The 114428-nt window shown below is 34.2% G+C and overlaps 12 protein-coding genes across 29 annotated transcripts; 6 read left to right on the top strand and 6 right to left on the bottom strand.

Moving 5' to 3' along the window:
• Positions 1-1219: 1219 nt before the first annotated feature.
• LOC7459533 (phenylacetaldehyde synthase) lies at positions 1220-8985 on the bottom strand. 2 transcript variants are annotated; one of them, XM_024594176.2, is made up of 13 exons: positions 8793-8985; positions 8568-8691; positions 8356-8428; positions 8027-8257; positions 7511-7677; positions 6348-6488; positions 5234-5293; positions 4510-4674; positions 3402-3458; positions 2863-2927; positions 2567-2690; positions 1678-1815; positions 1220-1530 (listed from the first exon to the last, which is right to left on the bottom strand). In XM_024594176.2, coding segments are annotated over exons 1-13 (1470 nt in total). In that variant the 5' UTR covers positions 8795-8985; the 3' UTR covers positions 1220-1407. The 2 variants fall into 2 exon arrangements, with proteins under 2 accessions (XP_024449944.2, XP_002301839.4); XM_002301803.4 differs by having other exon boundaries at positions 7511-7674; positions 8793-8984.
• Positions 8986-10099: 1114 nt separating this feature from the next.
• LOC18096564 (uncharacterized) lies at positions 10100-20816 on the bottom strand. 2 transcript variants are annotated; one of them, XM_024594522.2, is made up of 19 exons: positions 20648-20816; positions 19895-20424; positions 19588-19788; positions 19157-19240; positions 18209-18268; positions 17186-17230; positions 16413-16612; positions 15797-16300; positions 15572-15668; positions 15281-15460; positions 15094-15183; positions 14607-14669; positions 14344-14418; positions 13779-13829; positions 12144-12221; positions 11905-12039; positions 11245-11352; positions 11093-11158; positions 10100-10590 (listed from the first exon to the last, which is right to left on the bottom strand). In XM_024594522.2, exons 2-19 carry the CDS (start codon positions 20240-20242, stop codon positions 10516-10518), a joined length of 2460 nt encoding a protein of 819 aa, XP_024450290.1. In that variant the 5' UTR covers positions 20243-20424; positions 20648-20816; the 3' UTR covers positions 10100-10515. The 2 variants fall into 2 exon arrangements, 1 of the variants encoding a protein (XP_024450290.1); XR_002980102.2 differs by lacking the exons at positions 10100-10590; positions 11093-11158; positions 11245-11352 and adding an exon at positions 12610-13645 and having other exon boundaries at positions 11971-12039.
• A 15426-nt stretch (positions 20817-36242) lies between these two features.
• On the top strand, positions 36243-40209 carry LOC7461482 (RPM1 interacting protein 13). Of its 4 annotated transcripts, none has more exons than XM_024595385.2 (5): positions 36243-36820; positions 38180-38266; positions 38367-39156; positions 39265-39456; positions 39930-40209. In XM_024595385.2, exons 1-5 carry the CDS (start codon positions 36455-36457, stop codon positions 40076-40078), a joined length of 1584 nt encoding a protein of 527 aa, XP_024451153.2. In that variant the 5' UTR covers positions 36243-36454; the 3' UTR covers positions 40079-40209. The 4 variants fall into 4 exon arrangements, with proteins under 4 accessions (XP_024451153.2, XP_024451154.2, XP_024451151.2 ...); XM_024595386.2 differs by having other exon boundaries at positions 36244-36820; positions 38367-38814; positions 38932-39456; XM_024595383.2 differs by having other exon boundaries at positions 36244-36820; positions 38367-39456.
• A 2156-nt stretch (positions 40210-42365) lies between these two features.
• LOC7461481 (uncharacterized) lies at positions 42366-46061 on the top strand. Of its 6 annotated transcripts, XR_008058443.1 has the most exons (10): positions 42366-42719; positions 42824-43036; positions 43178-43369; positions 43449-43651; positions 43767-43845; positions 44258-44470; positions 44550-44630; positions 45146-45280; positions 45384-45476; positions 45575-45627. XR_008058443.1 is itself a non-coding variant. In XM_052450273.1 (8 exons), the coding sequence occupies exons 1-8, from the start codon at positions 42615-42617 to the stop codon at positions 45646-45648; spliced, it is 1080 nt and encodes a 359-aa protein (XP_052306233.1). In that variant the 5' UTR covers positions 42372-42614; the 3' UTR covers positions 45649-46061. The 6 variants fall into 6 exon arrangements, 1 of the variants encoding a protein (XP_052306233.1); XR_008058444.1 differs by lacking the exon at positions 45146-45280 and having other exon boundaries at positions 42367-42719; positions 45575-45724; XR_008058445.1 differs by lacking the exons at positions 44550-44630; positions 45575-45627 and having other exon boundaries at positions 42369-42719; positions 44258-44378.
• Positions 46062-46179: 118 nt separating this feature from the next.
• On the top strand, positions 46180-48152 carry LOC7459532 (ammonium transporter 1 member 2-like). The gene has a single exon (XM_052450272.1). The coding sequence runs from the start codon at positions 46474-46476 to the stop codon at positions 47959-47961; it is 1488 nt and encodes a 495-aa protein (XP_052306232.1). The 5' UTR covers positions 46180-46473; the 3' UTR covers positions 47962-48152.
• Positions 48153-48462: 310 nt separating this feature from the next.
• On the bottom strand, positions 48463-50485 carry LOC7459531 (ammonium transporter 1 member 4). Its single transcript, XM_002301801.3, has one exon. It carries the CDS (start codon positions 50187-50189, stop codon positions 48720-48722), a length of 1470 nt encoding a protein of 489 aa, XP_002301837.1. The 5' UTR covers positions 50190-50485; the 3' UTR covers positions 48463-48719.
• A 3109-nt stretch (positions 50486-53594) lies between these two features.
• Positions 53595-57968, bottom strand: LOC7461480 (alcohol dehydrogenase class-3). Its single transcript, XM_002301800.4, has 9 exons — positions 57801-57968; positions 57540-57676; positions 56383-56429; positions 55967-56292; positions 55402-55484; positions 55224-55299; positions 54247-54404; positions 54009-54170; positions 53595-53916 (listed from the first exon to the last, which is right to left on the bottom strand). Exons 1-9 carry the CDS (start codon positions 57832-57834, stop codon positions 53800-53802), a joined length of 1140 nt encoding a protein of 379 aa, XP_002301836.4. The 5' UTR covers positions 57835-57968; the 3' UTR covers positions 53595-53799.
• Positions 57969-65179: 7211 nt separating this feature from the next.
• LOC7459530 (uncharacterized) lies at positions 65180-66141 on the top strand. Its single transcript, XM_002303067.4, has 2 exons — positions 65180-65687; positions 65828-66141. The coding sequence occupies exons 1-2, from the start codon at positions 65605-65607 to the stop codon at positions 66072-66074; spliced, it is 330 nt and encodes a 109-aa protein (XP_002303103.1). The 5' UTR covers positions 65180-65604; the 3' UTR covers positions 66075-66141.
• A 7153-nt stretch (positions 66142-73294) lies between these two features.
• LOC7461479 (uncharacterized) lies at positions 73295-80388 on the bottom strand. Of its 7 annotated transcripts, none has more exons than XR_002980386.2 (15): positions 80048-80388; positions 79724-79885; positions 79531-79647; positions 79362-79446; positions 78708-78816; positions 78544-78611; positions 78296-78421; positions 77137-78218; positions 76607-76807; positions 76450-76510; positions 75498-75611; positions 74686-74799; positions 74501-74607; positions 73620-73693; positions 73295-73501 (listed from the first exon to the last, which is right to left on the bottom strand). XR_002980386.2 is itself a non-coding variant. In XM_024595268.2 (15 exons), exons 1-14 carry the CDS (start codon positions 80143-80145, stop codon positions 73667-73669), a joined length of 2454 nt encoding a protein of 817 aa, XP_024451036.2. In that variant the 5' UTR covers positions 80146-80387; the 3' UTR covers positions 73295-73501; positions 73620-73666. The 7 variants fall into 7 exon arrangements, 5 of the variants coding, with proteins under 5 accessions (XP_024451036.2, XP_052306444.1, XP_024451039.2 ...); XR_008058526.1 differs by having other exon boundaries at positions 73295-73508; positions 73621-73693; XM_024595268.2 differs by having other exon boundaries at positions 74518-74607; positions 80048-80387.
• Positions 80389-93308: 12920 nt separating this feature from the next.
• On the top strand, positions 93309-100051 carry LOC7461478 (receptor-like serine/threonine-protein kinase ALE2). Of its 2 annotated transcripts, none has more exons than XM_024595926.2 (9): positions 93309-93768; positions 96309-96392; positions 96566-96679; positions 96762-96869; positions 96947-97315; positions 97402-97662; positions 97996-98385; positions 98592-98832; positions 99081-100051. In XM_024595926.2, the coding sequence occupies exons 1-9, from the start codon at positions 93705-93707 to the stop codon at positions 99790-99792; spliced, it is 2343 nt and encodes a 780-aa protein (XP_024451694.1). In that variant the 5' UTR covers positions 93309-93704; the 3' UTR covers positions 99793-100051. The 2 variants fall into 2 exon arrangements, with proteins under 2 accessions (XP_024451694.1, XP_002303102.3); XM_002303066.4 differs by lacking the exon at positions 93309-93768 and adding an exon at positions 94358-95047.
• Positions 100052-100742: 691 nt separating this feature from the next.
• Positions 100743-107636, top strand: LOC7459529 (uncharacterized). Its single transcript, XM_002303065.4, has 13 exons — positions 100743-101032; positions 101138-101189; positions 101274-101363; positions 101456-101533; positions 102250-102324; positions 102506-102558; positions 103228-103378; positions 104913-105023; positions 105404-105530; positions 105647-105744; positions 106576-106714; positions 107232-107284; positions 107389-107636. Exons 1-13 carry the CDS (start codon positions 100908-100910, stop codon positions 107470-107472), a joined length of 1236 nt encoding a protein of 411 aa, XP_002303101.3. The 5' UTR covers positions 100743-100907; the 3' UTR covers positions 107473-107636.
• A 109-nt stretch (positions 107637-107745) lies between these two features.
• On the bottom strand, positions 107746-111391 carry LOC7461477 (FT-interacting protein 4). Its single transcript, XM_002301798.4, has one exon. It carries the CDS (start codon positions 110985-110987, stop codon positions 107910-107912), a length of 3078 nt encoding a protein of 1025 aa, XP_002301834.4. The 5' UTR covers positions 110988-111391; the 3' UTR covers positions 107746-107909.
• Between the last annotated feature and the right edge of the window lie 3037 nt (positions 111392-114428).

Genomic DNA, 114428 nt, shown 5'->3' with positions numbered 1-114428 from the left:
GCCTTTTTTCTTCTATGCAAAAGCTAGTCTAAAATCTATATATTACATATTGCTAGGATGCCAATGATTATCCACGTGTTGAACTTTTTTTTATATTTATTATTTTTTTATTATTTTTTGAGTAAGAAATTTATATATTCATAAATTATTTATTGGGTTTTGAGTATCCATATGGATATGCATTATTTATTATTCAATAAAAAATAAAATAGTTAATATATATTTGAAGTATATATATGTATATTAAATGATAAAATAATAAATATTATAAACATATTTTTATGTTAATATTAAGATACATATATCATAATGTATTAAAAAAATCTAAATGTTCTATAAATATATCTATATAATATAAATATATATTTCGGGTTAGATTCGAGTTTTATAATATCCATACTCTACTCATTATTTATTGGATAAAATAATTATTAAAAAAATACTTATTTATTCAGGCCGGGTGAATTTTCATCGAGTTCAAATTAAATTGTAACCTCTATGTTTTGCAAATAATTAGGTCGTCAATATCTGCATTTGGGTTATCCTACAGAGAGTATAATCTCTCAACGATCAAATTACAATTACAAAACATGCTATACCTGTAAGAAATCATGCATGGCCAGGATAGGTCTATTAATTGATTTCTCATTGTTCCAAAATCCAACCTCACTACTAGGATCATTTCTCAGGTGGGAAATAATATGCCTAAAGCAACATTTTTAATGCTCGAAGGATCATTTCTCAGGTTCAGCATTCTGAGAAAGGATAAGAGAACCTGACAGGTCCTACCTGATGGTGGTGAGAATTGAAACTTCATCTGAACGCAACCAAGCTGATTAGGAACATTTTTCAAGAATTTTAGATTGGATATTACCAACAAGTTATAGCAGAATCAGCATTGGTACGTGCTTTTTCATGCTGATTATGGTATCCATCCTTTCTCCTTTAATGACAATTCGATAGAACTTGGTAGAAATATAAACAAACAGGATGTTGATTCTACATTGAGGCAAAATATCATGCTGGCTTCTCAGCAACCTAGCTTGGTCACACCAAAATGTTGAAAAAAATTAGTTTTTCTCGATCTTTTTCAGCTTTTGTTGCCAGCCAAAAAATGTCTGTTCCTCCCTTTTGTGTTTGTCAATTTTGGGAATCATACAGCATCAGATTCCTGATGGGTTATGCATGTTAAATGAGACGCAGTTTCATTTTGTTGAAATATTGAAAATACTAAAGTTTCTTTTAATAAATTTCATTTGCGGGGCATGAATGTATGTATGGCATGAGGGCCTCTTGTGTTCATGCCAATAACAAAATCAAATACATCAAAAGGAAAGGGGGAAAATGAAGTGTGGTGAGTCAATTTCATCAACCACGGGTAGATTGCACTAAAAGGATTAACTAACCCTATAGACTTCCTAATAAAGCAGAGGCCTCATCTTGCAAAACCTTCCATGCTGCAGTAACATGCCTCTCTTCAGTCAATGGTGCTCCCACAGCAAAACGTAATATGTACTTGCCTGATAGAACCTGCAAAGATTGGCTATGATCAGACTAGTAAACTACAATTCTCCTTTCCCTTAAGTAGATGATAAATTCAAAAAGAAGAAGAAGAAACCACTGCATGAGCATTTTAGTTACTGCAGAAAAGATATATAAAAGTAACATCGATCTTACTGTATGTGATATGAAAATTTTCCCTGTTGAGTTTACAGCATCTAATAGGTCATGGTTCAGATTGTTTCCGTGATCTTCATTGTTGTTAGGAGGTAGAAGGCGAAAACAAACCAATGAAAATATCCGAGGGGTGACAACCTGCAACATGAATTATGGTATAGAGAAATGATAGATTATTGATTTGCATAAAAAACCATAGCTGTGGGGAAGTTTCATAAACACGTAGACATAGAAATGATTAAAAAATGCAATGAAATGATAGTGGTTGCTTATGGCACCTCTCTTTCACACCAGTTTTCAATCTTTCAGCCTAGTTTAATGCATCTAGCTTATTACATTACAATAGCAACACCAAAAGGAAAATTCCTGTTTCAAGGCAAGCAGTGGTTGTGTGCCAAGGTGAGTAGCTAACATAACTGATTTCTTATTCTGGCAATTGAAGGAAGGTTACCCACTTATTTCCTATCTTTTCCAAAGGGTTCAATAGGCATCTCATGCTTAATACCACTAAGCCCAGCAATGGCTTATCCCATGTCATGTGCGCTAGCTGACATGAGAGGCAGTACTTACACCCCTTCAACAAATACGGGAACAGCCATTTCAGCATCAGCTCATCCACCCTTACAATATAAACTCTTCTCTACCAAACTAACAAGACTCAGGACCAGGTTTAAGTAAAAAACAGTCACCATATCAACAAAAATCTGCCAATTTGGTGAAACTAAAGGTGTTACAGATAAAAAGAATAGAGTAACTAGAACTGGTTAAAGACGTTTTATCCCTGTGAATAGGTATGTATTAGAAAGATCCGTGGATATTCAAGAAACGAGGTCCAATCAGGTGTGTAAAATAGAAACACATATAGACACACATAAAGAGGTCTATCTACCTCAAATCTTGAATCTGCAGCAACAAGCCCTTCAAAATATTTAGCCAAGTTGATATGATTTCTGATGTAGCACTGTAGATTTTCCAAACCATATAACCGCAGTACCATCCACAGTTTCAGTGATCTGCGAGGTAGCATTTTCAGTATGATTAAATTGCACTTCTGGTATATGGTGCATGGCTGTGCAGTAGAGAAACTTGTGAGAGGATGCATTCTCAAAAGTTTTCCAAATCTTTTTGATTTGGCTGAAAAGCCTATGAAGGAAGAGGCATTGAGGCAAAAGTTTGATGGCACACCTAAACCGACGTCCAAGAGGAATTTGCCAATCTTTGTAGTCCACAACCATGTTTGCTTGAGAGGCCTGACATGTCAATATGTTAGGAATTACCATGACTGAAATGTGCGTCATAATCCATAAATTATGATTGGTTAAGATTTTAATTTGTTTGATATTAAAAATCCAATCATCTACAGCTAGCAACTTGTTCTAATGTTACATAACCCTGTAACCTTTTAAGGCAAATAAACATGTTAAGAAAACAAGTTCAGAGATTAACATGTATAACAAAATTTAAATCATGAAAGCTGTAACCCCCAAGCTGGGAGATTAACATGAATATCTTCTAAGAAAATTAAATGGGCTATTTTGGAGCTTTTGAATTGCACATCGATGAAACACATCCAATGGCAGTCAAATCAAATTCATTGTAGCACACTTTGGGACGACATGAAAATTCCCACCCTTCAAGTCCTCACAACATATTCCTTTACTTAGTGAACTTCCGGTGCAAAAATTGTATGGAAATAAGATCAAGAAGATGTTAAGGATTCTTACTTTGTTCTTCAGGAACTCGGGATTCGTAGAGAGGGACTGGATTAAAGCATTTCTATCCTGTTGTCCAGCATAAAAATAAAACTCATTTAATGTATTTGCATATTCAAACAACTAACTAACCAAAGGAACAACAATCAGCAGCCCAAACAATTTAGGAATTACAGCAATCATAGTCCTTGTGTTTTAATCATAGCAACTAGTTTTTCATTTCTTCTTGGACAATTAGAAACCAGATATTCTAGATTTACCAAGAATCCTTGTTTATCTGGAACTACATGGACTACTTGACATTTCAAAAAAAATTCAAGAGCTGAAACCACATTTCTGATGCAGCATTTTAATGATTCCTTTAGTGACAATAGTGCAACACTTCAAGTGATTTCATCATGCATCATTTCTAGATTGCACAAAACAGAACTTGAGTATCTGAGCAACCTCCCACAATTATTTTTGAGAATCCCTTCTGTATAAACTGGTTGAATCAAAGAAGTTTGATATATTCTTATACTGAAGAGGATGGTAGTAAAGATATTAAGATATCTGACTGAAAAGTGCAGAGCTCCAAAATATTGACTTTTCAACCAGACAGAAATATGCATATGCACAGAGCAATAGATATAAAAAATCTCGACCATGCATGCATATGCAGTGCAATAGATGTTTCACTGCAAGTAGTACAGAAAAAGGAAATGGCAATCGTGTATATTCCATGAAATTTTATTTTAAAGATATTGGATATGATGATTTTTATGTTACTGACTTACTAAATGGAACCTTAACCTCAAACTCCAAAAGAATCCCACCCCAATTCTCGTTTTCCACAGGAGGGAACTGCCACTGCCAATAAGGGGTTCAATTACGTATGAACTGCAACTTAAGTGTACACAAAGAGTGTGCATGCTAGCAGGCACGTGTTTGTGTGTGTGAGTGAGGGAGAGGGGGGGGGGGGGGGGGGGGAGTGTTCAGATTTTAGCACCACTGAGAGTGAGTGAGCTGTAAGTGCTTGTGGACAAAACAATGATTGGTGCAGATAGCATGAAAAAAATGTAAAAATTATTAAACATGGGCCAACATATGATAAATATGAGCAGACAAGAAAACAGCATACCTTTACCCAAAGAGCCGAACAATCAAAGTTTGTCAGAAACCATTTATGAGCATTCATGTTGAAAGAGTCAGCTTCTTCAACACCATCAATGTAACAACGATATTCTGGACAAATACAAGCACTTCCAGCATATGCAGCATCCACATGAAACCATATTCCATTATTCTGTCAAGAGGCCATGTATACAACCTTTGTTATCACGAACAAAAACTTTCATGGTAGTGTCATCAAGGTCATCATATAGGATCTCACACATGTCTAGATAAAAAAAATCCTCAAAGGGTTTGAGAACTGGAGTGTACTGAAGGAGGTTTTTAGGATACAGAAACGCCGGAATTTGTTATCATAAACAATTTTTCATTACAGGCCCTCTAATAGACAGGTTAATTTTGATGTCAATGTTTCTGAGTTTTCTAACATGTTTCTTTCGGAATTCTACTGGGAAGTGTGTGTGTGTGTGTGTGGAGAGAGAGAGAGGGTTACTTGGTGAATTCATTTTAACCTGCAGCCAGGGTAGCCTGCTTGTTTGGCTTAGCTTGTGCTAGTTACCAACCCATCCCTTCCTTAAGCTCTCTAAACAAAATTCTACCTATTAAACTTTAATTGTGGGTGCAAGACTGCACTTGCCATTGCTGCTAGATCTTGATAACAATAGAGTATGGAGTTTTGTACAGGCTTAAAGCAGATTTCTTGCTTATTTCACTAAACACAGGCTACCTGTTACCTTAGCAATCTTTCCTAGAGAAAGCAAAGGGTCAACAGCTGTTGATGATGTGGTGCCTACCTGCAAGAACATGAAAGACTTTCAGTACCATTAAAATACCAAAAAAGAAAAAAAAAAGGGGAAGGAAGGAAGGAGTAAAATCTACTTACAATCACATTACATGACCATGTATAAGGATTCACATACATAATCACCGATTAAAATGGAACCTGAACTTTATATCTGGATTATTGCTAGTCCAACCGAATTGTCTTGTACAAAAAAATTTACAACTTCAACACCCATAAGAAACCAAAAACATTTCTTATCTATATATTCTGTGATCCCATTAAGGAGCCACAGCCTACTGCAACAGTAGAAGTTCTAGCTTGCAAACACAAACTGTAAGGTTCTAGTCTTGAGAGAAACCATTACATGCAAGAATTGTAAGTGGCAGTTCTATTTCTAGAGTTTTATCACAGGGAAAAAATAACTAATGTCCTTTTGAATATCTATCCTAATAATCAACCCCTAAGTGCCACTGCACAATTTGGTGATGCCCAAATAACCCCAAGTCAAAAACCATAAGGATCCACAGATCTATATCCAGCTCCTGAATTCAGTAAGCTTTATATGTGCTGCAGATGACAAAAATCTTACGATTTATTAATTCTCAAGCATATGAGTGGCGGATTTATTTGCAGCTAGTGTGATCAAACTAATCTTTTGAGAACCTATTGAACAAAAACATGTTTGCAACATGTTTGCAACCAATTCAAAATTCAGTTACTAAATGTCTTAACAGTTGACTAAATCAAGGATTTAGTGAGCTTTTTCTAGTTTATTCCAATAGAGTAACCAGATGATAAGTATAGGTTTCAAAGAAGATTTTCATATTCCCAAGTCATCATCAGCATTCTACCTAAAAATAAAACAGTGCTTGCCCAAGTACAGAGCCAATAGACCTTTTAGGATGCACCAACTTGTTCCATTGACGTGTTTAGAAGACAAAAAAAGAGAGTACACGTCTTAATTCTACCATATGTTATACTGAAAGAATCACCAAAAGAAAACACATGGTCAAGGTCAAAGAGCATCAAAATAAAACAACCAAGGAAAGTATTTTCAGTCTTACTGTAGCACATAAGAAGAAAGGGACCAATCCAGTGGAAATGTCATCTGAAATTGCTTTACCAAGTAAATCTGGAGAAAGGGCATAATTTGTTGGAGAGCCTGTTTTTAGCAGCTTGCAATTTTCTGGATGGATCCCTCCTATCTGTCATTAATTAGAAAAAAAAAATATCATAAGAATATAAAAGACATTACAAATAGAAAGAATAACTTCACCATGGTAAAAATATATCCATAATACACACATCTCTATATAAGTGTAAAAATAAAATAAAATGAAGAACATGTGACTGCTGAATGGAGACCTTGAAAAACTCCATGGTAATGGAATGTTATGGGAGTTTTTATTCCTAAAGCAGCTGGAACAATCGGTTTTAGTACCACACCAACTTGGTTTCCAGCATGTACTTGACCCAAATTTAAAGAAACACAAGTGACTGGCTTTAGAAAAAATAATTGTATGTGTTTGTATGATTGCATCAGTCGTTCTTTAAATAATAACATGTAATTTTATCTGATTTAAGAATATGAAAATTTGATACACAATGCAATGTAGAAAATGAGAAATTGAAAACTCCCCCCTGCCCTCGGGCCTGAAACCCCTACTCAGAAAATGAATGCTTACAGTTCAGCACGAAGCATCATGTTCAGAATACCTTTTCTGTTGGTCTTCTTGAGAACATGTGAACAATGGAAAGTTCATGGTATGAAAATACTCTGTAAGTTATCAAGCAGCTGGAAAGGTAGCTTTTAGTGCTGCACCAACATAGTTGCCAGCTTGAGCTTAATTTAATATGAAGTGACATCCATTGACCAAAGTTAGAGAAATTATCGTGTAGAGAAAAAGTAGCTTGACCAAAGGCTACAGGTAAGAGTAAGACTATGGAATAAGAAGTTGAAATGCTGTGTTGGGTCATATATGAAGTGCATTTACTATCACTCACCTCAAATAGTACCACTTGAATATTTATACTTGATTTATGAAAAGTGGGCACATAACACAGTCATTACAAACAAAATTTTGGACTCCACCCCCCCTCCTCCAAAAATAATCGTGACTCAGAAAACGGAAGTCAATAGTTCAGTATAAAGCATCATCTTCGGAATTTTTTGTGTTATTAATGGGTGCAATTTTATGGATGCTTGTGCGTAGTTTTACAAAGATACCTGGCAGGCTTTTTGCAAAGCAGAGTGTGTTTGATCGGATGCATAAACAACAAGCTTTTCAAGGGCATTTTTTCCAAGCTTCCTCAAGACCCTATCACGAGCAGCCAGAAGCACAACTAGAACAGCTTCACTTGCAGTGCCCTGTATCACTCCACCACCTTGTCCTGCTTTGCAAAATTGCACCAACCACAAACATCAATAATTTAAATTCTTTTGACCATAACTCTGGCATCAAAACTGCTTATGCAAGTGTCCTATGAGTGAATCATTGTGCAATGCCATCTTCAGACAGTTGTTGAAAACATTGCAAGAAACATTTCAGTATATCAACTGAAAAGACTGAACACGGCTGGTTTCTGCTATACTATTGACAAATTACTGAGCATTTTGTGGCATCCACGTGAGCACATAGACCAAGTTTGTGCGGATATCTTGTTAAAATTGTATGACAAAAAGTCTGTGCCGCTTTTCCTTACGAACTTTAACATTCATTCATTCATTCATCAGAACCCTTACCAGTAGAGAGAAAGTCTTCAGGTAGCTTGAGCAATTTACCAAGCCAATCTAGAACAATCATTTCAAGCTCAGTTGCAGCAGGAGATGTTATCCAGCTAAAACCCACCATATTAATACCAGCACTAAGCATTTCTCCCAAAAATCCAGCAACACTACTGTTAGAAGGATAATAAGCAAAATAACTCGGGCTTTGCCAATGGGTCACCCCCGGTAAAATCTTTGCTTGAACATCTGCATTCACATCGAGAAACTAATCAATGGCAAGAAAAAAACAACCAAAAAAAGTTCATTTTTTCCCTCTCTTTGTTTGTAAAATAAAGCAAATTCACCATCAAGAACATTTTGCAACGTTTCAGGTTGATTTGGAGCAGAATCTGGCAGAAGTTCGCGTAGATATCCAGGCTGCACACACAGGAAAAACCCATTTGCCACCAAATTCACACACACTTATACACATCAAAAAGAGAGACCATAAGGAAATCAAAAGGGAAAGAAAACCAGATAAATTTAATGAATATTAAAGCTAAGGAAGGTTAAAAACCTCAACTTGGCTGAGAACAGGGAAATTCTCAATGGATTTGTAATAATCAGCAATAAAGTCGACCATTTTATGTGCATTCTCTCTCAGTTGCTCTGAATCCATTGGTTGCAACCCCTTACTCTCCCTAAAAAGCACATTAACATCAAGATTAATCCATCATGAACATGCGCAAACACAGTATAAAATCAAAACATACACTACTACTGTAAAACTTCCAAGACTTACATGTTTAGTGAAATGTGTATTGCCAGAGCTTGAGCTTGAGGAGTTAAGACTTGAGACTATATTCTTTAAAGAGAGAAACAAATGCACTAATACTCTGGTGGGTTTTAACGGAGAAAGCTATGTTTTTTAACACAGTCGTTTGGACGGATGGATAGGTAGGCAAGGGAAGGGAAAGGAAAGGAAGATGAAGGGAGCTTCGATGGTCTATTTCTTCATGCGTAAATTCTGAGTCAGTCCCTTTAGTTTTACAAAATAAATCAAATAGTCCCTCTATATTTGTTAATTTTATGGAATTCGTAAAACTTTACCTATAATTTTAGGACGGCTTGATTTTTTCAATCTTAGCTAAAAAAGAGATTCTAATAAGCCAAGAGATCTAAACGATATTACTGATATCATGATTTTAAAAAGGTTTGATTTTTTAAAACATTATAACAAGGTTGATTTATTTACAAGTGGTTTGAGATTTTCAAAATAATTAAAATATTTTTTATTTAAAAATATATCAAAATAATTTTTTTATTTTTTAAAATTTATTTTTAATATCAGTATATCAAAATCATTTAAAATCATAAAAATAATTAATTTAAAATAAAAATACTTTTTGAAAACAAAAACCACAACCTATGTATGAAATTATGCAATTCAAAAATTTGAATCATATTTTAGTAATTAGGGTATTAATCTGACTTATTTTGATGGTATTTTTTGTTTCTTTTCTCATTAATCTTTCCATATTATTATTTTCTATTTTCTATTTTTTAAAAAAATAAATTATAAAATAACATAGAATTGATGAAAAAGATTAAACTATAAAAAGGATTGATATATATATAAAATTTTTAAACCATGAAAACTAATTAATTAGTTTTAAAAATTACAAGGACTAAGGTATAATTAACTCATTTTACAAATCAGTCCTCAAGGTGCAGATTTACATTTTAAAAAACTTTTTTCTTGCTTTTTTTTACATTTTAAATTTAAAAACATTGTTCTGAAACATCATCATTTTCTTGAAAAGAAAAAAAAAATCAATCCACCAATCCACCAAAAATACTAAACACAAACTAGAGTTATTAAATTTAACTCAGTATAAGATTAGAATTTCGAATAAAAAAAAGTTAATATTAAAATAGATTATACTTGAGTTTTCATCTGGATAAAATTAAATCAAATCAATTATTTCCTTTTTTTTTTAATCCAAATTAATCTATACCTGGAATTGACCCAAGAAGTCTATCCAGGTTTTACAACTACACAATTCTTGTGCTTCAAAAAAAAACACAAAAAACTCAACTAAATGGAAGTGCCATAAAAAAGTGTTTTATTGCCCTGTTGACATTTACAAGAAGGTGGTCTGATGGGTGATGAAGGGAGATGGGGTTCCAAAAAGCCCTAGATCATACTCCCCATGTAAGAAAGACAAAGACTGTGATCATATTGCCTGTGTCCTCAACTGATACAACAAACATATCATTGATGCGAGGCATGTGAGGAAATGTTGCTATATCTCTATCTACATTACAAAATTCAGTTCTTTTTCGCAACTTTCAGCTGCATATATCAATTCACAGTTGATGGCTCCGAAAGCTGTTGCGTTTGACATAATTTTTTGCTGAGTCAATAACAATGGCAACAGAGGCCATCATCCTGCATTACTTAGATTATTCTCATTAGTCATTACCACCTTGAAAAATTGTTCCAGTGCTTGCAAATTGTTAAGTTAGAAGCTCCCGTGCTCGAAGCTCGACAAACGAGAGTCTGACAGAACGGCAAATAGTTGTGTGTCTACAAAATGCTGCAGAACACAAAATTCAATACGCGAAAGCAATTGAAAGTCTTGTGATCAACCAATTCAAAAATAAAGATTGCATATATTAAGCTCAGTTTGAGAATCTAGAAGCATGTATCCAAATATAAAATTGCAAATGTAGTTAAAGATTCATAATCGTTTGTTAACGCAGCCAACCATACAGTGGCCGCGTTAACATTAACAAAGACAAAGTATGTGTTTGTTATTACGGTAGCTTTTATGATTGTAGTTTGAAAAAATAAATTTAAAAAAAATTATAAATTGTAACTTTTTTCTTATTCAGGATTTCAAGAGAGTTTTCAATAGAATACATGCAAAACTATGGTGTGTTGATTAACTAAACACTTCAAAAACTATAATTGGAGAAAATCTCAGTTTCATTCATACCTCACTGCACTATCAAACAGGCAGCAGCATTATTGGGAAAAAAAGTTGAGAAGAAGTGTGAAAAATGAACGGCGAAGGACTAAAAGAAAATGAAAGTTACCTTAATAAAGGATCGGTCCCTACTATTAAAGGAGTCAATGAAGCTATCTTTGAGAAGTAAAGAAACCTGAAAAGGATCAATTCCAGATAAGTATATACTTGGAATTGAAGGTACTTAATTTTTTTTGTAATGATGACCTCAGGTGTTCTTACCCTGTCATTGTTTGATTGCACGCTCGTTATTGTATAAGATCTCAAATCTGAACAAAGAGACTCCAAGTAGCGTCTCATGACAGTCAAAAATCGTGTTGCAGCTTCAGCCTGGAATTATCAAATATAATCAGCTACCATATAAGAGTGCAGGATGAGAAGAAATCTAACAGTAAAGATTCGATGAAGATGGGAAGAAATCTAACAGAATAATGATGGTGGTGGTGAGTTTAACAATGACAGTAGTGATGATCATTATGTCGAAAATGACAGCAGTAATGGTTAAGATGGTAGTCTTTTCTCGAGAACAAAAATAGTAATGGAAGACTATTCCATAAAAATCATGCATGGAGGTTTATTTCGGATTATCGACATAATTAGCATTAAGATCATGCATGGAGGTTTATTTCGGATTATCGACATAATTAGCATTAAGAAGGCTGCAAACAATGAAGAGATTTTCCCTGTAAAGATGTGCAAAAGCAGTATACACTGGCCCCGCATCGTTCTTGCAATAATTTTAATCAAAATACGACCGGATAAACTTTGCTTAAAGAAGCCACCATGCCTGTCAATGCTTTTGTGAAGCTTAAGTTTCCAAGAATAAGACAGATAGGCATGCAAGAAGAGAGGTTTTGCATTGAGTCCAGCTACAAGTAATACCTGCACTTCATTGCACCTATACACAGGATGCCTTTTAGCAACCGAGCTTTCTAATGATAGTCTGTCGTGCAATGGCCGAAGTTCAGAAACAAGCTCTTTATACCGTGGAAGTGTTGGCAAGTGACACATTTTCACCTTCAGTGGAGAGGAAACAGTAAGAACACTTGAGGAGTGTCATGTTTAATGAAGTTCAGGCTCTAGTATATAAAAGAAGGGAACGATCAAAAAAGCTTCCCAACCTGGTTTTTGAGCACATTAACATGAACAAGGTTAGAGGTTTTTATCTTCAAGTCAGCAGGTCTGTGCTGTATACCAACCTGTAAGAGAAAAGGGCTATATTAAAACATTTGACAGGAATTTCTTAGTGTTCTGGATAATTTAGCTCAATGTCTTGACCAGCATAAATTTCTTGGATCATACTTCATGTAACAAACCTCCAATATCCAATTTTATTTGACGGCAAAAAGTTACATAAAGCATGTTTCCAAGTGTTTGAAATAAAAAGTTCAATGTCAGAGAAATTGGAAACTTCTCACTGAAGACAATGATTGTAGACTTTACACTAGAACTTATATGATATATTTTTCAAAACTATTTCAAATGTTGATCAGAAAAACAAGACCAAAACATACTGGAGAGCTCATAAACTCTCATAACAACAGATAAGATAACGATGATCGGAGCAGGATTGTTGAGAACATGCACCTTTGCCCATGTCCTACTAAGCTGATCCCTCAAAAAAATCTGGGGCAAAAAACCCACCTCCCAGTGCTTAATCTATATATACCGTTCTGGTCTTTTTTTTCAAGGACATCTGCCTTGTTGGGTGATACATTCTCCTGTTTAAGCATCGACCTCTACCGGAAAAAATGAATCACGGTCTTACTCACTTTGCAATGAGCTTTTCTCAATCTTGAGTGGAAGATTTTGAACTTGATTGAAAGGTTCAGTAAGGCTCATAAAAAAAGTTTCCAACACCTTGACAATTTACGCCCGAAGAGATGAGCAAAAATGTTAAACTCAACCAAACCTTCATGGCAAGACATATTTATGCCTGAAGAAATGAAATAATATGTTAATCTTGCGTTTCAGCCTCATGATATATCAACCCTTATTCCAGGCCAGCTTGTCCATGCTAAATCATCATTTCAACTTTCCAGCATGCATCAACTCCGAAACCTTGTAATTTTCCCTGTAGTTAGTGGAGAAGAGATTTGGGGGGGGGGAGGGGGGGGTCTTCTAGCCATCCTAAGTACTGACATAAACCAGTCCAACCTCATCACACCCAGTTACATGCAGGTCAGATCAGCAGTTCCAAAAAGAGAAGTTGCTGTAAGGTCTTTCACAACACCTGATCAGTCCTGGATTGTTTTCAGACTTCTTCCTTCGATTGAACCCCTTATTCAGTGCTCCAAGTAAACTAGGGCATGAAACAACCCAGTTAATGACCAAGAAGTGACATTTTGCCAGACTGACAAGTAATTGATTCCCAGTAATTCAAAGTTTGCGAGCTCTTCGGCTACAAACTGACAAAGGATTTTTCTGGAGATGGAAGGAAACTCCCTTCAGAAGCATCCAAAACTGGCAACAGCCCAACACGTGGCCAACAATAGAACTTCCAGCCACCATTTGATGCCAGACTCAACGTTAAAATCTCAATTCTCTTCTATCATCTCCAATCCTTTAAAATGTTGCTTGCCCATTTGACTTGTGATCACAGAAAGGACAAGATGATGACATCCTAGTTCCCGGAGATAAATAAAATAATAGAGCACAGTACAAATTAAAAGGAAGAAACACAAAAGGCACAGACCAATACAATTGCATGGTAACTGTCTTAGCAAAAAGAGAAAAGGTTAATATCTGAAACTCACTATAAAGGGAACAGGAGCATCAAGAAAATCAAGCATCTGCCGTGGCAAGATCTGCGAAAGATCAACATAAATTTTAGCCAAAAAAAGTCATGCCAGATCCATAAGCATCTAATAGAAGCAGAAGTGAAGAATATTAAAATTCCATTTCTACTAAATCAAAACCTAAAAAAGCAAAGAAAGAAAGAAATTCCAGCATCCATTTTGACCAAAACCAAGAAGCTACTGCATCTCAACACAACTTCACATATCCTGAACAGACCACCACCAATTATCTGATGTAGTATTCCAACTCCTGTTAAGCTTAACGTGTATTCAGAGAGTAATATTTCAATCTTTTCTGCCTTTTTAACATTTCCTTTTGGCTTGCATATCAGGATTTTTAACAAGGATTAGTTATTCATTGTTCTTTTATTATGTCTCATTCATTTACATGAACTTTCAATGACACTTTGAGGAGAAATAATCGAGGATGTGTGACAGTAACATCATTATTTTAGCTAAATCCATGATGTTCTCCTTTGGCTCAAAACAGATACTACAGGGGTATAAAAATTATGAAACTTACTGGAAGCAATAAACTCTGCCATTGAAATGGACGAATCATGGGGACAAGGGATAAAACGACTGCAGATAAAACACCCTGCAACAAATGGAACTCGAGTCAGGACAGATAACCAATTCAAAACAGCTACTTTGCATAAGAAATTGTCCAGAGCTGCAAATAAATATACATGCGCGCATACTCTATAAATGTGTACAAGCGTGTTCATGAACAAATAATTCATCTGTGGGTTGACAAAATTATCTCCAATAACAACATTAACTCACCAGGTTTGGGCACACTACCACCACTTGTTTTTCCAGTAATACGCCTGCAACCAGTGCCAGAACCTGGAAGAAGAAGCATATATCAGACTTCCAACCACCAATCTGAAAATGCAACATGGAAGAAATGGAAATAGGATTGCCTGAACAAATGGAATAAGATTTCAACTACAATGGAGGGTTAAGCTTGAAATTGTTTCCTAACTACCTGCATAGTTTCTCAAGATTCCTTTTCATAAAAACAGAAATTTTTGAAAGAAACTTAATGGTTATAATTGCTGATAAACAGTCCTAGCCTGAATCTACAAGACCAAGACTCCACCTCCGTATTACACAGCAACCCTTTTCGACAATTATGCAGCGTCAAAGGAATTGATTAGAAATACGAGTGCTTGCTTAAGGATGTTACAAGTGGTGAAGCAGACAGTTGGAAAAAGATTGAACGCTGCTGAATTCAAGACAATATAACTTCATATGATAGGGACTTTACATTTTCCAGTGACAGAACCCGACATACAGTTGCAGTTGTCCATATTGACAGCGCAAGAGCTTCCTCAGCAGCAGCTAACTTCGCATTGACCTTTTTTACAAAATACCAAGATTAGAATATCAAGAAAGCATTTTTAATTATTTATCAAGGAACATAGTCTAATGTCAATCAAAACACTAAGAAATACCTCGGCTGCTTTGAATGAAGCTAGATAACTATTGCAAAATCCAAGGTCAGAGGTTGGAGGCCGCTTATACTCGATAGCTTGTAAATGATCAAGAGGCTGAAAAACTATCCCGTTTCCTCGTTGGGGAAGAGGCATTGCATGATAACCACAAATTATCTGTAGCAAATCATTTTTGTTTTCCTACCCAAGATCCAAGAGGTAGCGTTCAGGGAAAAAAAAAAGATGGAATGGAACTCGGTATGTCACATGGGTGAACAAATGAATAAACAACAGGAACAATCATAAACTAACCTTAGCCCATTCCAATATCAAGTCATCACCAAAATCTTTTTCATGATCTGGGAAAAGTTCGTCATCATCATCATCTGATACCATGCTTCTAACTGAACTGTCAAAGACAAAAATATATCACTATTGTACCGAAATAACAAGTGCCTTGGAGTTGCATGGCTTAATGGAGTTGAGACACATCAAGAACTCAACACACAGTTAACAAGTGACAAATGTAACTACTACCTAAATAAGGTATCAAAACTTCCAAGACGATCTAATCTGCGGCTCCTAGAGCAGGAAAACATCCCAAGTACTGGAGAAACATGACCATTTTCATCACCTCCATAAATTCTTTCTAAAGCATCACAATGGTTTTCCGGAGACAGGGAAGCATAATCATCAAAATATTGCAAATACTTCCTGCCATCCTTATCTACTTCCCTTGCTTGGCTGGAATCTGAAGCCTCGCTAGCAGCAACACTGTCAGGAGATTGAGGTTCCCAAATCTTTGGTGATAAGGTTGGAATCACATCATCAGATATAATTCCAGCAGCAGCAGCAGTAAGGGCTACTGCACTGTCAACAGGTATTGCAGAAGCCATCCAATCAGCATCGTACTCTCTATCAAGACAGTCAACATTTTCATTCATTTGCCCATGCTGTTTAGATACTGAAGGCATGCAAGCAGTGAGTGACATTTCACTAACAAACTGAGTTATCCGATTCAAACGCTCCTGTGCAATGATACTGCATCCATGTAAGTAAATGTAGTGAATTGCACTGAAGTAACTGAACCAATGTGGAAAACGTCTCCCTAGAAGTCAGTAACGACTAATTAATTGATGAAATTAATATTAACCTGTTCAACATCTCATAATGTAATTCAAAGAAAGGAACCCTCGTGAGCACACAGTAGCAGCGAGGTGCAGAAACCAAAAAACGGCAGCATCGACCAGTTGATTGAGAAAGGGGTGACTGGCTGCCTAAGATACCAGGTGGCCTTTGAACGATTTCTGTAACATGCAAGCAAACCCCGTAAAGTGTATCATTGTCTGCCACCTGATCACGAGAACAGAAGGCAATTTTAAAAATCCAACCACTCTTTGTATTCAAAGAACCCCATGAAAAACAACCAGACAAATTCATAAGACAAATCAATGTCCAGCCACCAGCATTAGCAGTGAATCTTTTTGCTTGATTTCCAAACGTTTAAATCAAGATCACACGAAATACATCAAGATAACCAACTCATTTATATCCCAGAAGGTTTTCCCAATTTGGTCCTTTTTTCCCTCCAAAATGTGTTCTTCCCATCTTACCTACTTCAATTTTCTTAATTCTATTTTTTCAAAAAAGAACAAAAAATGAAGAAGAGATGAGAATGATTCCAACAAGCTGGGAGGTCAAGGGATTATTTAAGAATTTGCAAGAGGGGCTAATTATTTGTTTCTTGAAAACACAACTACTAAATTTGATTTTCGTATTGATAGTTCAGTAGCTTGGGAGAAGGAGAATTCACAACTTAAAACCTCCATTGAGGCCAAGAGAGCATGCCAACTTAGGCTTTGCAATGGCCATAAAAGGTATGTGTGATATGTAAACAAGATGAAGAACAAAAAAGGAAAAGCTTACCTTAAGAGAAAATATGAATGAGAAATCGTCTCTGCCCAAATGCTCCTGCAACAAAATGAAAAGGAACGTTGCGTTTTGACTGTAAGGTTAGAGAAGTTTGAGAGAAAAATGCTTAACTAATATTAGATTTCGGGGATAGCATATAGCATTAGCATTAACTAGCAAAAACTCTATATGGAGATGACTTGCCACGGCCTTTTTTCTAAAAAAAACCCAGCTTCATTCAGCTTGAACATGGACAGTATCTGTCAAAAGATGTCTCGACTAAACTAGGGAGGGAGCTGAAGAAGAGAGCAACTTCTAAAGCAATGTCAATGAAGACACTTTTCTAAGTAATGAGAAATTCATACCAAAGGGTGTTGAAAGCACATGAGATATCTTAAATATTCTAGACTCCTGTGTTCATTCCTATTGTGCTGCGTCTTCACAATTGTGTATGGGCATATATTTCAATGCATAAAAAGAAGTGTGGGTGAAGGAAATCGTAATAGAAATATAATCGAGAGAACAAACTGATAACAAATCACTGCTGCTGCTTATCTTGGTAGCTTCAACCTTGCAAGTGTGCATGATTGAAGAGTGGATTCTCTAGCAAAGGAGGGAACTATATATGAGTCAATTCCATACCTAGTGGAATTGTCAAGTCAGTTTCCAGTGACTGGGAAGAATTGCACCTATGTAAAAGGTTCAATAATCATGATCTTGGTTAAAGACCATGTAGCAAACATAGAGGTGCTAGCCAGTGAATAAGTACAGTAAATAAACAAGAAGTAAAACATTGCTTTTGATGTCAAAATTAACATGGATTCAGTAATTAACTTCCAGGCCCTAGATTGTGCTATCTAGGAATCGTAGCCTCCGCTAAATTACTCTTATCCAGACATTGTTTTTAATAGGATAGTGCAGCTCTGCAATCACAAAAGCTATGAGGATTTCTTGAAGCAAAGAGAACAATGCGGACAGGATGCAGTAAGTAAGCTTGAAAACAGTAAGACATGCGAGGTGAGAGATGGTCTAGCATACCTGTCCATAAACAAGTTCGTTTAGTTCACTCAATGATGGAGTCCTCTCCAACAACCGCGTCTGCACCATGAAAATCCAACAGAAATGAGGAAGTAGATTAAAAAGGAGAAGATGACCAAAAAATCTGTATATTGGGACCGCGTAGTACAGTTACATTAGAGAGAAAATATATGGATTTATAAGACTAGAAAGTGCTTCTCAACCTCAAGACTGTGATGGGAACATTTGATATGTACTAGACCTTCAGCCCCCGCACAATGAAGATCAATTAAAATTTTGAAAATAAAAACCGAGATCCTTGAATTACAGGTGACACAGCGACAGCGACACAGTGATTAAGGGGAGAGGAGGCAACTTCAATGCCCAAGAAGTAACGAAGGGGGCCTAAATCTTTCATAAAGACGGTGTTTGTCTTCCATTATACATAAGAAAATTAAGCTGTGGAAGTTAGCTCCTTTCCTCTCTACACTTTAGCTACTTTAAGAGACTCTGTCAGTAAAGATAAATAGACACTTTCCAAAACCATGTTCTTGAGTGTCTTGGAGCTCTAAGGTCATGGTTTTCTAGAGGTTGCAAACACCCATTTGGAATTAGAAACTCATTTTTAGCTCCAAACCTTTCGTTTTCCAACTCTACTACAATCCAAACACGTACTCTTATATAGTGGAAGATCTGATATTCTATATGCAAAGGACACGTGATCAACGATAGTTGAACTTGGCTGGCTGCATTTTTGTTTATTGTTGGAATGCAACACCATGGCATCATACAACAATGATCGATTTACAAAAGAGTGAGAAAGCAAATGTTTTAATGTCATATGAGTGAGGAATACATTGCATGTAGTCTGTACAGTAACTTAAAATTAGCATGAACTGAAGAGCCATGTAGATTAAAAATCACAGAGACTAAATCTTAATTTATAGATGATCCATGTGAACATCAAACCTTGACACCTCCAGGAAAACAGAAGGCAGCTAAATCCTTTGAGCGCATAGCTAATCTCTTCCCAGGAGGATATTTAAATAGTATCTGGAGCAAAAAGAAAGTAGTTAAAACATGAAAATGAGCTAAATACTTTCGGCAGTAGAACAAAAAGCAAATCCCCTCTATCACAAGGACTAGGAAGCACAATGATAATAGCTAAAACATTTTCGCAAAAAGGAGCTAAATGCTTTCGGCAGTAGAACAAAAAGCAAATCCCCTCTATCACAAGGACTAGGAAGCACAATGATAATAGCTAAATCATTTTCTCAAAAAGAAGCTGCAGCGGAGCAATTCCACAAACTTAAGCAGAAGTGCCAACTACTATCTGGGTTCAATCAAGTATGAAACTGTAGCCAATGCCAAACCATATTCAAATTACTGATGTGGCTAACCTGAGGTTCCAAAGTTGGAAATGAAGGTGCCCGTCGCTGCATCGAGTTGAAATCCAACAAGCCAGACTTCTCCATATCCGACTCCCACTTCTTCTCTCTTGCAAATGCATCCTCCACTTTCTCAAGATTGGCATCCGGGTGAAGCCCCGCAACAATGAAGTGTTCAAACAGTGATGTGGGCTCCTTATATTTTGAATGATTCTACAACATAATTACGCACACATAATTCACTAAGTATAACAAAAAGAAAAAAGTGCAAATCTCAACATAAACACAACAGATATCGGATGATTGTTTAGTTTAGTACCAGAGATTTAGAATTAAACTGATACCACTGGCGTTTCTGGTTTGCCAAGACCTCAGGATTAAAACTCGGCAAGTAACCTCGTTCCCTCGAATCACCACCCCCGCGCCAAGCATTTTGCATCCGAGTTTTCAATTTACGAAAGCTACTGCTACGTAAACTCCCCGCCCCATTTGTGAAAATTTCACTCTGGCTACGCTGCATTGACTTAAAACCAGGATCAGTTCCTGGGTAGACGCTATGCAGTGCCTCACCAGCCACCCTAAATGCCTCCTCTGATAAATGCTGCAACACCGAATAAGGCGAATGCGGACGTTCTTCTTGTGATTCACCATCTCCTTTTGTGCCCATTTTCTATCTTTTAACAACCAAGTATGTCACTTATCTTGTCATTAACCTCTCTAGATCACACTTGTCCACCATCATCAACATCCTAGTACCCCAAGCCAGACGTCAAGAAACAAGCCATTTGAATCTTCCTTCCTTGAACGTTGAGATTTATGACATACGCAGCAGAGCAGGATCAAGCAAACCTGTAAAGTTGAATCGAAAAGAACAGAAATAAATCAAGAATTTATTAACTCAACGTTTGTGTACATGTTATTGAGAAAATTCGAGAAAATTAAAGAAAAAAATGTGTAACGGATGATGGGAAGATTTTGAATTCAAGGGAAAGAAGTTAAATGCAGAATTTATGAATTAGTGATGGTTACAAATTTTGGTAAAGATGGGTCATAACAGGCTTAATTGGCTTACCTTTGTGTTATGGTTATGGAGGTGGAGAGAGAGGGAGAGGGAGTTTTTTGGTTAGCAGAGGGAGGGAGGGAGAGAGGTTTGCTAAAAATGGAAGGGAGAGCTGCAGGAATAGAGAAAGGGAAGTTAGACACAAAGCGAAGGAAGGAGGTGGAGTGGTAATGCTTTTTTCAAAAAAAAAATCATGAGAGGGAGAGAATACAACTTGAGTGGATGTTGATAATTTTCATTTATTGCAAAAACTACCCTCTTGCTTCAAGTATTCTATTTAGTACCCATTTTACAATGTGGTGCGTTGCAATGCATACTTAGAGAGTGTTTATAAATATTAAATATGATAATGGTTGGTTTTTAAAGTATTTTTTACTTGAAAATATATTAAGATGTTATTTTTTTATTTTTTAAAAATTATTATTTTATATCAATATATCAAATAATCTAAAAATAAAAAATTCAAATTTTGCTCGACCCTTATTTAAAACAGCATTACGAAATGGCAAATGGGGGTTTCGTCAACAATAACATTAAGACTCTATTTGGGGCTGTGTTTGAAGAAGTTTCAAAAAACATTTGTTTAAAATTATTTTTATATTTTTTTATTGTTTTTTATGTCAAAAATAGTTTTTTAAATATATGTATATATATATAGATATAGATATATTATTTTAGTGCATTTCCAATAAAAAAACATTTTTACAATTAACCATTACTGTACTTTTAAAAATCCTTTAAAAATAATATTTTTTTATTGTGATAAATGGCAATGTAAAATGGTGTGGTGTGTTTGGGAGTGTGGTTGTGATTGTTTTTTTAAAGTGTTTTTCACTCGGAAAAACATATAAAAAATATTTTTTTTATTTTTGATATCAGCACATCAAAATAATTGAAAAACACTAAAAAATATTAATTCAACATAAAAATACAAGAAATTTTAATTTTTTAAAAAAATATTTTTGAAACATAAAAATAAACAGATATTAGTCACTCGACACGAGACTTCGAAAACTTTTAGAAATTTGACCGGAGGTTAAAAAAATTATTTTTTCGGTGTATGATTAAGGAATGGCTTGAAAGGAAGGGGTGTGATTGATGAATGGAAATCAAATTCAGGGCTTTTCCATAATTACTAATAAATGTGATTCCAAAATTAAGACAAACGTATTTCAAATAACTTCCAATAACGAGAAAGTGCATTTGACTTTGGACCATTAGCGTGTCGCGTCGCGTGCATGAGACACGACTTTTCCACCTCATCAACCGTTGACTACATGCGGGCTCTCGGCTATGAACTTTACTTACTGTGTTCTACAGATGTAGCTTCTCCTTAGATCTAAGCCGTTGGATTGAGACTTTTGGGTCCCGCATATAATTATCGAATTGACCCATTTCACTTTCTGCTTTGGGGCGTTTATTGCACGCTCAGGCTAGAAATCTATAAAACATTAATTCCAAGCAAAAAGGACTCTTATTTTTGTTGTTCGAACTAATTAGTTAGGAGTCATCTCAAGTGATACTTTATAAATATGATGAACATCCAATATATATCCGAATAGATGAAAAGGGACTTTCAGTGAACATATTTTTTATTGAATAAAAATGTATTTAATATTACGATGCATAATATTTTTTATAAGTATTTTTTTATTTAAAAATATATTAAAATAATATATTTTTTATTTTTAACATCAATATATCAAAACCATTAATAAAACACACTTTTAAACCGAGTCTAAAAACAAAAGTTAATAAACTTCTAGAAACTTGTTAAATTCACTTACATAACATTGTTTTAATTTTACAAATTAAACTACACATATTAAATAAAAAAATAGTTAAGATACAATATTTATCACTATCTGCGTAGTATGAATTAACATCTCAATAATCTTTTTATAAAAAAATCATTGACAAGCTCCATACAACCATGATTTTACTCTTCAGCAAGAATATAAATACATGTGAGCTCTTTAGTGTAAATATAGTTATATAATATTCTTATGTAAAACAATACTCATTCTGATTTTTAATGTCTTTTTGCGTTTTAAAAATATTTTTAAAATAATTTGAATTTTATTTATTTTTTTCTTTATTTTAAATTAATATTTTTTGATGTTTTTAGATCATTTTGATGTGCTGATATCAAAAATAATTTTTAAAAAATAAAAAAAAATATTTTAATATATTTCTGAGTAAAAAACATTTTGAAAGCAACCACAAACATACTCTCATTGTATTATTCATCTAATAGTTTCTTCTTTATCCCATATATTTTAAACTATCCAAGTATTGAAAGTCTTCCTTGTAGTAGAGCATTTGCTTCTGTTTACAGGTGACATATAAATTTTTTCATCTCTCATGATTCATACACACGGTAATAAAATCAACTTAATTTTGTTACTTCACTTAACCTTGATTATTAACTAAGGCATTGTTTGGCATTGCATTTGTAACTGCGTTTCATTAAATTTTGAAATTTTTTTTTTTGCTAAAATTGAGTGTGGTTTGTACTTTTTGGATCGTTTTGATGTGCTGATGTCAAAAATAATTTTTAAAAAATGAAAAAATATCATTGGCATGTATTTCGGCACGAAAAGCTATTTGAAAAGCACCCGCAACCACACTGTCAAACACGCTCTAAGAGTTGTATGAATTTTTTAATAAAAAAAATTAAGATAAATCATAAATCTTCCCTACCCCCAATCATATGTGAATAGAGATGAAATAATTTATTTACATAAATATCTATTCTTTCATATGAAAGAAGAAACAATTCACTCTTTTAGAGGGTATTGAAAATGTGATAACAATTATTTTTTAAAATAATTTTTTTTAGAAACATATCAAAATAATATTTTTATTTTATTTTTAAAAAATTATTTTTAATATCAATACATCAAAAAAATCTAAATATATATATATAAAATAAATTTAATTTTTTAAAAAATACAATTTCAAACATGCTATCAAACAAGAGATTAATCCTCTAAGACAAAAGTTAGCGTGCAAGCAACGCGCATTATAGCTATGGACAACGTCATGAAACCAAGGCATTAATAGCGGGAAAACCGTCCGAGTTTGCACATGCATGCTGCCGTCCTTCTTTCTCGAGTACTGGGATTTATTAAATTTTTGAATATTTTAATGTTTTTTGAAAGTAACTTTGTGAGAAAGATTCTCTCTTTGCTGAAAGCTAAGCAGATTGTATAACTTAATTAATTAATTAATATGCTCTATCGATATTGGATTATTAATTTATTATTATTATTTCTCTCTAAAGAAACGTTTTGCAAGTAATGTTTCGTTTCTATTCCCAAAAAAAATAATTTAATAGCATAACATATTTATTTTATATCTCATGTTTTAAAAATATAAAAAATTATTTTTAAATTATTCTAATAATATATTTATTTATATATCTATATCTCGTCTTTTCAATTAAACATGTTTTTATTTATAATTTTTTTTTTTTGAATAACAACTAAACGCTAACCTAGATTATCATGCAGGAATATAAGGTATGAGATATGAAGCTCGAAGAGAAAGTTGGAAGAGAACTTTTAGCCCTGAATATTTTCTTAGTTATTGCTGTACTGTAATTTTTTTTATAGAAAAAAGTATTTTTAAACCAATTTATATAATAATTGAAATTAAATATTCTTGAATGATTTTAAAGAGATATCATTATATCATAGGATACCTTCTAAAGAATTTAATATTTTTTCTTGATATCTTCATTAATTAACAAGCTTGGATTTTTATCTTAATTTTTTTTTGAATTGTGGTAGAGATTTCTTTTTAAATTAATTTTTATTTAAAAATATATCAAAATAATATTTTTAAAATTAATGTATAGAAAAAAAAACATAATATAAAAGAGAAAGCTAATTTTTTTAAAAACAAAATTAAAAACACCGTTGACATGCACCAGGGAAGACTCGGGGTTGCCGGAGGGAAAAGTAGGGAAGGGGTTTGTTGAGGATGGCATAGCCAATTATCAGTGCAGATGATGTCTCTGTAGATGAGTGCCATTAGAGGGTAGGTGATGCTTGGTGGGCAGCAGCTCGGTAGGTAACTCATTGTCACCAGCATCGAGTTCTAATTAAACCCAACGAAAACTGCATGCTCTCGAATTTACTTTTATTTTTTTGTCCTTTACAATTGCACCATTTGGAAAAATAAAATAAGCTTGCAAAGCATTTAATGCCATTGGTCTCTCTTCTGCTTTTTCTTTCTGTTTTTTTCTTTCTGTTTTTTTATGGTCGATGGAGCACCTACGGTGGTGGGTGGTGGTGGTGGTGACGCCACCAACCAAAAGGCCAAGAGATGCATTTAATCCCGACCTCCGTCCCTTAAAGCCCATACAGACAATGCAAGGTCGTCTTGTTCAAACGCAGTAGCCCATAAAATACGATACCCGAGGGAAGAACATAAATTAATTAAAGAGAGTTTAATGCATAGTCGTAAAACCCATATCAGTTTTGTCAGATTGAAAGTTGACTTATAATTTGAACCAATGTTTGAAAAAAAAAATGATTAGTTTATTTAAAAAATTAAATTTATAATTATTAAAGTCATTCCTTTTTTAAAGTGTTTTTCACTTAAAATATATTAAAATAATATTTTTTTATTTTTTAAAAATTATTTTTGAAATCAACGCATTAAAATGATCTAAAAACACCAAAAAATATTAATTTGAAGTAAATAAAAAATTAAAAAAAAAATTCAATTTTTTTAAAAATGCATTTGAAACACAAAAACAAATAAGATCTTAGTTATAATTTTCAAACATGATGGATTAAGTTATAATCAAGTTCAAATCCATGCCTAAATATTTATTTATTACCCGAAAGATTTCCAACACTATTTTTTTTTAATGGATCTGTTATGCTTATACTTACATGAAGAACAAGAGTCCCAAATCCTAAGATTTGAATGGAGCTCTAAAGCAAGGCAATGTTTAATATTTTATTACATCGTGATTTTTAAAAATATTTTTATTTTAAAAATTATTAAAAAAAATCATCTGAACTCAATAGTTTAAACTGTTAGATGAGATCTTAAAATATAATTTATATTATTCTTTAACACACCTTCTCAAGTGAAAACCCTTTAGACTTGAAACTTGCACATGTTTATATTACCTTGTGCTTGATTTTTATCAAATAAATGGGGTAGTGAGATTCGAATTCGTGACCACTTGGTTATCAAGACTCTGATACCATGTTAAAGAATCATCTCAACTCAATAGCTTAAACTGTTAGATGAGATCCCAAGATATGATTTATATTATTTTCTAATAAAAATAATATTAAAATTATATTAAAAAAATTCCAATCAAGTCAATAACTTGATTGTCAAGAAAATATCATGAGCCATACCATTTCTAGTTCAAAAATAAACGTAGACTTTGAAAAAATAAAAAAAGACTTTGATTTTTTCCCCTAGTTTAATCACTTTGACTTTGTTTTTATAACATACATTGAATTGAATTTTTTGTAAAGTTTAGCAATACCTTTCTAAAATTTTGATTTCTTAAAGGAAAACCAAAGAGGTATAGGAAAATTGCAAGATGTTTTAATGAGACAACAATTATTAATAATTATTATAGGGCTTAGTTATAATTTTCAAACATTATGGATGATTAAGTTTTCAAATCAATGACCAAATATTAATTTATTACCTGAAAGATTTCCAATACTCTATTTTTAAAAAAATCCGTCATGCTTATGGTGAGCAAAAAAACTCAAAAATTGATTAAATTGAGAAAAACAGAAAAAAATAACCGAAAAAACTGAAACCGTGAAAAAAATCAATTAAACCGATTAAAATTTTAAAAAAACCGACCGGTTCAGTTTTATAAGTCTGAAACCAAAAAAACCGAACCGAATCGAAACTGGTCGGTTTGAACCGATTTCGATTTTTTTTTGTAAAAACCAAATCAAACCGAAAAATAAAAGTCCCAAATCCTAAGATTTGAATGGAGACCTAAAGCAAGGCAATGTGAAAGGTTTAAGTCCGTTTATGAAGGTGGATGGTCCTGTAGCTATGCTGTATAGATTGTTTTTTAAAAATATTTTATTAAAAATAAAAATCTGTTTATAAACTTGAATTACACTATAGCTACAATCGTGTTTCAAATAGAGTGTTACATGCTCTTTAAAAATATTTTTATTTTAAAAATATATTAAAATAATTTTTTAAATTTATTTTTAACTTTATAATGAAATAATGGAGTTTTACATTTCATGGACCCCATTCTCCTTGCCATTTTAGTATGTGCTCTACATGACTTGGAGATTGATGTAAATAATAAACAAGACATGGTCCATCCGTGTCAATTATTTTAGTTAAATCAATGTTGTTTTACTTTAAAAAAAACAATATTGAAATTAACCTAACCGGGTTTAGAACGAGTCAATTAACTTACTAAAACTTCGGGCTGATCAACTAGATTTTACCTAGTTAATATTCTTTAAATTTCAACTTAAACCTGTCTCGAAAAAGGATTTGGGCCATAAGTTTTCGAGTCAATTTGCACAATGCGTAGCTGTGTTGACTATTACTGGCAGTTGCACTCGGAACAAGCACGATGCTTTTCAGTTGAACTAAAATCGAAACAAAAAATCTCCTTAAATTGTTCAAACATGCGTAGCTGTGTTGACTATTACTGGCAGTTGCACTCGGAACAAGCACGATGCTTTTCAGTTGAACTAAAAATCGAAACAAAAAATCTCCTTAAATTGTTCAAACATGCGTAGCTGTGTTGCATTGTCTGATATATATGGCTCCTGTCTTCTGCCCACCACCATCAATCCTTCATGATTACTACATCGTACCTTGATAAATATTCGTGGGCCACTGGGGATTTTTCCTCTTAATGACTATCAACTAGAAAACAATCAAAGCTTGTGGCCATGAGGAAAGCAAAGTGCATATGTTCTGTAGCAGTCGGCTCATGTCGGTGTTAGCTGGTGTTTAAGAATGTAATAATAATTATTTTTAAAATATGTTTTATTTAAAAATATATTAAAATAATTTTTATTATTATTGTTTTTTAAAATTTATTTTTGACATCGTTACATTAAATTGATCTAAAAATATCAAAAAATATTAATTTAAAATAAAAAATTTACTTTTTTTCAAAAATACTTTTTAAACACAAAAATAAATAATTTAGAAAGAATTGCTATGAATTTTATGGCAGAGAAATCTGATGCCATTATTCTCTATCTCCATATCCCCCAACCCATTCTTTTTTTATTATTATTAACGTGGGTGTCCGGGTCAGCTTGCGCGCACCTCAACTAACCTCACGGACCCTAAAATTGACGATTATATAAGCCTCCAGTGACCATGAGGTTTGTGAAACTCGAACTAATAATCTTTAGAAAACAAATCTGAAATCTGACTAATTAAACTACATTTCTCGGATCCACCAACCCACCTTTTGTTACTGCGTGCGAGGGTAACCCCAACAGGCAAGATTTCGCGCGTCTTTTCAACTATATCTGCGATAATCCACTCACGAATCCTGCAGTCAATTTCTAGGGAAGAAGATGACACCAGCATGACAGTGTTTAGAAAAGAAAAATGAAACTTAGAAAGAATGGACAGTTTTGATGTTTACAGTAACAGTTTGTTACTGTTGAGAATTGCCAGAAATCTTGATCTGAACAGTAGAAGTTTTTACTGTTTTATTAGCTGAGGAATTGAAGAATATGATTGCACTTTATGTTGCAATCTTTACAGATATTTATACTGAAAAACAAAACAGAAATGCTACAATAAAGCATAAAAAACCTGCTACAATCTGTTAACATACTAACAGATCACCTAATTCCTAGAGACTAGGACGCAGTTAATTATTTGCATGAAAACAGGAAATACAGAGCATAAATAAATCTTTGACTACTTCTTCTTTGACTGGTTCTTTGCCAGCTCATGAAGCAATCTTCCAACACTCCTCCTTACTTTAGGAGCTGTAAACTCCAATCTTTTGTCTTAAAAATTCAAACCTGTTTACTGGAAGTGGTTTAGTAAACAAATCCGCTAATTGTTCTTCAGACTTGCAATATATCAACCTGACATCACCATTTTTCTGCACCTCACGTAAAAAATAAAGCTTGATGTTAAAGTGTTTTGTTTTCCCATGAAACACAGGATTATGTGAGATTGCTATAGCTGCTTGATTGTCAACTGAAATTTCAGTTGCTTCCTCTCCTTCCATATGTAAATCACGTAGCAATTTCTGAAGCCAAAGAGCTTGGTTTACAGCTGCTGTAGCAGCAATGAATTCTGCCTCTGCTGTAGATTGAGCCACCGTGTCTTGCTTCTTGGATGACCATGAAAATATAGCTGACCCTAGGTTGAAACAAAAACCAGAGGTGCTCTTCATGTCATCAATGGATCCTCCCCAATCACTGTCAGAAAATCCATGTAGTTTTAATTCCTGACACTTCTGAAATTTGACTCCATAGCTGCAGGTCCCTTTGATGTACCTTAGGATTCTTTTGGCAGCTCTCATGTGAATTTCACTCGGACAATGCATAAACCGAGATAGTAAACTTGTTGCATGAAGTATATCGGGTCTAGTTGCTGTTAAATACAGCAAACACCCAATCAAGCTTCTGAATTTCTCTTCATCCACCTTGGCAGTGCCATCTTCTTTGCTGAATTTGTCCTTTTGGTTCATTGGGGTAGTTGTTGGCTTGCAACTTTCCATATGGAATTTCTTCAAAATTTCCATTGAATACTTCTTTTGACAAATGAAGATTTCATCCTTGCCCTGTAAGATTTCCATTCCCAGGAAGAAGCTCATTAGACCGAGATCAGTCATCTCAAAAACTTCCATCATATTCAGCTTGAAATGTTCAACCTGCTCTGTGTTGCTCCATGTCACCGAGAGATCATCAACATAGAGTGAAATTATAATCACATCATTGTTGATGCTCTTCACATAAAGAGTTGCTTCAGACAAGCTCTTTTGAAAGCCAGCACCTGTCAAATAATCATCAATCCGACCATACCATGCCCTAGGTGCTTGCTTTAATCTATAGAGAGCTTTTTTCAGTAAATACACTTTGTCTTCCTTCCCTTGAATTTCAAAACCAGCAAGCTGCTCAACGTAAATTTCTTCTTGCAATATGCCATTGAGGAAGGCAGATTTGACATCTAACTGGAACACTTTCCAGTTCTTTTGAGCAGCAACAACAAGTAAAAGTCTAATGGTGTCCATTCTCGCTACAGGTGCAAAAGTATATGAATAATCAACACCATAGATTTGTGCATACCCCTTGACCACCAGCCTAGCTTTATGCTTGTTGATGGTGCTGTCAGCATTCAGTTTAGTCCTTAATATCCACTTCACGCCAATGATGTTTTTTCCAGGTGGTCTGTCAACAAGTTCCCATGTGCAATTCTTCTCAATCATTGATATCTTCTCCTGCATTGCTTTCTGCCATTCTGGACTTTGTTTAGCTTCTTCATAGCCTTCTGGTTCACAGAGGGCTACATTGCTCCTTTGATAGACATCCTCAAGTGACCGAGTGCCTCTTGTTGGTGGATCATTAAATGTTTCATCTAGCAATGGATCTGCAGGCTGTTGGTTTCTTTGTGAGTGTCCCCAGTCCCATTGCTCTTCTTCATGAGGCTGATTATTCATTTGTGATTGTCCCCAGTCCCACTGATCTTCTTCTTGAAAGTGGACATCCCTGGTAACAACCATTTTTTGTGTTTGAGGATGGTAAACCTTGTAAGCTTTAGATGCACCACTATAGCCAACAAAGATTCCTGGTGCAGCCTTCTTGTCCAGCTTGTCCCTTTTGATCTGTGGAATATGAACAAAACACAGGCTGCCAAAGACTTTAAGAAATCTTAATGAAGGTTTGTAATTATACCAAGCTTCAAAAGGTGTCTTCTCGTCAAGCAATTTTGTGGGCAGTCTGTTCTGAAGAAAAACTGCAGTGCTGGCTGCTTCTGCCCAAAAATCCTTTGGTAAGTTCTTGTCATGTAACATGCATCTCACCATCTCCATGATGTATCGATTCCTTCTTTCACCAACACCGTTCTGCTCTGGTGTGTAAGGCGCAGTGAGTTGATGATCGATGCCAACTTCCTCACAATAGAGATTGAACTCTGATGAGGTATACTCCTTGCCATTATCAGACCTAATGACCTGAATTCTGTAATTGCTTATGTTTTCCACATTCTTCTTGAATTTGAAAAAAATCCCAGCAACTTCTGATTTGTATTTCATGAAGAAAATCCAGCACATCCTAGAAAAGTCATCAATAAAAAGAATATAGTATCGACTACCTTTGATTGAAGGTGTGCTGAGTGGACCATCAACATCAGTGTGAATCAATTGGAGTTTCTGTGTAGATCTCCAAGTTGATTTCTGGAATGGCTTCCTGCTTTGTTTACCAAATTGACATGCACTGCAATTTGATGGAAAGTCAGTGAATTGAGGCACTCCTCTTACAGAGTCATGTTTCTTCATGCTTATCATCCTCTATTGATGGCAGTGGCCAAGTCTTTTATGCCACACTTCCATATCAGTCAGCTTTGTTTGAAAAGCTGAATACTCCTCCTCAAATGGTAGGAATGAAAAACTCTTTCCTTTCATCTTAGCTTGCAAAATTAATTGTCCAGCAGCATCAAAGACATAGCAAAAATAATTTTCGAAGACAACCTTCATCCTTTTCTCAATCAATTGCCCCACACTTAATAGATTTTGATCTATTTCAGGTACATATAAAACTTCAGAAATGGTTTTTGTACCTGACTTTGTGGTGATGGCAATTGTCCCCTTTCCTTTTACAGCTATGCAAGCACCGTTCCCAATTCTGACCTTTGCAACTTCAGTAGATTGCAAGGTTCGAAAGAGGCTTCTGTCAGGGGTCATGTGATTCGTACACCCACTGTCTATCAGCCAGTGATCTGAGGTGGTTTGGACTGAAAAACATGAAGCTACGAACATTTGATCTTCATCATCTTGATTGGCCACTTGTGCATCAACATCTTGTTTCTGAATTGTTGTCCTACAGATGATTGCCTCATGTCCCATTTGATTACATTTGCTGCATTTTGCATCAGGCCTTTTCCAGCACTTGAAAGGTGCATGTCCCGTCTTGTTGCAGTGTTGACAGGGTGGAAAATTTCTTTTGAGAAATTTTCCTTTGTTCTGGAATTTACGAGCACTAGTGTTACTACTGCTTGAAACCTGATTTTTCCTGAAATGACTCTTAGAATCATGATACTTTGCTTGTAATGCTCCTTCTGTAACATGATCCAGCCTCATCAGTCTCCTTTGTTCTTGAGCCTGCAAAGCATTTATCAATTCTGCCAAATTGATCTTGGACAGATCCTTGGTGTTCTCCAAGGTAGTTATAGATGCCTCATATCTTTCAGGCACCGTAACAAGGATTTTCTCCACAATTCTGCAATCAGTAAAGTCTGTGCCCAGCAATCTCACCTTGTTGACAATTCCAAGCAATTTTTCTGAGTACTCTTTGATGGTCTCAGACTCCTTCATCCTCTGCAGCTCAAACTCTATTATGAGGTTGAGGCTTTGCATTCCACGTATCCTTTCATCTCCTGCATACTCCTCCTTCAGATAATCCCATACATCTTTGGCAGATTTTAGGGACATGATCCTTGTGAAAACTGTTGTTGAGACAGCAGCAAGTAGACATGCCTTTGCTTTGGATTTTTTGGTTTTTCTCTCCTTGTGACTCTTGATCTGAGTCATGGTAGGATTAGTTGGCAGTGGTGGAATTTCATAATACTCTTCGACAGCCTCCCAAATATCAAGTGCTTCTAAGTAGGTTTCCATCCTTACTGCCCAAAGTTGATAATTTTCTCCATTGGAGATTGGAGAAGAAATGTGAGAAAAACTTGCTTCATTATCCATCACAGGTCCTTTAAGAAATCAGCTCTGATACCAATTGACAGTGTTTAGAAAAGAAAAATGAAACTTAGAAAGAATGGACAGTTTTGATGTTTACAGTAACAGTTTGTTACTGTTGAGAATTGCCAGAAATCTTGATCTGAACAGTAGAAGTTTTTACTGTTTTATTAGCTGAGAATTGAAGAATATGATTGCACTTTATGTTGCAATCTTTACAGATATTTATACTGAAAAACAAAACAGAAATGCTACAATAAAGCATAAAAAACCTGCTACAATCTGTTAACATACTAACAGATCACCTAATTCCTAGAGACTAGGACGCAGTTAATTATTTGCATGAAAACAGGAAATACAGAGCATAAATATATCTTTGACTACTTCTTCTTTGACTGGTTCTTTGCCAGCTCATGAAGCAATCTTCCAACACAGCATTAAGATGGCAACGTAGGACTCGAAATCATCGAGCATGAACTCTTTTCTAGGTATTTCCACCGGCACATAAATGATTTCTTGGTTCTTGGAGCTTGAACGCAAGCGAGATTGAATGGCAAAACCCAACTTGTCTTTTCGATCGATCCATTTCTTGACGCGTTAGCGACACGAGGATTTCTGGGATTTTATCACTCAGAGCCATGTTTAATTAGATATCGTGATTATTTTGGAGGAGAATTGAGGAGGGGGAGACTTGGTTTATATAGTGTTGTTTAGGGAACTATGTCTTTTGATCCGATCCTTATAGGATTCGGTTTACAGCATATCCTGAAATCCTGAGGAAATACTAGTTTTCAGCGTATCCTGGAAGGTTTTTGTTCCTGTTTATCAAGTAATAGAAAACGAGTTCCGGATTTATGAAAGAAAATTCAGCTCTTTAAAGCCCTGTTTATTTTTGCGTTTCAAAAATATTTTTTAAAAAAATTAAATTTAAATTTTTATTTTATTTTTTTTCTTTACTTTAAATTAATATTTTTGTAGTTTTCAGATCATTTTGATGCGCCGATATCAAAAATAATTTTTTAAAAATAAAAATATATATTATTTTAATACATTTCTAAATGAAATAAATGAAAAGCACTTTGAAAAGCAACTGCAACCACACTCCCAAACAGACTTTTTTTTAAGAGTTTTTTTTGTTAAAAAAAAGCTTTAAAAAAATTTTGCTTTTTTTTTTTTGCTTTAAATTAATTTTTTTTAATGGTTTTGGATCGTTTTGATGTGTTGATGTCAAAAATAATTTTTTTTAAAAAATAAAAAAATATTATTATTATGTATTTCTAAGCAAAAACATTGTAAAAAACAACCACTATCACGATTTCAACTACTAAGTGAACATAGTTGCAAGGCCCAACCTTGAAAAGGGCTAAATTATTGAGTTAGTGGGTCAAGTTGATCATTTGGCTAATATTTTTTACTAAAACAAAGTAGTTTTATTTGAAGAAAAAAATGTTGTTTGCCGGTTAGGTTCAAATCAAGTTTAACCAAGTCAATTAAGTCATTAAAAATCTAACTGGGTCAACCAAGTTTTACTAAATTAATATCTTACTAAAATCTACACGAATCAGGTTTTAAATCTTTAATTTTCCATGTCAATCTATAAAATCAAATGAAGTTTAATAAATATATTTTTAAGATAATGTGGATGGATACACAACCCGGCAAAATACAAGGAAGGTCCATATTTTTCTTAGGATATATTTTAATCAAATCCTTATGGGGAAAGGGTGAACATAACTTATACCTTGTGTGTAAATCAATCTTTTTCTTGGTTATTTTTGTCGGAATTATGTGAAGAGGTTAGGGTATGCCTAGTAGATAATGTATCTTTCCTCCACATTAAGAAAAATATGTTGTCGAAATTAGCACTACCCGTCAATTCTTGATCAAATTCTTGATCAAATTCCTTTTCAATGTAATTGCTTGAGTGACGATGCATTCGCGACAATCCTATCGTGATAATTATTGTTTTTTAAAATATATTTTATTTGTAAATATATTAAAATAATATATATTTTTATTTTTAATATCAAAATCTCAAAATAATAAAAATATATCAAAAAAATAATTTAAAACAAAACACCTTAAATTTTTTAAAAAACACAGTCACACCGCAATATCACATGAGACAATAGTAGCATGCATCATTTCAAATCATGATTGGGACAAAAAAACCCATAAAAAACAACGCTTTTCTTTCCAACTATAATTTCAACGACATCATTACCATGTAAATAAATAATTAGTCATTAATTGCTTTGATGCTGATGTCGTGATGCTGATGTCGTTGACCATTAATTATATGTTTGGTATTATGATGTAAATTATTTTTTATTTAAAAATATATTAAAATAATTTTTATTAGATTTATATTTATATTTTTGACTTAGCACATCAAAATTTTTTAAAAATACTAAAAACAAACATTAATTTGAAATTTTTTTAAGCCAAACACGCTCCAACATAATTTCAAATGAAAAAAAAAAAGTGACTAAGTTTCTTGTGTCCTGCCTTTATAGATGTGTGTGTTTGTTGATAAAAGGAGGAGGAGGAAATAATCAAACCCATCAGACTAATATCGATCACAAGATAGATCCTGTGATGGTGAATGAACGTACGAGGCCCAAGCCCAAGTATGAATGGAAGGCATTGAACCACCACGGCCCATTACTAATGCATGAAAGAAAAAAGATTTAGAAACAAAATCACAATTGTAAAATTAAAGAAAGGATAAATATATTAATAATAATAATAATCAATAGCAAGGATCCCATGATGATTCAAGTAAAAATTAATTTAAACTCATATAATAAAATTATCATAATAATATTCGTATGAAGTCATATTCATAAACAAATCGGTCTAAAAATAACTTGAATTTTTTATAGTTTAAAGTGATAAAAAACAAACAAAAAATAAAGAATAACGTTAAAGGAATTTTTTTAAAAAACTTTGAAAATATTTTAAAATCTCATAAATTATCTAAATTTAAGTTGTTCAGTATCAGAAGATGTTTCTTTATTTTCTTGAAACATAGAATACATAGACAATAAAAATAAAAAATTACATATTTTTCTTATACTTAATGTTTCGTAAATTGAAAGTACAAAAATTTATTTATTTTATATTTATATTTATATTATTTTATTTAACTTTAACTAAATGATATTTTATCATTATATTTATAATGCACGCAACAAAAAAAATATTCCCATCAAGTCAATAACTTTATTGTCAAGAAAATATCATGAGCCGTACCATTTCTAGCTCAAAAATAAACGTGGACTTTGAAAATATAAAAAAGACTTTGATTTTTTTTTCCCTAGTTTAATCACTTGACCATTCTCTGTTTGTTTTAAGAGAAAAATTAAAATCAAAACCCAACCAAGAAACAGTAACAGTGGACAGGACAAAAGTTCTCGCCGTTCCAAACAGCACCAGAAGTTCAACCTAAGTACCTAACTAACCACTTGCCAGGAAAGAGTCTCGTGACGCACCAAGACCGGATAAATTACAACGTAATCCTTATAGTATAGAAAAATAATCAAAGAATCCTTATAGTTGTAGAAAACATGTATGTAGTCCCTATATTTTAAATTCACTTATATTATGGCTCTTTTGTCAATTTAGTTTTTTTTTAGGGGATATGAGTGGTATTGTGGATATTGTTTAGGGGTGCGAGTGGAGTCTTATGTACACCTTTCTCCCTTTCTTTCCAGCCCTGTTCCAACCCCTCTCCCTTCCCTCACTCACTCTCTGCCCCAAAAATAATAAAAATAAAAATCAGACTCTCACTCTCTATTTTCTAATCCCTCTACACTTGAATTGGGGATTTCTAGATTTTGATCAGCACATGGTAAACGTCAAGTCGTTTACACAAAAAACCCTCAATTTTGCTCTAATTTACAATGGATTCAAATTCTGTTGTGTTCGACATCAGCTCAGACGAAGAGCCGGCGATTGAAGAGCCCAAGGAGTTCGACGACGATTGTAACTGGTTGACGGAGTTGTTACGGACCGTTGACCAGGAGAAGGATGATTCTGATGAGGTTGTGATTGTCGGGGAGTATAATCCGCCGAAACCTAAGTCTAAGTCAAAGTCGTCGAATCAGGTGGCGGATATTAAGTTTGTTCTCGATGATGACGATGATGATTGCGTTGTGTTGGGCGGTGATCCTGATAAGCCGGTTTCTGCTGTTGATGATGTCTGCCGGAACGAGACCGATAGTTCTGACGACGGTGATGATGTTCTTGTTGTTGCTGAAAAAGGCCAGGTAATTCCTTCTTTTTTTTAAAAAAAAAAAAGTTAATGTGTGTAAATAAGATGGAATTTTTATGTTAGGGTTCTTGTGTGTTTGAGAGAAATATAATTATGTGGTTTTGTTGGCGACGAATGGTGTAATTATTGTGTAGGAAATTGTTGTTGATTTTGTGTTGCAGTAATGTGAAGGTGGAGGATGAGAAATTGAGACGAGTAAGGGGATATGAAAGTGCAACCCCGCTGGCGATTTTACTATCAATTTGTTGTTTTTGAATGATGGTTTGTGCTGTATTCATGAAATGTTGGGATGATTATTGTTCTGTTGGAAGTGAAGGATTAGGGCTGGATTCTTTCAAGGAAGGTGAAAGAAGGAAATTAAAATACATGAGCTATGGCGAAAGCCTCTCGAGCCTGTCATGAAGGGAGCTTCTAAACTGATTATTTGGGACTGCCTCACTGTTACTTAATGTGATAAGGGGTTTAATTGAGAAAATTACATTTCTTAATGGTTGAGCATTTGGTTTTGGTTTTGAGATTATTCATGGAATCTTGGTTAATTTTGTTCATGATATTCACTTCTGTGTCGCATGCAATGCAAGTTGTGTGAATCATTTAGGGACTTGGTTGGAAGTTACTTCTGGCCACTATATGTTCGGGTTCGTTCCCTGAATTTGTGTTCATTTTTAACATGTGAGAGGTTTGTTAACAGATTTGTAAACTACCCTTGGTGGGTGTCTTTTTATTCTGTTTCTTGCTCATGTATTACTAGGCCTGACTTGTTCCTGGAGTTGTAATTTGATGTAAGACAGTCCATTTAACAAGAGGAATTATTCTTCAAGTGAGCTGCTTTGTGAATAGTATTTATTAGTAGCATCTGAAAAAGTAATTGAAATTTCTTAGGCTGCTCAATTGTGTTTAAATGCTCAGAAAAATAAGAGCTTTTGGGCTATCAGATTGCCTATGACTATATATTAAAACTCTTAGAATGTAGATAACCTCAAGCTAGGACTCAATTGTGGAAATCCAACTCAACATTAAGCCTGGAAATTACCAAAATCAAGACTTGTGAATGAAGAGAACAGAAATCAATGAAATCAATTTCTTCCTAGCCTAATTAAATGTGAAAATATGGTGTAAATCTGCCGATATGGACTTTGAAAACTCTTTAGCAGGCCCTCATCTGCTTAAGAGAAGAACTCGAAATGTTGTGCATAATCCATGGATTTTTACTATTCGCTTTTAAACCGTCAAAATTTGTCTGCTTGCAGTCTGATAATCTCTTTATTTTGGTAGCCCTAAATCCCATTTTTTCCCCTGTTTGGGCATGAAGCTGTTGGTACTATTTCTCTGATGCTTACCTTCCTTTTTGCAGGTTGCATGTCGAGACTACCCTCATCCAAGACATCTTTGTGTTGAATTTCCTTTTGGTTCTACTCCACATGAAAGACATTGTCACCTGGCAAGTTTGCTCTAAACTCTTCTGTAAAAGCCAAACATCAACTCTTTATAGTCAATACTTACATTCTGTTATTCTGATTTCTGTGTTTCATGACATGCAGTGCCACTGTTACGTTTGTGACTCACTTGCACCATGTGTGCACTGGGGTACAGGTGTCTCTACTATTGACCATTGTCATGCCACTGATAAGCAGGAGACGTGGAAAAATCAGCGTAAAATTTATAGAACAGGGAAAGATGCTCCAGTTCCAGTTTCAAAACTTCCTGACGTTACTGTTCCAATGGCCTTGCCCCTACTTAACCATGTAGGATCTCTAGATATTGTACCGCATAATCAGTTATTGACACACAATCCTATGCTGCAGAATCAGGTTTCCAGGATACATAAGATCCGTTCTTGCTCCTCCTCCACCATGGGCATCAGATACCGTAGAAGTCGTCAACCAGGATGTGTTCTAGGCAGAAATAGACTCCTATCTCGCTCAGTTTCACAACAAGGACTTGGTGTGCGTATTGATGTTCAACGGGATAGACATCCTAATGCCTTAGGTCAGCGATTTGTCTCTTCTAGTACAATGTATAAAGGGCCAGGACTTGTTGCGCATGCTTTGGGTACAAACCATCCCACACATGTACCATTGAACATGAATTATGCTCCTGCTTCAGGATATGCAAGGAATGTTCCTCCTCTGGCTACATCAAAGGAAAATCCCTCTAGTTTGCATTATGTTTTACCCAATGCAAATTTTGAATCACATACATACCAGAGCTCCCCCCAGCCCAACATGGGCAGTGTCATTGTAAATACCGTGCCTTCGAGATCTGAAGTAGGCAGTCAACCTACCCTGCAGTCAAACGATGGCCAAAGTCTTTATCAGCTTGGGAATCAAGGTGAAAATGATGCAGATTCGTTTTTTTCTGATTTTGACTTTTGTCAAGTTAACAACTCAAGTCAAAGTGATCAGGGAGCTTCTATTGAAAATATTATTCATGGCACAGTGTCCAACAATGAGCCATCAACTGTTAAGCTGTTAAATTCTCAGTTTGCTGAAATTGAAAGTGCTCAATTCCACTACAAGGATCATGAGCTTGTTGATAGCATTTTTTTAAACCAAGCTGTTCCAGTGGTTTCAGATGGTTTTGTGCCTCATGATCTGAATGGCTTTTCTCCTGAACGTGCTATTGACCAAGGTATGCCTTATTTTGATGAAAATTTTTGGAGTGATCCGACACATGTTTAGTCATGGCCACTGCTTGTCTTAAGAAAATAAGCATGGATGATTGTTGCCGCTAATGTTTCACAAAATAAACATAATAGCTGTTATTTTTAAGCTGATTGTGTAAAATCCTTCTTGACAAAAATTGTACAAAGTTCATGCAACCATTGATGCCTTTTTGAGGCTGGCTGTTATGTGTTCTTGTATTTATGAATCCAAATGTTAGATGAACAACTCTGCAAATTTTCTCTCACTCTTTTCCCCTGGAACCTCTATGTTGGCCTCCATCATTTCCATCTATCCATTTTCTGCAATTCACGCAAGTCCAAGAGCTGGTCGTCTATCTTTCTTCAGTAGGTTATTTGCAGAACGCTAGAAGTATTGATGTTGCAATGTGATGAATGGTTATCAATCCTCGGCTGCTGGTAACCATTGATCCGTATACAGGTGCTGTTAAGAAAGGTCCGATATGCGCAGGGCTGGGTCATGTGATGGTGTATGGCCACAGCTGGGTCAAGTATCAGTCTGTTGAGAGCCAGAAATGGTCTTTTATTTCCATAGTCTGCTGTTGGTCACCAATGGTCGTCACGAGATGATTGTCATGTGTGAGAAGCCATAGACTCCGCTGACAGTGATAATCCCCTGTAGCATATTTTATTTTACTGGAAAAGAACGTAGCCTTATTAGTTATGAAGAAGCACTATGTTCTATGGTTGGTTCCATTTTATCGGCCTGAGAATTTTCACCAGCATTTCCTAAAACATTATGATCGTCTTGCCTGAAACCATGGATGGACTTGAACGAGGTCCTGACTGTTTTTCTGGATATGATGATGGAACTCACTATTTTTTATCTTTTAATATTGGGTTGAATGAGGATTGAGTATTATAATTTGTTTTTTTTAAGATTATCATGGTTTCACGATTAAGGTCAAGGATTTAACAAGTTAATTCAGGTTGGTTTAGTTCAATCCAATATGTTTTCATTTCAAATATTTTTAAAAGAAATGTCTTGAAATGTTTTTAGTTAAATAATATTTTTAATAATTATTCGAGTTGTTTTTAGATATATTAAGTTAAAAGAAATTCTACTAGAAAACATATTATTAACACCTAAATATTTTTTTTTACTTTCATATTTGACCTGCAGTTTTAGTGTTAAACTAGATGTCATGCTTGCGCGTTGCCGCGGGCTTGTGGCATGCTTGTGTGTTGTCGTGAACTTATAAAAAAAAAAATATGGAGAAAGACTGTTGTAATCTCCAATGTTTTCAAGAAAAAACTATAAAAATAATTTTAGGCAAAAAACATAAAAAAAAAAAGGAAAAAAAACTATGTAGGGAAACACTGTAACAATCTATAGTGTTTTGTGAGGAAATATACAGTTGTAATTCTCAACCAGCTTAATAGTAAAAAAAATAAAATTGACAGATAATTTTGAAAAAATTCATAACAAAAAAAAATATGTGGGGAATGATCCACGGTGGTTTAAAGAAAAAAAAGTACAAAACTAAATTCTCAACTAGCTTAATTAAAAAAATAGAAAAATCATATAAAAAAACAAAAATCATAAAAAAGAAAAAAAAAGGAAAAAAGACCCATGTAGAGAAACACTATAGCAATCCACGATGTTTTGTGAAGAAAACTACACTTGTAATTCTCAACCAACTCAATATTAAAAAAATAAAATCGACAAAGATAATTTTGGAGAAAATCATAAAAAAAGCATAAAACCCATGTGGAGAAACACTGTAGCAATCCAAAATGTTTAAAGAAAAAAAACTATAAAACTAAATTCTTAACCATCTCAATATTAAAAAAATAAATTCAAAAAAGATAATTTTAGAAAAAAAAACATGTGGAAAAACACTGTAGCAAAACAATGTGTGGAGAAACACTCTAGCAATTGACAATGTTTTAAAGAAAAAAACTATAAAGCTAAATTCTCAACCAGTTTAATAGTAAAAAAATAAAATCATCAAAGATATTTTTGAAAAAAAACATTAAAAAAAAAGATAATTTTAAAAAAAAAAATGAAAAAACAAAAAAAATAATTGAAAAAGCATGTGGGGAATGGAAAAAATAAATAAAAAAAAACATGGGGGGAAAGCTAAAATACTTTCCCCCACACGTTTTGGAATATTATTAATAATAATCTAGTATTTACTAAATGTGCAAAATCTAATTTTGACAAAAAAAAAAAAAAAAACTGAAACAAAAATCTGTGTCCCATAAGATGCCATGGTTTAAATGATGAAAAGAAAGGATTTTTTTCTTCCATAATTGGGTCAAATTTAATTTATTTTCTATAAATTAATTATTTAAACAAGCTATATTTATAATTTTCATATAAAAAAAATTAACAATTCATTGCAGTAAAATCTTAAAACCATAGGTGCTAAAATCTATACTTAGATTTCTTTCAAACCAACCATCTACTAAAATTTAAGTGATTTATCTGCAATCTATTAACTCAATTATAAAAATTAATATATATATATAAAATATTTTTAAAAATTAATCCAAATTAATTTGTTGATCCTGGACTTTAATCACGTTTGATTCCATACCAAGTCAGATAATTACGCTAAAAAAACGAGGTACTGTTACTCTACGATAGACATTTGATTAGAGATATTTTGACTCGAGCGAGTCCATTGCGGATTAAAAAAACGTAATTATTGCAATTGAATAATACTAAATATTAAGAAATATAATAATAATAAACTTTAATAATACACATATAACATGAATTAGTAAAATCTAGAAATAGATTCCGAATTAAGATCATGTGGATTTTGAAGTTTTTTATTATCTTTTTATTTTTTTGTATTTTTACTATATACTTCTTATTTATTTATATTCAATAATAAATAAAATTATTGTAAGAGGTACCTCTTAGGTCTCAGCTTCCGAAGCTTCATGAAAATCTCCGAACTGGCTGCGTGCGTGTGTTGTAGTATAAAGAAGAGAAGTCCAAGACACTAGAATCCCTCTGTAAACCACGAGACAAAAACACAAACACCTTTCGTGTTTCAAGAAACGCCGACGGCAGCTGCCTCTTCTACTCATCAGTAGTCTGTGTCTCTGCGTGTCTTTCCTTCTCTGTGTGTCGTAAACAGCAATTAGGGAAATGGCGCTATGGATGGAAGCAGGGTCAGAACCCAAAACGGAGAGCGAGATTGCTGACCTCCAAGCCATCTCCGCTCTTAAACACTCTACTGCACTTGAACTTAAGGTAATTATTTATTAATTTATCTCTTCTTCATCTTTTTCAAGAATTACTGCTATTATTTTTATTTCCGTTCAGATTCTTGAATGCCCATGATTTTTTTTTTGAAGGAGAAAGGTAATGAATATGTGAAGATGGGTAAGAAGCATTACTCTGATGCTATCGAATGCTACACGAGGGCGATAAACCAGGACGCTCTTAGTGATTCTGACAACTCAATCGTTTATTCCAATAGAGCCCATGTGAATCTACTTCTCGGAAATTACCGGCGAGCTCTTACAGATGCTCAGGAGGCTATTAAGCTTTGCCCCACCAACGTTAAGGTAGTTTTATATTTGTTGTTGTTATTATTATTATTTTTTATTTTTTATTTTTTTATCTCAAGTCCTTCCTTAGCTTGCTTTATTTTCTGGAAATTGCTTTGATGTTCTGGTCTGCTGTGAATCATCTGGTTTAATTACTAGGCAATGTATCGAGCTGCCAAGGCCTCTCTGTCATTGAGTTTGTTGGTGGAGGCAAAATCTTTTAGTGAAAATGGACTCGAGCAAGACCCAGATAACGAAGAACTGAAAAAGCTTGCCAAGCAGATAAATTTAGTGAAGGTGGAACATGATAAACGTGAGGCTGAAGTTTCAAAGGCTGTGTCAGAGGCTAAGGTTCCATTTTTGAACTTTTAGAATGAATGATGAGCTGTAAAGTATAGGTAACAATCTTTTCTCTACTTCAAATGTTCAGGACCTACTTTCTGCCATTGAAGATAGAGGGTTGAAGGTGGGGAAGGCAATGTTTGGAGAACTTGTTGGATTGAGGAAACCAGTACTTGATAAAAATAAAATTCTTCATTGGCCGGTTCTTCTTCTGTATGCAGAGGTTATGTCCAGTGACTTCATTGAAGACTTCTGTGAAACAGACATGTTTTTGGCCCATCTTGACATGATATCCATTTTTTTAGCATTCTTTGTTTTTATTAACATATGTCCTATTAATTTGCATTTAATGTTCCCTGCCCTTATATATATACTGCATTATATGATATCCTTAGCTTTCAAACATGTTCTCAGAAAGTTGTCCACCATTGCCATGGGATACAGAAAACAATTATACCCGTGAAGCTGTTGAATTATACTATGAGGTAAGCTCTTTCTAGTCATAGCAATGCTCACAAATCATCTCATTTGTTATTCGACATTGCAGTGTTCTATCAAAGATTTAATCATGACCCTCTTGCTATTGTGCTGTATGCAGAATAATCTTATGTATTAGGGCTGCTAATATTGTGTTTGTTTTGTGTGCGTATTTGGAGATAAGGCTGCTTATATCTTTAAACTGCTAATTATTTTCAAACGTGATATACCCCTTAGGCGTTTTGAGTGCTACTTAGTCATTATTTTGAAGTAATGTCCAGATCATAATGATTTAGAGAAGATTATCTGTCCGAAAGTTCATATACATCAGACTGACAATATTATATAGCAGTGGGTTGCATATGTAGCTTTGGTGATGACTCTTTACTTCATTTCTAATTACTGCTCTTCATTCATCAGGCTGGTTCTGGAGTTCCTTTATCCAAGAAAAAAATTCTTCATTATCTACTAGATGGGACCTCGGGTGCCAATGTGGAGAGTGTTGATGAAGAGAAGGACGCCATTGAAAGTCATGGTTCAGGTATCATAAAATTTTCTAATATTCCCTTACGAAGACTGTTCTTTTCAAGCAAGTTTCATCACTTGATTTTGGTTCCACTTTCCAAGGAGAAGGTGATTGCAGCCACTCTATACCTGCTGTATTTTGTTGTTTGCTGTTGCTTCTTACTTATCAGTTCCATGTATGCTGTAGACTGATTCTGGTATGCCAAAACTAAGGTCTTCAGTTGGGGGTTGGGATCAACTGACTTGTACCAACAGCAATCATTTAGCGGTTTGTTCCTTCTGTCCTTGATAGATAGGAGGGCCTCTGTTAAGCATGTGGATTGTGTTCTTTAGTTTCCAACATTCTTGGTTATGATTCCCTAATAATCATATTCACTGAACCAAATCAAATGGAATGAAGTGTCACCCTGTCATCAATGTTAGCCAAATAAGAATAGTTTCCTTTAAAATCATGCTAGCCAACTGCATTATGTTGACTCTTTGTTACAGAATTTGTCAGAAACCATTTTATTTTAAGAATTAAGGAATAGTATCTTTAGAAACATGCTAGTCAAGTGGATTATGTTGACCACAGATTTTGTCATAACCGTTTTATTGGAGGAATTAAAGAATGATGCCTTGAAATGTTGAATACTGTGATACTAGATAAGTTATTAGGCGCACCTGCTTCACCAAGGGCTTCATTCTCTAATTTCAAGTTTCCTCAGCTTATTTTGTTAAGACTGATGATATAGGTTGATGTGTTATTATTTAATCGATTTGGTCCACATTCACAATTGTTAGGTAGCCAAAACTAAGGAGGTTGAAATCAAAGAACCTCTGCTATATAATCAAAGAACATGTGCTATATACTTGCCAGAGGAAGTACTAACTGTCAAGGAGTGAAAACTACAAGGAACTAGCTAACTACTGGTGTTGGTACAAGTCATGTTTCTTTCGACCATTTATTTCGCATCAACATGGATTGTTTTATGTATTACCCAGGTGAATGTATCTAAACTTCTTCTGTTAAACTTTCCAGGAAAGGGCTCTTCAAAATGGGTAAAAGTAAATGAAAAGAGAATGCTTTGTGATGTTTTGAAAGAACCTGACTTCATAATCTCTGGGATCCCAGGTCTGCGTATAGGTTCTTGACAATTTTTGTGTGCATAAGTGCAGCCATTTCATTTCCATTTCGTTTTATTTCTCTCCATTCAATTGTGGTATGTGCAGTTTTTTATGTCGTTTCAAAACGCTCGAGCTTCTATAAAGAGTTCAAAGCTGGCAAGTGGTCTCTTCCACCATGAGCAAGTTATGTCTGGACGGTGACTAGTGACACTGGTTTTCAAAGGTTGTTGACATCCACTAATGAGTCAAAGCAAACTACCTCGATGGCACCTAGTACCAGCCACAATTTCATTGTTCAGGATTATAGATGCAAACCAACCATAAAGTATCACTACGGTCAGCAGCCCCAACACCGTGTCTGGAAAAACAAGGGTGTCATGTATCAACTGTTCAGGCTATCATGCTGCTTAAATTTTCTCATATCAAGAACCATTGAAATTGAGTACTTATTGCTTATTTTATATGGATAGCCAGAGCTGAAAGCGCTTGAAAGATATGTAATGAGGCTCCTTTAGCCCAACTTTTGCTAGTCCACTGTTGTTACACCATTTGCAATTGTTATGTATCAATATATTGACCCAAATCTTCTTTTTTTCTTCTCCCTTAAATGCAACTCCAACCAATTAAGTTCCTTGGGAAAAAATGGAAAATCTTGCCCTTTTTTTTATGGCATTCTGTACCCTTCCAAATTCTTCTGACCTTTTCTTAAAAAAGAATCTAGTGGTGGCAAATCAGGCATTATCTTTGATACTTGATTTTCATAATGACATACGCCAAGATCCTCCCTTAGTCCAAGGAGGAATAAAGGGAAATCGGTTACAAAGTCTGAGTCTACGAGTATTTGTGTCAAAATGATATTCTATTCAACCCTGGGATCTCCTTGGAATCTCCTTCAACCCAGGAATCTCTCTTTCTTTCCTTTATAAACAAACCCAACATCTTCCATTCAACAAGCACGCACACAGCCATTTTTCTTTCCTTTTTTTTTATTATTTCTATTTACAATGGCAGCTCTAACTTGCTCTGCCTCTGACCTCCAGTCCTTACTAGGTGGTGCTGCCAATGCCACGGCAGCTGCTGAGTACATTTGTACTCGCTTTGTTGCGGTTTCAGACCATTTTGTTGACACAGCCTATGCTGTTGACAACACTTACCTTCTTTTCTCTGCCTACCTTGTCTTTGCCATGCAACTTGGCTTTGCCATGTTGTGTGCTGGGTCTGTACGTGCCAAAAATACCATGAACATTATGCTAACCAATGTTCTTGATGCTGCCACTGGTGGCCTTTTCTATTACCTTTTTGGTTTTGCCTTTGCCTTTGGGAGCCCTTCCAATGGATTCATTGGCAAGCAGTTCTTTGGCCTTGAAAGTTTTCCATCACCTTCTTTCGACTATGGCTACTTTCTTTATCAGTGGGCTTTTGCCATTGCAGCTGCTGGGATCACTAGTGGATCCATTGCTGAAAGAACACAGTTTGTTTCATATTTGATATACTCCTCATTCTTGACTGGTTTGGTTTATCCTATTGTCTCTCATTGGTTCTGGTCAGCTGATGGTTGGGCTAGTGCTGGTAGAACTGATGGTAATCTTTTATTTGGATCTGGGGTCATTGATTTTGCTGGTTCTGGTGTTGTACATATGGTTGGAGGGATTGCTGGACTCTGGGGTGCTCTCATTGAAGGCCCCCGAATGGGAAGATTCGACCATGAAGGCAAGTCGATGGCTCTCCGTGGACATAGTGGTACATTGGTTGTTTTAGGCACATTCCTATTGTGGTTCGGGTGGTATGGTTTCAATCCAGGTTCATTTCTCAACATCCTAAGAACTTATGGAGATGTTGGTTCTTATTATGGCCAATGGAGTGCTATTGGTAGAACAGCCGTGACAACAACACTTGCAGGGAGCTCTGCTGCACTAACCACTCTCTTTGGTAAACGCATGCTTGCTGGAAACTGGAATGTGACTGATGTCTGCAATGGTTTGCTAGGTGGTTTTGCAGCAATCACCTCTGGATGCGCGGTTGTAGATCCATGGGCAGCGATCATTTGCGGATTTGTTGCAGCTTGGGTCCTAATTGGCTGCAACAAACTGGCAGATAAATTCCATTATGATGATCCTTTGGAGGCAGCACAACTTCATGGAGGGTGTGGTGCATGGGGTATTATCTTCACTGCATTGTTTGCAAAGGAAACATATGTCAACGAGATTTATAGTGGGAAACCAGGGAGGCCATATGGACTGCTTATGGGAGGTGGTGGAAGGCTCTTGGCAGCACACATGGTCCAGATTTTGGTGATCACAGGATGGGTGAGTGTGACAATGGGGACATTGTTCTGGATACTGCACAAATTCAAGCTTCTGAGGATCTCAGCGGACGAGGAGATGGCAGGAATGGATTTGACAAGCCATGGTGGATTGGCATATGCATATTATGATGAGCATGATGATGCAATGCAGAAGAAATCATTTATGATGACAAAGGCGGATCCCTAGGTTGTTTGATTTAGTTTCAGGAACTGCATTTGATCTTTAATCTTCTTAATCTGTTTGTCTTTTTCGTTGTCTTAGCCTGCACAGTCTAGACTAGGAACCAATGAATTAACTCAAGGAATTTGATTGGATGATGAATTCCTTCGAGAAATCAGTATTGGAATCTTAAAAATCTGAATTTCATTGTTTAATTATTTCTTTCTAAGATGGATTATGCTTTAAATTATGAAAGTTCTTCCCCTATAATGACACCATCAAGTGTCTTTCCTCGATCAGCAAAAGGCATCAACAAGTTGGCAGTCGCATGTAGGTGGGGCTTTCTCTTGACACTTCAAATTTATATAAAGGATCTCATGATGATTACATCAAGATTTGGGCAATTTCTTCAAAATTGCTGCTGCTTGCGATTTTTGGAAAAGATTCCCCACAACAAGAACTATAAAATAGCAACCTCCTGAAGAAGGCAAGGCAAGGCATGGCGGCACCTGCTAATTGCAACAACTGTTTAAACCATTCAAGCACCAACATAAGCATTCTATTTACTGAGATAATAACCAAACACAGATGAAAAGGGACATCTCAAATCCTCCTATTTTATGCGAAATCTATATTAATTGTATAAAGCAATTGGAATGCTAGTGTTGTTTGCTTTCCAAGTTCTAAATCCACCCACGCATCCTTGCCCTGAAATCAACTCCACCGAAACAATGTGCAATCATGTCCAAAGACTATCCATTTCCCACTGCTAATCTCCATCTTTCTCAGACAACACCTAGCTGCTTTTTTACTTCGTCTTCGTGATCAGTATACACATAAGCAAGCCCACCATGGCTTGTCAAGTCCATTCCTGCCATCTCTTCTTCTGCTGAGATCCTCAAAAGCTTCAACTTATGCAGAATAAAAAACACTGTCCCCATAGTGACACTCACCCAAGCCACAATCACCAAAATCTGTACTATATGTGCAGCTAAGAGCCTTGCGCCACCTCCCATGAACAGCCCATATGGCCTCCCTGGTTGACCTGGATAAACCTCATTAACATAGGCCTCCTTTGCAAACAATGCAGTAAATATAATCCCCCAAGAACCACACCCTCCATGAAGTTGTGTTGCCTCCAAGGGATCATCATAATGGAACTTCTCAGCCAACATGTTGCACCCAATAAGAACCCAAGCAGAGACAAAACCACAAAGAACTGCAGCCCATGGATCGACAACGGAGCACCCACCAGTTATGGCAGCAAACCCACCAAGCAAGCCATTGCAAACATCAGTAACATTCCAGTGACCAGCTAACAACCTCTTGCCAAATAGAGTGGTCAATGCAGCTGTGCAGCCTGCTAGAGTTGTGGTCGCTGCAGTTCTACCAATAGCACTCCATTGTCCATAATAAGAACCACTTTCATAACTTTTCGAGATGTTGATAAACGAACCAGGATTGAATCCATACCAACCAAACCACAACAAGAAAGTACCTAAAACAACCAATGTGCCACTGTGTCCACGGAGAGTAACAGCACGACCAGCATGATCAAACCGGCCGATACGGGGACCTTCAATGAGGGCACCCCACAAACCAGCAACAGCACCAACCAAATGGACCACACCAGAACCAGCAAAATCAATAACACCAGAACCAAACAGGAGATTTTCTGCTCTTGCAGGGCTAGCCCAGCCATCCGCGGACCAGAACCAATGTGAGACAATAGGATAAACCAAACCAGTCAAGAAAGAAGAATATACCAAATAAGCAACAAACTGAGTTCTTTCTGCTATAGAACCACTTGTGATTCCTGCTACTGCTATAGCAAAAGCCCACTGATACAGGAAATAACCATAATCAAACGATGGCGATGGGAACTTGCTCAAGCCAAAGAAGTGTTGGCCAATGAATCCATTTGATGGTGAGCCAAAAGCAAGAGCAAAACCAAAAGTATAGTAAAACAGACCACCGGCTGCAGCGTCAAGAACATTCGTCAGCATGATGTTCATCGTGTTCTTTTCTCGGACAGAACCAGCACAGAGCATGGCAAAGCCAAGCTGCATTGCAAAAACCAAGTACGCAGAAAAAAGAAGGTATGTGCTATCCACTGCGTATCCTGTATCAACGAATTTGTTTGAGATAGCCTCAAAACGGCCACAAAAGAACTCAGCAGCAGCCGTGGCATTGGCACCATCGCCCAGAAGGGGGTAGAGGTCAGAAGCTGAGCATGATAGAGGCGATGATGCCATTGAAAGGTGATGTAAGTTCTCTTAGTGCTTCTGCCAAAAGGTATGATGATGATGGTGGGGTTGGTGACTAAATATAAGAAGGAAGGGAAGGACTATGGAGAGAATCTGATGGTGGGGACTTGCTGTTTATGGTATCCGTATACTCATGGCAAACTATGGGTGGCTATTTGTTGGCCGTTGACTGTATATTCTCTTTGGCTAAATAAAGCCTGAGGTCTATTTCTGGCTCGTAGAAACGATAGAAATTAGCTGTATCCTCTGCTAATTCCCAATATTAATGCTCAACAACAAGAACATATACTAATAAAAATTATAAATATATAAGTGAACTTTAAATTAGCGGAATAGAAGATACGAAGATACAGAGGGAGAATACAAAAGAAGAACTTGATTTCATATGTTTCTTTCACTAAATATATTTATATTTATATTTTTTGTATCTTTTTTTTTTATTATTATTATGAAATACTAACTGGTTAATTTTTTTTAATGTTATGATTTAATGGCTGGTGTGTATTTTTGTATTTTTTTTCTTATCATATTCTTTTATACTTATACTTAGTGCTGGTTTACATCTCTTGCTATGTTGCGGGTTGAATTAAAAAATATTTAAATATAAAAAAAAATATTCAAGTTAAAAAGAACTATAAGATACTATCATTAAATCTAATTTAGCTAATCAAACTTTAAAACTTTCAACTTGAGTCCTTGTCAAGTCTATGTTTTCTATTAAATCATGCAAGAGTTGTTTTAATGTAATCTGGTCAACTTAGCAGGTTAAAAGACAAATAAAAATCAAAGGAAAAAAAAACATGTGTTTAAAGGCAATGTGGACAACCGTTAAAAGGGATTTGACTTTTTTTAAAAAAAAAATTGAACCTGATATTTTTTTTTTCTTAAAACTAAAAGTAAGACGATAATGTATTAGATCGATTTCAATCAATCCAAGTTAACTCATCAAATTCAAGTTAACTCATCAAATCTGTGACATGAGTTGTGGATTTAAATAAGTTCAATAACATTTTTTTATTTTAATTATATGATAAAAAAATAAAAATCAATTCAAAACCAACCCAATATTAAAGAATGAAATTGAAAAAATAAATAAATAAAACTCATCAAAAACCTAATGTTGAAGTTTTTTTTTTTTAAAAAAAAAAAAAGAGGTCAAGTCAGGTGCACGAGCCTTAGTTAGGCAACCTAGATAACTCGTAAAAGGCGGTTTGACTTTTCAAAAAAAAATTAAAGTTGACATCTTTTTTAAAAAAATAGATGGTGACGTTGATTATGGATTCTAATGGATTTAATAATATTTTTTTTATTTTAATTATATAATAAAAAATAAAGACCGGTTCAAAATCAACATAATATTAAAGTACAAAAATAAATCAAAAACCCAATATTAAAAGTGTCAGAGCCTTAAAAAAACACAAACATGTAGGCTTAGGTCAAGCCCGCACTACTGGGCTATATTTATTTTTTCTTTTTAGAAGAGGTGGATGACAAAAACACCTAATAGACATCATAAGAGTTTTTTTAAATCATTTAATAACCTCAAAATACCAAAAAAAACCAAAATCAACTTAACCTAAAAAATTAAAACAAAACACAATTTTTTTTTCAGACATGTTTATAGGAAAAACTCACTATCATTGAACTCCTCATCATCGAATGGAACTTGTTGACAATAAACTTGACAATTTTTACTGTTGGTATCGCAATAACGAATTATCTTCTCACTATTCATTATTTCCTGACAACATTATCTCTCCTCTCTTTAACCTAAAAAAAAATAAATAAATAAATTTTTAAATTAAAATAAATTTATCATGAATTTAGAGTGAATGATATATTTTTTTCTGTTTTAATTTGGGTTTAACTTCATATAATTAGACCCTAAAATAATGCAATTGAAAGGGAAAAAAAACACTAAGAATGTTTAGTGTTCATATGAGCAGTGGTTAATTTTTAAATTTGAGGTGAGCTATGTATTTTTTTAGTGTTTTAATTTGGAGTTTAATTTCAAATAATTATACCATAAAATAATAAAAAATTTAAAAATGAAAATAAAAAATTAGTTGAAGGTCCACCTTCATATAAACAATAAAAAAATCTTGGAGAATTAATAGAATCTTGAGAGAATTTTATTTCAAAATCATAATAATCTAACGATTTATGCGTATTCTTGAATTTTGTTTATTATTATTATATGTTTACCATTAATTATTTAGTATGTGTTGAATTATTATTTTGTTTATGAAATCAAGGAAATGCATAATTATTATACCATAATTATATTATTTTAAAAATCGAGAAATTGAATCGTTGCACCATTTTCGATTTCTCATCTGGCTTTCTATAATTGCAGGATTCACTTGTTGGGGGGAACGACCATTGATTTCACAAATATATCTTGGAAAAAGGAACCCTAATTTATTTTGAAGGGGCAAGAATCTGTGTGCAGATGAGATTCCATGCATCTTGATTCTCGACAGAGAAGGTAAATTAATTATTTAATCGGTGTTTTCGGTTTCAGAATCAGTCATTAATTGACTTCCTAGCAGCAATTACAGTTCATTACCACCCTGTAATTAGCATTTTGGTTGCACAATTAGCCATAAATTTACTACTTACAGTTCATTGCCACCCTGAATTTAAACTGACTACTTGACCTAAATTCAATGGATACCGAAATGAATTCAAGCTCTTATATATAAATGATTTCCACTTAAAATATTTCAAAATGATTTTTTTATATGAAAATAATTTTTTTTTCAGTTTTTTTTTTTATTTTTAACATAAACACGTAAAAATTATTAATTTTTAAAATATTTTTTCAAGTAAAAAATAACATATTTTAAAAATTTTCATCTGCCCCTTTTGGATTTTAGTGGCGTATTCATCTAGCACTTTTAGATTTTAGTTTCACAATTTTCATCTTCTCCTCGTGTTATTCATAAATCTTTAGAAATCAGCATCCATTCACCTCCAAATCTGCACGACAGTCTCTCCTGCCCTAGCCTCACTACATTGGAACAGGTTCTGGTTGCTCATGTCTTCACCAGCATGCCTGCTTAAAAGGATTTTTATGCGCTATGAGATGGTAGGAAGTGAAACTGTAAGTAGCTCCATTAGCACCAAGCCTCTGTCGACTAGGTTGGTGCTAGATGCAAAGGATTTAACCGTTAACTAAAGTAAATATACATATGCACAACATACCATTATCCAGCAGCCATAACTATTTCCGGCGAAAAATCAGTCTCTCCATCAGACAATTCAAAAGGTTGGATCAACACACAGATGCTTCAGTTATCATCATATTGTGACATTGCAATAAGTAACACAGATATTCATTTAACACAAACACAGCAAACATACCATCCTCATCCATGCAAAACCTCAAGATTCTATCAACATTACCACCTTTTCATACAAGTAAAAGCTTATAAGTACATTGTGCACACGATTCTTATTTCATGCATAATATCCTTGCGCCTAAAAGGTTTTTATCTTTTCCATTCAACCGAAAAGAAAGGAAGGCGACAGCACAGCACATCGCATTCCCTATAAAATAAGGCAGGCAGGCCATGAAACGCCATGGGACTTAACCTTAGACTTGCATATCAAGCACGCACCGGAGGCAGCTACCCTCATGCAGCAGATCAAATGCCTGGTTCATCTCTGGAAGAGTCAGATTATGGGTGATGTACTCATCAACCTTAATTTCCTGTGATAAGAGTGGATAGGATAACTCAGCATCCTGTTTAGTTTAAGTATTGAATGCACAAAGAAATATATAGTTACATGATATGCTCATACCTTTTTCATGTACTTGTCTACGAGCATAGGCACCTGTGAACGGCTCTTAAAACCACCAAAAGCTGTTCCTTTCCAAACACGGCCAGTCACTAACTGGAAAGGACGAGTGCTTATTTCCTGGCCAGATGCCGCAACCCCCACAATAACCGAGGTTCCCCAGCCCTAAAAATTTCCAGGCAAGTCACAAGTGATCTCTAGATAAATACATGGCTATTACCACTAATTCAAGCATACTTGCCTTATGACAGCACTCCAAAGCAGCCCTCATTACAGAAACATTTCCGATGCACTCAAAACTATAGTCAACACCACCATCAGTGAGATCAATGAGCACCTGTTGAATTGGTTTATCGTGGTCCTTTGGATTCACAAATTCAGTAACTCCAAAATCCTTTGCTGTTGCATAGAAATTTACAAATAGTAATTAAGACAGGCGTCTAAGCATGATGTATATTGATATAAGCATCTTTCCTCCACAGCTTGGAAACAGATAATCTCTTAGGCTAGATAAAGCGATGAAGATGATGCTGGAAAATCGACACTCCCATATTCCACATTAAAAGGCAGTTCTGATATGTAGATATGTTTCCTTTCAAGTAATAGGTTTTGGAGGTGTTTATTTGAACCACAGCTGAAATGCAGTGCATTAGCCATGGAGGTGTGCTAATTTAGTTATAATACACCACACCATCGGCATGGCAATTTTAAGCATATCCATGTCATCCAGTATAAGACATTTTATTTTCCTACTAGTTGCCAATTGAATGGACCAGCAGACAACGAACTACAACCATGTGTGTGGGGATTCAGGAAGGGAGAGGGAGGAAAGGAAGTGGAAGTATATGAAGGGAGTTGAGGGGAAGAAAAAGGAAGGAAAAATGGGAGTTGAGAAATATTTTTTGGGTTATAGCAAGGGTGGGGAAGGTGATGATTATATATCCTTGAGGTTATGAGGTAGAGTTTATTATAAAGTTACCCCCTTCTCCTTTATTACCCACCAACTTGGGAGGGTCCTTTTCAAAAAAAAGGAGAGGAATGGAGGGTTAAAAAATCCCTTTGCCTCCCATTAAAAAGTTCTTCCAGACAAGGTCAGTCAATTAAAGACACAATATCCCTCGGTTTGAGGACAGAAAAATGATTGTCAAACAGACAAATTATGTAAATTTATTCTTGAACACTCAAGCATGCTAAATGGAATGGAGAACGAAGAGGTACCTCTGTCAAACTTTTTGCTGTCAATATCTATACCTATAATCCGTGAAGCACCAGCTGCTTTTGCACCCTCTGCAACCTGTCCATAAAAAAAAGTTAATTTTAAGTGGACAACAGAAAATGGTTCTATTTTTCCAAGGGTGAGGGAGACCAAGCTAGATAGGCATTTTTCACAACTTACTGCAAGGCCAACTGTCCCAAGTCCAAAAATAGCAACAATGGACCCTGCTTCAACTTTTGCAGTGTTCCAAACTGCTCCAAGACCTAAACATAACAAGTGTGTTATACTTGCATACATGAAGATGAATGCATTACATCATCTAAAAAAATCTAAACAGACATCGAAAAACAAGAGTAGGCTTCAATCAGAAGAGTAATCGCATAAATAAGAATTAATGTTGCAGCTAAGCTTAATTTTTAGCAAACCAGCAATTCAGCTAGTGATTCAAACAGAAACTTCAAGTGCAACAAAAGAATCTTCCTAGAGAAGAACTTTATTTTAAAGGGATAGATTTAAAAGTTCCTAAAGCAAATCAATAGTAACCACAATGTAGCAAAAAGAACAAGCCATTAGGAAAATGTGTTGGGGCATTGTTGAATATGAACGACAATATCCAAGGAAAACAATGCTTTAGGAACTGGCTCTCCACGCAAGTACGCCAAAGATTAACAATAGAAATGCAGTATATCAACAGAAAAATTACTTTGTCGTAATTTAAAGTATTGAAAAACTAAGATACACTTACCAGTAGGAACACCACAGCCAAGGAGGCAAACCTTCTCCAAAGGAGCTTTTGGGTCAATCTTAGCAACACTAACATCATGTACAACTGTATACTGGCTGAATGTTGAGGTTCCCATGAAATGGTAGATAGGTTTTCCATTAATTGAGAAACGACTTTTACGATCATTCATCATGACTCCAACACCAGTTGCTGTGCGAACTTTGCCACAAAGGTTCGTCTTCCCTGATTTGCAAAACTTGCACTCTCTGCATTCTGCCTGGTAGCAAGGGATAACATGATCACCTGGTTGAACCTCAGTCACACCTTCACCAACACTTTCTACAATCCTGTGTCAAGAAAACCAACCACATCTCCTGTTCCAATAAAAGACAACACAAGCAGTTGAATACATTGGATAATGTCTATGATATGCATACCCAGCAGCCTCATGACCAAGAATACAAGGGAAGAGCCCTTCCGGATCCTGCAAGGCAAAAATTAAATAACATCAATATCAAACAAATAAATAAAAATAATAATGGCAGCAAGGATATAAAGCCCAAAAAGAAAAGAAAAAAATGGAAGAAATCTTGAATGTTTATTAGATTAAGCAACAAGGCATTATGTTTAGTTCTTCATAAAAACACAAAATAAAACTAATATATTTGTAATAACTGTTCCTTTTCAGGCTACTCAAAATACACCAAATCAAGAGCATCTGTTCTTTTACTGCCCTAAGCCTTGCACTTTCTAGTTTAGATAACATTCAAGCTTATCGCACTGACAGATGGCAGGCAAAGATCAACCCTTTTTGACTAATGAAGAACTGGAAATTCCTAAAATCAAGTGCATCTTTTCTTTTACTGCCCTATGCCACGCACTATACAGTTTAGCCAACATTCGAGCTTATCACACCCTTAGATGGCAGCAAAGATCAACCATTTTTGACCTATGAAAACCTAGAAATTCAAGACAAAACACCCAAAATCAAGTGCATCTTTTCTTTTACTGCCCTATGCCACACACTATCCAGTTTAGCTAAAATTCAAGCTCATCACACCCATAGATAGAAGCAAAGATGAACCCTTTTTGACCAATGAAAAGCTATAAATTAAAAGACAAAATACCCTAAATCAAGTGCATCTTTTCTTTTACTTCCCTTTGCCACACAATATCCAGTTTAGCCAACATTTGAGCTTATCACATCCGTGGATGGAAGCAAAGATCAACCCTTTTTGACCAATGGAAAAATAGAAATTCAAGACAAAATACCCTAAATCAATATCATCTTTTCTTTTACTGCCTCCGCCACACACACTATCCAGTTTAGTTAACAGAGCTTATCACACATATAAATGGCAACAAAGATCAACCCTTTTTGACCAATGAAAACCTAAAAATTTCAAGAACAGCCTTTTCTTTCTTTCTTTTTCCCCCTTTTTTCTATAATAATTGCCAACATTTCCTACAAAAAAATTAAAGAAAAATATATATGGGCATTATCAAAAAGCAAATAATAATAACAGTACGAAACTCTTGAGATCAGGAAAATTCCCGGAAAAAGAAATGAAATTTATAAAAGAAAATACGATACCTTGCCACTCCAGGTGTAAGCATCAGTGTGGCAAAGAGCAGCGAAGAGAATCTTGACTCGAACCTCACCGGCCTGTGGTGGAGCCACCTGCACTTCCTCTATCACCAGCGGCTTGTTCGCCTCCCAAGCAACCGCAGCTTCACATTTTCATTTCCAAATCCAAAATCATATATTCGGCTATACTAATTAAAAACACACACACACACACACATGCATACATAGATACATTACGTCTGTGTGAGAGAGAGCGAGAGAAAGTACCTCGGCAAGTGATGACCTGTCCCTGAGTAGCCATGGATGGATGGATGGATGGATGGATGCAGTGGAAGTCAATTATAGAGCTAAGAGAGTGGCGGTGGAAGAAGGTGTGGATGTTTTTTATAGATAAATAGGGGCCAAGGAGTTCCCCCTTTCTTTCTTTTTTTTCTTTTTTTTTTAATAAGAGGCCATCATATTAAAAAAAAAAAAAAAAACTAGTTATTTGGTTTTTTTATAAAAATAATTTATTAAGATAATTTATGAATATATTATATTGATATAAGATTGTTTAACTGATTGAATAATATTTTTTTATTACTGAACAAAAAATAAATGATAATATCAATAATAACACTTTAATAATAATGAAATAAGTATTGATGTATTAATATTATCATTTATTTTATATTATTTATCATACTTTAATTAACAGTCATTCATAGAATTCAATCATAGTTTAGAATTATTTTTCTTAGTATTACAATTCTAAAATTCTTATGACCAAATATTCAATAGTTAAATTCTTATATTTTTTTTATATAATCTCTCCCAGCCTAATTTCATTATAACCTAATCTAAATATTTTAGAAAAAAATAAAAATATATCATCTAAATGTAAATATTAATTTTAATATATGAATTTAAAAGATTAAAAAAAATTTAAATATTTTGTTATCAAACAGAAAAAAATCATAAACCCAATAAAAAATATATTGTTTGATATTAAATATAAAAAATGATTTTATTAATTATTAGTGAGCCAGATTTATAATTTATGACCAAGAAGGAACAAAATCTTTTCGTACAAGGTCATTGCTTTGACAACTCTGTGGTAGCCAATAGGCATGTTCCACGTTCTGCAAGAGAAATTCTAAATGCAATGGAATAATCATTTATTTAATGATAAATACAATTATTTTAACTGCCAAGCCTACCTGGAATTTTTTAAGTTTATTCTAAGCCAAATCATCAATCGAAATATAAATAATACGGTAGTATTTTTTAAAAAAAATATTTTTAAAAAATATATATTAAAATAATAATTTTTTTTTAATATCAAAACATCAAAAAAAATTAAAATATAAAAAACTTAATTTGAAGTAAAACGATTTAATTTTTTAAAAAAGTATTTTTGAAATATAAAAATAAATAGGTTCAAAATCTAGTTTGGTTGTGGAATGGATTTTATGATATATAATTTAAGAGTTGTTTTAAATTAAATTTTATTTTGAACTGTTTGTTTTTATACTGACGACCTAATGAATTGATACTTAAGACTATTGAATTTTGTAAAAAATAATACTATTAAAAATAATAATAATTCACTCGGATGTATCTAGGCCTAAACTAGTTCAGACTTCAGAGCCTGGGCCACAACTATGCCTCTACTTGGAACTTTCTTCGCGAAAGTGACTTGGGTTCGTGGTGGGCCTGCTCTAAATGAGTTGGGTTTTAGAGATGTGAGTCTCTCGTATTGATTTCGGGCTTTTGAAACAAGCCTGCAACAGTGGGCTTTTGTGGGCTTTGGTGACAGATTTGAGAGCCAGGTGAGTGCAAGGGAAGTGACCTGGGCTCAAAAAGCCTTAGACCTTTTTGGTGTGACAGTAATCTCGCTATTAAATAAAGATTTAGAGATTATTGAGAAAAGTCAATTGCACCGTGTTTCAAAATGACATTTCGAAGTGCAGTAATGATTTTTTTTAAATAATTTTTTTAAATATATCAAAATATTTTTTTATTTTTAAAATATAATTTTTTTATATTAAAATAATTAAAAAACATAAAAAAATAGTTTCAAGAAAGAAAAAAAATCAAATTTATACCTACTTAGATTAGCAAGGAAGATGGTTAAAAACTCCAGGAGCACTTAATTAATTAATTTATTTATGATGAAGAAGTGTTTTAAAGTTGATTTAATTAAAAGGGCTTGATTAGCAACTCTAAGCTGCAAGGATCCTAACAATGTGTTTAGTGTATGAGAATATTTGGGAAATAATATGAAGGAAACGAGAGGGGAAAAAAAAGGAGTAAAACTACGTTTCATCTGGTATAATTTTTGTAAAATAATTTTAGTTATTTTTATACTTAACTTATAAAAAATCACAAATATATCTAGTTAGAAATAACTTTGAACTTAAATAAAAGAGTTTATTAGAAAATTGAGTAGGATTTTAATTTAATCAAAACTTAAAATTTTTAATTTATAGATTTTATATATATAGCATATAATAACCGTTGTTGTCTTGAAATTTATTAAAAAAATGATAAAGGCATGCCCATGAAGCTTTGTCGAGAAACATGAAATGTATAAATAGTAGAGGATAAAGAAGAAGGATTTTGTGTGCGTGATTGGTAATGCAATGCGTCATGTTTTTTATTTTATTTTTTATTTTATATAAACACGTTCAAATCATTTAAAACACACATGAAAATATCATGAAAAACACATTAAATTAAATTTCAACTAAAAAAACAAATAATCATCATGGACTGAGTGATGGGTAACGAGACTCTTGTGAGTCAAAATGAGCTCTAGAAAAGTCGGTGTTACTGCCTTGCAAATGACAACATCATGTCGCCATCTTTGGACATCCTTCCTAAATGAAATCTTGAGAAATCACGAATTAGATCTTCTTTTTTGACGTTTTTCAAGATCAACTATCTAGACACAAGTAGTGTCGTAAAGTAAGAGACTATTCTCTCCTTGGGGCGAGCCTCTCGCGCTCGAGTTCGAATGGAAAATGACTCCCTCAACTTTTTAATTTAGCCTACAATTAAACATTATTTAGTTTTTAAACATTTATTTTTATAAAATATTATTTATGCAGATTAATAAATACATTTTGATAGTTCAAAAAACATAACAAATCAAAAAATATATTTTCATGACAACTATAGTTATCAAACCCGACTTTGGAGTTGACTCGGCCAAGAGATCAATTCCTGGGTTACACAGGTTGACTCGGATCAAACTAGGAAAATTTAAAAAAAAATTGAGATTTTAATATTTTATATGAAAAAATTAAGAAATAATCCATGTGGATATAACATGTATATGTTGTAAACAATTAAGTTTAAAAGATTACCTCAAAGAGTTGTTTATTCCACATTGAAAAGATATTATCTTATTCTTCTAAGTGGAAGTATTTAAACCAAAAAAGTTTTTTATCCCATATTGAAAAAACATAACTTTTTTCTTGTAAATATAGAGCATATATACTAAAGGGCTTCAAATCTCACATTGAAAAAATAAAATATTCTTCTAACATTTATATAGTAAACTTTGAAATGAGTTAGTAATCAAATAAAAAATATGAAAAAAGAGGGTCTCTAGGTAGAAGAAAAAAATAAAAAATAAAAAGACTACCGGGTTTTTATTGGGTCGCCCGAGTTCCGGGTTGACCCGGTAGGTCGACTAGTTTTCTTCGGCCCAATTACAGTCTTGAATTTCGAATGAAATAAACTCAACCAACCCTACTAGGTTCTGGTGGTAGCAGGGCCCACCGCTACCTAGTCCTGGTTACAGCAGGGCCCCAACTTTAGTGGACCCCAAAACCAATTTTAATTTTTATAAAATATAGAATGATAAAATCATAAAAGAAAATAAGAAAAAAAATGATGTCGAACCACATTAAAATTTCAAACTCATTACTCATGTCATTAGATTAGAAGCACTATAAATTGAAAAACAATAAAGCTCAATCCCCAACAAATCAACTGTAATTATATGATAAATTACGATTTAAGAACGAAATTGAAAACATAAATCTTTTCATAAAAGGACCAGGGATAAAAATAAACAATAAAAAATATAAGGACTAAAATTGAAAAAACCAAAAGAAAAAAGGATATACATGTACTTTCTCTAGAAGACAGAAAGGAATGAAGAAAAAAGGAAACGACCATCGATGACAAACAACTCATCATTTGTCGTCATACCAGCAGGAAGAGGACACGGTGATGCTTTAAAAGACACGACTGAAGGGCAAGTTTGGCTACTAAATGGTATCGCACACGCCGCTCAAAAGGTGGGAACGTCATCAACGCTCCAACAACTTTTTTGAATAAAAAATTATTTTTCCAACTTAAAAATATCATGATGCCCTTCATGAGTCTGAGATTTGCAAAAAACAATGTGTGAAAGTACACAAATACCCCTAGACGGAAGCCTTGTTTTATCTTTTTTCTAAGGGTAAAAACGTGTTTTAATTTCATTCTAATAATTTTTTTTGACCCATGGACAAATAAGTAGCTTTATTGTTTTAAATTTTTCAAAAATATAAAATTGCCAACGAGTAAGTGAAAAAGATCAAATTACCCCACCACGACAGATCCTGTTTTTTCAATCAAGGATAAGATGGTAATTTCACGTTAGCAATCTAGAAAAACCCACGTACTGTGTATTTTTATTTAATGTGATGTTAAATTTCGTGCGGTTCATATATGACAAAATCCGATCAATATTTGCACGTGGAATTGCACAAGCGTTCGACATTCAATCAATTCTATGAACAATAGAAGAGAGGATCAAATGGATTTGGATTCAAAATAAATATATTTTTTTTATAAAATAAAGCCCTTCTATACAAAATAAGAAATATTCAAAAATTAAATACAAATAAATATTTTTTATATAAAAAAAAAACTCCATTTAAAAATGGCCTGCAAAACCTGTGGTTTAGGTCATGAAATCGGGATAAACTGATAGAAAAGAAATTGAAAATAACCCCAAAACCAATTTTAATTTTATAAAATATAGAATGATAAAATTATAAAAGAAAATGAGAAAAAAAATGATCTCGAATTGCATTAAATTTTCAAACTCATTACTCATGTCATTAGATTAGAAGCACTACAAATTGAAAAACAATGAAGCTCAATCCCCAACAAATCAACTGTAATTATATGATAAATTACGATTTAAGAACAAAATTGAAAACATAAAATTTTTCATAAAAGGATTAGGGAAAAAATATGCAATAAAAATATAAGAACTAAAATTGAAAAAACCAAAAGAAAAGAGGACATACATGTACTTTCTTTAGAAGACAGAAAAGAATGAAGAAAAAAAAAACAATCATCGATGACAAGCAACTCATCATTTGCCGCCATACGTCGTACCAGCAGGAAAAGGACACGGTGATGCTTTAAAAGACACGATTGAAGGGCAAGTTTAGCTACTAAATGGTATTGCACACGCCACTCAAAAGGTGTGAACGTCATCCACGCTCCAACAACTTTTTTGAATAAAAAATTATTTCTCCAATTTAAAAATACCATAATGCCCTTCATGAGTCTGAAAATTGCAAAAAACAATGTGTGAAAGTACACAAATACCCCTAGATGGAAGCCTTGTTTTTATTTTTTTTCTAAGGGTAAAAACGTGTTTTAGGCCCCGTTTGTTTACTGGAAAGTAGTTTTCTTTTGGAAAGTGAATTCCGGGAAAGTGTATTATTTTTCGATGTTTGGTTGTGTAATGGAAAATAAGTTGGAAAACACTTTGCAGTGTTTGGTTATGTCATGGAAAATGAGCTGGAAAATAACTTATTAATGTTTTATTTTTTTCAAGTTTATTAAAATAACGAGGAACAAATCTTACAATTTAAAAAGTTGAATGATAATGAAATTGAAAAAAAATATAATTTCATAAATTATCTCAAAAAAATAAATAATAATCAAAATAACAGAGTTCAAATCTAAAAAATAAAAAAAATTGAAAAATAAAGAAATTAAAATAATAATAATTAACATTTCATAAATTATTTCAAATAAAATAAGTAATAATCAAAAGAATGAGGACCAAATTTGATAGATAAAAAATTTCAATTAAAAAATGATAAGGGAAAAGCAAATAACAATTATAAAAATGAGGACCAAAATTAATATAAAAATTAAATTCTAAGGGATGAAAATGAAAAAAAAATATTCAAAACAAAATATATATAGCAATCAAAAGTTTGAAAACCAAATTTAATATAATTAGCAAATAATATGACATTTCTAAATTTTTCACAACTTTCAGAAAGTGTTTTCCACTCAAAATAAAAGGAAAACACTTTCCTGAAAATCAAACCAAATTTTCCTTTGACTGGAAAGTATTTTCTGTTGACCGGAAAGTGTTTTCTGTTAACCAACTTTTCTAATGGCAAATAAACACAAAAAAGTTTAGAAAGTGATTTTTCAAAAACAACTTTTCAAGAAATAAACACGGCCTTAATTTCATTCAAATAATTTTTTTTTTACCCATGGACAAATAAGTAGCTTTATTGTTTTAAATTTTTTGAAAATATTAAATTGGCAACGAGTAAGTGAAAAAGATCAAATTACACCACCACGACGGATCCTGTTTTTTCAATGAAAGGATAAGATGGTAATTTGAGAAATTACAATCTAGAAAAACCCACGTTCTGTGTATTTTTATTTAATGTTATGTTAAATTTCGTGCGGTTCACATTTGACAAAATCAGATCAATATTTGCACGTGGAATTGCACAAGCGTTCGACATTCGATCACTTCTATGAACAGCAGAGGAGAGGATCAAATGGATTTGGATCCAAAGAGTAAAAATAAGACCTGACACTTGACACCGCCATTCCATGTCGGTATCTCCATGATACCACCTTGGTCAAGTCAAACGGTGTGATATTTATATTCTTACCCAATGATTCCCTGCCAGCTGTGCAGCCCAGTCAACCCTTTGACCAGGAGAAGGACCACCTCCCTTTGTTCCCGATCCATCTTTCTTGCGTGCCCTGGTTAAGCTTCCGTGTGATTATGTATTTCAACCCCTTTTTTTGAATTATTTTTGTTTGAAATTGATATTTATTTAAATATTTTTAAAAGAATTAAAAATTTATCATTTTAATATATTTTCAACTAAAAATTATTTTTATTACTACATTATTTTAAGTAAAACTAAAAAAAAAATTCTTAGAGTTAATTCGATTGAATCTCATTTATATTTGACTAAGTCAACTAGAATATGATTGGATTTCTAAAGTATTATTTGGAATTATAATCCAATTGTACTTTTAAAATTTTTAAAATTTTTGTACCTAGAATATGATTGGATTTCTAAAGTATTATTTGGAATTATAATCCAATTGTACTTTTAAAATTTTTAAAATTTTTGTACCTGAAAAAACTTTAAATTAATATATTTAATTTTTTTTTAAAAATGATAATGTTAAAAATTAAAAAAATATGTTTTTGATATGTTTTTTTTTAAAAAAAATACTTTAAAAAATAAATTATATCACCCTCCCAAACATGCTATTAATCAGTCTAGTTTCACCCAGTATATCAATATTATTCAAAAACCTAATCATTGAATATCTAAGTAATTCAAACTTGTAAGAATATATTTCACTTGATCCACCTTACCTGGTTCTAGTGATGAAATAATAGTTACAAGCTCATGGGATAAAATCCTTAGGTCACAATCCATCAAGAATTACTATGATAGAGTATCTGCAAGGCGTGGTCGGTTTAACCTCATACATGGTTGATCGTGACATGGCGTGATGTGATTAGTCAATGGTTAATAATGAGGAGGCACTGCCTCCTGCCAACACAAAGCCTATTCATGTCAAGGTATCTATCTTATCCTCCTCTGCTTCCATGTTAAAAAAGAGATATTCCTGCGTTCGTTCTCTATCTACTCTCCAATAATATATATGCACGCAGAGAGAGAGAGGGAGGGAGGGAGGGAGAGTCACTAGACAAGAGACTAGAAAAAAGTAGTTCGATCTTGTGTTTTTCCACTGTAACCTCCTCCCTTTACCCTTCTTTCAGCTAACCACTTTAATGGCTGAAAACCTAAGAATCATCGTTGAGACGAACCCCTCACAGTCACGACTCAGTGAACTTAACTTCAAGTGCTGGCCCAAGTGAGTCTCTCTTAATTTCCCCTACATGTATATATAGATATGTAGTAGCTAGCTAATCATGTAAGTAATGATCTCTTTTCATATATGGCTGTGGTAGTTAATCCAGAGTTATGCTTCTTCGTTTTGTTGTCATGAAATAGATGGGGTTGCTCTCCAGGGAGGTATCAGCTAAAGTTTGATGCAGAGGAGACGTGCTATTTGGTGAAAGGGAAGGTGAAAGTGTACCCAAAAGGGTCGTTGGAGTTTGTGGAGTTTGGTGCGGGGGATCTTGTGACCATACCCAGAGGACTCAGTTGCACCTGGGATGTGTCTGTTGCTGTTGATAAATACTATAAATTCGAGTCATCTTCATCCCCGCCACCTTCTTCTTCATCGCAGTCAAGCTAGCAGTGTCCCAAATGTTATCTCTTCTTCCTCTGCATGATCAATCAATTTATTCTTTTGAATTTGGTTATGGCTAGCTTCTATTATTGAGATTCTTCTCTCTCCTTCTGCTTCTTTCTATATATTTTTTTTCTTTGCTGGGTGATGTACAAGGCGGTGGTGGTGGTGGTGGTGGTCTCTTGGTCAAAGAACGGGAAAACGATTAGTAAATTAATGCATGCGCTATATTCAAACCAATCTTCTTTTTCGAGTCTTTAAAAAAGCTTTTAATGTTCCCGTTGACTGGTCAAATCTAAGATATTTTTTATTTTTTCAATATTTCATGGTGAGAGGGATGAGTGGCACTTGTTTGCAGGGGAATGATTTGGACACCTATCTTTGTTTTTATCAATGAGACAGTACTCTGACTGCTGTAAAGACGAAGATGCCCTCTTCTGACTGCCTTTTGCAAAAACAGAAAAAACGTTTTAGGATACACGAAGTTGCAGGGTCAAAAATCAAATAAGTTGTTGATGGCTTTTATGATTCCTAAAAGCTAATCGAGGCAAAGGAATATTCTATCACCTTTAGGTGTTTTCTTTTTTGGCTTTTCGGTGACCGTTGTTTTTTAAACTTTTTCTTTTTTAAATGCATTAGAATAATAATATATTTTTTTATTTTTAAAATTTATTTTTGACATGTTAACACAAAAAAGGTATAAAAATATAAAGAAATAAATTGAAACAATTTTTTTCAAAAACGATGTGCCGCCATGAAAACAAACAGGGTTTTAGTCTGAGAACTTGGGCTTCTTCTCTTGGTTTGGTTTTGATCATATTTAGAAAATTATAAGCTTCAATTCGAGTTCGGTCTGAATCATGGGTTAGTTTGGATTGTAAATTAGGTAAATTAACTTTGCATGAACCCAAGTTATGATATAAAACAATCAATAAATAAAAATACCAATTTAAAATAAAATCTAGTCCAAGTTCAATTGATGAGTCGTTTAGTTAAAACGGTGGGTTGACCCGTGATTCAGTGACTCGGCGCTTAGGACTGGTCAAGTTTCAAAAGAATTTTTGGGAGAACTGACCTGGTGTGAAACGATTAAAAACACAATTTGACCTGTGACCTGGCCAACTCACGACAACAATAGTCAAAATCATGTCAAAACTTCTATATATTTTTTAATTAATGTCATTTTTATTTTTTTATAAAATAAAAAATTTTGTTTGACCTGGGTTCTCGGGTCAACTCACCTGACACGTGACCCGGTATTTGCCTCGGATCGACTCTCGAAAAATGAGATGACAACCTAAAATTAATGGCAAAATTGAAAAGAAAAAAAATCAAATTAACATAAGAATCTAAAAAAAAAAGAAACAAATTTGAAAAAAAAAATCAAGATCATTGATGGATCCAAGGATGATATTGAAAACAAATTAAAATTTGATAAAAAAAATTAAGAATCAAAATTTAAAATAAAATAAAAAACTAAGGTCCTGGCCTTAAATATCATCCAACTTTAAATTGAAAGGTAAAATTTAAAAATAAAAATAAAATTAACAAAAGAATCCCAAACAAAAAAATAAAAATAAAGAGAATAAGAATCAAACTTGGAAAAATTAAAACCGATTATGGATCCAGGGGTGAAATTGAAAACAAATTAAAATTTGATCAAATGGCTAAGAATTAAAGTTAAAAAAAGGAAAAAAAAACCAAGAAAACCCAGGCGAAACATCCTAAACCTAATTTAATCTTAGAAACTTGCAACTCATTGAATCATGGATTTGATTTCAATTAAGAAACTTAATTGTCAACCAATTTAATTTTGAAGGATGAAATCATTGAAAAAATATTAATAAAAAAACTTGCAAAAGCAAAAACACAAGAATGAGGAAAAAATTTAAGAGAATAACAGTTGTGAAGGACAAATCCTAGATAAAATAAATAACAATTAAAACAATGAGTATCAAATTTGAAAGATTAAAAAATCATAGGCGATGTAATTGATTTTTTTTAATTTGATAGATTATTTATAGATTAAAAAATGATATGAGGTGAAGTTGACAAAAGTTATAAAGGGCTAACCCAATAAAATCAAACCCAAAGATTAAGAAAAAAAAAGAATTAAAAAGAATAAAAATTAACTCAAAAAAAAAGAAAAAACCAAACAAACCCGAGCAAACCTCCCAATCCTGGTATAATCTCTAAAACTTGTAACTTCTAAAATCCTGGATCTGAGTTCAATCAAGAAACGTGACTCTTTGCATATATAACTTTGAATGATGAAATCACGTAAAAAATATTAATAAAAAACTTGCAAACGAAAAAAATAGCAACAAAAAGAATAGGGATAAGATTTGATAGAAAAAAAAATAAAGGAGGATGAAATTTGAAGAAAAAAAATGATAAACAAATTAAATTGCAATTAAAAGAATGAGGACTAAAGTTAAAGATTAAAAAATCATATGGGGTGAAATTGATAAACATTCGTAATTTGATAGATTATTTATAAATTAAAAAATGACAAGGGTGGAATATAAATAAATTGTTGAAAGCTAACTCAATATAATAAAAAATGCAAAACAAAAAAAAAACAAAACCCAAATTTTTTTTAATAAAAAATAAGAAAATATTAGTTTAGAAAAAGGAAAACATACTCAATGAACCTTTTAAACCTGATATAATCTCTAAAAGTCACAACCTGTGAAATATTTAACTTGGATTTAATCAAGAATAGTGAGGATAAAAATTAATAGAAAACATCGAAGGAGAACGCAATTTAAAAAAAATAAAAAAATGATGCCAAATAAAATAAACAATAATTAAAAAAATAAGGATTAAATTTTAAATAAAAAAAATCATAGGGGTGAAATTAAAAAATATTTGTAAAGACCAAGCAAACCCGAGTAAATATCTTAAACCTGATCAATTTTTAAAACTTCTGAAATCCTGAATCTGAGTTCAATCAAAAAGTTTATGATCATTCAATTTAAAAATATAATTTTTAAGAAGTCGTCAAATAAAAAGGATTTTTAATCAAAAGAATATGAATTAAATTTGATAAGTAAAAAAAGAAAAAGAGTGAAATCATCAAATAAAATCATTTATGATTTAAAATAAAAACTTGTCAAGGCTAAAAATTTGACAATCAAAAGAAGAGGGATTAAATTTGATAGGAAAAAAAAACAAAGGAGGATAAAATTGTCAAACTAAATCAATTGAAAAAATAATTACAAACAAAAAAATAGCAATCAAAAGAATGATGATCAAATTTAATAAACTATTCAAGATAAAAAAATCATAATCAAAAGAAAAATAACCAAACATGAAGAACCAACAAATTCAAGGGTTGTTCTTGAATTTTTAAGGGTCTCGTGTGAAAATTTAGGTGCAAGAAGAGAGAAGAATGGGAGACAAGAAATGGCCTCCAGTTCCAAACCGCCGAGAATCTTGGCATGCGCGTCACCTCATTTGGTTCGGGGCACCAAGACCTTTCAAAGAACCACCTCGGAAGGCCGCGTTTTATGACCGGATAAGCGTCCATGCCCCAACATGTTTTATTTATATTTAATAAATATAATTTACAACAATACCCCTGAACGCTCTTGAAGATTATAATAAAAACAATGTAAATTGATGAAAAAAAGTGATTAGATGAGAGTTCAATTGGTTTTATCTTCAAGACCATCAAAACAATTACACTATTCCAAAAATAATGAAAATACAAAAATGTTCGTGAGTAGTTGATATTGAATTATTTTATTCAGGTTTAAATTGATAATTTTACTATATAAAATAAAACAAAATTACCGATATAATTTTATATAATTTTAAAAATATAATTGTGTCTAAATAAAAAGACAATTTTATCTCCAAAGCTTAGTATATTGTTTTTTTTCTAAGAATAAATCCATAATTATACTGTTATAATAAATAGTAATTTGTATCCTGATGAACTTAGGCCATGTTTGTTTCCCGGAAAGTAGTTTCCGGAAAATTACTTTCCAAACTTTTCTGTGTTTGTTTGCCATTAGAAAAGGTGGTCAACGGAAAACACTTTTCGGTCAACGGAAAACACTTTCCGGTCAACGGAAAATACTTTTCAGTCAAAGAAAAATTTTACTTGGTTTCTAGGAAAGTGTTTTCGCTTTTTGGTTGTTTTTGTTTTCCGGAAAGTGGTTTCCGGGAAACCACTTTCCAAACTTTCATGTGTTTGTTTGCCGTTAGAAAAGTTGGTCAACGGAAAACACTTTCTAGTCAAAGGAAAATTTGGCTTGGTTTTCAGGAAAGTGTTTTCCTAGAAAATTTAGGCGGAAAACACTTTCAGGAAATTGTGAAAAATTTAGAAATGTCATTATTTGCTGATTATATCAAATTTGATCCTCAAACTTTTGATTGCTATATATATTTTGTTTTGAATATTTATTTTTTAATTTAATCTCTTAAAATTTAATTTTTATATTAACTTTGGTCCTTATTTTTATTATTGCTATTTGCTTTTTCCTTATTATTTTTTTATTGAAATTTTTTATCTATCAAATTTAGTCCTCATTCTTACTTATTTTATTTGAAATAATTTATGAAATGTTTATTATTATTATTTTAATTTTTTCATCTTTCAATTTTTTTATTTTTTATTTGATCTCTATTATTTTGATTATTATTTATTTTATCTGAGATAATTTATGAAATTATATTTTTTTTCAATTTCATTCTCATTCAACTTTTTAATTTGTAATATTTGTTCCTCATTATTTTAATAAACTTGAAAAAAATAAAACATTAATAAGTTATTTTCCAGTTCATTTTCCATAACATAACCAAACACTGGAAAATGTTTTCCAACTTATTTTTCATTACACTACCAAATATCGAAAAATACTTTTCAAGAATTCAATTTCCTTGAAATTTACTTTCTAAAAAGAAATTATTTTTCAGCAAACAAACCTGCCTTCACTTACTCAGGGATTAGTTTTTTTTTTTTTTGGTTAACTGGGTCCCATCTCTTGCTGTATACTTAGGTAGGCTGTCTTATTGTGCTGTGCTTCCATGGTGACTGATTAAACACTGCCGCACTTTCGGCTTCCAACGTGTTCTTTTTTAATATTAAATAGTCTTGAAATCTGACTTTATCGGAGTCAATGAGCTCCACTCTTCCATCCAAAGCAGTATTGCTTGTGCTAATTAATCTCCTAAAAGTAATGGAATATAACCTAACCAAGCACCAAACACTCAGGGATATATGAGACGTAGGTCTATTATTATTATTATTAATTATTATTATTATAGTTACAATAAAAAACAGTGGGGGTAAAGTCATTGTGAGGAGAAACATCCAAGGCTCGGCTTTTTATATGTATTACGAGGAGAAATATTGGGGATTCAAACAGTATATTAGCTATTTTATTTTTTATTAGGGTAAAGTTATTTTTTTTATGGGATTTAAATGTTATTAAAACAGCGATTTAGTCATTCACTTTTTAAAATGTACAGTGAAAATATTTTGTTGCCCTTGAAAGCTAAAAGACTTAGCCTTTCGTACCGGGAATTTTGTGTATTTTCCTATTTATTTGTATAGTTAATTAACGATTATACCCTTCAAAGCTAAAAAATATTGGAGGTGGTTTTTTTTGTCATTACACAATTTTGCATAGTAAAATAGCATTTATAACCCTTGACTTGAAAAAAAGGGCTGGATTGGGAGGGTATTTTCATCTTTGCAAATTGTTTTTTTTTTAATATTCATATGTTATTGGTTCTGTTTAGTAATTTGCATTATTAGAAATTTAATAAATCAATTAAAGAGGCTGATACATGTTGTTCACGCATCAACGTCTCGCGCGTCATTATGGAGGTGTGTGGGGCGTATTCCGGTAGCCAAAAACTATCGATCGTTGTCTCATTCGTCGCGTTAGGTGATGGCGCAGCTACTAGAGTGGCGTGTGTGGTCAGGCTGGCGACGGTTCAATGGCTATGAAGTTTTTTCCTCTATTTTTTTTTCTCCCCAGAGCCTTGGTATTCATGCAGAGCCTTTAAAAAATCAGTTGTATCATATATTTTGTATTTGTTTTGAATTTGATCATCATTCTTTTGATTTCTACTTTTTTTCGTTTTAATGCTTCTTGAAGGTTTTTTTTAATTATGTCCCTCGTCGTTTAATTTCTTTAGATTTTTATATTCAATCTGATCTTTATTCTTTTGATTGCTATTGTTTTATTCTTTTCATTAATTTTTTTTATTTTGTCATTTAGAATTTAATTTAATTTCATTTGGTTTCCAATTTTGTATCCAATCAGGTTTTTTTCTCTTCTCACTCTCCTCTCTCTCATTTCCTAGAAATTCACGCCTAACCTTCAAAAAAAAAAACAATTGTACCCTTTGATTTGTGATTTGATCGATTTTTGGCCTTCTTGCTTTTGATTAGTGTTTATTTGGTTTTGATGCTTTTTGAAGTTTTTTTTTTTTAATTTCATCCTTGGACATTTATTCAATTCGATTTTTCAATCCAATTCGGCCCCTCTACTTTTGATTTCTATATTTATGTGTTATAATTTTCTTGATTTTTTTTTTCAATTTCTTCCCCTCCAATTTTATTGCATTTGTTTTTTTAATCTATTTTTTGTCCTACTTCTTTTGATTGTTGTATTCTTATCTAGATTAATTCAGATCGATCCAATAAGATATCTCAATTCTATTATTTTCTAAAAAGATGTTCTAAATTTTTATTAATCAAACAATATTTTTACTAGTTATCTAAATTATTTTTAAATCTATCAAGCCGATCACCTAACCTACAATTCGAGCCTTAAATCAGGTCAACCTCAAATCAAATAGAGAACTTTACTATTTATAACAAATATGAAGTGATAAGAAATATAACTCAGCATGAAACTCATCTTCCTCGTAACATTTGCTTAAAGCATGTGTTTTTTGAAATTACATGTATTTTATTTTACTGGTGATTGCCATGCATCATTGCTTGAATCAAAACTCGAAGGCATCATAGGGTAGAAGAAAATAAAGTGTTTCTACCTTGTTATATTTTTTGAGTGAGAAAAATGTTTCCTTCATCCGCTAACATGACAGAGGTAAAGTCTAGGTGAGCTAGCACCCATTTAAAAAGAGGGCAACATCTACTTATTAAATAACAATTCATTTTGGGCAATAAAAAACAGTTCAATTGAAAGAAGGAAAAGTTTTTTTTTTTTTTGGTACAAGCATAAAAGGAAAAGGTGGGATTAAAAGGAAAAAATACAGACTTGTATTAGTATACTACTGAGGCACAATATTTTACATTTTAGCACATAAATCAGAATACATTTCCCAATTTTAGGAAATCAGGAAATGTAGATCTCCGGAAGTTAGTCAAACCTGCTTCAAATCTGGTACTGCAAGACGCGCAGCGAATGTTAAACATCTGCCTCGTATACAATGGTGTGAGCTTTCTGGCCCCATGGTAGCAGACATTGCAGAACCTCAGTAAACGTACGAACATTGATAGGGCAGAATCTGAAATTTCGATACGTTGTATAGAAAAATGAAATAAGGTGACAGAGTCAATACCACCAGGCCTGAGCTGCACAGATTGCACAAACTGGAATCATGGGGTTTTAACCTTCTAGAGCATATGTCTGCACCTGCAATCGACACAAAAGAAGAAGAAGAAATTACATACTATCAGAAGTCGGATAACTTAAATTCTTGAAAGCAGTGGGATTGTATTGCCGACAATCTACAATGGAGGAAAAAAAGTTCTCAAATTTTGCCATGGAAACAGGGTCAATCTCCTTTCACAATAACAATTGCTGATTTTATTTTTACAGGGTAAAGTATTTGGTTTGCTCCGAGGGACAAGAAAATAGCAGGTAGAGAACTCACCAACATGAACAATTTAAGGCACTTGACAAAACAAAACAAGCTCGACATGAACTAACAGAGTCATACAAAAAAAGCTACCCAACCTAGCACGTTTCCCATTATATGGCAACCCGGTTCCTGTTAACAAGAGGTAAACACTAACATGTGAACGAGACAACATGAACCAGCCAGATCATTTGGGAAAAGCTCAAACAACCACCTTACACCCCGATTCCCATTTGCATTCAAAAGGTGAACTGATACTGTATCATAGCAAATCGCAGTGCTGCTGAAAAGGGTGCGCATGGGAAAAAAGGGAAAATCTCAAAAAAAATGATAACCCTTAGTTAATAACAAATTTATTTCACATCATTTTTCCACTTTTACATTTAACACTGCATAAAACTTTGATAATCAAATAGTGCTTTCTTTTTATTTTAAGTGTAATTGCACTGGTGCTCGGTTCTGCCATCCAGAGTAGATTCATAATTGGAAGCATGCAAAAAAACAGGGAACTGAAAAATGTCATCCTCTAGTCAATAAAAGGACAGAAGAAAACATGAAAAAAAAGAAGAAAATAAAGCAACCTTTCATTCTATTCTACCTCAGCCATGTTCTCTTCAGGAAAGTAACTTGGTCCTGTACAACAAACACCATGGGCACCATCATACTTGAGGACTCTAAGTTTCCCTTCCTGCAGTTCACCAAAAACGGTTATGCAGTTCAAAAGTGCAGACTAATAAGATCAGCATGATCGAAGAGAGGTGTAAACCTTGGTTCCATAAACAAGACCTCCCCCAGCAAAGGGATGAAAACAAGCGACATTGACCTCATCCTCTGCACTAGGAAGCACTCTCACAAGTTCCATATCTGAAACTCTGTAAACCTGATTGACAGAAACAGAGGATTAGACCAAATTCTGGTCTACAGTAGAGATGGAATTGCAAAACAACCATCAGCGATAACCTCAAAAGAACTAGATTCCCAGAAGTAATACAGATGGTATATAACCCTTTCTGCTAAAATAATAGGATTAAAATTTCCTTTTCCAAAGAATTTTTCTTTTCCAAATTCAAAACCATTGTTTTCAATAATTGTGGCAATTGCAATCATGGCTCTGGTTGTTAATTGGAAGCACATACATTACCCATCGAGGATCATCTTGGCACATTTACACTCAAAGAAACCATTTCCAGTACAACAAATTTCTATGTTTTTGTCTATTATTAGCACAATCACTTCCAGATTTTATTGCTATTCAAGATTCATCCCTTCATTATCAAATAGAAAAACTATCTCAATCAATTCTCTGTCAGCAGATCACAAACTATGTTTGCCAGAGCAACAATTTTTTGCTTTATAGGAGAGCTACCTCTGTTAATTAGCTCTTGCCCAGGCAACAAGTGTTAAAGCATGCCTATGTTAGTGAATAAAGCAGAGAGTTGAGTTGTTTTTACATGAATGAAGCATAAATCAATATGGAAAAGGACACCTTATTGCCAAATAACAATCACCTAACTGAAAATTCTCAAGTAAAAGCGGAGGAAAATTAAAGGGCAGAGGGCATGAAAATGAACTTTATACCTCCAAAACCGTATAGATAGGTGATTTTGTTTCCCCATCAATGACAATGCTTTTTAGAAGGGATACGTGGCGTCGACCGTAAGCCAGTAATATGTGCTCAGATGTTGGTGAGAACTGAACATGGCATCAAATTCAATGCACAGCAATATTAAACCAAAACAGAAATGTAAATGAACAAGCAAACATATGATCCTCAAAATCCACACCAACATAATTAGAAATCCAAACACATGAGATGAACATATTCAAACTGGTATATAAAAGAAAATAAAAGGTATATCAGGACTGGATATTCTAATATTTGCAAAATAAGTACTCAATAGTGTTATCTCTGAGTCACAGCATGTAAATCTCAGAGCATCATGTCTGAGGGTTCTTTTTCTTCCTTTACCAAAAACAAATGAAGAGCAATTGAGGATCTCAAAAGTCTAGAACACAAATTGTCCTCTCACAGAGTCCAGCCCGCAAGAAACTAATGACAACAAGGACAAAAATAAAAAAAGATGTAAACATTACTGATAGACCAGAATTACAGCTCAAAAGGTCCTTTTGTTATCAACTTAGCCAGAAGTGCTTAGCGCCACAAAGAAGAGCATACAATGAATTACAATTCAAAAATCCCCCTTCAGTTACCATTTTAGCCAACTGTGCTTAACAGTTAACACCACAAAGAAGTGCAACAGCATGTCCTTTACAAATTAAATGCGATTGTATGTTGAGAGTTCAAATGAAAAATCAAGGGCACACTAATGAGCTGAAAACCAGCAGAAAGAAGAAGGGTAAGATTTGAGCTTATTATGCCCAATACATGATACCCAATCAGCAAGTGGCCAATTTGTTTTTTGCATTTTGTTGCAAAGAAAAAAGGCCTGATTGTAATGGAAATAAACCAGTAAATATGATGAAAACATATACATCCGACATTTTCTTTCATCTATGAAAGATCACTGACCTGGATTGAAGTCAAACAATGAGCAGCTCTAATTGCACGTGACACAAGCACTGAACCAAAACTGCATGAATAGAAATTTGGCAGATAAGATAATCACTTCTTTGGATGAAAGAACAAGAAAAATCAAGTGCACAGTAAGAGCTGGCTAGAATTTTACGTTGCCTCCTCCAGGGAATATATGCGAAGCTCGTACATAACTTGGTGAGCTGATATTGGGTGTCGAGTAGGAGAAGTTGCGGTTCCAGTATCTTGATGGACAAGCGTTTGTAAACCAGGATCAGCTTCCATATGGGGCAGCATGCAAGCAACACAGGCAGCTAAATATCTTCCACATGGTGAAAAATGAGCACCCATTTCACTGAAAAAACAATAGTTGTCAGAGGCACATAAAGTGAATATATTAAACGGCCAGCCAGAATGTATTAGTAAAATGCAACACCAAAAGACTTGACCAAGCTGGCCATTATGACTTGAGACAAAATTGAAGCTGTTATTTGATGTTCACTAAACATAAAGATGCAACAAAAACACCCCATCCATGCTGTAGCTAGCAAAGAATGCAGTAAGGAATCAACAAATAGATAATTTCTTTTCAGTCCAAAATTCTTATTTCCATCATGCCGATTGGTTAAGTAAAAATCATAGGAGAAGCAAAAAGAAAGGGAAAAACCATAGCCTTCAACATACCTACAAAGGACAGCATGAGGTATGGTTAAGCAACATTTATCAGAATTGAGTGGAGCACAAGGATGTTCTATGTCATGTGACCACACTCTAAGCTTTACGGTGCATGGTAACTCTGCAGCAGCTGCCAATGACGTGGCAATTTCAGATTGGATTCTATTAAATAAGGGCTGATTATCAGTACCCTCGTGTTGCATATTGATGGGAGCCACACTTTCCCCAGATTCAGGCACAGAGAACCGGGAGCGTGAAACGCGATGCCGCGAGCCAGATCTCCCAGAAACCCCAGATAGGCTGGTGCTTCCAGGCATTGCTAAAGAAGCCACTGCAGCTTCCACATTCTGAGTAGACAGATAAGATGCTAATGAGGAAGGACCGAAATACTGGGCTGAAAGTTCATGACCACCACTATTAAGAGGAAGTGTCGATGGAACACCAGCTTGGCTCTGACCCATTAACCATCCTTGCAAAAAGGGTGGGAGCTCCCACCTCGTGGAGTCTCTGGAGGGTAGAAACTGCTGAAGTTGCCCAAAATCAGTGGACTGCTGCCTAACTGAAGTATGTGCAGGTACTCCATCCGTTGCACTATTACCAACACCAAATGTCTCTAAATTAACAGAGTTTCCTTGTGGGTTCCCCCCTACAGACTGCATTTCATCGGTCTCCATGGCATCTTCTCTGCTGTTAGAAACACTATTTCCCATTCCAGACGGGAAAGCATTACTTACTATACCTTCTGCACTGGTATATGAACTAGAAGGGACTGCAGGAAATGTCTCCATGGGAGATACCAAGGGATCATATCTATCTGCTGCATTCGTATCCATTTGAGGCTGGGTTGAAGTAGAGGACTCCACTAGCATTGTACATGAATTGACATGTCTATTAACATCTACTCTAGTATCATCTATGGAAAATGAAGGCACGAACAGCAAAGGAAAGGACACAAGAGGTAGTTCAGAAGCCAAGCTAACACGATCATTGGACTGACCATTTGCGACAAAAACAGCAGGAGGAGGATATCTCGGGTAACCGGGAGATGTTGCCCGTGTCATCGAGGAATCTGAAGAGTCAAGATCATTGACCTGCATATCAGTCCAAAAATGTAACCTGCGCGATAGAATGAGTAAATAATCAAATAAGTGAGCTTTGAGTTATTCACCTCAGCAGTCAAGAGAAATGGAGCCCCGTGCGGGTGAAAATGCACTGCTCGAAGAGAACGCCTAGTCCTCAATACAATGGTTGGTGAAGATGCCTCCCCTCTCTTATTGTAGTGCCATATGTACAACTGACAAATGAGATTGAATGTCAACATGCATGTTAAACTACAAATTCAACACAACACGATCCTCTAACAGAGTGGAAAAAAAATCACACACACTGAATTATAGTAAATGTAATATTAAATACCTTGTGACCTGATGCAACAGCCAGCAATTCTCCTTCTGCATGGAAAGCAATGGAAGCAATAGGACGATCTGTGAGGGGAAACAAATTCACCTTGTCATACAAGCTCAACAACTATAGAAGAAGAAAAGCACTTAAAAATAATAGAAGCATAAAATTGAACTTACAGAAATCACGAGATCCTATACACTCTGATGTGTTTGCATCCCATAAGCGAACTTCATAATCCAAGCTTCCACTTGCAAGAATTTCCGGATGCAGTGGGTGGAACCTGACCTATAAAATTAAGACCTTTAATATGGAGAAGATAACTTAAAAAGTTTTTCATTGGCAAGGCATTTGGTTTGAGATAAAAAAAGAAGAAGAAGCAATACCTTTAAATGGGGAGAAAAGGAAAAAGAACGGAGATCAACAACAAAACTATGATTGTATATGAAAGATAATGGGAATTGGTTGCGCAACAAAAAGGAAAGGGGAACAATAACCCTTAATAATATGCAGTTCTTGTAATTGATAAATTGTCTAGACTACCATAGCACTAATTGAATATACTGCTAAAAGATAGTTATAAAGCCCTGACCAAAAAAATCAGTATGTTCACTGAATATATTTTATTCCTGGTACTTTTTAGCATGAGATCTCAACGGAGCAGGGGGGAAAAGTGCTAAAACTTCACATTTAAGCCTATGCCAAATAATTGCAATGAGGCATGCAATTTACCAATTATTCATTCATGAGTAACTGGTCCGAATTACAAGAAATCAAAGAAAAAGAGCAACCATTTATGTAAATCCTTGCAAGAATTCCAAATTCAAACTTACCACCCACGGGGTCCTCCGGTGACCCATCAACACCTTTAAGCAATTTCCAGTTTGACAATCGATTATCTTCACCGTGTGATCACCACTGCGATTAAAAGCAAAGAGAACTAAGTACAACTTCCAGTTGCGCATGACCAGAAAAAAAATCAGAGTGGGAAAAAAAACTCACTGCGTAGAAGCAAGTGTTTTTCCATCAGGACTAAATGCTGCTGCTATGGTCGACCTTGGAGGAGGCACCAACGGGCAATACTTGGCCGATAAATGCCGCAACGACTCCGCCTCAACCCTAAATCACAAAACAAACTCAAAATGTGAAGCAACCAACACTCCTACAAAAGATAAAAAAACAGCACATCCGTTACCACGAAATAAGACCGCGTTTTGCATCTCTAGCTTGCTCAGTTTTAGGTGAGGACGACGAATTCGAATTCCAATGAGCATCTTCTCCCCACCGCCTTTTCGGTGTGTGCTTCGTTCTCGGACAAATCTCTCTCTGCACTAACAAACAGAAGGCATTTCTACCACTGAAAACATCAAAACAAATCACACACACCAAATCAGCACCAAAATTCAATCAAATTCACCTCCCTACCAATTTCAACTTCAATTTAATCTAAATTCTAGCTCTTGTCAACCATCACCACAATCAGATGCAAAAAATATTCAAAATTCTTCAGAAATCTGACCTTTGAAGAGGATTAGTGGAGGCAGGAGAATCGAGCGGATTTCGATCCAACGGAAAGGACAGTCCGGTCATTTCCTTGGTTGCACAATTCAGATTCATATGGAGAGAGGAAACTGAAGCTAATCTTCTGCAATAATATCGAAGATCGTAAAAAATTAGAGAGATAGGAACCCTAATTCATTGATAGATTTGGATCGAGAGGCTCGTCGATGTATAAGAGAGGGGGAGCGAGAGGGGTACGCGTGTTGGATTTTGGATTTGAAATGGCGAGAAAACCTAGTAAAGGAAAGAGAGGAAGAGGAGCTGATGAGCTAGGAGCCAATAGGAGAAGGGGGAGAAAAGAAGAGAAGAGGAGAATTGTAGAGAAAACGAGGTTAAAAATGTTGATTTACTGTAGTAAAAAGACGTGGTTAATATTGCTATTTTTGTTACTGTATTTAATATTATCTTACCTTGATGAGTTTGCAAATTGGACCAACTTTGTATTGTAGTTTTAAAATCTAGATGACCTCGAGATATAGAAGATTGGTTTGAATTAAAAAATAATAATTATATCAAAAACACATTAATTTTTTAAAAAAAAAATTGTCTTGATCACACTATATTAACTTGTGTAATTATCCTACAGATTTGGATTTTAAAATTATATTTTGTTTAATTATTAATTTGTTATTATAAAGGGTGAATACTATATGTGTTTTTTATTAGATAGAGGGCTGCAATGTTAATATTCTTTAGGATTTAAATGTTAATAATAAAAGTTTTAAGTGGATACATCAAATTAGTTGTGGTGGATCTAGGGATAAAGTATGCAAGTAGAAAGGGGTAATTATATATAGTTTGGTTTTGTATTTGTCAAAGAATCATCTCAACCCAATAGTTTAAGTTGTTAGGTGAGGTTCCAAGGTATAATTTATATTATTCTCTAATACACCTCCTCAAATAAAAGCTCTTTGAGCTGGAAACTTGTACAAGTTCACATTACCTTGTGCTTGATGTTTATCAAATAAATAAGGATAGTGAAATTCGAACTCGTGACTATTTAATCATAAAGCTCTGATATCATGTCAAAAAACCATCTCAACCTAATAACTTAAGCTGTTAGGTGAGGTCTCAGGATATGATTTATATTATTCTCTAACACACCTTCTTAAATGAAAACCCTTTGAAAAAATATTTGCAGCTGTTGCCTTTTCAGTTTCACGTTTTTTTTCTCTAACAGTATTGTACATATCTAAAACCAAAATAATTATTTAAATTTGGTTTTTTAATATTCAAACCTAACTCATTTAGGTTTTGGGTATCCGTAACCCGAACCCAAATACAATTTACAACTATTTAATATATAATTTGATAAGTATACATATAATTTCTTTTAATTTTAAAGTTATTTTTTTTATTTTGAATCGGATCCAAGTATACCAGCATTCATGCTCCGTTCAAAACCTAACATTTTGTATTTGAGTTTTACCAAACTCGATCGAATCTAAAAAGTTTCTATTTATTTAGGTCAGTCTGGAAATGTATCCTTCGAGTTTATATGAAATTATCATTTCTAATTGAAGAATGGATGAATAAGGAAGAGAGGAGACTGGAGGTTTACTTTGTTTATTATTTTTCTATTGCTTAATCAATTCACATGCACGTCAAAGCAAGCAAGCAATCAAATTTTACATTCTATAACACAGTAAACTAACAAATAATATATGGATGTCAGTTGAAAAATGTCATCGTTGTGTTGGAATTATTAAGGAACTTTGGATAATAAGGTTTCGTAGAAACTAAAATATTTTTCTTGTTTACATATATTTATTTTTAATTTATTTTACATGTACAGTTTTAATCAAAAACAAGTTTTTAAAAGAATTTATTTTTTTAAAATTGCAACTAAAATTGTTTTTGTTAAGCTTTTTTTTTTAATCATAACTGTAAAAGCTACCATAATGTTAGATATGCACCTGATATATGTAACTAACCTCCTGAAAAAACACTAAAACTAAAAATACAGAATGAACACACCGACCATTACAAAAAAATCATTTTATATATATTTGGAAATGGAAAACCTCTTTATTGCTCCTTAACATGTAACTAAGGTCACAAGTTAAAAAATTACAAGTTTATTATTTATTTTTTTAATTATTTTTATTTTTATTTGGTTCATAAATATATTTTTTTTAAAGGATTTTATTTTTTTTCAACTTAATATAAGAAGTCAAATATTGCTCCTTTTTTTCTCTTTTTAGTTTAGAACCCCTATAATAGTTCTATAATCATTTATTAAAACAAATTAATGTTCAAAATAGACTCATAACTAATATAATCAGGGCTGTTTAGTTTGTATTTCAACAAACTACCTAAAAAAAATATTTATTAATGAAATTTTGAATCGATGATTATGTGGTGAGACCTCTTCCAATAGAATTATGTATTTCTTTATGCTTGTTGTCTTTTCATCTATGTTGGTTAATAATAGAACCCAATGATTATTGGTGGTTAGTTGTTATATCCCGTTGAATAAGCACTGTTGGAAGAGGCCAAAGAACATGATGTGCTCATGTAAGAAGGGATGAAGAGGTTTTTTCTCATGAAAAAAAGTTTAAGACTCGATGATAGAAGACATGCAAATATAGATTATATAATTGACTTGTTGGTTGTTAAAGATGAGAACATTTAGGGATCATGAGGAGATTGATTGTGGATCTATGGATAACTCTGAAAACCCATTTTAAGGGCGAGAGTAGATAAGGCAACCTTCTGGTTGGGATGAGTATCGTGGAGATTTTAGTGGTCTCATTTATAATGAGATAAATGTGAATTGGTATTCTCAACCAATTTATAATATTTATTTTGATGATGGTTATGTTGATAATAATAATATAAACAATAACACAAATCACAATGATGATGTCACTGGTAATATCCTCGTTGATAAGTAATCAACTAGGTCTTCAATCATTTGAAGCAAGAGACATTTAAATCATTTCATTAATTTTATATGTAAATTAAAGCCAAGATCATGGAAAAATACTAAAAAAAACTCAATCTCAAATATAACAAAGTATAGGGAGGTCAAACTTGAAATTAAGAACACAAAGACCTATTTTCTCACAGAAAGGGTTAACTAATTTAATAATAAATTGAAGTGGATATTTTTCTTCCCAGTTGAGCGATGTTAAGATCATATAGAGCATTATTTGTCAAACATGTAAAATAGACGGTCAGTGTATTAGAAAAGTGGAATCATGTAATTAAGCTTTTCTCTTAAAGACGGTCTAAGGTATTTGAACTTAAAAGGATGTTGTATGGGTGCAATAAACATTTTTCATCTAATCATATGTACTAGGTTCTAAAGCAAATTGATATGATGTTTAATACTTTCATTCATGGCTAAATGTTTATATGCTATAAAGGTTGGTTTCAAACAAATCCTTTTGGGTTATAAGTGATGGTAAAATTGTGAAGGTTTGTTCGGTTAATATAGCAGATTTTAACCCTTTTATAGTCCATGAAAAAAGGTGAGTTTTCAAGAGTTTCCAATGGTGTTAATGTATGTGAGTTTGTTAATTATATGGGGCATGAAATTAGGGTAAACTCCGACAATGGTCATCTTCTTATTGTATTAATAATACATTTCTTATATGTGTTTCTCATATTAAGAATGACAATGATCTCATTTTTTTTAGAGAGAGGGAATGATGAGTTTTTTTAGAGAGAGGGAATGATGAGTTTTTAGTTGTTTCAATAAATATATATTTGAATAAAGAGAAATGAGACTTTTCAAATAAAATGTTAGAAAGTAGCATGAAAGTGAAAATGGTTATAGTGAATCATAAACATGAAAAAAAAACCCTCATAAAATAGTAAAGGTTCAAAAGACACTTAACATCATGAAAACAATTGTTCGTGTATTGTGCAATCTAGTTGTGGTAAAAGTCTCTGTTGATGGATGTAATGGATTAAAAAGGTTTGATAATATCCAATTACGTTTAATAATAACTTTTCTTGGTGATATTCGAGGCTAAACACCCAACTAAATTAAATGAAAAAAAGTAGACTCAATCAAGTCATAATACAAAATGGAATAGAGCCATGAAAGTGGTTCTTCTAAAACATCAAAGTTCTTATCTAAAGTATCCCTAGTTAACCCATAATTAGCCAACCAATCAGCCGTTAAGTTTGCTTCCCTGTAAACATGTGTAGTTTTTATCTCTCAATCTCTATCCAACAACCTCTTAATATGCATGACAAGATTATAATTCCTATCCATAGTAGCATTTTTCATGGTTATAAGATTAATCACAACAACAAAACCTGACTCTAATATAACCTTTCTAAAACCCTTTTGTCCATGTTAGCTCTAACCCCATATAAACTGCCCACAACTTAGCAGTTACCGAAGAGTAAACCCTATTATTCATAACAAAACCCATCAACTAGGTCCAAATACCATCTCGAATAACTCCTCCTGCATCTGTCATCCTTGGATTACCTTTACTGCAACCATCCACATTGAGCTTGACCCAATCTCCTACAAGATAAATCTAGCCAATCTACCTTAACTTTTTATTAGTGGTATTCTCCCTATTTTCATATGTTTAAAACATTTTAACATCCACCATCATTCTTTTTATAGCTAAAACAATATCGTACCAATTAACCTACTTCACACCAAAAACTCTTTGACATCTATCCTTCCAAATAAACAACAGTACAATGCCAAACTTTAAAGGTCAATCTACATTATGAGAATATCTGTTTCTCAAAGAAAGATTAGAAATCAACCAAGCATACCAATTATGATTGTCAAAATACCATCTCTTCCTAACCCTGACAAGAGATTCCCAAACCTTACTTGCTTTAGGATAATCACACATTTGACACAATTCTTCTTCTTCATCTCACATGTCACTTCATTGGTCATCACAACATAATGAGCCATGGTCTAAAGGAGCGCTTTAACATGTTCAATTCTTTTCCACTTCCAGATACTCTACCATAAAGGATCTCAATCCATCATAACATCGCTTCCCGTCTTCTGTAAAGCATAAACTGATTTAATTATGAAATTCCCATTAGTGGAGTGTTTTCAAACCATTGAATCAACTTTCATATTCTAATCATGAGGTATATACATAGCAATGATCATCATTATCTACAAAAGGAGTAAATGTATAAAAAAATTCCCACTTTTATTGCTTCTTATTTCTAACCATATTAGCCACTATGCAATCAACAATGTTCACTGGAACTTTAGTATTAGATAAATTAATTAGAGGACCATAGCCCTCCAACTAATCATCTTTCCAAAATAGCACCTTTTTACCATTTCCTAAAGTCCAACTCAAGCTTTCGAATACTCGAGGAATACTCGAGGCCACACCTGACAAATTGCTTTTCACAAAACAAAATCTTTATTCATAGCTTTTCTATTATTTGTCTCAACAGTACACTTTATATATTTAGCTTTTAAAAATCTCACTAACAAACTATTCTCATGTAACATACCTCATGCTAACTTCATTATAAATGCCCTATTCATCGTCTCCATACTTTTAATACCCAAAACACCCTCTTATTTAGACTTACATGATGTTTCCCAGTTGACAAGATTATTCTTATCCCTACCCTCATTATGGCCCCAAATGAACCTCCTATAGAGTTTTTTTTTTATCTTATTACAAGTATGCTTCGGAAGTATGACAACTTGCATAGGATAGAGAGGCACTGTGGATAAAATAAATTTGCACAATGTAATCCTGTTTGCCAATAAGAGATTGTTGTACTTCCACCCTGCAACTTTTTCTATAAACTTTCAAGTAAATAACTGTAAGTTTGTTTAATCAATCTTTGATGCAACAATGGAGCCCTAAGGTATTTACCTAAATCTCTAGAAACTTTGAAACCATTGTTCTTGCTAATATAACTTGTCAAAGAGATTGAAACATTCTTTAAAAGAAGTATTTTGGTCTTTGCCACACTAATTATTTGCCCCAATGCTTCACAGAAAACATTCAAACACTTTTGGTACCAATATACCTCCTCTTGATTAAGAATCTGATTATAATTTGCTAACAACTCTGCTTCCAGCTGATATAGATACTTGTTGCTCCTTTCTGTAAGAGCATTTTACATTCCTCTTAACCCTGTCAAAACCCTTTTCTTCAACTGAAAAATATTACCAGACACCAATTTATTCCAACTCTTTAACTTCTCTATCATAGACTTCAAAACCGATGGAAAATCCTACTCTTGCTTCCAGTTCTTCCATAAAAACCCAACATGTCTAGCCTAAATAGCCTCAAATCTAAAAGGCTTTTCCAAGACTTGAGACACTCCTTCTTGGTCCTTCAATTGAACTAGGATAGGATGATGGTCCAATCTGACTCGAGAAAGGACCAAAATATTAGCATCCTGAAACATTTGTCTTTATTAAGCATTCCCAAAACACCTATCCAATCTTTCATAGATTATCCCAAACCTTGCTTAGTTGCTCCTCTTTATGTGAATTTAGGTCCTTTGCTACCCAAATCTATTCATTTATATTCATGTACCTAACTTCCAAAATGACAACACCTACGAATATCCACTGGTGCTCCTATTTTTTATGAAGCCGTAAGGATTTCATTTAAATCCCTTATCATCATCCATAACAAACAAATCGTCCTAACAAATGTTGTAACCTCCTCAAAACACTGTTTTTTCATATTATAATTGGGATTCACATGCATAATAGTAAAAAATCAAGCATCCAAATTACCTTTATTTACGATCCTATGAATAAAATGTCTAGAAGAATTTAAAATTTTAATTCTAATCTTTGAATTATTCCACACCAACCACAAGCCTCTTAACATCCCTTAAGCTTCAACTCTAGAACTAGATTTAAAGTTTAATTTATTTGTAGTTTTATCAGCTAACACACCACTCACTCTAAGTTCGGTTATAGACATAACATCAAATTTAAACTTTATCTTCAAATAATGCATAATCGCACAAAACCTTTGTTTCCAGCTCCTCTACAATTCCAAAATAAAAAAGACATAATAAAAATTATTAGGGTCTTGTAAAATTTGGGCATACTCCTTATCAACATGAGAGCACCTCTAGGACTTCTTTCTCATCATTCATCTTATCCTTCTCGAGAATATCCATTATTATTAGGTCATCATTGTCTGCTGAATCAAATTTCTCATCCATCCAAGCTGAAACATTAGGTGGCTTCGGTCCCTACCTTTTTTCAATTAGAAATCTGCAACCTTGGGGTTTCATATGTAGCGACGTTATTAATTGGTTGCATAATCTCCATGAAACCAATCCCTCAATTTGCTAATTGAGTTACTCTCCTGGTTTCCATTTGTTACTTTTTTATTTTGCCCTTGCCCTTATCTATTCTAGAAACAAGACTGAAAGTAGATCAAAATCTAACATTCTCTCTCAATGTCACATTACCTTTTATTAATTCATTTAGCCTATCCTTATTTGTCTTCTTAAAAGCCTCAATACCACTTAGGCCCATTTTGTTTACTTGTCTCATTTGGCCCACTAGCCTTCTAGTCCTATCATTAAATCCATTAACATTTGTCTCTCTTTTCTTATACATTCCAACCCTTTCATTAACCATATTAATATCAAACTCATCATTCATGTTATCCTTATTATTATTCAATAACATATCATAACATGAATAAACGTTAATGTTTGTAATCATTACATTCGATTTTATGACTGCTCTAACAATTTCAAAATTCCAACCTCCATCATGTCCTCTGCCACTTTCCTATTCTGACGTTGACCCCGTCTTTCAACTATCATCCAATTACCAAAGGACTCTATTACCTCTGGACGCATCATTGCAACCAAAGCATTGCCTGACATGCCATCTTCTTTTGCTTCTTCCTGATTAAAATTTTTAGCATGAGGGCATACTTTTTTTGTGTGTCCACATTGCCCATATTAGAAGCAAACCAGATACAACCCTTCATACATTAAATATCGAACCCTTTTTTACAATTTAAATGTAACAAGCAAAGGCTTTGTGAGATCTACCTTTACGCACAATCTAGCAAAATTCCCCCTCATACTTATTGATGTATTCCTATCAACCTTTAAAGTTTTTTTAATTTTATTACCTATAGTCCACAACACTGAGGTGTCATAATATTCTAATGCCAAATTTGAAAGTTTAACCCAAACAATTACATTGTCTATTGTAGCCTCTTAGGGATCAAAGTTGGGATGCCATATACGAATCGTGAGATAATGATCAACCACCATCCAAGGACCTCCAAACAATACATGTTATTTGTCTTCAATATTGGAAAACTTCACCAAGAAGAACTCATTGCCCAAATTCGTTAGCTGGAAATCACCGTGTAATTTCTATATTGATTTAAGACGTTTGATCAGATACATGTAACCTACCCTTCTTCCTATAATTTTTATAACTAGGGTTTCTTTTTATGGTGCACGGATTCTCTTTTTTCTTCCATTAAAAGCTTGATAATTGGACAATCATCCTTCATCACAATCATCCTCATCATCTATGGATATATATTCCTCGATGGGACTGTCCTCCTCAGAATGTTACACCATAAAAGATTCTCCTATAAGAGAATCCTTATAACTATTCCTATATTTTGCCACTTGTTAAAAGCCATGCCTAGAATCATTATCAACAAACTCATTATTTTCTCTAATATTGACTTTCTTACTTAAACGTGCTAATAAATCAGACTATTCTATGGTTCTCTCGGTAGCTTCAGGAGAGCATAATGTTTAGCTGAAAGAATAACTTAATAATACTTAAAAATGGTTAGTTTCTATTATCTTAAGATCAAACAAACTTGGAAAAGCTATTTTTCTTCAATTTCCCACCACCCATGTGTGGACAAATTAATAGAGTAACTAGATATATTATCCTGATGGTTGGACAATATCAAATACAAATGAGGCAAGTTAGGTAAGGTTAGATCTGGTTAATCATCTTGTGATGCTTTCGGTAAATTTTAAGGTGGTTTTACATATGGAGTAAGGGTATTGTGAAAACCCGCTAAATTATAATCTTAGTAAAATAAATAAATTACCGAATAGATTAAATAAAAGGATTTCAAGTATTGTAATTGGATACAATAGAATAAAATATAAGATGTTATGGTGAAAATTAAGTAAAAAGAAGAGTTGAGTGATAAAAATAGAAATAAGAAGAAATGAGGGCCAATGTGTAAATAGATAAAAGTTATTATAAATGCTTCATTTTTTTCTCTTTTAGCCGTGAGCTTTAAACAAAGAGAGGGGGAAGAATTGTGTGATTTTTCTACTTAAATTCTCATTGATTTCACTAATTAAAGTGAGTAATTAGAGTGATTAACTTAATTAAACATCAAGAGGGGGTTGATTTTAAGGTGGTGAGTGCATTAGAGTAAGGATTTCAAGCTAGGGTTTGAAGAGGGAGAAGAAGAAAACTTGATTTTTCTTGCATTCTTTCCTTAAATCCTTATCAAAGTGAGGTAAATAACATGTTGCAAATGATTAATTCCTTTAATTTTATGTTTGATGAAGGATTATGCAAAATTATGATTATGTAAAGTTGTGGATTTATGTTATAATTTATAGGAATGATGCAAATTATGTTTGAACCATGTTAGAAAGCATGAATTATGATTGGGTAAGTGTTTAATTTTAAGTAAAAGAAACAAAAATTATTTATCCTCATTTTAATTGAATATTTGGCCAAAAGATGAATAATTTAGGGGATTTGAGGTTTAATACAATTGTTTGAAAAATATAGGAAGATGAAGGTTTATAAGTGTTATTATATGAATGGGGTAAGAATTTTTCAAAGAGAAAAGAAAAATCTTCACTTCCTTTCCTACGTTGTTTTTGGCTAAATAGAGAAGAAAAATTAGAGAATGGAGTTTAAATGATATTATTGAGGAATCTTACCAAATTAAAGACAATTGATGTTGATAGGTTAAATTGTATAGGGATTTTTGTGAAAAAAAAATAAGTAAATGTTTCAAAAAGGAGGGTTTTGTCCTCCTTGAATTAAAAGTCAATTAAACTTAATTAAGGGTGTTGGACTTAATCAAAAAATATGTAATGAGTATTAGAATTTTATCGGTTCGAATGAATGAACAATGACAAAGTAATTTTTGTTGGTACAGAGGAGGCCACATGACCTAATCAGCAACAAGGGACCTCTTCACGCGCACAGACACTAGGTAGGTGTTCGATACCTTGGAGTAATTAATTAGTTTATATTTTTTTATTATTGTAGAAGGAATTTTATAGATTGTAAATTCTAGTGCTGGTTACTGGAAATAATACCATGGTGAATGGGCAAGCCTTGAAAATTATTTCCTGGTTACTGGAAATAATGCCTTGGTGAATGGGTAAACCTTGAAAAATTATTTCCTGGTTATTGGAAATAATGCCCTGGTGAATGGGCAGTTACTGGAAATAATGCCCTGGTGAATGGGCAAGCCATGAAGATTATTTCCTGATTACTGGAATTTATGCCTAGTTGAATGACCATGTTAAGAAAATTAATTTACAAATTAATGAGATAATCACTCGATATAAAATAGATTAATTGTAAAACTTTGAAGTTAAATATGATGGTTTGTGGGAGACACTCTTGATATTTTTGTTTTAGTAGATTTATCCCTATGTCTAGAAGAGAATTTATGAAATTAGAAACTTCAAAAAGAAAATAAGACAATTTATTCTATGATATGAAAGTCACTTTAATGTATATGAATAATTAGTCCTTAATCAATTACTTATTGAAATGTGCAATTGTTTTAATCATGTTTAATGTGATTATGTTTTTAGGTACATTGCACCATCGATCTGGAAAGTAGATGCTTGGATAAATAATTTTGTTATGTGATTAATGCAATTGGAAGAACTAATATTTTATTGTAATATACTTCCATATCTAAAATTGTAATGTTTAACTTATTATCTTGTGTATGATGTAATTTATAATGTTATTATTATTATTAAGTTGAATTATGGTTGGTTGTATATATATTTGAGCACAAATACTAAAAAAAAAAGAGACGATGCATGTTAAGAATTTATTAGCTTTATTATAGTGTTCTATATAAAATAGAATTGAGATATTGAAATATGCTTGAGTTTTTGAAGTCCAAATGATGGGACGAATATTGTGATTGATGTTACAGGTTGAAAAATAATTGAGTCGATAACTTGATATCTAAATAATACAAAGGAAACTCTGCCGAAATTTCAGGAAATATATATATAATTGGTAACTACGAATATATATCATATATTTGAGTTTACAATTTGAGACTGTTATAGGTATGCAATGCCTTTGATGCTAAGCTAGAAGCGGTGAAGATCGTATTAAAATTGACTCGAAACACTAGACTAAAACAACTTCAATTTGAATCATTCTTAGGTGGTTTGAGAGCTTATAACGAGTCAAGTTTTTATACCATGACATTACGAGAAATTTTATCATCCCGTAATATTTTTCCCTTTAAAAAACATAAATCATTTTTGAATCGCACCATCCATTAGCAACAAGCAAGTCAAATCGGCGAACCCATTAATAAGAAAGCCCTTCCTAACAAATATAACAAGCTTCACCCTCGTCGTTGGTGTTTTCTATGAAAAGGTAAACAATTTTTTATTTCCAAAAACTGACGATGATGAAATACCATCGTTTAGACCTCACGTCCAAACCACGCTTCTAAATCCAGACATGATAATGTTTGTTTGTATGGCTAGACCGTGCTTTTTATTTATTTTTTAATTTTCTTTAAACTCTAAAATACTTTTTTGGTGTTTTTTTTTATCGTTTTGATGTGTTGATATAAAAAATAAAAAAATATTATTTTAAATATATTTCAAAACAAGAAACACTTTAGAAATCAATCTCGATCATATTTTCAAATACGTTAGTCATCTCTTTCCCAAAAGCTAGTGTATTTTTTTATTCGGGTAAATAAGCTTAAAAGTACATATACTTCTGTAATTATCTTAATATAATTCATTATAAATTATTTTTATCAATATATCACTTCTGTGTATTCTCTGTACTCACATAAGTCCTTGCCTCCAAATCCACATGTTAATTGTTGAGTTGGCTTAATAAGTAGGACATATTGCTAACTTTCTGTTTTTTAATCTGGACTATATAGAATTACATTTTGAATGGTGTTTCTAAAAAATATTTTTTTATTATTTTGATGTGTTGATGTTAAAAATAATTTTTTAAAAATAAAAAAATATTATTTTTATTCATTTCTAAACGAAAATTATTTCAAAAAACAATTATTACTATACTACCAAGCACCACTAAATTTGTTTGAATTGTTTGTTCACACTATAATTCAATAATAAATATCAATACGACAATTTTAATAATAAATTAATGAAACTTTATTATTATTATTGTATAGTTGAGATATAGCATGAATGGACACCTCAAACCAACCCAGTCATTAATTGGAAGAGAAAAGATGAGGAATGGATCTCACTTGCCGGGCCAATTAAGCATTTAACATATAGATTTGGACCCACTGTTTATTTTCTCTCTCCTAATTCATAATTAACTTGGTTTGAGTTGTTTATTCACATTATAGACAATTATAAAATTATGATAAATATTGCTATTGTAGTTTTGATGATTAATTGATACAACTTCATCACTGTTCTATAATTGAGCTTTAATACTGATAAGAAATCTAAGCATTTTTAATCCTGGAATAAAAGAGAATATGAATAAACAAGTTTGTCCACGTGTTTGTTTGCTTTTCAAGCGGAAAAAAAATTAATTTTTAAAGTTTTTGTCTTGAATTGCATTGGATTTTGTTTTCTTTAAATTATTATTTTTATATTTTTAAATTATTTTAATTTGTTGATATTAAAAATAAATTTTTAAAAATAAAAAATATTATTTTAATATATTTCAAAACAAATAATATTTGAAAACAAATTACACAACAATACCAAGCAAGTTACCCTTATAAGGCCAAATGAGGATTTAACATGTGGATTTTTCCATATGGATTTATTTGAGTGCCAAAGAATAAGTAAAAGGATCAAATTAAAAAATTAATTGATAGAGGACTACATTAAGAAAATTACAAAACATACAAGGACTTTTGAGCTTATTAACCCTCCCTTTGAAAGAGCAACACCAACAACAAATAACACTGTGCGACACCCTCGCAATTAAAGCTCCCTCCTTCTCCACTCTCTCTTTTTCAACAAACTCTCTCTCTCTCTCTCTCACTCCCCCCCCCCCCCCCCCCCCCTCTAATTCTCTGCACTCCCAATCCCTCCATTATTCCTTCTCCAACACAAGCCGCTATACTCTCTCCACCATAAATTTATACGTATGCGAGAGTATCTATACAAATCTACTTGTTTTTCTAGATCTTTACCGCATTTTATGGATCTGCAACCCCACACCACACTCACGCTGTCTTGATTTTTCTCTCTCCTAGGGTTTTGATTTTGACTGACCGTTTACTCTCTCACTGAACAATGCTTGACACTGAACGCGACTGTGAGCTCAGCCGGAGCTCCTCGAACATCCCTTGGATCTCCGGCAAGCTTCAAGGTCGTCGGTTTTGACAATGCTTTTGCTCGGATTCTGGATTTTGGTTTGAGTCAAGATGCATACCTTGGCGACATCGCTGCTTGTTCTTTGCTTGTCTAGCTTTGTTTTTACTTGTTTAGGTAACCGTTTCTTGATCGTGCTTCTTAATTTAACGCTTTCTTTACATTTTTATAGCTATTTCAGCTTGATTGAGCTAGAGACCGCCGGATTTTCTGGTCAATTTTGCTTGCATTTTTACGAAAGCAAGCGAAGAGTCTCCTTTTCCTTGCCTGTTTAGCTTTGACGCTTCTAAGAGTTTAATGTGGTGTTAATTGTGGTGAATTGCTGTTTAGCACAAACTTTAGCATTGCTAATGTGCTTGTTTTTTTCTAATTAACGATCAGTAGTTTCAAGACATTAAATTACGTGATTTTTCTGCGGCTAATTGGAGCGATTGTCTTTTATTTCTTATGAATTTGAAGTGTCATGGTTGTGCATTCATGTTTCTGCCTCTTTAGGTAGAAACGATCTCACGGATTTGATTTCTGTACCTTCTGTCTTGAGATTCAGGACATTTTTTATGGAGTTGACAGAATTTTGGAAGCACATGGAGAAGAATTGCAGAATTCGAACATTTATCCACGCCATGTCCTTGAATGGGATTGGGTTTTGATACGCGGGGATAAAATTGACAATGATTCTAAAAATCTCAGGAAATAGACACAATGTGTGATGTTTATTTGCTAAAATTGAAAGAAAGCATACATGGCAATTGTTTTTACAAATTGATGAACTAAGTCTTGTGATGTCAGATAGATAAGATATGGCCTTCATTATAAGCTCAATGATGCTAATAAATAAAGTATAATATCAAGGTTCTAAAAGGTATCGCTCCTCCTGATGCACATTGCTCATGGTCTTGCATATCTTACTTCCTTTTTTTCTTTCTTTTTGTTTTTTGTGAGGGTAAACAGTCTGATATAGTAGGATGTATGCTGTAAGTTTGATATGTCTATTTGTTTGAAGTTTCTTGTCTTAATTACAAAATATGAATCCCCAATTTTTTCCTTCTCAAGTCTCAATTTTAACACCAAAATTTCAAATTTTTATTTTATGTATAAAGGAGATGTATAATGATGAGGAACTACTCAGACAAAGTGGCCGAGATTCATTTCGTCAAAGGAAATCATCTCATTTTTTTAAGGAACTCTTTAGAAATTCAAATCTCATTCCTAATGCTTTTGTTAAAAGTACACTAACATCAGTTTTACTTTTTGGCAATGTGAAGAAATTATTCACTTTTTATGATTCTTTATTGGATTCTCCGTGGTTTTTTCTGATCCTCTAAATCATGATGCCTATGCCCGCTGCCTATGAACGTTCACTTTATCTGAGAACCAGGGAGAAGGAAAATTCTAGGTTGGCATCTATTAATTGACTGTACTTTTTATGAAATCAAGCAATGACTTTAACTTTAGCCTGTTTTTTTTTAGGCTTTAGGAGAGCAATTAGTTTTGGGTTGTTAATCTGGATATTTTCTGTTTAGTAGGTTAAAATGATCTTGCCAGTTTTTTGATAGTGTGGTTGTCAAGTTTACTGTATGTATTAAGAGATTAGCATGATCTCACTGGTTTCTATACCTTCTTTATGGAGAACTAAGATTTTTTTTTTTAAAGAGGGCAGATAGAATTTGAAAATGCAATTTCTGTCAAGTATAATGTACATTCATTGTGTGCTGAAGGATAGCTTAAATTTTAACACACGCCCATATAAATTGAGAATGATGCAATAAACCCGAGGAAATAGGCATGGTGGGAGATGTTTATATGCTAAAAATCGAAAGAAACCATACATGGAAATCTTTTTATGCTGAAAAGGCATTCACTTGCTTAAGAAATTGATTACCTAAGTCTTGGGATTGGATAAGATATGTTCTTTGTAAATTTGACAATGCTGATTCATCAAGTAATTGTTTGAGGCACTATCACTTTTACAAATTCTCCTAGCCACTGGTTTTCTTTTCACATGAAAGGAAACATCTTATTTACAAATATATATCCACTATGTTTACAGTTGGATTTACACTCTAAGCATGAAGTGTCTCCTTGTTTTAAGGTTCTAGTCTTAATTATGAATTGTCAAATTCTTAAAATCTTGAATTTATTATGATAATCTCAATGCATTTTAACATATAAAGGAGATGTATAATGATGAGGAACTACTCCATATTGAGAACACATTAAGTGGCCAAGTTTCTTTGCATAAATAAAATCATCTTATTTTGTTTCACTGATGGAATTCAGTAGACTTCAGATGCTTTATTTAAATCACCCTAACAAAATCAGCTTTAATTTGGTGAACGTGAACAAAAAAATTTCCATTGTTTATACTTTTTCGAAATTCTTTTTTTCTGACCTGCTTAATAGGGATGCCCATGCCTAGTTTTGTGAGATACATTCACTTTATTATCGAGTTTGTTTTTCTTTTGCTTGACTTTTCTATTATTCATTAATTGTTTTCTTATCCATTCCATTCATCCTTGCACAGTTATGACATGTTAGATATCAATTATTTGCATATTATTTTTTTTGGTTAGATTCCTTGTATTATTTATCACTAAGGGTCTTGCAACATTGCTTCATTCAAGAAAACCGACTTATCTGCTCTGTATCTTTTTCAGGACATCCATTACTTCATATGTATTTGTCTCCTTCTTTGCAACCAAGCTGGCCATTATCTGTGAAAGACATTTTTGTGAGACATGGTAAGCTGCAAAGACCAATGTCATGCTGTAATGGAAAAATTCAATGATAATAAATTAAGGCACTGTTGTCTGCTGGTCATCTTTTTTTATTTCATATATACCAATCTTTAACTGTATGTGATTTGCTGTGCATTATTGCTGACTATGGATAACATGCAACCTACTGGTTACAGGAATGTCGCTTGCAATGAAAGTGTCATTTGCTCGATCGCGGCCATCTCGAAATCACGTGGTTAAGCCTTCTTTGGGCCCTATCCTCTCACCTGCAACTTCTTTGGTGCATCAAGGTACCATTTGCTCTCAATTTCTCACCAACTTGCCTTGGCACTGCTGTTAGAATTTCACTAATACTGCCTTTTCTTTTTTCAGCTCTCCCCCCTGTTCCTAGCAGTGCACCCTTACCAAGACGTCATGGTGGTCATCATCATCGCCATGTGAAACCTGTAGTGACTGCTCCATTCCCTTCAGAAGAGCAAAGTAAAATTTGGCAACTAAAGTTTTTAGTTCTTTTTGAGATGCTTTTGCTTTTATGTTGACAAAAGATTTTCTGGCAGGCTGTGATCAAATATGCACAGAGCCACTCACTGCATCTCTCTCTGGCTCACCTTGTGGCTGTGTTTATCCTATGAAAGTTAGACTTCTCCTAGATGTGGCTCCGTATGCTGTTTTTCCTGTAATGAGAGAGCTAGAGAGTGAAGTTGCAGCAGGCACGTATCTGGAACAGAGTCAAGTGATAATCATGGGTGCAAGTGCTGACAGTCAGAATCAGGGGAAAACGGTCGTGGATATCAACTTGGTTCCACTTGGAGAGAAGTTTGATAATACTACTGCAATACTTACATATGATAGATTTTGGAAAAACAAAATGCCTTTAAATATAACTCTTTTTGGTAATTATGAAGTTATATACATTAGTTATCCAGGTAATAATCTCGATTCTCTTGTAAATCTTTGTGGCTTTACATATATTATTATAATGGTTATGACCTAACTCCTAAGAGTCTACCAGGGATTCCTTCTTCACCACCATATCCAAACTACACGGGGAGTGGTCCGAGTGGAAGTGCAGGAGATCTCCCCATTACTGCTAATTTTGCGAGCAAGACCCAGAGGATGAATCTTAGAACCATCACCACCATTGCTTTGTCAGCATTTGTGGTTTTAGTGGTTTGCATTGGGGCAATTGCTGTTGTTGTGAAATGGAGGAAGTCTGGAAGACCATCAAGTGCTGTTGGTCCGGCATTTACATCCTCTATAAATAAAAGATCTGGTATGTCCCTCTATATTCATTCTGTTACAAATCTATTTGGTCAAAGTGTCATATAATATTTATGCTTTTATATCTCCACTTTTGAATGTCAATCCTGTTATTTTGCAGCTTCTAATATAGTTTCTAATGGAGAATACAAGCGGGAAAGTTTACAGAAATGCATGCTATCAAAATCTTTTAACATCATTTTGCAATTCTCTTTTGGAATAGAGCATACAGTTTTAGTAGCTGTGTTTTATTGTACTTATTTTGTATCATCTTTTAATAATTATTATTAAATAAGATTAGTCCATGCCTTAGTTAATTATTACTGGATTGCTACATGTAATGCAGGCATTGGGTCTTTCTTGTCAAGCAGCATTGCAAGCTCAACACCAATGTCCCTCATGTCCAACATGGCTACTTGTATGCTCTCCGTCAAAACATTTTCATTCGCTGAGCTTGAGAAGGCAACAGACAAGTTCAGTTCAAAGAGGATTTTAGGTGAAGGAGGATTTGGACGTGTTTACCTCGGGAGTGTCGAAGATGGAACTGAAGTTGCTTTTAAGCTGCTTACAAGGGACAATCAGAATGGAGACCGTGAATTTGTCGCTGAAGTTGAAATGTTAAGTCGATTGCATCATCGAAACCTTGTGAAACTTATTGGCATATGTATTGAAGGGCGCACACGCTGCTTGGTGTATGAACTTATTCGGAATGGCAGTGTGGAATCGCACTTGCATGGTATTTCCTCATCGCCTTTGTCTTATTTTTTTCTGTTTTTAGTTGCACCATGTGCATTCTGTATTTTGTCCTGGATACCTCCTGATGACAGGGAGCCTCTCATTTGGTAATAGTCATTCAATTGTCTTGCAAGTGATTTTATTTTCCCTGAAATGAGAAGGTAAAATGAAGTTTCTTGTTCAATGCCCCATTTATTGATGTTTAAGGTGTTGACAAGAATAAGGGACCTCTTGACTGGGATGCACGGTTGAAGATTGCCCTTGGAGCAGCTAGGGGATTGGCCTATCTTCACGAAGATTCCAACCCTCGTGTAATTCATCGAGATTTTAAGGCTAGTAATGTTTTACTAGAAGATGACTTCACCCCCAAGGTCTCTGATTTTGGCTTGGCGAGGGAAGCAACAGAAGGAAGTCATCATATATCTACTAGGGTCATGGGAACTTTTGGGTAATTATGCTTGCCTCGCCAGTTTTTAGTACTCCATAATTAACAGATTTATTTGTCATCACCAGTCATGTTGAACTGTATTTATTTTACTATTTCTTATCGGGGTTGGTGAATTCTTAACTATCCATGAAAGTCTGTATGAGTTATGTTGGCTGATGTTTCTTTTATTTTGTTCTTTACATAGTACTGACAGTTATTCAGATATTACTTTAGTCCCTTGTTAACTCTCTTAAATTTTTGGTTTGTAGGTATGTTGCCCCTGAATATGCAATGACAGGACATTTACTTGTAAAGAGTGATGTCTACAGTTATGGGGTTGTGCTGCTTGAGCTTCTGTCTGGAAGAAAACCTGTGGATATGTCCCAACCTCCGGGACAGGAAAATTTAGTGACTTGGGCACGCCCGCTGCTAACTACTAGAGAAGGATTGGAGCAGTTGGTGGATCCTTCCTTGGCAGGAAGCTATGACTTTGATGACATGGCTAAAGTGGCAGCCATTGCTGCCATGTGTGTTCACTCAGAGGTGACTAACAGGCCATTCATGGGTGAAGTTGTCCAGGCTCTGAAACTGATATACAATGACACAGATGAGACTTGTGGAGACTACTGCAGTCAAAAGGAGTCCTCTGTTCTGGAATCTGACTTCAAATGTGATCTTGTTCCTTCGGACAGTAGCTGGTGGAATGCTGGCGGGACCTCCCCTCGGTTAACTTATGGGCAGGCCTCATCCTTCATTACGATGGATTACAGTTCCGGTCCACTTGAAGAGATGGAAAGCAGACCGTTTTCAGCTTCAAGTTTAGCTGGGGATCGCCTGTCTCTGCCAATTAGACACATGAACCGTTCCGGCCCCTTGAGAACTGTAAGAAGTAAACCAGCCTTCTATAGATTAAGGGGCAGCGTTAGCGAACACTGGGGGCTCCTGTCAAGGCGTTTTCGGAATGACGGATATTGGGTATGAGGTTTTCTTTTAAGACTTTTCGAAGTGTACAGTTCAGGAGGACCATTAGATTTCTGTTTAACGGTCGAATGATGTAGTTTAGGTGTTTGGTATTCATGGGGTTTCCATGTCTGGAGAGATAAGAGAGACCCTTGCGTCTGATTTTGAAAATCCTGATTCATACTACACAAAGTTAAGTTGGAGATGTAAGATGAATACTCCTTGTATTGTATATCCATTTAATTGTTTATTACGGTCCAATGCTGTACCAGTTACCGAATGACTTGGCTATGCTCAAATAACCCGCTGCCGTGTAACCATAGTTATAAGACCTGTACAAGGTTTTATCCGGCTCGTTGATGGGTTGGTAAGGTAAATTTATTATTTTTTAATTTAAATAATGTTATTTTGATAAAATATTTTTTTTATTTGAACCGGGGGGTATTATTAATTCTAGAATATTAAAGGGGTGATTGAGAATATATTAATAGATGTTTTTAAAGTGATTTTTAAAATTATTATTTTTTTAAAATTCTATTTGTGCAATTTCAAACCTCTTTCAGTTTAAATTTAAAAACCGGACAATAATCTTTTAAATCATCCTTCTACTTACATAATCCTTCTAATTTGGTCCTCATCAATTAGATCTTTTAATATAGCCCTCCTACTTAACCTCCATTCTTTAAATAAGTTGCATGAACAAATTAATATTCATAGCAGTTTTATAATTGAGATAAAATATGGACAGACATCTTAGAGTGACTTAAATCTGATTAGAAAAGGATAGAGTGAGCACTGGATCCCGCTTGTTAAACCACCTTAGCATTTAAGGTCTAATTTTGACAGAAGGATTTATTTAAATAAAAAAATAAGTATGAGAGCCATATTAAGAAACTTCATTGATTGAGTGTCAAATTGAAAGAATTACAAAAGTAAAGGGACCTCTAAAAGCTTATTAACCCATCCAGAAACAGTACACAGCCAAGCCATGGCTGGCTGAGAGTATTGGCTCTCGTAGGCCACTGAAATCCTCTCTCCATCAATTCTCAACAGCAGTTGCCCTGCCTCGTTTGATTCGCGTCACTCATCGGTCAGTCGTGAAGAAGTCTCATCCGTGTCATCTAATAAAAGAAAAGATGCTCTCGCTGTCAACATATCCTCCTTCTCTCACCTCTCCCCCCCGCTTCTCGTATTTACGCCACCCTTCCTCCTCCTCTCGTATCCTCTCTCCACCACCACCAACCACCGCCACGGCCACCAGGTCAGCTCCACTCTAACACATTGCTATAATAATAATATTTTTTTAAATTAAATTGTGTTTAATTAAAACTTAAAAGTCGAAAGGATTGGATTTCTCACGTTTCAGAGTGAAAATTACGTCATCGGAGATGGACTCGCTTCCTGAGCACCGCATCGTCGTCAGTTCCTCTCTCTCTCCACTGTCAATCTTTTCTAATAATTGATTGTGCATTTATTTAAATATAAGTGATTATTTTTGGCAGTTAGGATGCGGAGCGGCAGGGGTGGATTTCCTGGCGACCGTCGCTTCTTTTCCTAAACCTGATGACAAGATCCGAAGCACTAGCTTGAAGGTCTCCCTCTTTCCCTGTTTCCCTCTCTCACTTTGTTTTTTATTTTTGTTATTTATTATAATAAATAATAATACAGTTGGTTTGCCTGTCAGGTGCAAGGAGGTGGAAATGCGGGGAATGCGTTAACATGTGCTGCTCGTTTGGGTTTGAATCCCAGGCTCATTTCCAAGGTACCACCTTTAGCTTTTTCCCTATCAATATCTCCCTTTTTTCAAAGCAATTAAGGATTTGTTTTAAGGCTAAATGACCCAAAATTACCCTGGGTCAAAATGAACTTAACCCCTAAATTATAATTTTTTTATTTGAGTTCTTGAACTGTTTTTTTGGTAGAGAATAGAGTAGGGGTGAGAAAAAAACCGAAAAACCGATTAAACCGAGAAAACCGGAAAAAAAATAACTGAAAAAACCGAACCTTGAAAAAAACCAATTAAAATTTTGAAAAAACTGACCGGTTCGGTTCAGTTTCGGTTTTATAAGCCTAAAACTGAAAAAATCGAACCGAACCCAAACCGAAAAAACCGAGCCAAACCGGAAAAACCGAGCCAAACCGGTTTGAACCGGTTATTGTCCTAAAAAACCGAAACCAGTCGGTTTGAACCGGTTTCGGTTCGTTTTTATTTTTTTAAAAAAAATTCGGTATGGTTATTTTTTTTTAATAAAAACCGAATCGAACCGAAAATGATCACCCCAGAAATAGACTCGTCAGTTAATTTTGATCTCAGGTGATAGTCTAGAAACACAAAAAAAAAAAATGAAAATTAATGGAGGAACAGAAACCGGGATGGAGGGGCTATTTTTAAACTTTTTTGTTCTCCTTTTCTCAAGGCAATTCTGGATTTGTTTTACTTTTAAGAAAAATAATTTTGTGCATTTTGAAATTGACTAGGTTGCTGATGATATTCAAGGCAGGGGAGTTTTGGAGGAGCTAGAATCCGATGGTGTTGATACTTCTTTTTTCGTGGTGAGACTATACAAGATATAGTATATCTCAAGCATTCATTCATTTTGATGCGTTGCTAACCTGCATTCTATGTGTGGTATTAGATTGCTATGTTTTATGGTTAAGCTCTTCTTAATTTCCTTTTTGGCATTCGGCTATGAACATCTTCTGTTATATGTTGACTCAATTGGTCTTGTTTTAGGTTTCCAAGGAGGGAAATTCACCATCTACATATATTATTGTTGACAATGAAACGTAAGGGCTTTGCTTGAATACTCCATTCTCTGCTATCACACTTGATTCATTATGTAAATAGTGTGTTTACTAATGGACAGGGTGTTTTATTTTTAAGGTTTGAGGATTGTGTTTGAGTAGCTATCTCTTTTGTTCGTAATCCTTAGGACTTTAAAAGGGAAAGAAAAAAACTGATCTTTGGGATTCATATTGTGATCATGGCTCAAGACATGATTGGAGTTGAAAAAAAGTTGTGTGCTCTTCCGAAGGAAAAAAAAATGAAAGAAAGAAAGAACCACACGGAAGATTTAGTGGGCTGTATTTGTGTTAATTGCATGTATAATTCTGTCACAACATTATTCAACAGAAAAAAAAAATATCTGTCACAACATTACATCTATTTTCTTTCTCCTTGGAAACTTATCCATTTAGATCTTTGGAGATACATAGACCGTTTCTTTTCTCTCACAAATAATCCCAGTATCACTGCAGCATTAGGAATCTTGGCTAAACAGATTGTCTCCCTTGCCAGTGCTTTGACATTGGTGTGTTATGATTGGATCAACACTATGGTTTAATTAGCTAATTTTGTTAATTCACTTGGGTATTATGTTTGACCATAAACGAATAGTTGAAAACTTGGTTTCAAAATTTTTATATCTCCAGGTAATTTTTCTATCTGATATTTAGGAAAACCCGTACCTGTATTCATACTCCGGGATATCCTCCCATGATACCAGATGAACTTTCCCGGTCAAGCCTTTTATCTGCATTGGATGGAGCAAGACTTGTTTATCTTGATGGAAGGTTACATGAAACTGCCTTAGTGACTGCACAAGAGGTAAACGTTATCGTTTGTTACCTCTAGTTGTTTTAGTGCTTACTGCTTGTGCTTGACCTTATATTAGGGTCATCTCATTAACAAGTTAGAAATTAAAAATAGAACGTGGTTCGTATGTTTATTTCTTTTATATTGATTATGAAAAAGGTTGCCAAACATCTTCATCACCTGGCCAATATTTGTCTTCTGAATGTTTTAATAGTATATCTTGCCTTTCCTTTTTAACCATGTAAAATCTACTTAACGGTGTCAAATAAATTCAGTAGTGCACCTTCCTGTTCTCCCTCTTCTTCCCTGTTCCATGATAGTTATAATCCATTGGGTTGCCAAAGGCTTATCATGACAAATCTGTTTGCACTTGCCATGTTCTTTTGAAATGTTATGCTGTGATTAAAGCATGAATGACCAAATTAGTCTAGGTGATGTTATCATCAGAAGCCACTATAAAGTATAAACTATTCTCACAACTCCTTTTGGTGGATCTAACATACTTGTGCCTTTTCCATTTGTGCACTCAGGGGAGGTCCTTCCCCTTTGTTGCTTGTGTTATTGACCACTTCAATTTGGGAACTTTCATTTTCTTAATATGCATCCCTTTGTTTTTTTCATTTTAAACATTCAAGGAAGTGGATCATCTGACCTAGCTGTAGGACTGTATATGAGCCGAGCCGAGCTTTGATGTGCTCGAGCACCACTTGTCTAATTTTAGCTAGGTTCAAGCTTGGCTCATTTAAAATTTGTTAGGCTCAGGCTTAGTTTAGGCTTGTCTCGGACTCGATTCGTTTAAGCTGCTTAATGAGCCTATAAACAGGCTAGGATTAAACTTTGGAATATGAAAATATCATACAATTGAGATATCGTAAAAAGTCTTATATTTATATTTTTTTAACTCCATGTAACGCACACGTATATAACCGCTAAGTTTCTTATTAAATTTTGTTCATAAAAAGAACATTTTTGGTTACGTGTTAAATTAGTTTATTTTATGAAATCTTATACAAGTTCTTTATTCTTTCAAATTTTCTCAATCTTATAAATGAACTCATTTGCAAGCTTTTAAACAAGTTTGCTGATAAGCCTAATTCATGAACCTAAGTGAGTTGACTCACGAACCTTAATTAGCTGAACTTTGCTAAGCTCAAGTCTGGTTCATTTATATAGTGAGCTTTAACATATAAACTCATCATGGATTGACAAACAAGTTCGAGCAGAGCCCTTAGCGAGCCAAGCTTTGAGTAACTCTTGAATGGCTTGGCTCATTTGTTGCCAAACCTAGTCGGAAAAGCAATCTAGTATAATCCTATAACTAAGTATTTCCTTGTATACAGGTTATAAGGCTGCCCTGTAGCACCATATTATGCTTATATTCTCACTTGCCCAATTTGTTTCATGCGAATGTGTTCTTTCATATACAGCTATACCTGCACATATCCCTCCTTTGTTTTGTTACCCTTGCTTTTTATCAAGGAAAAAATAATCATCTCACAGCAACTACTGGGAGGTCAACATCATGTATTTGGTTCTTCCAGTGCAGACAGTTTGCAAAAATATACCCATTTTGATTGATGTGGAAAGAAAGAGAGAAGGGCTGGATGATCTTCTGCCGTTGGCTAGTTATGCTGTATGCTCATCAAAATTTCCACTGGTAAGTTGAATATTCTTTGATTGAATAAAATTTGATTCGAACTGCGAAAGATTATAGACATATTGGGGATATACTGTCACTAATGCATCTCCACTCTTCCTCCTCCCCCTTCAGAAAGGGGCTTATGATGTTTTAGCATTTTATCAGTTGGTGAACATTTAAGAAAAAATTCTCATTAGCTTGGAAGCATGCAGGTTGTTGAAAGTTGATTTGAATTTGCAGTACTCTGATGACTTCTTTTATTCATCTTTTGCATGTTGAGTTTTATCTTGTTTTTATAAAGCCCTATGATATGTACCAATCAACAATACATATATGCTTTTTGCAGAGAAAGCTTCTCAGGTAATCTATTTTGAACACCTGAATTGGTCTTATGGCAGGCATGGACAGAGGCGCCATCTATTTCAAGTGCACTTGTTTCCATGCTTCTGAGATTGCCGAAAATCAAATTTGTGATTGTGACCTTGGGTGAAGATGGATGTGTAATGCTTGAGAGAAGCACAGAAGGTGAGTGTACACTTAGTTTCACAATGTAAAAGACAAAGTGCTGTGACAGCAACACTCTTTTAGAACTAAACGTTATTTATTTGCTTTGTGAACTTGCCTTTTGTTTTGTTTTTTAGAGGCTCCTGCATCAGAAGAAAAGGATGTAGATAGCTTGTTGGAGTCACTGAAGCAGAGAAAGGATGATAACATAGCCATCCCAACATGTTATGCATCAGTAATTTATAATTTTATATCTTACTGAACTCAAAATTGACTGTCTTTCCATATTACTGAGCTTAATCAGTCTGCAGCAACAATCTCAAGTGAAGGGCTACATGAACTCCCTTTTCTCTTCAAGTATGAAATCATTAATTAAGAAAAAAGAAGCCCACATCAGGCACATTCAGTGCATCTTTCTGGCATTTAATTTAGAGCAATGGGAGAGATTGTAACTTTCCTTTTTGATTCACCATGGTGGTTCTAAAGTGCCACTGTTACTGGGAAATAATATGTTTAATAAAAATGTCTCTGCGATTGTCATGTAGTAGAAAGGCCTAGCTACTTTCAAGGACGTCTTTTAGGTTTACTCTATCACAGGGGATGAAAACATTTTTATGCTAGTTGTCATTCAATAAAAGCATGCTCAGATCAATCGTTATTTTCAAGAATGGAATACCCTTTATCCCATATAGGTATCCTGTTTATGGTTGTTGACGACTATGCCCTCTTGGCATCTTCCAACTTGATTTCACTATTTGGAGCAATTTTCTGCCCAATTTGCCCTCTTTATTCATGAAGTTTCAAATTTGTGCTCTTTGGATGGTCAACATGAATGAATGTTTGAAGGTTATACTGCATGTTTCTGAGCCTTTGTTGAACAGCTTGATGTTATTTGGAGCTTTTTAGGAGGATGCTACAGTGGTTATATTTGTGATTTGTTTGCTTGATCACCGAATGAAATTATAATTTCATTTTGATGTACCTGTTTAATTTCAGATTAAAGTTACTATGACGTTAACACAATGAATTCTCATTGGGCTAATCACTTCACATCTTTTCCTTCCAGCCACTGACAAAGATAAGAGCAGATGGTATAGGGACAGTGAATGGGAGGTTGTTTGTGGGAACAGCTGAGAAGATACCACCACCAGAACTTGTTGATACGACTGGTGCTGGAGATGCTTTTATTGGTGCTGTTCTTTATGGTAGGTGTAACTGGTGACCGTGATTGTGTGTGCACTTTGAGGTTGTTGTGTTTTAATGTTGGTCTTCCACGGATCATTGTCTTATATAATATCCCTGTTGTGGATTATATGCTTGTATTAGATTCTAGGTGAACCACAAGCAGTTTTACCAATATTAGATTATGAAATTCACCTGACACCAGGGATCGAGAACAACATTGTTTCAAAGGAGTAATAAATAGAAGTGACTAGCACAAGCTGATAAGTTATTAGCATGGATTGTGTTCAATCCAGTTCAACTGCCAAGTTGTTCATCCCCTAGACATTATCCCAATCAGTCTGGGATTGACTCGACCTTGCTGGGATCTAGTCAATTACATTTATCAATCTGGTGTATTACAAGGATCTTAAGACCTAATGGCAGTGTCATGTTATCCATCATTTCTACGATTACCATATTCTGTCTATTGATACACTAAGATTGCTGTGGCCGTTGAAGAGCCTGGAACTCATCTATGTTCACTTGTTTTTCTCCTAGCTATCTGCGCCAACATGCCTCCGGAGAAGATGTTACCATTCGCTTCTCAAGTGGTACGCTCACATTTTTTTTAACCTAACATCTCCCTCTCCCCCACAAACCCTATGTGTGGTTGGGGCTCATTCAACAGGTTATTTTAACGTGGAGTTGATTGCAGGCAGCTGCTGGCTGTAGGGCTTTGGGAGCTCGAACTGGTCTCCCGCACCGCACAGATCCACGCTTGGCGGCCTTTTTACATTAGAGCTCTCATATTGTGTACACCGTTTGTCATTATCCTTTATATTAACTTGTAATTAACTTGAATCATGGCAACGTTCCATGTCGAAGCTTTCAGTCCTTAACATCAGGACTGGAATTAATGCTCAAAGACCTGTTGATCTAGTAAAGTTGATATTGATTGTCAAAGTGACCCAGTTGACCCAGTAACTCATTGGTAACTCGGTGATCCGATAGTTATGGTAGAAAAGGAGAAGTGTAAACAAATGGCCACCTAAATGAACAAGCAGATAAACGCTTCCAAAATAGGCAGGCATTTGAGGTTCCACACATTACAGCACGATGACTAGACAAAAACAAATAGGATATCACAACCAAAACCTAAGCCCTTCTACTATGTTCAAATGTCTATCCCAGCGAATCAGCTATACCGTACACATAAAGACATGAACTCCTTGCAGCCTACAACAAACTATCAGCCTTTGTAGGCAACCTTCTGAAGAAACTTAAAGCCCTCGGAGGCAACTTGTTCCTGAATTTGGGCGGCCTCATCACATATAGCCCCCACAGAGCCACCACAACCCTGATTGGCACAGCATAGAACCCTACAGCCGCGAACAGGCACATAACCACGAACAAGAAGGTGGCTCTTGGGTCTCTCCAACCTAGCAATGCCTGGAAACGTTCACCTTGAGAAGCCATATCACCAACCACAGTTTGAATCCTCCCTGCCACACTCCTCAGCCTATCATACCTCATCCTGACTGTCTCGGCACTTCGGCTTGTTGGAAAAGAGTCAAATTCTTCATCCAGTTCATCGGAGTAAACACTTACAACATGAGAAAGCTTAGTATCCATGTGGGGTGGGTGACGTGGTCGTGTCCTGTATCGCCAGAGTCCCACAAATGCCATGTAGAGCAACAGTGAAGGGATAATGAGCTCAGGCATTGCAACCCACAAGAGGAACGCTAAAACAAACAAGGTTGAGTAGACTGGCTTGTGCCAATTGCGCATCGACTCCACCCACCGAGCCATGGCAACAAGAACAGAGAGTACACTTATTAGTCTAGCAAAGTTAGCCTTGCTTCTTCTCATGCTCCACATATGAGAATCGTGATCAAGCATGTACTCCACCACTTCTCGCCCCAGTGGTGGCTCTGCTCGACTAAGCCGTGATGCCACCACATTCATTGCTTGATACCTCATGGCATCCAGTTGGTTCACACTCAATGGATGCACATAATGCATCTGTGGCAGCAGTGGCAGTGTGTACATGTGCAACATATTAGCCATGTTCGCACAAGAAAACCTAACAGCTAAATGAAGCTCACCCATCTTCTTGACACCAGTAGTGTGAAGCACAAGGAGAGGATAAGAATGTGTATAAACCCTGTCTGATTCAAGGGTTGATAACCGAACTCTAACTTTCCCAATGCGAGAATCACGAGCACCGGTATTGTTAAACACGTTCTTGTCTGTTCGACAGTTATCAAAAACCCCAACAGTGATGACTGTGCAAGGATCAAACACTTCCCAAGTGTACTGCTCGTTCCATTTGGGTGAGAAACTATCAACAACCGTGCGCGTTCTCACCCATTTCTGACCATACTTTGCAACACAGTAAGCATCTATGGACTCCCTTTTCCCTTCCTTGAGTTTTGTTGGCATCAGCCCTGTTGCACCCAAAATTCCCATCTCAAGAACACCAATGTGAGGCTTCCACAGCTGTTTTGCAGTTGGCCTAACATCGCTGCTATACATTGTGCTCTCATCTAGCACATGGTAGCCCCCATCTAGAGACAGCCTGAGGTGAATTTTAGACCCAAATCTCGTCACAAGTTTTGACTCAACTGCACTGCCAAATTGATTATCAAGATTGAACCACCTAGAAACGACTTGTTTATCATCATGACGCCTTTCAATCGCAGCCACTGGAAGCATAACTCTACCTACAGCCTCCTCTCGCCCCGGTCCAACACGATCCTCGACAGAAAGGAACAAGAAATCCTCAAATGGCTCTGCAACTACAAACATCAATTCCTCACTCCAGTAAGGATTGATCATACTCCTGTTGGGGTTAGGCCCTGCTATTTTAGTCCTCAGAATCTGGTTGCCCACCTGGACTTTCACAAAAAGTTCTGGGAACCTCATCATTCCCAAACCCTTTTCCCCAGGAACAATATCTTGTGCTTCAATAACAGCCACCCGTAGATACCACAGCTTAGGTGATAGATAAACCTTGGATTTGATCGAGCAATGCCCCTCAAAATGCACATTTGCTGCCTTTGAATGCCAAGCCTCGGCGAAGGCCTCGTCAGCTTGAGTCCCAAACCAAATAGACACCATAAGCTCGCCACCTTTTGACTTGTCCCCTTTCTTGTCCTCCATTCTGTACCATTGTGGTGCTAATTGACTGTCAGGGGGTACCCTTCTAGGAACTTCATTCAAATCAAACCAAACACGGCCCAAGTAATCATCTTTGTTGCCTTGTTTGACAAAAACCTCCACCATTGATGACTGTATGCAATCTTTAGAGAAAGCAAAAACTTGGTCCCATTCCACATTACTTGAACCGATTACCTTCTTTGTAACCCCCCTATAGTTCCCTAACTTCACCTCCGCCACTACTTCACCACCACCAAACAACATGTTATATTTAGCCTTAACAACTCTAACATAAAGATACTGCATTAGCTCAACAAGATCATAAGTTGAACTAGTTTTATCTTTGTTTAAACGACCCCCACCAAGGTGTGGGCTTGTCTCTTTAAGAGAGAACTCACTAGACCCGTTTGAGTGCACACTAATCCCACCAAGACCTGCACCTCCAGCAGGGCCTACAATGCCCCCTCCAGAACTAGAAACAAGAGAACCAGGACCAAGAGCAGTGGTGGTGACAACAGGTTTAATCCCACCTGGGTTCGTCTCAACAGACTTTGCATTGATATTGTTCTGGCCTTGCTCTTGTGCTTGCTTGTTATTGTTTATGACCTCTTTAGACAACTGTTGCGGTTGCTGCAATATAACTGGATTCTGCTGCTGTGTCTTCTTGTTCTTCTTTGAAGAATTAGAAGATCCAGGAGTACTAGAAACCACCTCTCCATTACCAAAACCCCCAACTTCCTTAACCTCCTCTCTTGTAGAAACATAAAGCTTCAAACTTATCTCTCCTCTTATATGAGAAAACAAGCTTCTTTTATCGAGAGTGTGCAACTGCACCACCTCCTCACCTTGTTTAGCAACACTTGAACCAGAAACTCTAACTTTACCAAGAAAGTTTCTGCTGTTGCTTGACCTCCTCTCATTGAAGACATTAACCTCTATAGCTCTGTAAGAAAGATCTGCAACATCTTTGATGTGAAACACAAGCTTCTGATTCCATATAGGGTTCAAGTCTTTGTACTTGACTTGAGTTCTTAGTCTTTGGTTCTCAAACTCCACCTCCACAAAAGGTGATGACGAGCCTTCTCCATCTTTTGGCATCAAGTTGTGAGCTGCTACCACCTCCACCACCAGCTTTTCTTTGCTGGTCATGGCCATGCTGCTGCTGCTGGTTCTTTTTTTGACTTTGCAAACAGAATGATACAAACGAAGAATCTAAAGAGAGAGGACAATGGAGACAAACACGAGGGTTGGAGGGAAAGCTAAAAGGAGGAGAGGATGCAGAAGGGCAGGCAACAAATATGCTCTTGTTCAAGGTAGTGGACAGTTTTGTGAGAGAAAGAATACTGCTGAGTCCGAGTGCTGAGTTGGTGAAGGAAGGGAAATGTTTTGAGTTGTGCTACGTTTTCACTACTGTAGATCGTTTGATATACGAACTAATCATGGATCAATCAAAGCCAACAATGGCTGTGACAGAGTGGATATAATGGAACCTGCAAGTGCTAACATTCCTAGTGCTTGTTCGAAGTGTAAACCTCCCTTCTCAAGTCAATCCCCATGTTTTACGTACGTCCTTTGTTTACGTTCTAGTTAAGCACTATACAAATTTTTGGCCGGTTTTAAAAATAAATCTAAATCGTAATTTGACTAAATTTAATTGGTTCACCTTAATGTATTGATTTCTTTTAAATATTTTTTTAAAATAATATTATTTTAATTCATACGGGTTAGTTTATTAATCCATGACACAGTTCTAAACCAAGTTAGGTTAAGTGGCCGTTTGTTTGCGTGGTTGTTTCTGCGTTTGAAGCAACCACAACAAACATAATGTTTGGTTTCACTAAAAATGCAATTTAATTTTAGTGGGTCCCATATAATTTCACGTTTTAGACGTGAATTTTACAAAGCAGCTTATAGCTGCTTTGCAAAATTCTGTGTTTATGTGCACAGTGCAATTCACTTGCACTGTTCGAGTGATTTTTTTTTTCTTTCAGTGTGTTTAGTTTTTGTATTTTTTTTTTTAAAAAAACTAGTTTAGAATGAATTAAATTTACTCACATTGTCATGTAAATAATATTTTTTTTTCCCGAAAACTAGTGTAGAGTGAATTAAATTCACTCGCACTGTAATATCAAATCAATTTTATTCCTGATAATATTTTATCTAATTTTATTACACGCTCAAAAAATAATAGAAACTGTAATTCTTGTCGAATGAATTTTATACGTAATGGAATTGTAGATGGTTTAATGGCATAATAAAAAATATTTTATATAAAGTATTATTTATTTCATGAAGTAATAACAATAGTTAAATCTACAACATTTAAATTAAAAACCATCAATTTTAATATATATATTTTAAAATTATTTTATAACTTTAATTTTAAAAGTATTCTTAACCAAACACATTAAACTACTTTTTATTCAACCTCAATTTGAACTACAGTTTTAACCAAACACCTATTTTTTCAAACCAACCTCAATTAAAAATATTTTTTATAAAACAATTTTTTTTAAACCACAATCATAACAGTTACCGCAATACCAAACACATTAGAAGAAAAAATATCTTCTTCTTTTCTTAATTTCTTTACGTACTCAAATTCAAAACAAATTTTAACTAAGAACACCAGTTTATGCCTTGCACATTTTTTAAGAACAGTGGATCAAAAGCCTTTTCACGTAATTAATATGACATAAAATTTGTTTATTAGAACTCATGCGTGCCTATTTGAAAAAGCATATGCAAATTGATATTATAAAACAAACATTTGATGGTGATAAGAGTTAATTTTTAGGGGCCTGCTGCGTGGAAACAGTAACTTTTTCAAGCGTTTCGAGTAAAGTCTGCCTTGGAAGGAAGGAAGTTCAGCAAGGAGTGACAGAATCCTTAAAGGGAATCCAGTATTTTCTTAAAATACATTGGGGGAGAGAGAGGGGGGGGAGCATAGGGTAACACAACTTTTGCTGCCCTGAATCTCGAAGTCCGAGGTTTTAAGTAAGCATTGTCTCTTCCAGACATTTTCTTAGGGTTCTTGTGTTCTTCTTCTCTGCTTTTTGACAACGTCTGGTCCCTTTGCTGTTTCTTAGACGCAGGTAACATGGTCCCATGCCTCTCTTATCTGCCTGGAATTTGAAAGCCATAGCTCCTTCTTCTTGTTCACCTTGTTTGCAACACCTATAGGGTCCCCACTCATTCCATGAAGCGATGTAGAACCACAGCTACTGGTTTGTTTTTAACCAGGATGGGAAACTTTTGCATTACATTACATAAACACCAAGTACATGCTAGTAACAAGTAAAGAGGGAGGATTGGTGCTGCCACTGCTGATGACACAGGGCTAGGGTTAGGGTTAGGGCTACGGCTACGGCTAGGGAGATTGAATTAACTCATAGATTTATTGGTTCTCCAATGAATGCAGACCGGTTCCCTAAACAAATTGCATCCAAGCATTGAGGAGCGACGTTTTGTTTTCCTGCATGCTCCATAAGGAAAATTCTAGACCATAGCACCAACCCTAGCAAAACATTTTTTTTTTTAGGTTAGCTAGTGTCTGTGAATTATAGTTTCTTTATAATTAAAGTTTTAAAAGTGAGTTTTTAATGATATTTATATATAAAATTATAGCTTATATTAATTAATTATTTATTTTTAAAATTACAATTGAGGTAAAACGAGGTTTCAACTTCCAACCATCACATTTCACTACGTTACTAATAATATCCTTAAAGACTCTAACAAACCTATGATTAGTTTTTTAAAAACAAAAAAGAAATTTGTACAGAATATCTTTGTTCAATTATTTGAGTTGTCATCTTGCAATCATATGTTTGTACCCTTAATTAATTTTATGCATGCATTATTTAAGTAGATAATTCCGGTGTGAATATGAATATTATCATTGTATAATATAGTTATAAAACTTGGTAGCAATTTAATAGGTCAATGATAGTTCAACTCTGATTCAGATTGAATTTTATTTCGATTTAAAAAAAAATTAAAATGATTTCGTTATTGTAAGAAAATACTTGAAATTTTTAAAAAAAATCATAACTTAAATTTACTTATCAACTTGTAGGTCAGTATTTTTAATTTTTGACCTAAGTCTTCGCTCGTGTTATCTTCGGATCGATATGTGAATTCGACTAAAACACCAGTTTTAAAATTAGAGAATCAACATACAAAATCAAAATAAATAATGAATTTATTCTATAATAAAAATAAATTTTTTTAGCAAAATATTATATTTAAAATATTAAGGTTATAAATTGTGATATTTAGTTAATGTTGCAATTCAAAATAACAACTTTAAATTTATATGGTAATCCTAAACCGTAAAACTAATTTCATTGATACGAGGAGACATTTAAATTTTATAGTGAAATTATTGTGAAAGGTAAAAATATGTTATTTGAATATGTTGTTTTAAAACGTGTTATTTAAAAAGAAAATTATTAAGTTAATATTTTTTAAAAAAAATTCCCTCGGTGCAGGGAGATGTGCCTGCTGTAATCCTATTGCACGGCACAAAAAGGCTGCCACTGCTCGAAATCTCCTGCCTGCATTACTGTAGATTTCAGATGCCTCACTGTCCGA

The sequence above is a fragment of the Populus trichocarpa genome, chromosome 2 (genome assembly GCF_000002775.5).
Source record: "Populus trichocarpa isolate Nisqually-1 chromosome 2, P.trichocarpa_v4.1, whole genome shotgun sequence".
Classification (NCBI taxonomy): Eukaryota; Viridiplantae; Streptophyta; class Magnoliopsida; order Malpighiales; family Salicaceae; genus Populus; species Populus trichocarpa.
Note: the sequence above shows the minus strand (reverse complement) of the source record. Positions and strands in the feature narration are given on the sequence as shown.

What these genes read in the sequence shown, in the direction of transcription:
- LOC7459533 (XM_024594176.2), bottom strand. An exon ending in CTGTTCTCAGCCAAGTTGAG is followed by an intron (nt 8,429 to 8,567) that starts GTTTTTAACCTT and finishes CTGTGTGTGCAG; the next exon opens with CCTGGATATCTACGCGAACT. An exon ending in CCTCTTGGACGTCGGTTTAG is followed by an intron (nt 2,691 to 2,862) that starts GTGTGCCATCAA and finishes GCTACCTCGCAG; the next exon opens with ATCACTGAAACTGTGGATGG.
- LOC18096564 (XM_024594522.2), bottom strand. Translation starts at nt 20,242, where the DNA reads ATGGGCACAAAAGGAGATGGTGAATCACAAGAAGAACGTCCGCATTCG. An exon ending in GGGTTCTGTCACTGGAAAAT is followed by an intron (nt 14,670 to 15,093) that starts GTAAAGTCCCTA and finishes TTCTTCTTCCAG; the next exon opens with GTTCTGGCACTGGTTGCAGG. An exon ending in ATAGGTGCAATGAAGTGCAG is followed by an intron (nt 11,353 to 11,904) that starts GTATTACTTGTA and finishes TGATAATTCCAG; the next exon opens with GCTGAAGCTGCAACACGATT.
- LOC7461482 (XM_024595383.2), top strand. Translation starts at nt 36,455, where the DNA reads ATGGATTCAAATTCTGTTGTGTTCGACATCAGCTCAGACGAAGAGCCG. An exon ending in TTGTTGCTGAAAAAGGCCAG is followed by an intron (nt 36,821 to 38,179) that starts GTAATTCCTTCT and finishes TCCTTTTTGCAG; the next exon opens with GTTGCATGTCGAGACTACCC. An exon ending in TGAACGTGCTATTGACCAAG is followed by an intron (nt 39,457 to 39,929) that starts GTATGCCTTATT and finishes ATCCGTATACAG; the next exon opens with GTGCTGTTAAGAAAGGTCCG.
- LOC7461481 (XM_052450273.1), top strand. Translation starts at nt 42,615, where the DNA reads ATGGCGCTATGGATGGAAGCAGGGTCAGAACCCAAAACGGAGAGCGAG. An exon ending in CTACTGCACTTGAACTTAAG is followed by an intron (nt 42,720 to 42,823) that starts GTAATTATTTAT and finishes TTTTTTTTGAAG; the next exon opens with GAGAAAGGTAATGAATATGT. An exon ending in CATAATCTCTGGGATCCCAG is followed by an intron (nt 45,477 to 45,574) that starts GTCTGCGTATAG and finishes TGGTATGTGCAG; the next exon opens with TTTTTTATGTCGTTTCAAAA.
- LOC7459532 (XM_052450272.1), top strand. Translation starts at nt 46,474, where the DNA reads ATGGCAGCTCTAACTTGCTCTGCCTCTGACCTCCAGTCCTTACTAGGT.
- LOC7459531 (XM_002301801.3), bottom strand. Translation starts at nt 50,189, where the DNA reads ATGGCATCATCGCCTCTATCATGCTCAGCTTCTGACCTCTACCCCCTT.
- LOC7461480 (XM_002301800.4), bottom strand. Translation starts at nt 57,834, where the DNA reads ATGGCTACTCAGGGACAGGTCATCACTTGCCGAG. An exon ending in TGGCTGTGGTGTTCCTACTG is followed by an intron (nt 55,485 to 55,966) that starts GTAAGTGTATCT and finishes TGTTATGTTTAG; the next exon opens with GTCTTGGAGCAGTTTGGAAC. An exon ending in TTGGGACAGTTGGCCTTGCA is followed by an intron (nt 55,300 to 55,401) that starts GTAAGTTGTGAA and finishes TTTTATGGACAG; the next exon opens with GTTGCAGAGGGTGCAAAAGC.
- LOC7459530 (XM_002303067.4), top strand. Translation starts at nt 65,605, where the DNA reads ATGGCTGAAAACCTAAGAATCATCGTTGAGACGAACCCCTCACAGTCA. An exon ending in AACTTCAAGTGCTGGCCCAA is followed by an intron (nt 65,688 to 65,827) that starts GTGAGTCTCTCT and finishes GTCATGAAATAG; the next exon opens with ATGGGGTTGCTCTCCAGGGA.
- LOC7461479 (XM_006386841.3), bottom strand. Translation starts at nt 80,145, where the DNA reads ATGAATCTGAATTGTGCAACCAAGGAAATGACCGGACTGTCCTTTCCG. An exon ending in ACCGGAGGACCCCGTGGGTG is followed by an intron (nt 78,817 to 79,361) that starts GTAAGTTTGAAT and finishes TTAATTTTATAG; the next exon opens with GTCAGGTTCCACCCACTGCA. An exon ending in CTGAAGAGAACATGGCTGAG is followed by an intron (nt 73,694 to 74,517) that starts GTAGAATAGAAT and finishes TGTCGATTGCAG; the next exon opens with GTGCAGACATATGCTCTAGA.
- LOC7461478 (XM_024595926.2), top strand. Translation starts at nt 93,705, where the DNA reads ATGCATACCTTGGCGACATCGCTGCTTGTTCTTTGCTTGTCTAGCTTT. An exon ending in TATATACATTAGTTATCCAG is followed by an intron (nt 97,316 to 97,401) that starts GTAATAATCTCG and finishes AGAGTCTACCAG; the next exon opens with GGATTCCTTCTTCACCACCA. An exon ending in AGGGTCATGGGAACTTTTGG is followed by an intron (nt 98,833 to 99,080) that starts GTAATTATGCTT and finishes TTTGGTTTGTAG; the next exon opens with GTATGTTGCCCCTGAATATG.
- LOC7459529 (XM_002303065.4), top strand. Translation starts at nt 100,908, where the DNA reads ATGCTCTCGCTGTCAACATATCCTCCTTCTCTCACCTCTCCCCCCCGC. An exon ending in CCTTAGTGACTGCACAAGAG is followed by an intron (nt 103,379 to 104,912) that starts GTAAACGTTATC and finishes CTTCCAGTGCAG; the next exon opens with ACAGTTTGCAAAAATATACC. An exon ending in GCTTGAGAGAAGCACAGAAG is followed by an intron (nt 105,531 to 105,646) that starts GTGAGTGTACAC and finishes TTTGTTTTTTAG; the next exon opens with AGGCTCCTGCATCAGAAGAA.
- LOC7461477 (XM_002301798.4), bottom strand. Translation starts at nt 110,987, where the DNA reads ATGGCCATGACCAGCAAAGAAAAGCTGGTGGTGGAGGTGGTAGCAGCT.